Here is a 144,179-nt window from a genome sequence, read left to right as displayed (position 1 = left end):
TTCCTGTCATGTGACGCACATGCCGTCACCAGTGTCGTATAGAATATATCAGATGTGTTTTCCTGTGGAGGAATCGGTTGACCTATGACCTTGCGATCAAATGTTTTCGGTTCCGATTGGAGAGGCACGTCCTTTCGTCTACTAATCGCACGGTTTTGCGATGCGGTCGCAAAACACAGACACTAAACTTATTACAGTGAACAGAGATGTCAATGAACGAACGGACAGATAATAACTATGCAAAAATAAAGAAAGTAAAATTTTCACTCGAGGGAGGACTTGAACCAAGGACATCTCCTTTTGCAGTTGCTCACTCCACCACGGGACCACGGCGCTCCTGAGGTGACCGGCTCCATTATGTTGCCTATGTCGCCCATGGACTACTCAATTTGTATATTTTGCTTATTTTTTCACAGTTCCACACAACTTCTTCCTGTTTTCTCAATTGATCTGTGTTCAGTTTATCAAGGCCTGTCCACTGTGCCAACTTATAACTAAATCTGAGGGGGGTGCGATGGGGTCCCTTGTGAGCACTATGAGACTTAACATCTGAGGTCATCAGTCCCCTAGAACTTGGAACTATTTAAACCTAACTAACCTAAGAACATCACACACTTCCATGTCCGAGGCAGGATTCGAGTCTGACCACAGCGATCGCGCGGTTCCAGACTGAAGCACCTAGAACCGTTCAGCTACATAGGCTGGCTCTTACCAAGTGAAATCGTGGTTAATCTGACCAGTCCACGGCTTTCCAGTCGTCTAGGGTCCAACCGATATAGTCACGAGCTCAGGAGAGGCACCACAGACAATGTCGTACTGTTAGCAAGGGCTCTCTCGTCGTTCGTCTGCTACCATAGCCCATTAACGCCAGATTTCGCCGCACTGTCCTAACGGTTAGGTTCGTCGTACGTCCCACATCGACTTCTGCTGTTTTTTCACGCAGTGTTGCTTGTCCGTTAGCACTGACAAATGGTTCAAATGGCTCTGAGCACTATGGGACTTAACTTCTAAGGTCATCAGTCCCCTAGAACTTAGAACTACTTAAACCTAACTTACCGAAGGACATCACACACATCCATGCCCGAGGCAGGATTCGAACCTGAGACCGTAGCGGTCGCGTGGTTCCAGACTGTAGCGCCTTTAACCGCTTGGCCACCACGGCCGGCAGCACTGACAACTCGACAACTCTACGCACACGCTGCTGCTCTCATTTATTAAGTGAAGCGCGTCGACCACTACGTTGTCCGTGGTGAAAGGCAATGCCTGAAATTTGGTATTCGCAGCTCGTTCTTGATTCCTAAAAACCACATGGATTAAGATTTTAATTTACTACAACCTGATAAGATGTACGATTTCGAGTTTGCTAGGCACCACGTGGTACGTGAAATCTCAAATTTGCAAAGACAGTTACTCTTGAGAATGTTAGGAACATGTCATACACTTCAACGTAAAAACTTCCTAATTATTTACGAGGTACGCAGCCGAGAAACGTCTACAGTGAAAGTATTTGAACTCACACAAGAGAACATGGCAAGAACGAAAATCCTATGGTATGCCAGGCACAAAGCATTACATGTAGAGTAAACTATAATTCATAATAACATATATATGATGAATAAGCAAGGAAATGTGGGTGTCAGGAGGAATATTCGATATCAGACGTCTGCTTTGTCCAGTGACTTCATGTTAATGTTTGCTATGACGTCACCTTTGATGCGTACAAAAACAGTTCTGCTGGTGTGGTGACAGAATAATGTAGCTTTGACCGGGGTCTAGGCTACATAGGAAGGTGACTGTTCGGTTGTGAGATGGCGAAGCCAACGAATGTGAAAAAATAAATAAATAAATAAAACCTGATTGTGCTAACAGCCTGATATGTAGCTTACCCGTGTGAAACAATCTCCACTGATATCACGTAACAGTCTCCATGTCGTTTACGGCGTTTGTCACACATTGCTTACGTAACTGGTCAGAGCCGACGACTCTTATCAAATATTCCTCTTCATCCGCAAATGGGATAACTAACTAGTCATATGAGGCCACGTCGGCTCAAGAAAAGGTTTTAGCTATTAATTTTATCAATGAGTTTACAAATTGGGAGCGAAATAGTTAATCTGAGAGGAAATCTGTAATGTAAAAGGTCATGAAACGTTATTTGTCTCTTTCTGTCTTTCTGTCTCTGTCTCTCTCTCTCTCTCTCTCACTATCTCTCTCTCTCTCTCTCTCTTTCTCTCTCTCTCTCTCTCTCTGTCTCCCTCGTAACGTTAACATGATATAGGCAAATATCAGCCAGGTATTGCACAGTAACGGCAGCGTGATTAGTCTACACAAGTGTCTGAAGAGCGTCTCCTTTGTTCACCGGTTCCAGTAAGTAATCTGCTTGAGCTGGCCCACATCAGTCGCTTCTCCTGTCGTCACGGCTCCTACACAGCACGAGCGTCACTTGTCTTACTGACTCATAGTGAACGTGATATCTTTGATTAAAACAATGGCCACTCTAAGCGTGAGAAAGCAAAGACCTATATAAACAACATAGACTGGCCAAGGCCCCGCCATGTGTAAAGCCAACTGAAAACTTAGCCCCAATGTTTTGCAACGTCAGGCTGGGAAATACTAGTCGTCTGCTAGTACGGTATCTTATGTTTGTTTTTGTTATACAATAGCATTTGTTACTGTCAGTCACAGAAACGACGTGCTTAGGGAAATCATCCTGATAGTGAAGTGCGTTTGTTGTTTACTGTGTCATCTTAAACGTGATATTTGCGATGTGCGAGCTTCTGCATTATTTTGTGATTTCAGGGTACCGTCAACAAGTATTTTTGTAACTACGGGTGTATCTTTCCATATAAATACAGGCGAATACGTTTATAACTTTTACATCCTGTTACTCCACTTCTGACTCTAATGACGTTTCGCGCTTCGAAGTTCTGCCTTGCATATTTATGAGAGGTACATTCAATAGACCGTTGACATTTATAATAAAAGTAAATGAGGAGTCAGTAAACATTCAAAAAGTGCGTCGAATGCTTAATTATTGTTGTTGTTGAGGAGAATTACGTATACCAGTATGTAGGGAGGATTCCTGTTGTTGCGATATGTCGCTTTTTTGTGTGGCTTTGAGCAGCTGTAATGGAAGAAAGGCCTGTCATGTCTTTTCATATTGCGTTAGGATATTTGTTTCTCGGAAAAGGGCAATTCCGAGATGCACTGTGAGCAATTCATTTAGGTTGAGTATTAATACAATAGTGTAGCCTGCTGTAAGATTCAACATCCTACAGGACACCATAAATCTGATATCACTCTGCTATAATAACATGTATCACCATCCAACAAGCAAAACCATTGTTTGTACAGTGGCAGGCGTTCAAGAACAATTTGATGAAGGATAAAATAAAAGTGAAACATGTTGTCGTACGTTGTGCACTGAGCTAAAAAACCAAATCTCTACTGATAGTTTAATATTTCTGTTGTAAATCTGATAGGATTAAAGACAAATGAAATTAAACACGTTTATGATAGACAGTGGCTGACAAGTTTAATGATAAGTTCTGCTCTATAACCTGGGCCATTAGTTATTCGACAATACAATGTAGCTGTTACATTTCTACATTAGGTAGACCAAATTACAAGAAATGCCCATCGTTGCCCTTTAAACAATATCAACTTCGTGCACATGTGTCTGGTTTCCTCTCTCCTCCATTGATTTAGTTTTGCGCAAATGATGTAACCTACGTGTGAAGCACCGGTAATGTTTTAACAACAGCTTTACCAAAACAGACTAATGACACTCCTTCCTAAATTCAGCGGAAACCATTATGTGACAAAATCCAGTAAATACACTAGATGTATGTCCCAACGTTCTGAATACATCGAGATGTAAACTTGAGAGGAAATTATTCTCCCCTATAGACGTTTGACACTCCCGTAATACCATTTCTGCCACTTTGAACATACACTGGGCGCGCTTTATGGTTCAGAAAAAATACTTTTACGTTAGATTTCAATTACAAAATGAAGCTTCTGTTGCTTTGAAGAGGTATATAACGTTTATGCAGGTCGTAGCGTTGCAGCTATCTAGCTAATATGCTGAGTGTGTTGACGTTACAAAACATGGCGGCCAGTGTTGCTTGTTAGTACCGCACAGAACACTGTTAACACATAGACAGCCTTTCTATGGTGATTATATTCCTCTTTGTGAGACATTAGTAACTCTTTCCGACTAACGGAAAGCATTCACTCTGCCTGCACTTGCCAAATATAAGTTACATGCGACATGTCATGCAAATAGATATGAATGCTAATAACCTCTATAAAAGCCTGATTATACGTTGCTATTGAGTTAACCTTTAACTGCAGGAACCATTAAGTTTACGCCTACTACCATTTCCACCCTTTCAGTACCATGGAATGTTGCATGGGGAGCCTCTATAACCTCCCTAATTTCACAGATTTCATCATATGCATGAGAGAGAAAGAAGTATGTTGTTTCATTCTTTTTGGAGAATTCACTTTGGAGTTTTAACAGTAAACCTCTCTGTGATGCTCAACATCTAACTGCCATTAAAAACTGCAAAATTTAACTGCCATTGCCAAGTTAGTAGAGCATCTCACTACAATACTCCTATTTGTTATACTAACTCGTGAAGAAGCAAATAATCCTTTTGTGGATCCACTCTTGTCTCCTCTTTTAATGCTAGCTGCTAAGTGTGTCAGATTAGCAGCACACGAGAATCGCCGAACAAGGGTTTTGTAAGCTATTTTTTCCGGGAATGAATGGCATTTCCTTAGTACACTTCTAAGACTCAAAGCCTAGCGACTGTTTTTCTTCTTCCCGTGCTGCAAAACGTGTATTTATGCGTACTCGGCGTCGGACCTACAGCCAGAATGTTTGAAATCTAGGCAGCCAGTAAACATAAGAATACAGTTCCCAAAACGAAAACGGCTGGGTCAGTCATCGAATTACTGTGCATAAAATGAAATCAACAACTTCACTGAACACCGGAAATCACATCATTAAGCTACACTACTGGCCATTAAAATTGCTACACTACGAAGATGACGTGCTACAGACGCTAAATTTAACCGACACGAAGAAGATGCTGTGATATGCAAATGATTAGCTTTCCAGAACATTCACACAAGGTTGGCGCCGGTGGCGACACCTACAACGTGCTGACATGAGGAAAGTTTCCAACCGATTTCTCATACACAAGCAGCAGTTGACCGGCGTTGTCTGGTGAAACGTTGTTGTGGTGCCACGTGTAAGGAGGAGAAATCCGTACCATCACGTTTCCGACTTTGATAAAGGTCGGATTGTAGCCTATCGCGATTGCGGTTTATCGTATCGCGACATTGCTGCTCTCGTTGGTCGAGATCCAGTGACTGTTAGCAGAATATGGAATCGGTGGGATCAGGAGGGTAATACGGAACGCCGTGCTGGATCCCAACGGCCTCGTATCACTAGCAGTCGAGATGACAGGCATCTTATCCGCACGGCTGTAACGGATCGTGTTGCCACGTTTCGATCCCTGAGTCAACAGATGGGGACGTTTGCAAGACAACAACCATCTGCGTGAAAAGTTCGACGACGTTTGCAGCAGCATGGACTATCAGCTCGGAGACCGTGGCAGCGGTTACACTTGACGCTGCATCACAGACAGGAGTCCCTGCGATAGTGTACTCAACGACGAACCTGGGTGCACGAATGGTAAAACGTCATTTTTTCGGATGAATCCAGTTTCTGTTTGCAGCATCATGATGGTCGCATCCGTGTTTGGCGACATCGCGGTGAACGCACATTGGAAGCGTGTATTAGTCATCGCCATACTGGCGTATCACCCGGCGTGATGGTATGAGGTGCCATTGGTTACACGTCTCGGTCACCTCTTGTTCGCATTGAGGCTACTTTGAACAGTGGACGTTACAGTTCAGATGTGTTACGACCCTTGGCTCTACTCTTAATTCGATCCGTGCAAAACCTTACATTTCAGCAGGATAATGCACGACCGCATGTTGCAGGTACTGTACGGGCCTTTCTGGATACAGAAAATGTTCGACTGCTGCCCTGGCCAGCACGTTCTCCAGATCTCTTACCAACTGAAAACGTCTGGTCAATGGTGGCCGAGCAACTGGCTCGTCACAATAAGCCAGTCACTACTCTTGATGAAGTGTAGTATCGTGTTGTAGCGGCATGGGCGGCTATAACCTTACACGCCATCCAAGTTCTGTTTGACTCAATGCCCAGGCGTATCAAGGCCGTTATTACGGCCAGAGGTGGTTGTTCTGGGTACTGATTTCTCCGGATCTATATACCCAAATTGCGTGAAAATGTAATCACATGTCAGGTCTAGTATAATATATTTGTCCAATGAATACCCGTTTATCATCTGCATTTCTTCTTGGTGTAGCAATTTTAATGGCCAGTAGTTTATTTCGCTGAGAAAACCTGAGGGAACACAGAGTAGGATACGTTTAGCGGTTGTCACTGTTTGTAATAGTTAATCACCGATAGTGTTATAGGGACAGTAACGCAAAGTCCCGCATACTCATACGTTACCTTCATTTACTTTGAGAGACACCCTATCAATTTTTCGTAAATCTCCCTGCGTTGTGCTACAGTTGTCTACAACTGCATCATTCACGAACAGCCTTAGAGTGTTTCTGGCTTTATCCGAAGTACCATTTATATGTATAATGGTCCTAGGACATTGCCTTGGGGGACTCTCTATGTTACTTCGACAAAGTTAAGAAAAAACATGTCGAGGTCTATCTGCTACGACGCCTCGAATCTTATCACGGAGCTGAACCAGTATTCCATATATTGCTACTTTGTTCACTAAGCGATTTCCGAGTTGTATCAAATACCTTTCGTAAGTCAAGTAGTTCAAGCTGTGCAACATTCTCTATAGATCTTTTTATATCATGAATGAGAGAGTTTCACAAAGTCCGAATCCATATCAGTAGTGGTTTACAGTATGGTCTGGCATAGGGCCAAAGTACATTGAAGAGCCAAAGAAACTGGTACACCAGCCTAATATCATGTAGGGTCACCGCGAGCACGCAGAAGTGCCGCAACGCGATGTGGCATGGACTCGAATAATGTCTGAAGTAGTGCTGGAGAGAATTGACACCATCAATCCTGCACGGCTGTCCACAAATCCGTAAGAGTATGAGGTGGTGGAGACCTCATTTGAACAGTACGTTGCATGGCATCCCAGATTTGCTCAATAATGTTCATGTCTGGTACGTTTGGTGTCCAACGGAAATGTTTAAACTCAGAAGAGTTTTCCTGGAGCCTCTCTGTAGCAGTTCTGGACGTGTGGGGTGTCGCATTGTCCTGTTGGAATTGCCCAAGTCCGTCGGAATGCACAACCGACATGAATGGATGCAGATGTTCAGACAGGATGCTTACGAACATGTCACTGTCACAGTCGTATCTAGACGTATCAGGGGTCCCATATCACTCCAACTGCAAACGCCCCACACTATTACAGAGTCTCCACCAGCTTGAACAGTCCACTGCTGACATTCAGGGTCCATGGATTCATGAGGTTGTCTCCATACCCGTACACGTCCACCCACTCGATACAATTTGAAACGAGATTCGTCCGACCAAGTAACATATTTCCAATCATCAACAGTCCAATGTCGGTGTTGACGGGGTCAGGCGAGGCGTAAGTCTTTGTGTCGTGCAGTTATCAAGGATACATGTCGGCCTTCGGCTCCGAAAGCCCATATCGATGATGTTTCGTTGAATGGTTCACATTGTGACACTTGCTGATGGCCCAGCATTGAAATCTGCAGCAATTTGCGGAAGAGTTGCACTTCTGTCACGATGAACGATTCTCTTCAGTCGTCGTTGGTCCTGTTCCTGCAGTATCTTTTTCCGGCCATAGCGATGTCGGAGATTACCAGATTCACGCTACACTCGTGAAATGGCCGTACGGGAATGTCCCCACTTCATGTATACCTCTGAGATGATGTGGTTCAATTGGCTCTGAGCACTATGGGACTTAACATCTCAGGTCATCAGTCCCCTAGAACTTAGTACTTAAACCTAACTAACCTAAGGACATCACACACCTCCATGCCCGAGGCAGGATTCGAACCTGCGACCGTAGCGGTCGCGCGGTTCCAGCCTGAAGCGCCTAGAACCGCTCGGAGATGTGTCCCATCTCTTGTGCGCCGAATAAAACACCACGTTCAAACTCATTTATATCTTGATATCCTGGCATTCTAGCACAGTAACCGATCTAACAGCACTTGTTGTCTGATAAAGGACTTGCCTACCGTAGCGCCGTAATCTGCCTGTTTACATATCTCTGTATTTGAATACGCACGCTTGTACCAGATTTATTTTGCGCTTCAGTGTCGATAGGCACGAGTACCACAGGGGCAACCATAACACCTTCAAGTTTTATTGACAAACACCTTCTACACCGCCAAACATCGTAATGGACGGAAGGTTACCACCAGGCGGGCTTTAGGCTCTTGGCTGCGTGTTATTGAGGCATATTTCACTGACGATTTACTGGACTTTCATCTACATAACTATATTATGTTGAGTCCCCTGAGCCTGCATTTGTTAAACTCGATTAACTGGAATTTATTGGAATCCCATTCTACGAGGGGTTTTCCGGCCATAGCGATGTCGGAGATTACCAGATTCGCGCTACACTCGTGAAATGGCCGTACGGGAATGTCCCCACTTCATGTATACCTCGGAGATGATGTGGTTCAATTGGCTCTGAGCACTATGGGACTTAACATCTCAGGTCATCAGTCCCCAAGAACTTAGAACTACTTAAACCTAACTAACCTAAGGACATCACACACATCCATGCCCGAGGCAACAATGAAAATACCCGCCCACCAACCCCAACAATGGACAGCCACCACCCATAGTAAACTATCTATAAGCACGTCTTTATCTCACTGTGGACACACTGGCGAACCCAGAGAGCATCCCAGAGTGCCCCAGAGAGCTCAAACACTAAGAAGAATCGCTTCTCGGCTTTTAGCAAGATCAAAGTTTGTAGTATTCATTATTAATAAATTAATTTATTCTATTGAGGTAAAATATATCTACCCTGATGAAAAAAATAACCTAAAAAGGGATTATTCTGCAACAAGGTCCTAGTAATACTAGGTTCCTTGTTGCTGCAGAACAGAGGATTTCATAATATCTATTTTAAGAACAATTGCTAACGCTGAACGGGAAATGCTTATCAGCAAGGTTGCGCAACCGGAAGTGAATTTTCCAGCAACAAACAGACACTAAGAAGAATCGCTTCTCGGCTTTTAGCAAGATCAAAGTTTGTAGTATTCATTATTAATAAATTAATTTATTCTATTGAGGTAAAATATATCTACCCTGATGAAACAAATAACCTAAAAAGGGATTATTCTGCAACAAGGTCCTAGTAATACTAGGTTCCTTGTTGCTGCAGAACAGAGGATTTCATAATATCTATTTTAAGAACAACTGCTAACTGTTCTGCAGCAACAAGGAACCTAGTATTACTAGGACCTTGTTGCAGAATAATCCCTTTTTAGGTTATTTGTTTCATCAGGGTAGATATATTTTACCTCAATAGAATAAATTAATTTATTAATAATGAATACTACAAACTTTGATCTAGCTAAAAGCCGAGAAGCGATTCTTCTTAGTGTTTTAGCTCTCTGGGGCCAGTTTAGGTTGAAAAAATGCAGATTTATTATGAGATATCGTGGAATATTCCCGCTTCAGCCGCTTAAGTTTCATGAAGTCCCAATAGGTGGTGGCGATGTGCATAGCCTTCAAAGTGTCGTCTGTAATGGAGATTCGTTCCAAGCAGAGAGCTGTCATTGAGTTCCTCGCACACAGCCTCAGGAAACAGAAGAAACACCTTTAGCGTGTTTGTCGCCACAAAAACGCAAACGAATTTCTCCTTCTTCATAACGACTTAAGTACTCACAGAAACCAGCGTGCCCTAGAGAAGCACACAAAACTTCATTGCACTGTTCTACCCTATTCACGCTACAGTTCGGATGTCACACTTTCAAACTTCCACTTGTTTCGCCCGGTGGAAGATGCATTCTGCGGGAACCAGTACATGGATGATAGAAACGTTGGCTTTCAAAAGCTTTTGAGAATGTTGACTGGAATACTCTCTTTCATATTCTGAAGGTAGCAGGGATAATATACAGGGAGCAAAGGCTTATACGGAAACCAGACGGCAGTTATAAGGGTCGATGGAAATGAAAGAGAGGCAATGGTTGATAACGGAGTGAGACAGGGTTGTAGCTTATCTCCGATGTTATTCAATATGTACACTAAACAATCAGTAAATGAAATCAGTGAAAATTTGGAATAGGAATTAAATTTCAGGGAGAAGAAATAAAAACTTTAAGGTTTGCCAGTGACATTGTAATTCTGTCAGAGACAGCAAAGGAACTGGAAGAGCAGATGAACGGAATTGACAGTTTCTTGAAAGGAGGATATAAGACGAACGAAAAAAAAAAAAAAGAACAAAATGGAATGTAGTCGAATTACATCGGATACTGAGGGAATCAGGTTAGGAAACGAGACACTTACAGTAGTGGAAGAGTTATGCTATTTGGGCAGAAAAATAACTGATGATGGCCGAAGCAGAGAGGATATAGAATGTAGACTGTCAATGACAAGAAAAGCGTTTCTGAAAGAGAGAATTTTGTTAACATCGAATATAGATTTGAGTGTTACGAAGTCTTTTCTGAAGGTATGTGTCTGGAGTGTAGCCATGTATGGAGGTAAAATATGGACAATAAGAGAATAGAAGCTTTCGAAATATGGCGCTACAGAAGAATAGTGAAGATTAGATGGGTCGATCATGTAACTAATGAGGAAGTACTCAACAGAGTTGAGGAGGCAAGAAATTTGTGGCACAACTTGACCAAAAGAAGGAATCGGTTGATTGGACACATTCTGAGACATCAAGGATTCGCCAGTTTAACATTGGAGGGAAATGTAAAAATCGTATCACAGACGGAGACCAAGAGATGAATACAGCAAGAAAATTCGGAAGGATGTACACTATGTGATCAAATGTATCCGGACACCCACAAAACCATACGTTTTTCATATTAGGTGCGTTGTGCTGCCACCTACTGCCAGGTACTACATATCAGCGAATCAGCGACCTCAGTAGTCATTAAACATCGTCGAGAGCAGAATTGGGCGCTCCGTGGAATACACTGACTTCGAACGTGGTCAGGTGATAGGGTGTCACTTGTGTCATAGGTCTGTAAGAGAGATTTCCACGCTCCTAAACATCCATAGGTACACTGTTTCCGATGTGATAGTGAAGTGGAAACGTGATGGGACACTACAGCAGAGAAGTGCACAGGCTGACCTCCTCTGTTCACTGACAGAGACCGCCGACATTTGAAGAGGGTCGTAAAGTGTAATAGGCAGACATCTATCCAGACCATCACACTGGAATTCCAAACCGCATCAGGATCCACTGCAAGTACTATGACAATAAGGAGAGTTGAGAAAACTTGGATATCATGGTCGAGCGGCTGCTCATAAGCCACACATCACTCCGGAAAATGCCAAATGACGCCTCGCTTGGTGTAACGAGCGCAAACATTGGACGATTGAACAGTGTAAAAACGGTACACAATGACGGGATCCGATGGCAGGGTGTGGGTGTGGCGAATGCCCGGTGAACGTCATCTGCCAGCGTGTGTTGTGCCAACAGTAAAATTCGGAGGCGGTGGTGTTATGGTGTGGTCGTGTTTTGCATGGAGGGGGCTTGCACCCCTTGTTGTTTTGCGTCTCACTATCACACAATAGGCCTACATTGTTGTTTTAAACACCTTATTCCTTCCCACTGTTGAAGAGCAATTCGGGGATCGCGATTGCATCTTTCAACACGATCGAGCACCTGTTCATAATGCACGGCCTGTGGCGGAGTGGTTACACGACAATAACATCCCTGTAATGGACTGGCCTGCACAGAGTCCTGACCTGAATCCTATGGAACACATTTGGAATGTTTTGGACCGCCGACTTCCTGCCAGGCCTCAAAGACCGACATCAATTCCTCTCCTCAGTGCAGCACTCCGTGAAGAATGGGCTGTCGTTCCCGAAGAAACCTTCCACCACCTGATTTAACGTATACCTGCGAAAGTGGAAGCTGTCATCAAGGCTAAGGGTGGGCCAACACCATATTGAATTCCAGCATTACCGATGGAGGACGCCACGAACTTGTAAGTCATTTTCAGCTAGGTGTCCGGATACTTTTTATCACATAGTGTAACTTTCAGTAGTTATTCGGAGACGAAGAGGCTCACACAGGATAGAGAAGCGTGGGTAACTGCATCAAAACCGTCTTCGGACTGAGGACACAACGACAACCATTAAAACGTGAACGTGGAATAAATAGCTAAGAAATTGTTACAAAAAAAATTAAAATCAACTCTAGAACATTTTTATGGGTATGATGTCGAAACATAATCAGCTGAAACCTTTTCCGTTAACTGACAAGCTACCTTTACGACTGTATTTCGGGCGAGCGAGGATCGGATCTCGTTCTGGCCACCCTAATCTAGATTTTACTAACTTTCCGTAAAACACCACAGGTGGCTCTAGAGATGCTTCCTTCAATATGCTAGTGCTGCTCCCGTCAGACTCGCACCTCCGTCTGTATTTTTATAAATTTTATGTTACCAGCACATGCAGTTTAGAAATAAGGAAGGTTGATGTGTGCTAGCGATAATGGCTGATTTAAAGGGAGTAGTATATGACACACATTACAGATGTAGCCTATACAACTTTAGAATACGTCACATGTTTCAGTAAATTATTTTGAATCAATTATCACATCAGATTCAATGGTTTAGGGTTGAAGCAGGCAGTAATTTAAACTGAACTGCAATATCTGTCTGTGACAGGTGGCGACTGATTTGGAAAATGAATAAGATATTTCTGGTTGTGCAGTGCCACTGCCTTGAACTAGGGAAGACCTGTATTTGATATACAAGAGAATTTTCTCCTCAATTGGATTCATTGTATGATAGGTTACTTCACCAACAAGCATTCCATGTGACTAAAATTAAAATACAGACTCTGTAGCAGGCACTGCTTTCCACTAAAATTGCGAAATTTCTCTTGTGCTTCACTAGTTATTACGAAGAAACCAAAAACTATCAGTCGATGCAAATCAGACTGCTTACTTCTTTTGTTCTATCAGAGAGAGTCGGTATTGAGTTTGTCAGTTTTTAGAAATCTTTTGAAACTAGTTGCACTTTCATTTCATAAATAGATTGATAAAATAACTAGGTAGACCTCTAAGAATAATGTAATTAATAACTTATCGAAGTTATTCATAATTTAGAAATTGGCAATGCTTACAAGTGAAGGGTCAGATGTGATTTCTGCTGTGACAGTGTAAGCGTAAGACGTTCTGAGTAACTTCAGTATCCTTCTGCGACTGTCAACAAGCAAAAGCGTTTTTTTTCTTTTTTGGTGAGGTCGGCGGCGGCGGGGAGGGGGGGGGGGTGAGGGAGGGGGGAGCGGTATGTTAACACATTCGTTGTGAAATGCGTGAAGACTGAAACGCAGCTCTTCCACAAAGAAATGCATAAGCAAATACGATGTAATGAGAGGTAAATCCGCCACCATTTAAATATAATTTTAGTGAACTATTATCCACTCATGTTTTTGGTTAAGCATTAAGGGGTCATTAGTCGATCAGGTATGACGCAATATACACATACGTTTGTATTCTGTAAACCATTTTCACCACATGTAAATGACTACTCAGCAAGCCACCCTTAAATGCTTGGTAGAGAGTTCGTAGAACCATGTTCAGACTATTTTCCTACCGTTCCAGTCTTTAATAACACGTGGGAAAAAAAGAACAGTTAAATATTTGCGTGCGAACTCTGATTTCACTTATTTAATTGCGATGGTCATTTCACCCTAGCAGGTGCAATTCAACAAAATGTTTTTGCATTCGGAGCAGAAAGATGGTGAAACTATCTCGCGCAACGAGAAACGGCTTTGTTTTAATGATAGCCACCCACAACTCGCGTATCATATCTATATACTCTCTTCCTTGTATCGCGATTATACAGAACGAGCTGTCCCTTTTACAAAATTTTCGTTGTCCTCCGTCAATCCTACCAGGTAAGGAGCCCATGCTGTGCAGCAGAACTCCAGAAGAGCACGGATAAGCGTAATGCAGGCAGTCTCTTTACTAGTTTTGTTGCATTTTCTAAGTGTTTTTCCATTAAGGGGACCTGGACGTGAAATGACTGATACTTTTGAAAACATTTTTTTGCCACCATCTGAAATACAATTTTATCCCGTTTCAAAAAATGTATTTTTATCTACTTTTCAGTTATTGATTTGGTCTTAAACGCTGTTTGAACAAATGTCTGCATACCAGCCACGCTCGTGGGACAGGCAAGGAATACCATCATAAGTATTTCTTGGCTGCCACAGTCATGGAAACAATAAAGCCAATATACAGGGACCTTGCAGATATAAAATTACTTGGCAAATGTCTACATGGCTGAGAGCTGGTTCTCAGAATGGGGCAGGATAAGGTAGTGGACGGAGCCGTAATCAGTTACTCTCGGTTTCATAACAAATACGTAAATTTTATTTTAAAAAATTAAAATTTTAAACAATCTCAAAAAACACAATTGACTGTATGACGGCTGAAGGCCTTATCACAAGGAAAAATTCCACAATTTTGGCGGAAGGGGGTGGGGGTGGGGGGAAAGCCACCAAGAATAATTTCAAATAACAAATGGCTGAAGCCCTGAATTAGAAGTCAGAAGGACAATTCAGAATAGCACATGTTAAGATAAACACTTCGTTTTAAAACAAACTGTAAAGCGGCTGAAGGCCTTATTATGAATGAAATGAAATTATTGCTCGGCTGAAGGCCACACACAACTTCAAATCACAAACGGGTGAAGGCCTGAATTAGAAGTCAGAAGACAAATTCCAAATAGGACATATTAAAATAAATACTTGGTTTTAAAACAAACTGTAACACGGCTGAAGGCCTTATTATAAAATAAGTGAAATTATTACTCGCCTGAAGGCCACAAACAATTTCAAATAACAAACGGCTGAAGGCCTCAATTAGCCTAATGCATCGCAGAAATGATCTATGTTTGTCATTCTGTATATAATTTTAGCGGTATTTTTAGACAAAATAGTAATGTGATATAATAACGGTTTTTTCTATTTCCTCGGATATACTCCAAATTACAAAACGAGAGGCATAACGTGTTCCTATGAATGTTGACAGCAGCCTGCCACAGTTTGAATGCTATTAGACTGATGATGGACCAGAAAATGGTACCAGAATGGGAACATGTAATATAAAAACATCTATTAGGCAAAATACTGTAATTCTTAAACTGTTGTTGTTGATTGGTGATCCCTTGATGCCTCAATACATGTCCTACCAACCGATCCCTTCTTCTAGTCAAGTTGTGCCACAAATATCTCTTCTCCCCAATCCTATTCAATACCTCCTCATTAGTTATGTGATCTACCCATCTAATCTTCAGCATTCTTCCATAGCACCACATTTCAAAAGCTTCTATTCTCTTCTTGTCCAAACTATTTATCGTCCATGTTTCACTTTCATACACGGCTACACTCCATACAAATACTTTCAGAAATGACTTCCTGACACTTAAATCTATACTCGATGTTAACAAATTTCTCTTCTTCAGAAACGCTTTCCTTGCCATTGCCAGTCTACATTTTATATCCTTGCTATTTCGACCACCATCAGTTATTTTGTTCCCAAAATAGCAAAATTCCTTTACTACTTTAAGTGTCTCATTTCCTAATTTGATTCCCTCAGCATCACCCGACTTAATTTGACTACATTCCATTATCTTCGTTTTGCTTTTGTTGATGTTCATCTTATACCCTCCTTTCAAGACACTATCCATTCCATTCAACTGCTCTTCCAAGTCCTTTGCTGTCTCTGACAGAACTACAATGTCATCGCCGAACCTCAAAGATTTTATTTCTCCGAATTTTTCTTTTGTTTCCTTCACTGCTTGCTCAATATACAGATTGAATAATATCGGGGAGAGACTACAACCTTGTCTCAGTCCCTTCCCAACCACTGCTTCCCCTTCATGTCCCTCGACTCTTATAACTCCCATCTGGTTTCTGTACAAATCCTTTCGCTCCCTGTATTTTACCCCTGCCACCTTCAGAATTTGAAAGAGCGTATTCCAGACAACATTGTCAAAAGCTTTCTCTAAGTCTATAAATGCTAGAAACGTAGGTTTGCCTTTCCTTAATCTAGCTTCTAAGATAAGTCGTAGGGTCAGTATTGCCTCATGTGTCCCAACATTTCTACGGAATCCAAACTGATCTTCCCCAAGGTCGGCTTCTACTAGTTTTTCCATTCGTCTGTAAAGAATCCGCGTTAGTATTTTGAAGCCGTGACTTATTAAACTGATAGTTCGGTAATTTTCACATTTGTCAACACCTGCTTTCTTCGGGATTGGAATTATTATATTCTTCTTGAAGTCTGAGGGTATTTCGACTGTTTCATACATCTTGCTCACCACATGGTAGAGTTTCGTCAGGACTGGCTCTCCCTAGGCTCTCAGTAGTTCTAATGGAATGTTGTCTACTTCCGGGGCCTTGTTTTGACTCAGGTCTTTCAGTGCCCTGTCAAACTCTTCATGCAGTATTATGTCTCCCATTTCATCTTCATCTACATCCTCTTCCATTTCCATAATATTGTCCTCAAGTACATCGCCCTTATATAGGGCCTCTATATATTCCTTCCACCTTTCTGAATTCCCTTCTTTGCTTAGAACTGGGTTTCTATCTGAGCTTTTGATATTCACACAAGTGGTTCTCTTTTCTCTGAAGGTCTCTTTAATTTTCCTGTAGGCTGTATCTATCTTACCCCTAGTGAGATAAGCCTCTACATTCTTACATTTGTCCTTTAGCCATGCCTGCTTAGCCATTTTGCACTTCCTGTCGATCTCATTTTTGAGACGTTTGTATTCCTTTTTGCCTGCTTCATTTACTACATTTTTATATTTTCTCCTTTCAGTGTTTCTTCTGTCACCCAAGGATTTCTACTAGCCCTCTTCTTTTTACCTACTTGATCCTCTGCTGCCTTCACTACTTCATCCCTCAAAGCTACCCATTCTTCTTCTACTGTATTTCATTCTCCCATTCCTGTTAATTGTTCCCTTATGCTCTCCCTGAAACTCTGTACAACTTCTGGTTTAGTCAGTTTATCCAGATCCCATCTCCTTAAATTCCCACCTTTTTGCAGTTTCTTCAGTTTTAATCTACAGGTCATAACCAATAGATTGTGGTCAGAATCCACATCTGCCCCTGGAAATATCTTACAATTTAAAACCTGGTTCCTAAATCTCTGTCTTACTATTATATAATCTATCTGAAACCTGTCAGTATCTCCAGGCTTCTTCCATGTATACAACCTTTCATGATTCTTTAACCAAGTGTTAGCTATGATTAAATTGTGCTCTGTGCAAAATTCTACCAGGCGGCTTCCTCTTTCATTTCTTACCCCCAATCCATATTCACCTACTACGTTTCCTTCTCTCCCTTTTCCTACTGCCGAATTCCAGTCACTCATGACTATTAAATTTTCGTCTCCCTTCACAATCTGAATAATTTCTTTTATTTAATCATACATTTCTTCAATTTCTTCGTCATCTGCAGAACATATAAACTTGTACTACTGTAGTAGGCGTGGGCTTCGTATCTATCTTGGCCACAACAATGCGTGCACTATGGCGTTTGTAGTAGGTTACCCGCATTCCTATTTTCCGATTCATTATTAAACCTACTCCTGCATTACCCTATTTGATTTATTGTTTATAACCCTGTAGTCACCTGACCAAAAGTCTTGTTCCTCCTTCCACCGAACTTCACTAATTCCCACTATATCTAACTTTAACCTATCCATTTCCCGTTTTAAATTTTCTAACCTACCTGCCCGATTAAGGGATCTGACATTTCACGCTCCGATCCGTAGAACGCCAGTTTTCTTTCTCCTGATAACGACATCCTCTTGAGTAGTAAACAGATATTTCAATAAATTTCCTTTTACAGCTTCAGTTTATGTCATTCATTGGTTGTAAAAAACCACAACTTCCTCCGCATTGTAGATCAAGAGTAATGTGCACTGAGAGCGAGGTATAAAATTGCAGTTCGTTTACATCCAGGTCCCCTTAAAACGCAGTCTTTGGTCTGCCTTTCCTACAATATTTTCTGCGTGATCGTTCAAGTTTAAACTGAGATCTTTCCGATTTTAGTTATTCGTAACTGTAGTCCCTAGATATTTAGTTCAACTGACAGCCTTTAAATTTGTGTGATTTATCGTGTAGTTTAACCGAAATTTAACGTATTCCTTTAGTATTCTTAAGGACGAGCTCACACTTTTTATTGTTTAGAGTCACTTACAATTTTTCATACCATATAAACATATTGCCTAAATCATTTTTCACTTGATTTTGATTTTCTGATGACGTTACTAGATGGTAAACAACAGCGACATCTGCAATCAGTCTAAATCTAAGAAACCTCTCATATTTTCCCCTAAATCCTTAATATATGAGTGACAGTCAAATGAAAACCAAACACCCATCACGACTGGACCATGGAATGGTTCTATTCAAAAGTCATCACAAGATGCATTAAGAAGGGACGATAAATTACTGTTTTGTAGAATGCCGTCGGCCACTGAGACATCCACAACCGCACCACTCTTGAACTTCTTCGTTCGCCTGAAGCTGACGTTGACGCACGTATTTCTTCAGATCACCAAAGATGTGAAAACAAACGGTGTAGGATCTGGGCTGTACGGAGGATGTAGCGGTTTTTCCCAACCAAATAGCTGAAGCGTAGTCCTCATCGCTAGGCAATGTGGGGTTGGGCGTTGTGGTGCAACAGCATGATTCCGTCTGGCAGCATTCCGACACCCCGAGGGCAAACGACGAAGCCAACAATGGAAATATTCCACAGTTCTTCCGCCAAAGGAATCCAAAGTTGTTCCCACAAGTTATGGTTAGGTCATGACGAGCTTCTTTTTGGACTGCATGGGCCCTCTGCACAATCAATGCGCAGCACTTTGCAGAAACTGCGACGCTCCATAAAGTCAAAACGCCAAAATCATTTTGTTGCACTATAACGTTCAACCCCACACTGCCGACAAGACGAAGGCTATGCTCCAAAGATTTGGTTGGTTAACAATGCAGCATCTGTCGTACAGCCCGGATTCTTCACTGTACGCATTTCACATCTTCGGCGACCTGAAGAATGACATGCGTGGACGTTGGTTTTGTCAGATGGGGTAGTACAAGAGTGAGTGACGTTGTGGATCCGTCAGTGACTGATCGCGTTCAACAAAACAGGAATCGATCGTCTCGCCCTCCAGTGGAATAATTGTCTGAAAGCGTGCGGTAATTACTTTTAAATTGAATCATGCCACGCTCCCGTTGTGGCGAGTCTTCGGTCTTCACTTGACTGCCTTTTATACCCTACTGGCCATTAAAATTGCTACACCACGAAGATGACGTGCTACAGACGCTAAATTTAACCGACACGAAGAAGATGCTATGATATGCTAATGATTAGCTTTTCAGAACATTCACACAAGGTTGGCGCCGGTGGCGACACCTACAACGTGCTGACATGAGGAAAGTTTCCAACCGATTTCTCATACACAAACAGCAGTTGACCGGCGTTGTCTGGTGAAACGTTGTTGTGATGCCTCGTGTGAGGAGGAGAAATGCGTATCATCACGATTCCGACTTTGATTAAGGTCTGATTGTAGCCTATGGCGATTGCGGTTTATTTAATCGCGACATTACTGCTCGCGTTGGTCGAGATACAATGCTTGTTGGCAGAATATGGGATTTGTGGGTTCAGGATGGTAATACGGAATGCTGTGTTGGATCCCAACGGCCTCGTATCACTAGCAGTCGAGATGACAGGCATCTAATCCGCATGGCTGTAACGGATCGTGCAGCCACGTCTCGATCCCTGAGTCAACAGATGGGGACGTTTGCAAGACAACAACCATCTGCACGAACAGTTCGACGACGTTTGCAGCAGCATGGACAATCAGCTCGGAGACCGTGGCTGCGGTTACACTTGACGCTGCATCACAGACAGGAGTCCCTGCGATAGTGTACTCAACGACGAACCTGGGTGCACGAATGGCAAAACGTCAGTTTTTCGGATGAATCCAGTTTCTGTTTACAGCATCATGATGGTCGCATCCGTGTTTGGCGACATCGCGGTGAACGCACATTGGAAGCGTGTATTCGTCATCGCCATATTGGCATATCACCCAGCGTGATGGTATGGGATGCCATTGGTTACACGTCTAGGTCACTTCTTGTTCGCATTGACGGCACTTTGAACAGTGGACGTTACAGTTGAGATGTGTTACAACCCGTGGCTCTACTCTTCATTCGATCCCTGCGAAACCATACACTTCAGCAGGATAATGCACGACCGCAAGTTGCAGGTCCTGTGTGGGCCTTTCTAGATGCAGGAAATGTTCGACTGCTGCTCTGACCAGCAACATTCTCCAGATCTCTCATCAATTGAAAACGTCTGGTCAATGGTGGCCGATCAACTGGCTCGTCGCAATACGCCAGTCACTACTCTTGATGAAGTATGGTATCGTGTTGAAACTGCATGGGCAGCTGTACCTGTACACGCCATCCAAGCTCTGTTTGACCCAATGCCCAGGCGTATCAAGGCCGTTATTACGTCCAGAGGTACGGCATGGCTGTGTGCTGCGTGCTGCTGCCTGCAGTCGACTGACGCAGAAACAGGAAGCGCGCCGAGACCCCAGCGCTGCTTATCACCGGCCGGATGTTGCGCAACCCATTCACTGCAACTTGATTTTATCCCGCCGCGGGCCTAGTAATACTAGGGCCCGCGGCTCCCAGCAGCCTCGCTCAGCGGCTAAGTCCCCTTCAAGGTCACCCGCCTATAAGGCGGCGCACACAGGCGGGTGACCTTGAAGGGGACTTAGTCGCTGAGCGAGGCTGCTGGGAGCCGCGGGCCCTAGTATTACTAGGCCCGCGGCGGGATAAAATCAAGTTGCAGTGAATGGGTTGCGCAACATCCGGCCGGTGATAAGCAGCGCTGGGGTCTCGGCGCGCTTCCTGTTTCTGCTGGGTACTGATTTCTGCGGATCTATGCACACAAATTGCGTGAAAATGTAATCCCATGTCAGTTCTAGTATAATATATTTGTCCAATGAATACCTGTTTATCATCTGCATTTCTTCTTGGTGCAGCAATTTTAATGGCCAGTAGTGTAGATTAATAACAACAGAGAGAACGTAGGATATCACTTCATTTTGTTCAATGATTTTTCGTCACTTATCACGAACTGTGAATTTTCTGACAGGAAATCACGTATCCAGTGCCAGAACTGCGAAATAGTCAATAGGTTAGAAGCCGCTTTTGAGGAACGATATCAAAAGCTTTCCGGAAACCTAGAGATGTGGAATCAGTCTACGATCCCTGATCAATAGTACTCATTGCTTCATGTGAATAAAGAGCTAGTTGTGTTTCACAAGAAAGACATTTTCTTAATCCATGCTCACTGTGTGTCAGTAGATCGTTTTCTTCGAGGTCATTCATGATTTTCGATACAGTATGTGTTCCAAATTCCTATTGTAGATCGACGTCAAAGTGTCTCTAATTCAGCGTATTACTTCTAGTACCTTTTCTGCAGTGGTGTGACCTATCGTTAGATACGGATCTTTCGTCGAGCGAGTGGTTGTATACGATTACTATATATAAAGTTATTACATCAAAATACTCTGAAAGAAACCTACTTGGTATACATTCTGTACCGGAAGGCTTGCATTTTTATTTTTATTTATTTATTTCTTTTTTTAATTGTATCGATGTACTGCAAAGTTACTCTATTTGGCAGCCGTTCTTGATTCGAGTTATAGAATATTTACTTCATCTTCTTTGATGATGGAATTTCGGAAAACCGTGTTTAGTAATTCCGACTTAGTGGCACTGTCATTGGTAACATAACCATTTCTCCTGCGCAGTAAAAATGAAAATATTGTTGTATCTTGCAGCTGGTGTACTTTACAAACGTCCAGAAACTCTTAGATTTTTTTGCCAAATTTCGGGACAGAGTTTCGTTGTGGAAACTATGAAAAGCATCTTGCATTTACATCCACACTAAATTTCTAGCTTCTCTAAAACATCGCCAATCTTTGAGATTTTGCGTTAAGTCTGGTCTGCTTTTTCCGTTTCTCTGCAACCCAAGACTAAATGCCTGATCAGGGTTCTTCGGGAAAATTCTGACGTGTAACGTAAGTAAGATGGCTTGGACAATTCTCGAGTATTATTTTTGTGAGCCTAAAAGCAACTTTTTTCTCAGTAAAGTTGGTAGCCGACTATGTTAATAGTATCAAAATGATAATGCGATTAATGCTCAGTATTCCTACGAACGTAGTTTCGAGTCAGTAGTTACACACTACAACTGTATACACTACAACTATATAGCAATATCCTGTCTTATTGATGAACGTTGATTCGTCCACTTCCAAGATATGAGGGGCTCCTGTGGTCTGGCTGTTCTATTCGAATGAACACAAAGCGAAAACTGCGAAGGCGGTTTAAAATAAACCTTTGATTTAGATATGGTGACTTACTGCTTAAAATAAAATAAGCTTTGCTCTCGCTAGACGCTGAGGAGGATTTAGATGTGTGTCCGCCTTTTCCCTCCAAGGAACATAAATCTGAGACTATTTGTTAAACTTGTAAGGTTAAAACGAGGCAGAAATAAATCATGAAGCAATTCGATGATGAAAACTTTAAAGCACACTGTATCGTGTTTTAAAACAGACTGTGGTCGGGTCTGAATATATAGCGTAAACACTGTTCCTATAAAACTTCCTGGCAGATTAAAACTGTGTGCCCGACCGAGACTCGAACTCGGGACCTTTGCCTTTCGCGGGCAAGTGCTCTACCCGTGTGGTAGAGCACTTGCCCGCGAAAGGCAAAGGTCCCGAGTTCGAGTCTCGGTCGGGCACACAGTTTTAATCTGCCAGGAAGTTTCATATCAGCGCACACTCCGCTGCAGAGTGAAAATCTCATTCTGGACTGTTCCTGTAGGTTGCTGATGCACCTGAAAGTGGAAAATGATATTCTCAGGAGATAACATGAAGTATTAAAAATAATAGTCAAATCTAGAGGCTTTAATCATCCGACAATCGTTTGGAGGATTACAGTTTTGTAAGCGGTCGATGTGATAACACATCGAGCGAAACAGTGGTAATTGATTTCGCTAAAACTATTTAGAAAGGACAGTTCAGAAGCCCGCTCACGATGGAAGTGTATTAGATCCAATGATACAAATAGAACAGACCTCTTTGAGTATGTGTACATTAAAACTGGTATTAATGAGGAAGGACAGTTTTAACAACAACGCTTACTAAAGTGGAATTAAAACAAATAAAAGATTTTCATGTTAAATGAGCAAGACAGTGCAACAGTAGTGGCATTTTCAAGGAGGAACTCCAAAAACTTAGGGCAATCAATGTAGAGGACCTGCGGCTCCAGTTTAGAAGCACAGGTGATCAGGCACTGGGTAGGTATGTAGAACAGTTAATGGTAGGAGTGGTCACTCCATATTATACAGTCTCTACAGGATACGCTACAGCCGGACGACTTGTCTGGCATATATATACAAGCCTTCACCGTCCTCGTGAATCAGTCACCTAATAGTGAAAACCGTGTCAAAATCTGTACAGTAGCTCCTGAGATCAGTCTTTACATACATGCATAAAATGCGACGGGTTACTTTAATTTGCAGCACTTATAGACGTGCTAGTTTGCCGATTGTACTTGTTTGACTACCGAGGATTTATGTCTCTTGCCAAACCGTACTGTTTCGAACAGTATTGTTGAATTCTGGCTTCAGTTAACCTGTATGATGGAAAATGCATGAAATATTGTCATTGGGTAAATGCATGGATCAGAATGAACTAATTATTTATCTCTTCTTAATTGTAGTGATAAACTGTTGATAAATCTAACTCGAAAACTCGGCCAAGTTATAAACGCAAAGTGTTGGACTAGTTAACCTCAATCACCAACTGTTTAAATAAAGTTACCGAACAAATTTCAGATATTAGTGACCGCCTTACAAGACTACAGAAGTAAGAAGCGCCGAAATGGAGACGCAGTGCAGTGGCAGAAAGGAGTTATAGCAATTTACCATGACGTTGAGCATACCTTGTATGAAGCAGACATGTTTGTGGGTGTATTATCGCGAACTGTCTGACATATTTACACGAAGTAGTGAGCACTCGCAGCCATTTAACACAGCGTGACAGCAGTAGTCATAGAAAGATCCTAACCGACCGGGACGGTAGACAAATGTCATCGCTTTCCAGTGACAATAGGTTTCAGTCTCGACAGCAACTGCTGCTTTCAGTGAATTCTGGCCCATCTAATCCACTCTCCCAGCGGAAATTGCGAAGGGTACTACAAGCAATGGACACTTGAATTCGGGACCACGCGAAAGGTGAAGCTGCTCCGTATGAGCCGTTCCATTGGCTCTGTTGAGCTGACTTCGTTTCTCCGACATTTCTTGGCACCTTTGATTTTCGGTGCTTCTGCGCTTTGGACTTGGAAGAAAGGTGAAAAACATAGCGCTTCATCTGACAGCCAAAGCGGCATATCAGTATTCAGATCTTGTGATTCTCCAGTTAATGTTTCACGCATCTATATGTTTATTAAGCGTTATGTGCTCCTATAACCGTGTTTGTTATGCGTCTATGTTATATTTTTGTGTCCCTGTCTTTGTCTTGCCTGCTTTAGAGTGAGTGTGTGTGTGATATTTAAAATGCTTTGGTCACGGGCACGGTTTCTTTAGATGTTGTTAGGTAGTGGCAGTTTAGCCAGTTTTTGCTGGGTCAATGGGACATTAGCGGTCACCGGTCAACAGCTGTTTAGTAGTCTGGCACAGGTAGCTGGCGACTATTTTCTCTGTTTGCGACGGTACCTCGAGACCTGGTGTGCTAACGAGAAACCGCACTGTAGTCCAGGGCTCCGCTAAGAGCAGATTTTCTTTCATTTCATCTCTGCTAGCGTAATTGAAGAGGTTGTTATACGTAAAACTTTGCCTAGTTTGCAGTTACTTAGTAATATTATTTTTTATTGATGTTCCGTTTCTTTAACTTGCTGTTTTGTTCTACCGGAACTTAGCAATGGGAGACAGTTACAGCCAAGATATGTCTAAATTCAGTTAGTTTGTGTTTCATGTGTGTAAAAGAGTTTTGTGTTTCTGTGTGTTCGTTCTAGAATTCGTCTTTTTGTCCTACGTTTTATTTCATTTTCGCGTGTTCCGTGTTTCTTGTAGCGTGCGGGATTGTGTAATCGCAGCCATGTGCTTCTCATGTGGGGCACTCAGGCTTCAGCTCTGGTAATCCGTCATCCTTTGCTGTGTAGCTTTTTGGTAGTTTCCAGTGTGAGCGTAATCTCATTCAAGAATAATATATTTCGCGAGTTAGTGTTTTGCATTGTGTTTCTTGTCTGAGTTACATCCCATGTGTTCTCGACCCGTGGTGAGCTTTCAGTCCAATCTTCTGAATACTAAATTCAACTTCTTGGTAAATGTGCTTCATTCTGGTCGTATTTATCGAGAGACCAGTCGTTCTTACGCGCGTTTACTCAAGTAGAGCCGTGTTTATTGCTGAACCGTGTAGTTATTGGTATTCTCAAGTGTCGTGGTTTAATCTAGATCCTGTATCTTGTTCATATTACCTTACATTAAGAGTTTCTTTATTAACTACATTTCCGAGGTTTCGAGTTTGTAACTAAGTTACAGATTTTGCAATTGACCGTTAAAACTAGTTACCCCCTGGCCCAACGCGTGTAAGTCTGGTACATGGAAATATCCTTGTGGACAGTTAGTACGAATGTATTTTCCACTTGTTAAGGTATACATTCATGAAGTGTGTACTGTACTGTGTACTAATTAAGGGGAAATAGCATTCCCTTGCGACTGTGGTTTTTATCTGAACTCTTGGTGTTTTATGGTAATCTATCCGGATAGTAAAAGCTCAACTGATTCTTAGTTGAGATCCTAAAATTATTTTATGCAGTCTATCACAATCTTTCAGCCTGGGCTTCTTCAAAACCATCCGGCGTTGTTCCTTGAGTAAATTTCACAGATTAACAATGCTTTTGTTAAAGATCATTGATAATTTCTCAGTGAGAGGTAATTTTATGTTAATACTAGTGCCCGAAATTTCTCGGGATGTTTAATACCTGCAACACAAAGTGATTGGCCCTGTGCCTTGTTGATAGTCATAGGAACTGCAAGTCGGATTGGAATCTGCAATCGCTTGAAATCGGTGGGCATAGTGCGAGGAATGAATACGTCTTCACCTGTGGTTTCATCCCGTGATGATGCTGGCCTCCGTTACCTTCGGCAGTAGGTCCTTCACGGCCAGCCTTTTTCCGGTGCACAGAGAAGGCGGGTCGAAGTTGCATAACAATATGATAGGGCATCCTTTTTTTAAAAAAATAAGCTTGTGTGGCTGTAATCCTCGGGCCTGACGAGAATTTAAAAGTCATGTGGGGTAATGTACAGATTTCTGTGTATCGATCACTGAACCAATGGACATAAAAGTGACAGAGTTGACGGGGAGCATTTCCTGCATAATCTTATTTACATAATTGCATTTTAATAATAACTGTGAACGACGCACTAGAGTATTTTGTCGGGTACAAGTCATATGTAACTATGACAACTAATCATTAAATAAGAGTTTACAGTCTTTTTCAGTCAAATCCTCGAACTTTTGCTCACGCTGCGATCTGGTGACGCCTGATTGTACTATCTCCAAGTTGGGCATTGCCGCTGTAATTTAGTTTTGCAAAGCGAATTACAGTCACTTCATCATGACATATTTCTTTTGTTAGGTGTTTAATTTTTCATTAATTTTCTCCTTTTATTTCTGAATGTAGAACTTTGGAGTAACTCGACCAAGAATTTTTAAGTAATTCGAGCAAGTACTTTTCAAAATGTCTGAGAAGAATGTTTCTCCTTTATACATACTATTTGATCAAAAGTATCCGGACACCCCCAAAAACATACTTTTTTCGTATTGGGTTCATTGTGCTGCCACCTCCTGGCAGGTACTCCATATCAGCGACCCCAGTAGTCATTAGACATCGTGAGAGAGCAGAATTGGTCGCTCCGCAGAACTCACGGACTTCGAACGTGGTCGGGTGATTGGATGTCATTTGTGTCATAGGTCTGTATGCCAGATTTCCACACTCCTAAAACTCGATGTGATAATGAAGTGGAAACGTGAAGGGACTCGTACAGCACAAAAGCATACAGGCCGACATCGTCTGTTGACTGACAGGGACCGCCGACAGTTGAAGAGGGCCGTATTGTGTAATAGGCAGACATCTAACCAGACCACCACACAGGAATTCCAAACTGCATCAGGATCCACTGCAAGTAATACGACAGCTAGGCAGGAGGTGAGAAAACTTGGATTTCATGTTCGAGCGGCTGCTCATAAGCCACACATCACGGCGGTAAATACCAAACGACGCCTCGCTTGGTGTAAGGAGCGTAAACATTGGACAACTGAACAGTGGAAAAACGTTGTGTGGAGTGACGAATCACGGTACACAATGAGGCGATTCGATGGCAGGGTGTGGATATGGCGAATGCCCGGTGAATGTCGTCTGCCAGCGTGTGTAGTGCCAATAGTAAAATTTGGAGGCGATGGTGTTATGCCGTGGTCGTGTTTTTCATGGAATGGGTTTTCACCCCTTGTTGTGGTGCGTGACACTATCATAGCACAAGCCTACATTGATGTTTTAAGCACCTTCTTGCTTCCAACTCTTGAAGAGCAACACAGTCGAGCACCTGTACATAATGCACGGCCTGTGGCGGAGTGGTTACACGACAATAAAATCCCTGTAATAAACTGGCCTGTTCCCAGTCCTGACCTGGAAAAAAATGGAAATGAGAGATTGGCGTCAGTGGCAGAGAGGCCACTAGTCCTGACCTACAGAATACTTTTGTGATGTTTTGGTACGGCGACTTCGTGACAGGCCTCACCGACCGACATCGATACCTCTCCTCAGAGCAGCACTCCGTGAAGAATGGGTTGCCATCCATCAACAAACCTTCCAGCACGTCACTGAATGTATGCTTGTGATAGTGGAAGCTGCCATCAAGGCTAAGGGTGGGCCAACACCATGTTAAATTCCAGCATTAGCGATGGAAGGCGCAACGAACACGTAGCCGGCCGCTGTGGCCGAATGGTTCTAGGCGCTTCAGTTCGGAACTACGCTGCTGCTGCGGTCGCAGGTTCGAATCCTGCCTCGGACATGGATGTGTGTGATGTCCTTAGGTTAGTTAGGTTTAAGTAGTTCTTATTCTAGGTGACTGATGACCTGAGATGTTAAGTCCCATAGTGCTTAGAGACATTTGATCCATTTGAACGAACTTGTAAGTCATTTTCTCTACTTTTGATCACATAGTGTATATATGTATTGCGTATATTAAAAATATATAATGGCCGCCCAAATGTTCGTTGGCGGATCATGTAAAAATTTTAAACAAATCAGTAGAGCACTTTCAGAGATATTTGGAAATAACGTTTTTCCATTATACAATGATGGAAAAAATAGCTTCACCAAGTAGAATTTGTTCCAAATAAATGTAAGTTGATAGGCCTGTTTCTACATCTGAAAGCTGATGTCTCTTCAGATTTACAGCCATTCGCATAAATGTGACGCAAGTAGTGCCAATATGATTATACATATCAGGTTGGCTTTAAATACACGCTGTAAACGGTTGTGAGTGGCAGTTAGATTTGAGACTGGACGTTGTGACAATATGATAAACCAGAATGCATGTAAGACGACAAAAACGACATGATCAACGAGTCACTAAGTTTGAACGACATCGCATAAAAGGGTTACTAGAAGCAAGATGTTTCTTCCGCGATATTGCAGAATGACTTGAGAGGAATGTAGCCACTGTATATGATTGCTGGTACCGGTGGTCATGACAATGTGCGATCGCAAGAAGATTGGGCTCCGGACGGCAGCGTGGCACTGCGGAGAGGGAAGACCATCATGTTGGGCATAACTCTCTGGCACTTCGTACTGCATCTGCAGCAGCAGTTTGAGGAGCACTTATCACCACGGTGACACAAGGAGATATTACAAATCGGTTACTTCAAGAACAGTTCCGAGCGACGCTCTGCAGTTTGCGTTCCAGTGACCCCAACCCAGCGTCATCTGCGATTTCAGAGAAGTTCAGCGAGAGCTCATTGGAGGGCAAGGTGAGGGGGTCTTGTGTTTCATGATGAAACCTGGTTCTCCATCGGCCGTGTGTTGTTTAGAAGGAGGGCAGTTGATAGCCTGCCACCAACCTATCTGTGTGCTAGACATTCCGGACCTACACCTGGAGGAATGGTCTGGGGAGCGGTTTCGTACGACAGCAAGAGTACTCTCGTGGTTATTCCACGCATCCTGTCTGCACCTTTGTACATTAATCCTGTGATTCGGCCTAGGGTGCTGCTATTGATGAACAGCATTCCAGAAGGTGTTTTCCAGCACGGTGACATCGATTTTAATAATGTACATGTGCTGACTGAGGAAACCAACATTTATGGAAGAAAGGTCCGAGAAGCGGTTGAAATTTCCAAGAATGCATGTAATTTCAATAAAGAGGACGGCTATAGGCTTCCGGAATTGTGGCTCTCCGCCATCAAGGAAGTGAATATGCGGCCTCGGTGTGCTAGCAACATAAACAACGCGCTTCAAGTCATCTCGGCGGACAATAATATTTTGGGTAAACATTCACCCTATCTTGCTCTGTCCGTTTCGCATCTAGCCAATGATGACGGCCAGCCAACAGCAGTAGGAGGAATTTCAATCAATAATCCCTCTCCAGCGTAAGTGTAGAATAGTGCCTTTCTATCTAATGACGATGGGTCACCAATAGCATCCACAAGAGTTTAGCCAATAACTTCCCTTCCTCTTCATCAGCGAGGGAATATGCGCGTATGACGACGGCCCACCAATGGTAGCCACAAGAATTTTAACCAGTACTCCCACTTCTCCAGAAAAAACACGGGATAAGTTCCCTTTATAAGAGAACGCGAGACTAGTCTCTGATAGTGTTCTAGCAATAGTGGACACTGGAAGATCCTGAAGAAGATCCCAGCCGGCGGGTCAAAACGTCGATTATTTCAGAGGAAATATGACGCGGCCCAGCACCCTAGAACATTTTAACTTTAGAAAATGGAGATTATTGAGCTGTGTTAGTCACCTGATTACCAGGTCCCTCAAAAGAAGCTATTTGAATTTTAACGTATTATTTTATGTACTTTCTTCCTTCTCTACTTTTGCTTAAATCCTAATGAGAGCTAATTTTGCAACATTTCATTTCAGTTTTAACGGAATTAATCATTCGCCAACCTCTCAGTTAGTGTAACTGAAACTTAGATTCCCCCTAAGTTCTGTTTCATCTTCGAGTAGATTGTTTTAAGTGAAAACTGAATACGAAGCATTCAAAAACAATTGCTCTCAGCGGCACATAACGCTGTACGTCATCAGTGGGCCAAGCATGATAGAAACTAGACAGTATCTGACTGGACGCATCTTCATAACGATTATGCATTTTCGAGATGACAGCATCCCGACTGACCGAATAAATCAGGCGATCTTTATCCCTTGGAATGTGTCTTGGATAGTTAGATGAAAAGTACCTATCTACATTCCTGCAATTACGAATGTAACTGAGTAGCTCCACCTGGTTATGGCATACCTGAAGGAACATGAGTACTCTCCTACCAACGCTGGAAGCGATATTACGTGGTGCTAGCGTGCGGGTCTCCTAGGGGTGACTTATTTGTTTGTCTGGTGAACTTATTAACGTTACAATCACAACAAGAGAAGTATTCGATTATACTTTTATTACGCTCCGGAATAGTACACCGTGGGAATGTCAACTGATCAGACCACTGACGGAATTAATATGTAATACTGTCACTGCACTGGATTCACTGCAAAGGAGACAAGTAGTCTGACTTAGACGCGTGCATATCAACATGGAAATTACATTAGTTATCTTTGTTAAGGACGGAAATGAACCACCTCGTTAGACGATAAAATTGCAGCGTCGCTATCCAGTCTTTTCTCAATGTATAAGCCTTTTAGCAAGAGTAATGACAAGTTTTAAGAGAGCAGCTTTGAAACATTGTAGTGGCAGCCGCGTGCTAGTGGACTTTATAGGGTGCATGTGAGTCAGAAACGTAAATAAGGGGATTGCGACACGAGGCTAGCCGCGCTCGGTAAAAACTAGCTGTAGGAAGCGGGTCGGTCTCACCAAACTAGGGCAAGTGTCTTGTTGCAGGTGAGTTGACTAGGAGCTAGGTTTTAGTGAAAAAAATGTGTCTCAGATCGATATAAATACGTCTAAATTTTGAGGCAGTCCCTCCCTTTCGCCAGAGGCCATCAGCACCACCACACCACGACGCCAGGGCAACGCTGGGCAGTGAGGAGGCTGGACGTCTCCTGCGGCAGCTGTGGGTTTGAGACGGGGCCGAACCTATCGCCAGCAGCACTGACCTCCTCACGGGACTAACAGCCGCACCACCACCAACTCGCCGTCCGCGTCTGCTGCCTCTCGCACGGACTTCCCCACGGGACTTAATGCCCCAGTGACACCTGTCGTCCGACCCCTGCCAGAGGACGGCGGGTCGAATTCTGCAAAGTCTCCATGCGCCGCCGCTGTGAACGCGTGCGGTGCTGAGGGACCGCTCCAAGTAGCGCACCGCCGGCATCGCGGCCGTCGCCTACACAGGCCGCCGGCCGTTCCTGAGCCTACCGTCAGCAACGCGTGGTGCCTACGCAGCATCCTCTCATTAGGGTGGAAGCCTCCTCGCGTACGTCAGCGCAGGCAGGGTCAACAGAGTGAGGCGTGCTCTGCCTCGCTCAACCATGACAAAGCACGTACCGAAGTTGAATAAACCGTTCTTTACTGTCAGCACCACTCCCCCCTCCCCCTCAACCACCACAGAGTCCGGCTGCAGTCTTCACAGTGAATGCTGCAACGTCAAGATGGTTTAGCTGCTGGTAAATCTTTTGGGTTTTATGGTAGTGGCCCATGAAACTTCTTAGTTACTAACATTTCATCCACAGTTACACTGGGCATCTTGAGAGGTGTTCCTGGTACCAGTGGCTCATACCGGCTGACGGATCGGACGTCGGGGATCAACATAAATACTGCGAAGAAGTGGCATAATAGAATTATACTTGTGATTGGCAGAGATAATCCTTGTCAGAGATAAAATTTAATTATAGAACTTTCGTTTGTCAAAAATAAAACTCGTTTGTCGATTCTGTAGAGCTACAGCCCGTATATCATTAAGTTTTGTGGCTTCTTCTTTTCTGGTGAAATTATCTCCATATCTACATAATTCGATGGCTTCTCTCTAGACCACGGATAATAGTTGTCATTGTACATAAAATTTTGGTTTCGAAATACTTTGCCGCGAGGAATGGCCGCACGGTTAGAGGCGCGAATCGCGCGGCCGCTCCCGCCGGAGGTTCGAGTCCTCCCTCGGGCATGGGTGTGTGTGTTGCCCCTAGCGCAAGTTAGTTTAGGTAGTGTGTAAGTCTAGGGACCGATGACCTCAGCAGTTTGGTCCCTTAGGAATTCACACACATTTAAACATTTGAAACACCATGACTTCCTGACAGGTGAGCATGCTCTGCTACAGCTGATAATTGGCAAAGATGTTTATGTTTCTTCAGCCGCGTATTCACTGTTCTCCTGTTAGTTCCAAAATAGACCTTACCAAACGTACACGGAATTTTGTGCACTCTGCGCGCCGGCAGAGGAGAATGTTTATCCGTTACTGTTCTGAGGACCAGACATATTTTCTTTGTTGATCTAAAAACCGGTATGATGTCATGGTTCTGTAAAATCTTCATGGTATGATCAGTTACTGTCTTAATAGAAGGGAGAGGAACTCTGTTGTTCCATCCTTATGTTTTATTCTTGTCATTAGGCCCACTAGTAGTCATAGAACTATTTATTCCTTTTCCTATGTAGTCGTTTATCTTTCAAGCCTGCTTCAGTTGTTTTAGTTCGGCATCCACGAGTTCCGACGTGTAAATGCTCTTCGCGCTATCGACAACATTTTTTCTAATGACGCCCCATTCTTGTTGTATATGATGGTTAGAGTCATATGAGTGACTCTCCGAAAATATATTCCCAACTTGAAGCAGTCTGTCTTATAGCTAAAACATCCTAGAAGGGTATTACGGTTCATGTTTCATCTTCATGGTAAACTGGATTTTTCGTTTGTTATTATTTAAGCAACAAAAGAATTATTCCATAGCTTTTTTATCATATGATACATCACAGATACAAACGAGATGGTTTGTTATTTGCTTCTTCTCCAGCTGACTGTTCCAATTTTTCCACATAACTCATTGCGACACCATCAACTTCTTCATGAAATTCATCGTCCCAATGGAACTGACAAAAAGTAAATCAGTGTCTAAAAACAACAGCCAAATTCTCCGAGAATATGAAGCATCACTTCATCTACTACAACTATAGTCTTTGGGTTTTATTATGTTATATATTATCCTTCTGCCTCTATAGCTTACGAACATTCTTCTAAGAAATCCGAATAAATTGCACCATTTTACAGTGTCGAACGCTTTTTCTGGGTCGAAAAATCCTAGGAAAGTGTCTTAATTTTTCTTGTGCTGTTTCCATTATCAAGTGCAATGGCAGTTCATCTTTTGCAGCTTTACCTTTCCAATAGCCAAACTGATCGTCTCCTAAGAGATCCTAAATTTTCTTTTCCATTCTAATATATTTTAGTCAGAGATGTGATTTACGTGAAATATATATATCTGAAACGAAAATACCTATTTTATTTTGCATATGAAATGCTTTTTTTTTTAAAAAAAAGATAGATATTTTTAATTTTGTAAAATGCAAAATGCTGCCTAGTGACCCTTAAAGGAAGTGAAGGAAAGAGGCAGCGAGGTCATACATTATACTTAATAATTTCAAGAATTGCGTACAAGTACAGATCTCAAAGTAATTCGTACAATAAAATTTTATTATACAGCCATGTCAATATGCTAAGCAGTTTGAAATCTGTGATGAAGAAAGTCTCCTAAGGCTTGTGAAACCTATTTAGAATCAACTAAAAAATCCCCTGCTTGTCCATGCCCAGCAAGATGGAACACAAACTATAATTCTATTTAGGGCCCACTCACAGTCAAGGATACTCCAATGGAAACTTTAAGGAAAGAAACTAAAGTAACATTTCTTAATAACTACATAAGCCGTTCAAAACCTATTACTGATAGCGTCAGAAATTCAGAAGGGTGTGTCTTCTGCCAGAACTTATTAGAATGCAAAACTTCTAAGCAGATTGCAAATGGATAAACCTACGGAATGAGTCGTGCTGATAGAAGAAAGTCTTAACACGCCCTTTTGAGACATTCTAGAAATTAGAGGAGCCAAAAGCAAATGAAGACATATTACGCGTAGCATCCAAATTCTACCTTTTTTTCTAATTTAAAAGGGTACTGAAGGCTACCAGACAATACATTAAAAGGTATTTATTTTACAAGTGAGAAAGGTGAAACAAGAAGATGGAAACAGTGAATCTTGTTAAATGTTTGTTGAGTACTATGATCCTTCTGTAGCCAGCAATGGTACCAACACTACGATAGATCTGGAAACACTATAAAATATAATAGATAATGATAATAGTTAGATTCCTTGAACAGATGTTCAACTGTAAAAGAATGTCCTTTAATATAATACTTATTTACCTAGTTCTGCTCCAGCTGAACGACTATTTTCCTTTCGTAGAACAATAATGAGGTCACGTAAGTGGAACATGAAATATGAAATATTCGAAAAATTATTCTCGCTAAAATCAGTGAAATAAATGGTAAGTGAAATATTCGCTAACTAGAGGTATTTTATTTGAATGAAGGTATTTTGAAAATACGTATTTTGCATTTTGTATTTAAATACTTTTATTGAAAAGCATTTTGTCTTTACTTTGGAAATAGAAAAAAATAACCACGTATTTGCGCTTTGAATTTAAATTCTTTTAATAAACTGTTTTTGACGTCTCTAATCATAGTAAGCAACTTGTATGCTCGAGCTGGTTGGTAAATTGTCCAATAATGTATCTGCCCGTGATGTCTTTCGACTTGTGTGAAAGATATCTTTCCGAAAGTGTTTTACGTAGTTTGCAGTTTGTTCTATTGGTCGCAGATGAAGGAATTGAAATGCAGAGAAAACTAGAATCTAGCATTCCTTCATTTATTAACTCATTTCACGCGTTTCGGCGTTAGCCATCATCAGAATCCTGTTTCATATAAAAAAACAGGGGATTACAAAGTTGCAAGATTGACTTGCTCACATTCGTTGCAAATGAAATCCGTAGTTATGCAATCCTCTGTTTTTTATCTGGACCGGAATTCTGATGATGGCTAGCGCCGAAACGCTTAAAACTGATTGCTAAACGAAGGAATATTGGATTCTATTTTTCTCTCCATTGCAATTCCTTCATCTGCGACCAGTTCAAGAAACTGCACCATACGCAAATTGTTCACCATGGTCATCTCTCTACTGGGTTCCTTTACGGCACACCTTTCTTTTATCTTTCCGAGCGTCTGAAGGTATGTCTCCAGTCTCATACAATCTACACTCTAACTTGTAGTCAATAGGTTGGTATTTCCCCTAATAATTTTATAAATTTCGAGTGAATGTTACCAATGCCTTCTACGCTATTTGATTTCAAGGTCTGTCAAACTCTCGTTGTAAAATTCGAACGTCTATGTCTTGTAAGCCGAGTTCCATTAGCTTCTATCACGTCAGCCGACTGTTTCTCCATCTCGTAGAGGCTTTTAGTGTATTCTTTCCGCTTGTCCACTTTCTCCTCTATCTTTAACAGCTGGATTACGTATTAACTCTAAATGTTGTCACATTTTCTATTAATTTTACCAAAGATTGTTTTGACTCTCCTGTATACTGAATCTGGCCTTTCGATGAATTTTTAAATTTTTTTTCCCCCACTTTTCTCTTGTAGTCATTACACCTTACCTTCCCTGTACTTCATATTTGTTTGATTACTAAATGGCTGATATTGCTTTATTCCTGTATTTTCCTGACTATTTTTGTACTTCCTGCGATATTTACAATCTAATATCCTTCGTATGTTCACATCTAATGTAAATCTGAGTTATGAAATTTCGACAGTTTTATGAGTTTATTACACATCTGTAACAGTTGTAGTGCATATATTTTGGAGACTAGTTTCGAACTGACTCGTCCATTCTCAACACAAGCCTACTGAGGCTGCACTGAAAGTGCCTGATCTTAACGACAATCATCTCAAAATTGACTATACAATTATGGTCTCCGCAAGGCCTACCTTCAATATACATTAGTCTAGAAGTCCGAACAACAGGGCACTGAGGTAATAGGACATGCATAGATACTGTGAAGCAGTGGTATGTAATCTAGTATATAAGCGATATAGGCTATGTCACGAGTTGAAACTTTTAATACTATCGCCTGACTATGTACTTCCTGAAAATTTTAGCAGTGATAATGGCTAGGCACCAGCCGAAATCTAGATTTGCTTAATAAAACCTGAAAGGAAAGGACGATTGATGGCTGTGCTCTATCATTTTGACGTGAAAAATTTTTAATAAACTTCTCATCATAAATCTGAGTGTTAGAAAATCGTTTAAGAAGTCATTTATCTGGAGTGTATCCTTGCACAGAAATGAAACGTGGAGGATAAGCTGTTTAGACAAGAAGAGAATGGCAGGTTCTGAAATGTAGTGGTTCAGAAGAAAGCTGAAGATTAGGTGCACAGATCGAGTAACTAATGAGAAGGAACCCAATCGAACTGAGGAAAAAAGGAAATTTATGGCAGAACCTGAAAAAAGAAGTGATTACTTGATAAGATACATCGTGAATTTGCTAATTGTTGCAAGTGTGAAGGGTCAAACTTGTAAAGGAAGACCTAGACATGAATAAAGTGCAGAGATTCAAGTGGATGCAGGTTTCACTAGTTATTCAGAGATGTAGGATAGACTAACGAAGGGAGCTGCGCCAAACTAGTCATCGGACTCGATTTCAAAGGAACAAAATGAATTTTTAGAACCAACCCAGAGATAAAACTACGGACATTCTTAATGTTCCTACATGTCACACCCGTAGAAGAAGCAAAGGTAAAATGTATACGGTAACAGCAGGTACAGAGAATGTAAGACATCATCTTGTCACCTACTTGGAACCGTTTAAATTATGTCACGTAAAATAAGCGCAGTTTGCAATTGGTTGCAGAGCGTAGATGAAGATGTATGCTCGTTTGAATGTTAGAGACAAGAAACTGAATAGTCGTTGCGCACTGTTGTAACTCTGGAAAAGGCAACTGTGGCGAGCGGCGAGTAGTACGCGGAGACCGGCGTTATAGGGCAGGCGAACAAGCGGGGCGGCGCGGCCAGATAACACGACCTGTGTTGAGAGCAAACTGGCGTGATCAGCACAGCCCACTGGTGTCCCTACGAAACGCAAACCTGAGCGTCGCGCCTTCGCACACATTTCAAGGGATCTGCTGATTATCACCGTCGATACAAACACGATTACACGCATCCGCGTGTAATGCCAACCGTGCAATCGGACACGCTCCCAGCGCCAGCTGTCGATTTGTGTCCACTTACCTGTTTGCGATGAGTTCTCTGAAAGTACAGTGTATCATGCTTTCGATGGAATTAGCCTCACATGTCATTACTGTGTAACCTCGAATGGTGATTCACAGGTGAATGTACCACGATATTAGCCGCATCTGCAGCAGATGTCGATTCGGTGAACGAGTAATAAATCAGTACAATGCGGGTTTATTCACTGGATGCGTAAACTGGAAGAATCTTATTGATTTTGGGATAGAAAAACGAAATGTCCCGTTTAATATAGTGTTTTTAATTCTTAAGTTGTCTCAGGAATATGTTGCCATGAGAAGAAACAAATTTATTTATCTACGGTTCAGAGCGTGAAATATTAGAGACCTTGTAACTGAAAACGTATAGTTTGCTATAATGGGATTTAGTTAACGGCAGGATTTCCGATCAGGTAAGTACGGGCTTATTAATACAAAATAAAATAGGGTTATGCAGAAATATTAACGAACAATGAAATAAGGATATTTGTAAACTACTACTACTGAGAAGAAATAGGAATGCGGATAAACAACGGACAAAATAAAAAAGTTTCATCACATCCAAGAGAAATACGAAGCGTTGACTCACCAAAATAGTAGAGATTCAAAGAATGTTGATGAGATAAAAGAAGTTGTTCAGTTCGTTCAGGGAGACGATATTGTAATTGTTCATGGGGGCTATAATTGGATAGTGTGAAACGAAAGATGTAGAACATGGACTAGGGGCAAGTAAAGAAAGACGATACCCTACGGCAGATGTGTGTACAGAACACAATGTAATCATTGCTGACACTTCATTTAAGAGCAATGGTTGGTTGCTTAATGGGGCCGAGGAGACAAACAGCTAGGTCATCGGTCCAATCGGATTCAAATGGTTCAAATGGCTCTGAGCACTATGGGACTTAACATCTACGGTCATCAGTCCCCTAGAACTTAGAACTACTTAAACCTAACTAACCTAAGGACAGCACACAACACCCAGTCATCACGAGGCAGAGAAAACCCCTGACCGCGCCGGGAATCGAACCCAGGAACCCGGGCGTGGGAAGCGAGAACGCTACCGCACGACCACGAGCTGCGGACTCCAATCGGATTAGGGAAAGATGTGTATGGAAGTCGACCGTGCCGTTTCAAAGGAATCACCCCGGTATTTGCCTAAAGCGATTTAGGGAAACACGGAAAACCTAAATCAGGATGGCCGCACAACGTTTTGAAGCGTTGTCCTCCGTAATGCGAGTAGAGTGAGCTAGCCGGCCGCGGTGGCCGAGCGGTTCTAGGCGCTACAGTCCGGAACCGAGCGACTGCTACGGTCGCAGATTCGAATCCTGCCTCGGGCATGGATGTGTGTGATGCCCTTAGGTTAGTTAGGTTTAAGTAGTTCTAAGTTCTAGGGGACTGATGACCTCAGATGTTAAGTCCCATAGTGGTCAGAGCCATTTTTTTTTAGAGTGAGCTAACCACTGGGTCTCCTCTCTTCGTTTAACAGCAAGGAAAAACGCTGCGTACGTGAAGTAGACATACACACATTGTGAGTTTTTACTGATAGTTTGTGCTTTGGTAAGAAAGAAATTTGGAAACAGGTAGAGAGTCTCTGCAATAGTTTTTAGGGGGAGCAAAACATGGGCTGAGGTGTGAATGGGAATTTGAACTGAGGAGGGAGACGTGCTAGGATACTCGGTGCAGTTGTGCAAAGCGACTGTGCCGGGGTGACGTAGTGCTTAGCGCATCTGTCTAGTGAGGGGGATCTAATTTTCGAGTCCCTGCCTTGATACAAATTTTCACCTCAGTCTGCATATAGTACATCATATTTTAAAGAGTATAGTATTTCCTGGAGTAAATGTAGAATCTGACCATAATTTATGGGTAGCGAAATGCAGGTTAAAGCTAAAGAAGTTGCAGAAAGATAGGAAATTAAAGAAGTGGGATCTGGACAGGTTGAAGTAACCAGAGATCACTGACAGTTTCAAATCGAGCGATGGGCAACAACTCCCTTAAATCAATGAAAGAATAAACTGGTATTTTTGAGAGCTAGAAAAGTTGTGACAGTAATGAACAACAAGGAAAAAAGACAAACCCCGACTGTTATCCTTGGGTAACACACGAGTTTCAGGAAACTATTCTGATTAAAAATCGTTTCATAATGTAAAATGAACAAGTAAGTGACCCACTATCTTACCTTTACCAAGGTACCTTTATTACGAGGTAAACTCAAATTTTTGCCTCTATGATCGTTCAACAGGAACGTAGGAACATTCGTCGTTCCTTTTGATGTCGAAAGTGAGCGGTCGAAAATAGTTTCATGGAATCCACACAAAGCTTTGGTCGTTTTAATCGTTAGCTCAGGAGCAGTTTAGAATCACAAGGGCACCTCCCTCCTTATTAACCAATAAAATTACAATACAATTACAGTCAATAAATATCCTCAGCTCCCCTTGTCTCCACCCCCGACACCCAGTCTGACGCTGAATCTACTATGCACGTGTTAAGTGATAATAGAAGCAGAAGAGAAATCAGAATATTAGAGCTCAAGTGACGCTGTTCCAATAGTATAAAACGCTTAATTCGTGTGGAAATAATAAAGACTCTCTTCATGAATCACAAGAGAAGAAGGTATTCTTGATCAAGCCTGAAGACACAGGAAGATAACAGCAGGAATGAGACAGAAACTCCTAAATCAGACATTAGGTTCCAACCTGAATCCATGTGCACAGTTTAATGATGATGAAGACTAGGATTAAGTTTAAGAAAATCGGCAGCGAGAATATATATGAAAAGAAATGGGATGATGATGTGCATTTGAGTTCTCCTACGCTCTAGGAACTGGGATAATGGTTCATTTGTTCATTTATACAATCGACATCCTTGACAATGGAACCGTGGAAGTGGAACAGACAAATGTAAGTACAAGGAAGATAACTGAGAAGAGCCGACCGCGGTGGTCTAGCGGTTCTAGGCGCCCAGTCCGGAACCGCGCGACTGCTACGGTCGCGGGTTCGAATCCTGCCTCGGGCATGGATGTGTGTGATGTCCTTAGGTTAGTTAGGTTTAAGTAGTTCTAAGTTCTAGGGGACTGCTGACCACAGCTCTTAAGTCCCATAGTGCTCAGAGCCATTTGAACCATTTTTTTTTTAACTGAGAAGAAACATTAGGTAACAGAAGAAATATTTAAGATGGTCGATGTGAACAAATATTTCAGACGATGGATATGGATCTTTATAGGTTTTGTAGATCTAGAAAATGTGTTGGACAACGGAAAATTGGGCAATGTATTCGACATTCTCGTCCACTTCTGTAGCAGAGGACTTACCGTAGACGGCCATCATGCGGAGGGCCTGGGTTAGATTACCAGTATTGACAAGGATTTTTCCTTGGTGTGAGGACTGGTACGGGGTGTACTCAGCCTCGTGAGGCGAACTGAGAAGCTGCTTGACTGAGAAATAGCGGCTCTATGGTCTGGGAAGTCGGCAAAACGACCGGAAGAGCGGTAGGTTGACCAAATGCCTCCCCATACGACATCCGCATGGCGCTGCAAAACAGAGGATGACATGGCAACCGGTCGACATCCCATGGGCTCTCAGGACCTGAACGAGAGGCTCTTTTAATATTCTCAGGAAACAGGTATAACTCGTAGAGGTTGACGGGTAATCCACAGTGACGCTCAACAGCATTTTCACAACGACTGTTTTTTTCAACTTCCGCCGGCACCTCATCTCATACCTTCCATACTTCACAGTCCTCCTGCGTAACTTATGCCCACTAAAGGCAAAGGTCCCGTGTTTGACTAGAAGTATGGCACTATGGCACACAGTTTTAATCCACCAAGAAGTTCCATATCAGCGCGCTATCCGCTGCAGAGTGAAAATTCGTTTTGGAAACAATCCCCAGGTTGTGGGTGAGCCATGTCTCCGCAATGTCCTTTCTTCCGGCCTGCTAATCCCGCAAGTTATGCAGTAGAACTTCTGTAAAGCTTGGAAGGTAGAAGCTAAGTTACTGGCGGAAGTACGGCTGTGTGGATGGGTAGTGAGTCGTGCTCGGGTAGCTCAGCTAGTAGAACATTTGGCCGCTGCATGCAAAGGTCAAGGTTTCTAGTCTCGGGACATCACACGGGTTTAACCTGCCAGGAAGTTTCATTTCAGCACACACTCCACTGCAGTGTAAAAAGTCATACCGACTATTTTTTCATCTGTTTTACCGGCAGCAGTTTTCGATCTATTGTTCACACACAAAATAAACATTACACAACACTTTTATACGGTACAGTAACATTAATGAGACCATCTGCCAAAAGTCTTAATAATCACTTTTGCAGCGCGGACCACTGTGGGGTGTGCCGAAAGAGAGTCAGTGAGGTGGTGGAAGGCATCGACAGGGATGCGGAGCCATGCCTACTCCAATGCCGTGGCCAGTTGCGCTACAGTTCTCGGACGAGGATCCATGGCGTGAGCAACGCGATCGAGGTTGTCCCACAGATTCTCGATTGCGTTTAAACTCGGAGACTTTGGTGGTCAGGGGGGTATGGTAAACTCTTTGAACCACGCATGTACATTGCAAGCTGGGTGACATATTGCATTATCCTGCTGGCAGATGCCATCGTACCGAGGAGAAACAAACTGCATTTAGGAGTGGACATGGTCCCCAAGAATAGATGCATTACGCCTTCCAGAACGATGTGATTACCCAGGGAATGCCCTCCAGCCTGGACCCTTCAGACGATTCTTGCAGAGTATTTGCTTTCAACTGCCATTTGTTCGATGGAGCATAAAGCGTGATTAAACTGAGAAGATCACTTGTCGTCACTCACAAGCAGTGGGAGAGCATTAGCGGTATTGCTGTGCAAATTCCAGCTTTTGTCGCCTATGAACAGCAATCAGCATCGGTGCATGAACCAGACGCATGCTGCGGGAGCCCATTTTTGACATTGTTGGTAGCTCTTTGGTTCATCTGGACTGCTATGTGTACTGGCTGTGGACAGAAAAAGGAAGTTCTAAGTCATCTATAAGGATTTTATTACAAGTCTACCCAGCATCCAAAAAGAGAATTCAGGTACACAAAGTAACCGTTCTACTAGCCCACAATAAAGAAATTAAATCAGAAAATTGTTACAGTTCAAACGCAGCTTAATACCACTAAGAAAGACGGGAATTCGACCCTGGCGAAAAAATCATTAAAACATTTACTCTAGTAAGGCCGGGTGAGCACCGTGGGAGACCACGTAACCGTCTGGGATGCCTATGGCGTGTCGGTGATCGGCGGTCTGTTGCTCCTCTGTTGCTGTTGAGGTTGTAACAGTGGAAAATTGTACTGAAATGGATTTGCAACGAATTGACGCATGGTGCAGGGAATGGCATTTGAGTCTCAATGTAGACAAGTGTAATATGCTGCGAATACATAGAAAGAAAGATCCTTTATTGTTTAGCTACAATATAGCAGGTCAGCAACTGGAAACAGTTAATTCCATAAATTATCTGGGAGTAGGCATTAGGAGTGATTTAAAATGGAATGACTATATAAAGTTGATCGTCGGTAAAGCAGATGCCAGACTGAGATTCATTGAAAGAATCCTAAGGAAATGCAATCCGAAAACAAAAGAAGTAGGTTGTAGTACACTTGTTCGCCCACTGCTTGAATATTGCTCACCAGTGTGGGATCCGTACCAGATAGGGTTGATAGAAGACATAGAGAAGATCCAACGGAGAGCAGCGCGCTTCGTTACAGGATCATTTAGTAATCGCGAAAGCGTTACGGAGATGATAGATAAACTCCAGTGGAAGACTCTGCAAGAGAGAGGCTTAGTAGCTCGGTACGGGCTATTGTTGAAGTTTCGAGAACATACCTTCACCGAGGAGTCAAGCAGTATATTACTCCTTCCTACGTGTATCTCGCGAAGAGACCATGAGGATAAAATCAGAGAGAGTAGAGTCCACACAGAGGCATACCGACAATTTTTCTTTCCACGAACAATACGAGACTGGAATAGAAGGGAGAAGCGATAGAGGTACTCGAAGTAGACTCCGCCACACCCCGCCAGGTGGCTTGCGAGTATGGATGTAGATGTAGATGTAGATGCTACCATGTGCGCCCCACACGATGTGAAGAACCGCTGACAGCGTCTGCAATGTGGATGTCATTCTTTTGGGCGATAAGTCTCGATTTGTAACGTGGTGTGGGTCGCACATCATTGATGGATTGCCTGGTTGGATCTACTGGTAGCGTAACGCAGTATAGTGGTTGAGGCACAAGTTTATTTGTCTGTTCATTTTTAGATTTGAACTTATGAACCGATGACTGTGGAAATCCTAGGGATGGAGGTTCTTTTTCAACAGATTTTGCAGCGATCTCTATTGGCCGGGACTTAACCACGACTTTTAGTTACTTACCAGCTGGTGGTTGATGCGTAAAGAACGAAATGTTCGCATCCTGGAAGAAGCGAAGGTCAATTCCTTGACCTGTGATCGATTCGAAACGATATTAGATGGTGTCATCTTTGAAGATAGCTTTGACTGGTCCATGGACGCATTTCTTAACCTCCGCGTTTACAGAGAGGTATCGGTCTGTATACTGAATTATGGTAGGTGGAATTTCCGCCATTGGAATCGGAGCTTGCACAGACGGTGCCCTCCCGTAGACGTCAGTTGCGCTGACATCCGTTTCTTCCGCCTCCGTCTTGAGAGAGTCGAAATTATTGGATGTTGAAAGTTTATTGACGTTTGCTGATGTCGTCGATGTTTTGGGAGGTTTTACTTTTGCGCCCATTCTTCCATGGGACAAATTGGAAATTTCCGTAGCATCGATGTCAGTCGCGAGGAGGTGATCGGTGTCGGAGGCGTGTTCATGTGTGTGGTCATCGTCAGACTGTGTAACAACGTCATCGTTTGATGTCAACTGGAAGAGCCAGGTGGTGGGTTCCCTGGCTTCTTGGTCGCGTCGTTTCCTGTCTTCTTCGACGATCAATTGGCTTGTGTCCTCAGCTTGCGATCCAATAAGAATCGTGAGAGAGTCGTAGTTCTCCAGAGCAACAATCCTGCCCGTGGAACTGTGTCTGGTGCCAAAATGCGAACGTTGTCGAGGAGGCCGTTGCAGACCGGCCGTGGACAGAGCTTCCGACTACCGCTGTTGTCATCCGTAGTGCTGCCAGAGTGTACCGTTTCCGAATCCGATGTTGTCATGAGCTGTTTTCCGTCCTCCGTAGCCTGTGATGATGATGTTTGGTTTCTGAGGTGCTCAACTGCGCGGTCATCAGCGCCCGTGCAAAGTTACAATTTTTACATAGTCCAATTTTTACACAATCCAATCTAGCCACTGTCACGAATGATGATGATAATCATGAAATGATGAGGACAACACAAGCACCCAGTCGCCGGGCAGAGAAAATCCCCAACCCGACCGGGAATTGAACCTAGGCCCCCTTGATCCAGAGGCGGAAACGTTAGCCAATAGACCACGAACTGCGGACACAGTAGCCTGCTTCGTCGTAAGCGGCGTGGCCGATGAAGCCGGCGGCGGCGCAAGCACCACCGGATGGCGATCGGCCTGCCCCTTCGAGGTCGAGGCGGCTGCTTCGGCCGTGCGCTAGCATGGATCCGCTCGTTTATTCATCGCGTACTCGACTGAACACCTCCTATTCCTCGCCGCTGACCTCTACAGCGTGGACCATTGATCGTGACCTGGCCAAATATCTCACAAAATAAGCGTCAAACGAAAAACCTACAACGAAACTTGTCTAGCTTGAAGGGGGAAACCAGATGACGCTATGGTTGTCCCGCTAGATGGCGCTGCCATAGCTCAAACGGATATCAACTGCGTTTTTTTTAATAGGAACCCCCATTTTTATTACATATTCCTGTAGTACGTAAAGAAACATGAATGTTTTAGTTGGACCACTTTTTTAGCTTTGTGATAGATGGCGCTGTAATAGTCACAAACATATGGCTCACAATTTTAGACGAACAGTTGGTAAGAACAGTTGGTAACAGGTAGGTTTTTTAAATTAAAATGCAGAACGTAGGTACGTTTGAACATTTTATTTCGGTTGTTCCAATGTGATACATGTACCTTTGTGAACTCATCATTTCTGAGAACGCATGCTGTTACAGCGTGATTACCTGTAAATACCACATTAATGCAATAAATGCTCAAAATGATGTCCGTCAACCTCAATGCATTTGGCAGTACTCGTGTAACGACATTCCTCTCAACAGCGAGTAGTTCGCCTTCCGTAATGTTCGCACATGCATTAACAATGCGCTGACGCATGTTGTCAGGCGTTGTCGGTGGATCACGATAGCAAACATCCTTCAACTTTCCCCACAGAAAGAAATCCGGGGACGTCACATCCGATGAACATGCAGGCCATGGTATGGTGCTTCGACGACCAATCCACTTGTCATGAAATATGCTATTCAATACCGCTTCAACCGCACGCGAGGTGTGCGCCGGACATCCATCATGTTAGAAGTACATCGCTATTCTGTCATGCAGGGAAATATCTTGTAGTAACATCGGTAGAACATTACGTCGGAAATCAGCATACATTGCACCATTTAGATTGCCATCGATAAAATGGGGCCAATTATCCTTCCTGCCATAATGCCGCACCATACATTAACCCGCAAGGTCGCTGATGTCCGACTTGTCGCAGCCATCGTGGATTTCCCGTTGCCCAACAGTGTATATTATGCCGGTTTACGTTACCGCTGTTGGTGAATGACGCTTCTTCGCTATACAGAACGCGTGCAAAAAATCTGTCATCGTCCCGTAATTTCTCTTGTGCCCATTGGCAGAACTGTACACGACGTTCAAAGTCCTGGTACATAGAAATATGGTACGGGTGCAATCGATGTCGATGTAGTATTCTCAACACCGACGTTTTTGAGATTCCCGATTCTCGCGCAATTTGTCTGCTACTGATGTGCGGATTAGTCGCGACAGCAGCTAAAACACCTACTTGGGCATCATCGTTTGTTGCAGGTCATGGTTGACGTTTCACATGTTGCTGAACACTTCCTGTTTCCTTAATCCGGACGCTTGGATGATGTCGTCCAGGATACCGAGCAGCATACATAGCACACGCCCGTTGGGCATTTTGATCACAACAGCTATACATCAACACGATATCGACCTTTACCGCAGTTGGTAAACGGTCCATTTTAACACGGGTAATGTATCACGAAGCAAATACCGTCCGCACTGGCGGAATGTACTTACCACGTACTTATACGTTTGTGACTATTACAGCGGCATCAATCACAAAGCGAAAAAAGTGATCCAACTAAAACATTCATATTTCTTTACGTACTACACGAACGAATATGTAATTAAAAATGGGGGTTCCTATTTTTTAAAAAAACGCAGTTGATATCCGTTTGACCTATGGCAGCGCCATCTAGCGGGCCAGCCATAGCGCCATCTGGTTTTTCCTCTTCAAGCTAGACGAGTTTCGTTTTTTGTAGCTTCTTCGTTTGATGCTTATTTCGCGAGATATTTGGCCCGGTCATTATGAATGGACCACCCTGTATAGTGTTTCCGCTCCAGGATACATTGTTGACTATGTCCCATCGTGCGGTGTGCGGAAGAAAGTAGAACCATAGATAACGCGACCTCTGATAGCGCAAGTGGTGCCGCCTAGTGGCCGCCGGTGAGAGTTTGCGTACACCGGGGGACTGGCAAAACTAATCCTTACTCGGTCCGCGACCCGCTTTACAAGTCAATTCCGCGGGTGGTGGGCGTTGCAGGCGCTGGGCGTAGGCACTTTTCGCAACAGTTACACGTCTATTCTGCCGTACACATCTCCGCAACCGCCGTTCACCTCTGTCATCTACAAACTGTGGAACACCTTAGTTACCTTGGCGCCTGTTTTGGATAGCATCATTTTGCGATGCGTGGTACCCTTTAACCATGGTGGTACGCGAAGATTTTACAAACTTAGCCGTTTCGGAAATGCTTCTACCTTTTGCTGTAAAACCAATGATCATGCCATATCTTACGTCAGACAAACCGCTCCGTTTTTGCCTTATGACTACGATTCCACAATTCTCTGCGTCCCCCCCCCCCCCTACCAGGCGGTCCCCTCCACCGACACGCTTTATATGCCACTGCTAATGCTGCTACCTGACGTTGGTTATTCGTCGTAGATGTCGAACATAGGCGGTTGTCACTATAACTTGATTCGAACGTGTGCAACAAAATAATGATCCTGGTAACACTATATGTTGTGTTAGAAAATAATATTCGAAAATTCACATATTATGAGTGTTTTGACCGTAAATCAGGCTTTTTATATAATGAAATGAAAAAAAAACACACTTAGCTGTGACAAGTGATGTTAAAAGTTGACATATTGAGATGTAGAGTATTCTGCCTTCCAGCAGTGTCGTTCGTCCATGATATTACAACAACGTGACTCTTTACCTTCATTGAGTTATACCTAATAGTTCAGCGGATAACCTTTTGCTGTCATTACAATAACTCATCTCCAGGTATAACTTCTGTTAGACGTACTATCATGACCTGAGGCTAATTTTTCCACTCAAATTGCAGAATTTGATAGAAATCTGCTTTATACAAGTTTGTCCAGTTCCTTATTTTTTTTCTTTTTAATGCATTCATGGACACACACTGAATCATGCTCCGGTCGTCGTTGTTCTGAAGTATCCACTTTCCTGCGATACCACTGCTCTGCAAACTACTAATGAGAAGGAGGCTGGAACCTATCAAACAAATTCAAACAAATGATCGATGACGTTGGATGTAAAGTGTCACTCTGAGATGAGGCGGTTGGTATAGTAGAGGAAGTCCTGGCCGACCGTTTCAAACGAATCTAATGAGTGATAAAAAAATAAAGAACGAAATAAAATAAGGAATAAAAAGGTCCACTTGCAGTTGTAGCAGAAGTTTTGATTCATGTTGCAGTCTGATGTGCTTTACAACGCAGAAGCCTTTCATGGCAATGTGTAAACAAGGACTGGGCCTGTGGGTATTTTGTATGCGAGTTCGAAACGTTGGTTACCGGATGAGCGTCACTGGCGAACTGACTGCCGATGAAATCCCAGAGATGTCGAGTGGATGACGTATTAGTTAAACCGACGGGCCTGTCACTGTATTGTGGAGTAGGTGTCTGTCATCCCGCCAGACGTCACATTTCGTCGTCGTCTGCCCGGCTTTCGATTCGCTCGCTACCTTTCGGCTCACTATTGTAGCTTTACGCTGCAGAGCAGCTCCAGTTGCACGGAACAGGGTCTAAACTCATTCAGAACTGCTAACACATTCGTAGTAGTTTCTCGCGAAACGTTTACAGTTAGGTGGTTTCGGTGCACAATGACAAACGAGCTTCTACAACCCTTTATAAACGTTCCTACCGTGGCTTTTCAGAGAACCCAGCTGAGCCCACGCTTTCATGGAAATTCTGTGATGTTATACCTTGCTGCCCCTCTCTGAATAGTTTATAAGTTCCGTACAATTTGAAGGGCTACTGAATTTTATGATTTTGGCTATCAGTGGTGTACTTGACTATGTAACGTCGACGCACGTAATTTGTTAGACGCTTCACATCTAGCCTTTAGAGAAATGATAGTACTCTGAGTGATGGACGTGCTATCGCTATCGCATCTTTATGTACTCACATCCTGCAGCAAATAATATATTGATCTGTAACGCTGTACTTTTTTCTACACCATTTCACAGCATTATAAGAGAGAGTAAAATGATATAATCCATGGTTATGTTTGTAGAGAAACTATTCGCAAACATAGCCCAAAATGTCCTCAATATGAAGCTGATATGAGGGAAACGGTGCAGTTTAACTTCGAGATTCATATCACCGGTGAACAACGGGGCAACTGCACTGATGTAACAAACTTCGCATTTACTACTCTTCTCAGCTCCTTTTGTGAAATTCGAAAAATTGTTGTTATTGAATTACTATCTTCTTGTCTTCGAACGCTATCGCATTCACAAGCTGCGACATTGTCGCGAATAAAACAGTAACCTGTATATAGAATAAATTTCCTTTACTTTACATCTATAGTCACAAAATTTTTTTGTCAACAGATTACCGGTTTCGGTCTATAATGACCATCTTCAGATCTGTTTTATAAAAACAATGTCCTAATGTACTGCAGCCATAGTGGCATCGTGAAATGTTAAATGCAAAATCAGCACCAGCATCGTGAAATATATGTAAATAACAGCATATGCACGAGTCATGTTTTCAGCAGCACTACTGAGTAGTTCAATATATTTTAAACAGTTCTTTTACACCTGCAGTGGAGGCACTCTCAGTAACAATTTATCTTACAGAAGTCATGGACGTTTTAGTCTGTCATCAAACGGTGCCCCTTTGATCAACAGTACGAAACAAGATACCTACCTAAACAAATGTAAAATATTTTGGAAATTAAAGACTCAGTTCCTTTAATAACACAACACACAAGTCACATTTATTAACAATATCGCTGAACATAAGTGTATAAACAAGACGGTATGTTATAATGGGGATAAATCGAATGAGCTTGAGCTGCTTCAGAGCGACTTGTTTTTCTGGCTCTTATCTTCAGCCAGCCAATCTAGCTATCCTCATTGATGATACAGCTGATGCTGGATTGGTTCATGCTGTACGACCGAGACTGATTACCTGTCCAACACTCGCCGAACTAGCGCTGTAAGTATGAAAATGTCTTCGTATATTAATTATGTTTCCCATTCTTAAACTTTAATAACATGGCGTGTACAGTATCCCTGTGAAAGTAATCCGTGGATGAATAAAACTACAGCTACTACTAAGACAACTACTGCTACAAAAAAAAATGGCTCTGAGCACTATGGGACTTAACATCTATGGTCAACAGTCCCCTAGAACTTAGAACTACTTAAACCTAACTAACCTAAGGACAGCACACAACACCCAGCCATCACGTGGCAGAGAAAATCCCTGACCCCGCCGGGAATCGAACCCGGGAACCCGGGCGTGTGAAGCGAGAACGCTACCGCACGACCACGAGATGCGGGCACTACTGCTACAGCTCTTAGCTCTTAGTACTACAACAGGTATCTAATAGGAAAATTTTGCTAAGGCTGTATGTTTTAAATACATTCTGTGTATGGATGGTCTTTGTTAACAGCATGGTCCGGCACATCCATCTTCAGGTACATGCATTAGAGCCCTGCATGACCGAGTAAGCGAGCACAAAATACGAGGTGGGGCGAGCACACCCTAACTGGATAGGCTGCCCGCACTAGTTCTGGTGACCGAGCATATAAGCCGTGACCGAATACGTAGCACGTAACTTCAAACACATGACACGCGTCACTATCCGTGTGACATTGCAGCCAGTACGGGCTTCACATTTGTGGTGTGTCTCTCTATCGAATCATGCAGCGCGAGGAACCAGTGCAGTGAGACGTAAGATTGAAACCAATGTTTACACATTGAAGAAACGGGAAGGTGTAAAAAGCCAAGTATGGAGTACATTTCTGTTGGTTGTAGACGAAAACAGTGTGTCTACTGGGTACGTATCGTGCCTAAACTGCTCCACATTATTGTGTTTCCAGTCGGGAACCACTCATTTAAAGACACACAGTTGTAAGAAACCTCACAAAGACACACCTCCTTCACGGATACCGGCAGTAATAAAACATCCAACCAGGGTGCCAATGTGGTAAAGGCTTTGGAAAATCACTAAAGGATTCCTTGTGCTGCTCACTGTATAAACACAGCACTTAGCCACATTTTCGATGAAGATAACTTCAGGTTAAATCATGCCCCGAACATCCCATTAACAATAAATACTGCAAAATGCATCGTAAGGTACATTAAAAAAAGTGGTCTCTGCTCGTCTTCGAAATCATCGTTGAAACAAGAGGTCTGCACACTCTGGAACAGCTTGTACACTATGCTGGAATCCTTACACACCCAGTATAACGAAGTTGCTGCTTTGCTGACGGCGCTTACAGATTGAAAAATTGCGCAATTTCTGAGACCATTTAAAGAGGCCACAGATGAATTAGAAGGCGAAAAAGAACCGACAGTCCACTTATTTCTTCTTTGGTTTCACAAACTGCAACAAATTTGCAGTGTCTATGACATTGTCTGTCAGGTGAGTAATTACTGCAGTTAAAAGCACTGTTTCATTATGATAGTGATAGATTTATAATTATCTACCGTAATTGATGTGTACTAACAGATATGTATTTTTCGACAGGAGGTACAAAGGATTAAAAACCGAGCCTTGACTTTCGTTTGTGAGAAGATTATGATCACTTCCAGAGATAAAATTGCTACGTTTCTTTGGCCGTCTTTCAGTAAATGAAAAGCAGGAAATTCTTAGCAATGTGCGACAAATGTGTGCTACTTACGCAGGTACAACATGCAATCATTAAGATAATCGTTTTTGCATAGTTGGTGGATAGTGTATTATAGAGCAATGGAATGCTATAATTTGTATAATATTTAATTAACGTAAAACACCTCGTTTTCACGGGGACGTTTCGATGATTTCCACATCAGTTCTGTATTACTTGTCTCTTTTGTTTGTCATACATCCTTCAAGTACTGTGTCATCACCACCCAGAAAGAGAGATCGTTTCAAGGAATGGAGGAACAACAGATCATCCGCGGCAGATGAAGTAGATCTCTACCTTTTAATGCACCTCGAAGATGAGGATGACATCTTAAGGGGTGGAGCAGACATTAAATATATCTGCCAGGCCTTGCTGCAGTTGCAAGACGTATTTTATGTATCCCAGCAACAAGCGCACTTAGTGAAAGATGCTTTAGTAAAGCCGGCATGTTACTAACAAATCGCCGCAGCCAATAAAATCCGGAACGCTTTAGTGATTTACTGCTGATCAACAATAACTATAATTTTGTTTCTGTTGCAAACAAGTGAAAAGTATGACAAGTTAAGTTTGTAAATGTGTAATGTTCTTTATATGCTTTCTTTATGAAGATCGTTGTCTTCTAGATTACAGGGAAAGCACTTATTTAATGTTTCTTGTTAATGAAAGGAAAAATAAATCTTCTGTTTGGAAATGAGACTCGTCTTCTATCCGCGATTGTACTGAAATATCGTTTTACTTTCCAATTTAGCTGTGTCACGTACCCGTTCTAGGAAACGTTACTTTTGTATTAAAATAGAGAAAGAGACAGAGAGAAATACATTGTGTGTGTGTGTGTGTGTCTGTGAGAGAGAGAGAGAGAGAGATAGAGAGAGAGAGAGAGAGAGAGAGAGAGAGGCCTCGGATTTGTACAGTGCAGTGCAGCGAGCCGGGGCGGAGCGAAGTGAGACGTCAGCGGTGACCGGTCATGCTCGGTTATCCGCGTGTCCGGAATCCGGACAACAGACATGGGACGAGTACGTCACCGAGCCGAGTCGAGTGGGGCCGGACACGAGCGGCTCGGTCCCCACGTCAACAGGCGAGCCGTCACCGGTCAAACACAGAGCGTTGCAGCGCTCTAACTTGCACTGCTACTGAGTAAAAACGATAGAGCCGGTAAATTTTACCCACCCGAAACATTACAAGTCCCGCGACTGTACTGTCACTCTGGATCCTAACTCGGTACAAGTTCACACTTGAACATCCCACAAACCAGAGCAGGTTCCGCATCGTTTCGTCGCCACAATCGCACCTTCTTTAACTTCCCTTCAGCCAGGACTTGCATAGGGACTCCATCATTGCACTGTTCTTGGTCAAATTTCATGTACATCTGGAAAACACAAAAATACCTAAATATGTACGTTTTTAAATGTATTGCATTCATCATTCTACGTTCTCTACAACTATGTTGATACTTACTTCAACGAGTATCAACAGTAGCGGTATGGATCAGACATTTTCAAGCGATATGAAAGTGTTGTCCTAATATTAACAGTAAGCGGGTATGTAGGGTAGGAATTTTGAAATATTTTTCATCCTCTTTACAATGGAGTGCACTTGATCCACTTATAATTGGGTTATTTAGTCTGATGATCTTGCAAAATCTGTTAATTAAGTACTACAAATTGAAATCACAGAATGTGAAGCTATATTTCAAATGATCTTGGCTTATTATGGTGCAGGCTTTTGTATGTGTTTGTGTATCTATTCGTCTTCTACATCTAGATCATTAAGATAACAGGCAGTTTCATACTTCTGCTGGCTAAACGAACAAGTGTGTGGCGGAGATTGTTTAGCTTGATTCCGCTTGATATCCGAGAAGCATCAACACTTCCTTGAGTAACTTTACGACGCTGTCGTTAACTTTTAGAAGTATGTCTGAAACGTTATACTCTCTTGCGCATGAACAACATTTGAGACACTTCGAAGTCTAATGTAATGAATGTTAAGAATCAGTGCCACTGTCTTCCAATAATATATGTGAAGTCAGCGGCGAATTACTTCTTCAGGCGCAGTCTTTATTGATCGGATTATGTCTAGAGAGCCGCGTGGGGTAGTCGCGTGGTCTAGGGCGTCTTGGCACGGTCCGTGAAGCTCCCCCCCCCCCCCCCCCCCCCACCTCGGAGGTTCGAGTCCTCCCTCGAGCATGAGTGTGTGTGCTGTCCATAGTGTAAGTTAGATTAAGTAGTGTGTAGGCTTAGGGACCGATGACCTCAGCAGTTTGGTCCCATAAGACCTTACCACAATTTCCAATGTCAAGAGAACTGAGTGATAACCCAAACATTGGCGCACAATGTGGACGTATGTCACTATCTGTTCTCACCTTACTATTCCAATACTGCTGATGAGAATGTCTTTGACGAGTTACCGCACGTGTCTAACGTCTTCACTTGACGCGATAACGGGAACTGAGTGTAAATCCAGGTCAATGGAACGCGATCTAGACGTCTGTATCAACCTATACGCCAGAGCAAGTTCTCAGTATGCCATTCCAATACCTGTAGTGAAAATTTCTTCCTCCACCAGGGTTCAAACCACATCTTCCGGCTTAAGGAGTATCTCCCGTTTCGGCACCAGCTACGGAGGCGAATCTACAGTTAAATTAGGAAGTGATAATCACGCATTTCCTTTGTTTAGAGAGCCTAAAAAGGTGTGGTACACGTAGAGACAATTTAATCTTACCATTGCTCTAGAAAGTAAGCCAACCTCGCAAGTCGCGTTACCGTCGTCTCCCTTTGTGCTAGCTCATCCGCTTCTCCCTCGGCTAGTGATCACAGAAAGAAGGAAATTGGCGTTCAGCGTTTGTTGCAGCTGGACCGAAGAGTGCTGCCCTAGAAAGCGCCTTTGCCGGCACGCGCCACCCGAGATGTGATTATTCCGGCTGTGCCGAGCTTAGCTCCAAAGAACACGGCCTCCGCTTTCCTTGTGTGTCTCCACCCTTCAACCTCTGCCCTGCCCCTTTCCATCGACCTTTATCCCCACCTTTTTCCTTTGTAACGTAACATAAAATTTTTGGAAATAACTTTTTCTCTTACCCTATTATTAATGTTATGTCTCTCTGATGGCTCGAAAGATAGGCTTAGATATCGAAAGACAGTTCAGGTTGTTTTGGACAATTTGTTGCACACTTGCGCAAAATAAGGCAGTACCGTTAAGGAGTCATAGGAAGGATACAAGAAATCAATTAAGAATCTGACCAGTACTCCGACTAATCACCGCAGCACAGGGCCTCAGATGGAGGAAAAACAAATCATTTCATACGACAGGTGGGTGAGAATTTCTCGACTCTGCTGTAAGAGATATAGATAAAATAAAATATCCTCTTTCATGTCGACCCGCGTTTTCATTTCTTATGGAGGTGAATTCTTTGCCTGTTCTACGATTTTTGGAGATATAGAAAATACTCTATGACTGCTCCCTTCTCTTCAGTTTGTTCAAAAAAGGTTTACGGTCAAAAATCGGTTTGAAGTTAGAGGCTGCAAATCCAACGACTACGACGAAAGTTCTACAGCTGGTGCGTTGTTCTTATGAAAAACTATTTTATTTTCCTTTGATAACTAGCCTTATTATCACATTTTTGGTCCGATGGGTCCAGAAATCTACCGCATTATTCACTAGATAGGCAAAGCAATCAATAAACATTCTGTTTGGTCCCCAGAAAATCGATGGGCATGAGCGCTGTAGCAAATGAAATCGATTCGCCTGTTGCGATGCTGGTCCACAGATTTTCAAATAATGCTTTGATGAATGTTTCGTTACTGCCGAGAAATAGCAGACCCACCTTTCATCTACTGAAACACATCGGCGCACAAAATTAGTAGCGTTCTTTCAACAGGTCCAAATATTCTTCATTAAATTTAAAATCAGCCATGAGCACTTTTTCATAGTATACAAAAAACTTAGTGTTGTCATTTATGCCCATATCTCATTTTTCACCTACCTTTCTCTTGCAATTTTTAATTGATCATGTTTTCTTTTTTTAAAAAAAGTAGAAGAGGAAGCGCTTGCGTTTGTAAAATATTTCGATTTGCAATCAACAGAGAAATCATTGCACCTCACGAATGTCTGTGTGTAGGTACAGTAATTTGCAGCTTTAGCATAGCGGATCGCAAGACAGAGCAGTACTGCAACGCGTTATCCAAATTTGCGCGGAACAGAGGTAAGGACTAAATATTTTCATGTTTTTTTTTATTCAGTCGGGGACAAATTACGTCATTCAGAGACAGTTAGATTTTCTGTATTGTGTATTACTGGTAGTTCTGGGATCTGTGATAAGTTTTGCAAAACTAATTATCGTAGCTTTTATATCAAATTTCATTATTTAGGCAGTTTATACTGTTCAAAATTCTTGTAGTCAGATTGCTTTTACAGTATGGAAGACTTCACTTTACATTACGACAGTTAATTACAATTACAATGCAGCTTTGCGTTCACATTAAGACTGTTCATTTATTATTACGACTCAGTTCTTATAATCGGAAACAGTACTTCAGTCGTAGTTTTACTATTTAAAGATAACTTACACAATGATATTTTAACTACGTTACTGATTTACACCACCAAGACATGTCCATTTCTGCGCAGTACGTGACACGTAAAATTCCAAATCTTAAAATAAGGCAAATTATGCTCCAATATCTTAAAGTTTATCACTCTTCCAGCAGTGAGCCCACTAGTGTATAACATATTAGACAAGCCCAGGAGAACAACAGTCCTGTGATGCAAACGTGGCAATTCTATACTCCATTCATCATAAGAATAAACTTCATGTACACATTACACTATATATTCTTCCGCGTTTGCTGGAACTTCATTGGATTTCGTTCCACGTGGAGCAGAAGCCAATCTGCCTGGAGCACAATCAAGTACGATAATGAGGATACCTTTCATGGCCGGCCGGTGTGGCCTTGCGGTTCTAGGCGCTTCAGTCTGGAACCGCGTGACCGCTACGGTCGCAGGTTCGAATCCTGCCTCGGGCATGGATGTGTGTGATGTCCTTAGGTTCGTTAGGTTTAAGTAGTTCTAAGTTCTAGGGGACTGATGACCACACATGTTAAGTCCCATAGTGCTCAGAGCCATTTGAACCATACCTTTCATGCTGTGCGTTAAGCGTACATCGACTCGGCGATGGACAAAAGCTTTACCGGCGCATTTAACTTGGAAATCACTGGCCAGCCACCTGGTCGAGCTAACCTGCAGTGATATGAACAGTTGTAGTGAAGGCGTAAAAAGAGACGAGCAGAGAGCAATACAGGCTTGAATGTCATTTAATTTTTGAACAGAAGGAAGTAATGTTAAAACTCAGGCGATACGCTTCTTAGGTGATCTGAAGGAAAACATGCTCTTGATCTTAGTTAACATAATACTGCAATTAAAAACAAGAGTGATGAAAATTCCTGACTTTAACAAGGGTAATTTTTCTGCAGGAGCAATGTGCGGCGTAAAAGCGTACTGCTGGGATCTCACCATGTAGTTAAATACTGAAGCCAGTGAAGGTATTAAAGTCAGTCGTATGGTAATCTCTGAACTTCTTCCGTATCGGACTCAGAGGAAAGTTGTACATTTCAGTACCACTAAGCTGACAAGAGGCGATCAACAGCAGAATCCGAAGCCAGCAAAAAGTCCACATTTCCTCCCCCTCCTCCTCTTCCTCTTTTATAAAGTGCTGTTATGCATTTCGCCATCGTTCGGTAGTGACGAGTCATAAAGAATCATGTATTAGTTCCAGTAAGTTTAGCAGCTTAAATGTCTTGTTATTTCTCGTGACGAATCCCTTAACTTGGTTCCTGATCAATTTCATTGTGTTCAGACAGCAGTGGTACGGTGACAACTGTAAAAATCCAGCATTTGAACAGTGTTCTCGACGCCGTGGAAATTGTTTTCCGTGTTTCTACGACGTTTATCACTGAGGCTCGTGTGAGACCATATCTGTCCTGTAAAACGGTGGGCATATTCAACCAAAGAGTATTTGATTCTTCATTTTTATCCAAAAAATTAACTGTGTCATGTTTTCTTAACTTCAAAATCTGTAACAATATTTTACAACATATCGATAATTACGAATGTATATTTGCAATGAAAACCAGAATTTTGCGTGTGGTATGTAATGAAACCAGAAGACGTGCATTTTTCTTGAAAAAATGATGGTTAAGTATGAATTAATTACCGCAATTTGATAAATTTCATATTTAAATGATTTAGGTATTCAAACGGAACAAAAAATTATTGTTGATCATAACGGGTTTCCAACCACCGCCCACTACCCCGCCCGATAATCAAGCAAAAACTCTACCGATTACGCCAAGATTACAATTACACCTTACTCGCTTATATTTATTACATTATGTCTGTCAATAAACGTCAAACTCATTTTTCTCTGTATTGTTGTGAGAAACATTGAGAACAATTTGTTTCTAGCCGTTAACGGTGTTCTGGGTACGTGTTTCACTACGAAGTAGGAAGCAGTGTCTCCATTTTCGCGTTTCATATGAACAGTAAGACAATCAGAGCACAAGTAGCGCTTACTGAGACTGTGACTGTACACGATTTAAGAGAAACATTGATGGCTGTTAATACATCAGAATGTCTTTGTGTTTTTTGTTGTGGCCTTCAGTCCAGAGTCTACTGGTTTGATGCAGCTCTCCATGCTACTCTATCCTGTGCAAGCTTCTTCATCTTTCAGTACCTACTGCAACCTACATCCTTCTGAATCTGCTTGGTGTATTCATCTCTTGATCTCCCTCTAAGACTTTTACCCTCCAATACTGCCCTCCGATACTAAATTGGTGATCCCTTGATGCCTCGGAATATCCCACTTCTGACACCAAATGTAACAGTTGTGTTACTAAATGTGACACTTCTGTCACTAAATGTAACTGGGTTTTCTCTTTTGATGCTGTCAATTGTCAGGATGAGCATTCTAAAGCATTCTTTCAGGGTGAAAATATTAAATAAATTAACTTTTCTCTCTTAACAACATGTGGGCAGGGTGGGTTCTTCCTTGGCTCGGGTATGAGGTCGAATGAAACATCATTTTTACATAAGATAACTTTTATTGAAGATTTGTACAACTGTACCTTACGGGATGTTCTGGTTCAGAGAGCGGCAGCTGTGTCGTTTGTGAAGTCTTCTGCTGCGGCAGCGGCGGCGGCGGTGGCGGCGGCGGCGGCGGCGGCGGCGTCTGATTACGCGTAGCGGTGTGTATCTCGTCTCGCCGTCTCGCCCAGTTGACTGGAGACGCGCAGCGCGAGGTGGCCCGTTTAATTATTGCGAGAGAAATCGTGCATCGGATGATACCTTGGGTGTCGCGTCCCAGTGTTTCTCTTCTCTAAGCGGCCGCGTGTATTCTGCGTCGGCCAGCGGAGCGGCGCGGCGGGGGGAAGGCCAGTGTGGCGGACTCGAACCACGGACTCCCGCTTGCCAGTCTTCGGCTGTCAGGTCTTCATCCCAGCTCACAGGTGACTACTGATGTGAGGCCGTCTCCTTCCCGTCCTCACGAGTCACCCGGGTATATAAAAACCAGACTTCAAATACTTTTTAACTTCTGTCTTCTGGCGCCGCGGCTGCTGCTTGCTATTCCATTACAGCGGCGGACTTGCTTCGTCTGTGCGTGATGCAGACTCTTCTTGCATGACGGTCTTCAGCACCGAAACTGACAGAAAACTACTGCTACTCTTCTTTTCTTCCTTCGTCTCTCGTCTTCGTCTCCGTCCCCGTCTCCGTCTTCGTCTTCGACTCCGTCTCCGTCTCCGTCTTCATCTGTCTGGCCCACTGCGTGTCGCGTATTTATTCACTTCAACTTACTGGAGGTGAACGACTTTACGGTCATTGCCTCTTCTGTCACGTTGAGAAGCTCCTCGAAGAATCTTCTTAACGTCGGTCATTGGCTCTTGGAATGTAGGCGAAGGCCTTTGCTCACATACGACAACTGATAAACACGTGAGCCGGTCGGGCGATGCCCTGACGGTTGAATCGACAGCGCCCGCTTATGTGGAACTTGCTGACTTCACGGTCATTGTCTCTTCTGTTCTGCTGTTCTGCCCGCTGTTAGCGAGTATGTAACTCTCTAAACTAAACCAAGTTTTTCATTTATATTCTAATTTCTAGTTCACTTTGATTTCACTAATTTATTTACTTAAGTACCACTCAACACTACCAACCGATCCCTTCTACTAGTCAACTTGTGCCACAAATTTCTCTTTTCTCCAATTCCATTCAATACCTCATCATTAGTTATGTGATTTACCCATCTAATCTTCAGCATTCTTCAGTAGCACCACATTTCGAAAGCTTCTATTCTCTTCTTGTCGAAACTATTTATCGTCCACGATTCACTTAGCAGAATGTCTTAAGGTTTCATTTACAGTGACATAGTAACAAATGGAAACATCCGATTCCATCCGTCTACATTGACTCCTGACGTAACGGTGTTGTGGTGTGTAATGTCATTCGGGCACGGAGTTTGAGTTGGTTGTGTTTGTAGAAGTCGTTATGTTTGATGGTGCCCTCTAGTGGTGTGTGTGTGTATGTTTTGAGTGTAGCCTAATGTCTTGTACTGGGATCATTTGAACCTTGGTGTTAGATGTGTGAAGTTGTTGGCAGTGTTTGTAGTTCCGAACGTAAAGTTTGGAAGTTTCTTCAGTGAATTATCAATTAATTTGTTTTTATTTACGTGTTTGGCGTTTTCGTTAAGTGTTAATGGTTTGGTGTTTTTGGTACTGTAAGACGTTTGATTTATTGTGTGGTTTCTGTTGTTAAGTATGGATATAACGATGAAATATAAACAGTGCTGTGTCACTGTCGGAGATGGGGGAGGACATGTTGTCCGTTATTAAATTCATCCAGTTACTTCGAATGATCGCTGGGATTGTGAAGTGTAGTATTTGTAATTGTAATTGTTTTTGTTTTTTGGGTCTATTCTTCTCGAGTTGTGATGTTTTGTGTATTTATGGTGTGTTGAATGTGTTTTAATTTATTTAAGGATTTTGGTTTTTGAGGTGTTGTGGTTTTGCTTTTATATTTCGTAGTAGGTGTTGGTTTTTTGGTATCAATAGTTGTAGTCGATCTATACAGGTCAGGGGAAATGATCGATTTCGTAGTTTTAGTTATAGGTGTTTGGTGTTTTGATAGCGTCAGCTTTGGTTGACTTATATATGTCAAGTGTAGTGTCAGAATCCTGTAGATTTTGTTGGTGTAGCGGAATGATGTAATTTTTTTCGTTATTTTGTGTGTTTTGGGTTCATAGTGTGATTTTTATTTTTTATTTTTTTTTTTGGTGTTATGTTCAGCTCGTCTCCACCCTGAAACCCCCAGTTTCCGGCGCCCATCCCGTTAGTTTGATTGTATTTTTGGAGGGAGATGTTATTGTCTTACTTATATGTATTTTCGAGTTTGTTGCCGTGTGTATGTAGTGATGTCATAGGCGCCATATTGGAGACGCTTAGAATAGCCATTTGCGCCGTATTGATGACGTCATAGGTCAAAGAAAACGAGTGGAATCGGATACTTCTGTAATTCCAAACATCGAATACATACGTTGGACCTACTTCCAAGAGCGGAACAACACAAGGGTTCTGGAGCTACGGCTGCTGGCCAGTCATCGCGTTTGTGTTTGTTTATATTAGGTTTATTCTTATGATGAACGGAATATAGAACACACCAAGAGTTCCATTAATTTCACTGCAAATAAATACATGAATTTAAAGCAAATAGCTCACATGGAAGCTTAACCATGTCACATTGCGCATAACCGGAGCCAAAGCAGGTAAAGGCAGTTTATTAAAATACAATCTTAGACCAGCCCTCGGTTAGCTGGCAATACACATTCAACAGGAAGTAATTACAATGGTTGGCTCTAGAGTTCGAGACAGTTATACATTCTCTTTCAGAGGATCGGCTTCGTTCTCCTAAACTATGACTTTAACAGACAAACGGAAAATCAGTTCTGCCCGTCGGCCAACGTGCAATGAAAGTACGGCACGACTACCAGTCGCCACTCTATTTTGCTGCCAGGCCCCACAGCCCGTGGAGCTGATACCACGCCATACGGAGCGGAGCCGAACCAAAAATACGGAAGCAGCGATGGATGGACTGAAGACGAGCCGCTACGCCTCACCCACCTCAGCTGGTGTCTGTTCTTAGTGTGTGAGACACGGTCCGTTGCTTAAGTCGTGTCTCAAATGCGGTCCGGAACGTGCTGGGGCAGCCAGCTCAGCGGTGAATGACTGCGTCCCGATAGTCGCTGGCGTATGGCGCAGCGGCATGGACACAGCGGTGGTGAAGGAAGGCTGACGTGCGGGGGATACGACCGGCCGTCCCCTGGGCACGAGTCCAGCTTGCTAACAGGGTTGGCCTTTTATGGCCAGCTGCACCATGGCACTAAGCCCGGAAAGTGGACTTAGTGCAGGAAGCTGATACCGCGATGGAGGCCCGAACTCGGGACCGCTGTTTGCAGCTCACTGTGGTCTTCTCATCAGGTGTAGCCGCCAAGCCCTGGTACAATTCTGAACTGTGAATGACACTACTACGAAAATGGTATGCTATTTATACTAGCGCATCTGTTATACCAATGTGCCGCATCTAGACACATATATGGCAACACCACTGAAACCCTATGGTGGATAAATCACCTTGCCTGCACTGCGAGAATCGTTCATTACGCTGCGCTGACATGTTTCGCTGTGCGAGCTAGGTCCGTCCCACAGTAATTCAGCAGCTCTGTCGCTATAACTGAAACGATAACACCCTGTGTTCACCAGTAACCAGCTCCACCTCATATTCCCATAGATTAGCCAATAAAATGGTAACAGAGCTACAAGAAATTTCCTCTCTGTTATGAACTACATAAGGAAATAACAACTTCAGCAAATCAGACATAAAGAAAAGGTGGAGAGGGGCATAGAAGAATGGAGTGAATGATGATTTGGTTTAAAGTGCCAGGTAACTCACTATAAAGCCATTCATTCTGGTGAGCCTACATTCAAGAGATATCGAAATCAGAAAGCGTACGAAATGAAGTTACTTTTCTCTTTTTTGAGTCATTATTCTGACTGGTTTGATCCGACCAGCCACGAATTCCTCTCCTGTCGTAACCTGTTCATCTTAGCGTAGCACTTGCCACATACGTCCTCAATTATTTTCTGGGTGTGTTCCACTGCAGTTTTTACTCTCTACAGCTCCCTCTAGTGCCGTGGGAGTTATTCCCTGATGCCTTAACAAATGTCCTGCCACCCTGTCCCTTCTTCTTGTCAGTGTTTTCCATATGTTTCTTTCTTCGCCGATTCTGCGGAAAAACTGATCATTCTTTACCTTATCAGTCTACTAATATTCAACAGTCTCCCGCAGCACCACATCCCAGAGGCTTCGATTCTCTTCTGTTCTAGTTTTCCCACAGTCCATGTCTCTCTACTATACAATGCTGTGCTCCTAAAGTATATCGCAGAAATTTCTTCCTCAAATTTAGACATATGTTTGATACTAGCAGACTCTCTTGGCCAGGCGTGTCCTTTCTTCCAGAGCTTGTCTACTTTTTTTGCCCTCCTTGTTCCGTCCGTCATGAGTTACTTTGATGTCTGAATTCCTTAACTTCGTCTACTTCGTAACCCCCAATCTTGATAAGTTTCTGGCTATTCTCATTTCTGCTACTCCTCATTAATTTCGACTTTCTTCGAGTTACTCTCAGTACATAATCTGTACGCAATGTACTGTTCATTCCGTCCAACACATCCTGTAATTCTTCTTCACTTTAACCGAGAGTAGCAGTGTCATCAGTGAATGTTATAATTGATATAATTTTGTCTTGAATTTCAGTTCCACTCCTCAACCTTTCTTTCATTTCCCTCTTCTTATGGCTTCTTTTGTCTTGAATTTTAATTCCACTCCATCTTTCTCTCATTTCCCTCTTGCTTCTTATGGCTTCTTTTGTTTTGAATTTTGATTCCACTCCATCTTTCTCTCATTTCCCTCTGGCTTCTTCGATGTATAGATTGAACAGTAGGAGAGAAACTTCCTGGCGGATTAAAACTGTGTGCCGGACCGAGACTCGAACTCGGGACCTTTGCCTTTCGCGGCCAAGCGCTCTACCGACTGAGCTACCCAAGTCGGTAGAGCGCTTACCCGCGAAAGGCAAAGGTCCCGAGTTCGAGTCTCGGTCCGGCACACAGGTTTAATCTGCCAGGAAGTTTCATATCAGCGCACACTCCGCTGTAGAGTGAAAATTTCATTCTAGTAGGAGAGAGAGACTACACCCCCTGTCTTGATGATGTTTTTCCGAAAGTGATGGTGTATTGCCAGTATCATAAATTCTATACACCAACGTGAATATTTCTTTTTATCTATCCCTTGTGCCTTATTTAATCATAAGTCGTACAAAGGTGTTAAATTCTAATTTTCATACAGGATCCCCTGTCTCTTCCCTGTCGATTCTCACAATCCATGAAAATGACCGTATTATGCGGAACAGTGCGGTAGCATAGTGTGTAAGGTTGCAAGCTGTTATGATGAGGAGCGTGGGTTCTCCTTTAATTGTGATAACTGATGTGTTGGTGAATGTGCCAACACCTTGTAGATAGAGGAGGCCGAAATGCACGCTATCTAACGCAGACGGGCGTGAATTCTGGAACAGGATAAGTAGTGAATTCTAATAAGAAAAGTATGCAGCTCCTCGAATACTTAACTTTTATTTATCCTTGTTGTGAATACAGCATTCTTGATGAGACATTTCATACGATAACTATGTAAGGCTAATGCTAAGTCGTAGCCATGAACTTAGCTGAAGGCTATTCTGTCTCTTGGCAAATGAGAGCAAAGGCTTAGTCCGTATAGTCGCTAGCAACGTCGTCGTACAACTGGGGCGAGTTCTCGTACGTCTCTCGAGACCTGCCGTGTGGTGGCGCTCGGTCTGCGATCACACAGTGGCGACACGCGGGTCCGACATGTACTAATGGACCGCAGCCGATTTAAGCTACTACCTAGCAAGTGTGGTGTCTGGCAGTGACACCACAATAACTGCTTTCATTGCATTGGATACAAAATAAAGATAAAGGGATAAAATACAACTTATTTCATAATTAATATGAAGCAGGTAACACATACTTGTTTATTATATTACGTTTCATTATTTTTGGATAGATAGTTCGGAAGAAAGATTGGTAACAACAACCTTACCACAGTCTCATTTAATTTTCAATAAATTTAAGAGGACATTTATGTCATTGACGTTCTGCAGTAATGAAGTTGCATTTATTAATTTTGCAGCCGTAAACTAGCGTCCATCAAATTCAGCGGTCACATTCCTTACTTTTGGTCTTTTAAATCAGTGCTATCTCTCTCCGACAAAATTAAAAAAAAAGAAAAAATGAAAAAAAAACATGATTAACATTGAATCTAAGTCCGCAGACATGCCAATCAGACTTCATAAAAAGCCAACTACTTCACATCTGTTAACACTGAGTCTTTTTTAACGCATGATATGTTGTAACAAGACATGTATTGAGCCCTCCCAACAGCATCACGTACCGTGTCACGCTGGTGGGTGGCCGCGTAAGACCTAATAAACAAAGCAAAACTCGAATAGGGGTTAGTAAGCAATAAATCAGGCGACAAAGTCAGGAATCTTTGGTAATGGATCACTCGCCAGTGTATCCGCTATTTACCTATTAGTTTTATTTTGAGGTTCTAGAGAAATCAATCGTAAATTAAACCTAAATAAATTTCCGAGAGGAAATAAGCTTTATGGTAATGGTCCCTAACATAATAAGAAACCGAAAGATTTCGGTTGCTGTCATTTTAAGAGGAGTTAGTAATTTACGAAAAATGGTGGCAATCATTGAAAGCTGTTGAAGGTGTACGTCGTCCGCCTCGGTAGCTACTGGCTCAGCGCCGCAAACTGAAAACCTAAGGAGCCCACGGTCGGTTGACAAGCGGATCGGAGATTTTCTCCGCTCGGGTAGGCCTACTTAATTTCTTACTGTCGTAACTAACAAAGAGAAACGTCTCCAATACACTATTGTATCGTCTTTCCACTATGGCTAAATGGCTACGAACCGAAAGTCAACAGATTTAATTTAAAAAAAATTTGAAAGTCTCTTGCTCGTCCGAGGTATAGTGATACAATGAAAACTGCAGTACCGACGGGCCGGACAGAGCGAATATAGGTTTAAAAGGCTCTGAGCACTATGGGACTTAACTTCTAAGGTCGTTAGTCCCCTAGAACTTAGAACTACTTAAACCTAACTAACCTAAGGACATCACACACAACCATGCCCGAGGCAGGATTCGAACCTGCGTCCGTAGCGGTCGCTCGGTTTCACGGTTCCAAACTGTAGTGCCTAGAACCGCTCGGCCTTCCCGGCCGGCGCGAGTATAGGAAACAACTTTGAGAAAAAGGACGTATAGAGTTACTTATATGTATCAGCAGGCAGGCTCTGATATCTCGGGGTCCCACGAAATTGGCAACGGCGCTATTTTTTGACTTCGGCGCCAGTCAGCCCATAAAAGGTATGGCCGACGCCACGTCCGACCCATTTAGTTTGTGCCCCGAGACGGACCAGCAACTGCAACCAGCGGCACAGTTCGCAACCGTGTCTTGCTATAGGCATTTTCTGCCAAGCAGTAGTAGCAGTTCAGTTTTTCAATAATTTAAACAGAATTTAGCAATGCCGTTCGATTTCATTCGCTTATTCAATCTCTTTCTGAATGTGAATACCTCATGCTACGACTGCACTCCAATGGCGCCAGCCATTTCGTGAGATTCACCGAAATCTTCCCGCCCTTTGTCGGCTTGATCTGCTTCTCATTGTTCGCCATCTCTTTTCTATTTAATCTCAGTTGTTTGTGTCTAGATTTGATTCAATATTTGTTCTATGTGTCGTTTTGCCATTGTGTAATATCTGTGAAGTTAGTCCTTGGCTTTATAGTGTTTTATTCCGTTCTGATTTCAGAATATATCTCAGTTTTTATTATTGCTAAAGCCTATTATTGTTAGTGTTGCGAAATTCTACCACCTTTCCCCCAGTATTCAAAGAAATTAGGGACTCCTTACCAGTACGAAAGTTTCAGGAGCCTTCACGGTTAAATTTTGGATAGGAAACCGATCTAAGATCCCGACGGGCAGTTAATGCACTCTAAGACACACACACACACACACACACACACACACACAAACATACAAACCGACGTCCACACGCCCCACGGAGGAATTTTCAGAATGAATACAAGTTCAGAAAAAACTGGATGGTTTATTCAAGAGAAAGAGATTCACGAATTGAACAAATCAATAACGCGTTAGTCTACTAAATGGTTCAAATGGCTCTGAGCACTGTGGGACTTAACACCTGGGGTCATCAGTCCCCTAGACTTAAAAATAGTTCAAATGGCTCTGAGCACTATGGGACTCAACATCTTAGGTCATAAGTCCCCTAGAACTTAGAACTACTTAAACCTAACTAACCTAAGGACATCACACACACCCATGCCCGAGGCAGGATTCGAACCTGCGACCGTAGAAGCCTCGCGGTTCCGGACTGCAGCGCCAGAACCGCACGGCCACCGCGGCCAGCTCCCTAGACTTAAAAGTACTTAAACCTAACTAACCTAAGGACATAACACACATCCATGCCCGAGGCAGGATTCGAACCTGCGACCGTAGCAGCAGCGCGGTACCAGACTGAAGCACTAGAACCGCTCGTCCACAACAGTCGGCGTTAGTCTACTACATATGGTCCTTATGCAACTATTTATTAGGCTTGGAATTCATTGAAAGAGTTGTTGGGTGTCTACCTGAGGGATAACGTGCCAATTTCTATCCAATTGGCGCGTTAGATTGTCAGAATCACCAGCTGGTTGGAGGGCCCTGCCCACAATGCTCCAAAAGTTCTCAACTGGGGAGAGATGCGGTTATCTTACCGGTCAAAGTATGGTTTGGTAAGTACGAAGACATGCAGTAGAAACTACCGCCATATGTGGGCAGGCATTGGCAGGCATTATCTTGCTGAGAAGTAAGCCCAGGATAGCTTGCATAAAGGGCAACAAAAGAGGGCGTGGGATGCTGTAATGGTACCGCGAATGATAACCAAAGCGGTCCTTCCATGTGTTATGACAGATGACCACTTATTGCGACTTCTGCAGTACTTGTTATGGCCGTTTGCTACTTGTTACGATTTCTGCAGTACTTGTTAGCAGCAGACACAGTGGCTGCGTCAAAGACTGAGACGGCGTGGAGTTTTACAATTGTTTATTGAGCTTTCATTACAATTTCTCCCTCATCGTCGCTGCCCAGTCCTGCGGATCCCTCCGCCTGGCTGCTGCTGTGTAGATTCTCCGACAATGCGCGCAATGCGTGCCACCATTGCTCCGCTGAAGTCAGGATACCGTGTGGTTGAGATGAACTCGTCGCCGCTCGGCGCCCCCAGTACGGGCACGCCCACGGAACCCACCTGACCGTGAGGTCAGCTACCGACGCCTGCTGCACCGGCGGCTGGGAAGCCGTCAGTCGCGATGTCCGCGAGGTCCTGTCATGGACGGACCACGCACCGTGGGGCCGGGTTGCCGTGAAGTCCAGGCGTCAGTCTCCGGCGGCGTCTGTGACCGAGACCGCGCTGCGGCCGGTCCTGCTGGACGTTCTCGCTGTAGTTAGTCACCCATGGTGCCGGCCGGACCTGGGCCGACCCCCAGAGCTGCAGTTGAGATCTGGCGGCGAACGGATGACTCCTGCGAGCTGGAACAGACTTCCGGAATCGTCACCTACGAAGATTGAACATTCGGACACGGACCACGTCCGTCCTCAGATCCGAACTGCTTCCTAATGGCTTCTGTCCGTGCCTGCCTGCGCTCCACTATTTATATCCGGCAGGAGGACATTTTTTACCCTCGGTGGCAGCCTCTTGTTATTATTCCCGCAGTATATTGCAGCGTAACTTAGCGTACTGGCCTCACTTCCATTACTCAGCACTCTCCAGGCTTCACTCGGCGCTCGGTCTGCGTGCGTCCTTGCGTCAGCCGGTTGGTAGACTGCAACTGTCAGGAAGGCTATTTGTGGCGCGCTAACTTCGCAACGCCCCGGTCGCCGCTGTTTTGCCACTCTCCACTGCGTGAAGCAACGCTTACTACATGTGGCCGCAACACTGCCTCCTCCTAAAAATTAAATTCGTCCCCGAATTTACCCTATATGTTAACTCTAGTTCTATCCTATATTCTACTTCTTCCCTATACACATCCAGGTTGCCCTGACTCATGCCCTAGTGGTAATCGATTCTGCAGGAATCTCATGGAGCGGTCTTGCATTAACATGCTGAATCCTCCGTTTTAGTAAGACATATACCACACCGGTAAATACAGTCAACACGGTAATAGTACTGATTGAAATACCAATGGTCACTATGCTACGTTTCCGCCTGCTATCGTACTCCTCCACATGCCTTAATAATTGCTGCATTGAAATTTGTCCTTTCTCCGAATCTACTAGTTTATCTATCGTTTGCAATAGTGTAACATCCAAGGTGTTGTTAATATACGTCAAATTTTCCCCTGGAGCGATGCTGAATGACGCATCTGGCCAGTACAACGTCAGATGAGTGTCTGTAACCTTGGTGACTCCCGTGACTGTCGCTGGTAAGCTCAAACGATCCCCTACTATTTCACAATTTGTCCCGTTGATTAGCAAACCACTGTCCCGTAATTCCATCTCCGTGGTTGCTGTCCAATTTCCACTGTCATAACACATGGCTGATATCCTCTCCGTAGCGAATACAGAATACAGCCAATCTCCCAACTTGCTGAAAATGTGGCTTAGACTTCACTATTATTCTCCGACACTCCGAAACTTCTGCTTCTGCCCTACATAACTGGATCTCACACGACCCCTTGCCAGGGAAAACAATCCGTGGTGGACAAATGGAAACTGACTCCGTTAGACATCTACTCAACTCTAAACTCGACGTAGTAGCTTGAGTGTCCCCCTCCTTAGAAATTAATAAAACCTCCTGTGTCCTGAACTGTACGCCCTTCCCCATGCGCTCCCATCTGACCGGATAAGGATGCACTGTGTAACAGTGGTACTGCCTCCCCACACTAGTTACTGGAAATCTAATCTCTATATACATCTTAACTAGATCTGTTGTTACCTTAATCCTAGATATATGATAAAAAAGTGACATACTCGCTTCAATTGTCGGCACTACGTGCTCTACCCCCTATGGAAACTCTCCCTCTGCCTGCTTCAGACTCCGTTTGAATTTTTCTGGTGACATCAACGTCACACTCACCTGCCCGTGCACAAAATAATACACACATCGTAATTACTGCTAACTACACACCCCTCGAACGCAACTTATGCTTAATACCTGGTTTACTGTCTGCTTCTGGCGCTTCTTTTAGCTTTCTGCCAGAAGCAGAAGTACATATCCACGGATCTACTACCTGCTGGAACGGCTTAACTCTAGTAACGTGAACCACTGTTGTCTTGGTAGGCAATTGTAATTTTACATTGACAGGTGATGTCATTTCCACTACCTGGTACGGTCCCTGGAACCTGTTTGTGAACTTCTTGGTTCTCCCTTTTGGAACATACGGATTAGCTAGTAGCACCCATTGGCCTACTCAGTACTGTGGCAACTTCCTCGTTGTACCTCCCATCCGTTCCTGTTGTCCCAATGTTCGTCTAACTCTCTGCCATACTTCCTTAATGGTTTTCGCAAATTGCCTTACATGCTCGCCCTCCGCTCCCAGCCTTGGACGAAACATGTCAAAAGGTGATGGCATCTTCCGCCCATACACCACTTCATACGGCGACAATCCTGTCGACGTATGAACCTCGCTATTATATGCATTGGTTACGAATTGCAAGTACACATCCCAGTCGGTGTGTTGACTATTTACATAGTGACTCAACATCTTGGCGATCGTTCGATTCACTCTCTACGTTCGTCCGTTTGCTTGCGGATGGAATGGTCTAGTCCGTAATTTCTTTACCTTCAGTAACTTACACAGTTGCTTCGTCAGATCAGACGTGAAATTAGTACCTTGATCCGAGATTAAGGACTGAGGTGTCCCATACCTGAGTAACCAATTATTAACTAAAGCTTGTGCCACCGTACCTATTTTCTGATCTGGTAATGCGACCATGACTAAATACCTATAAAAGTGGTCAATCCCTGTTAACACGTACTTATTCCCTGCTGCACTCCTATTTAATGGACCTAATACATCAATTACGATTTGTTGGAAAGGTCTGTCTACCTCTGGTAATCTTTGAAGCTGAATCTTTTGATGGCTCAAGTCCACACACTGTGTGCATGGCCCACAATTCCTGACGTACTCGTCCACGTCTTGACGTCGTGTCCTCCACAAAAACTTCTCCGCTATCCGCCTATCCGTAGCTCTTCTCCCGCCATGTCCTGAAAGAAAATGGTCATGCGCCTGTTGCAAAACTTCAGATCTTAACGCTGCTGGTAGGACATCAAGCGGGCCACATTTCGTCGACCTGCAAAGTGACCTGTCCTGTGCTAGGAACGTCGGTTGCTTTCGGAACAATTGGCAATCACTATCCACAGCTTGACCCTTTTCCACTCATCTTAAGCCACCCTTGTTACTTGTAATACTGCCACTCTCCTGCTCAATGCTTCAGCATTGGTATGTTTTACACCTGGCTTGTGTATTACCTCCTAATCGAACTCACTTTCAGCGCCCATCTCACTAGCCTACTCGCTGGGTCTTTCAGAGCTAATAACCATTTCAGAGCTTAATGATCCGTCACAACCTTAAACCTAGTACCGTACAGATAACATCGAAAGTACGAAATCCCGTATATCACCGCTAAAAATTCCTTCTCCGTCATGGAGTAATTTTGTCCCGCCCTGATAAGTTGACGAGACGCGAACGCAATCGGACGTTTTTTTGCCATCAATTTTTTGCCCAAGTACAACCCTAAGAGCGTGATTAGACGCGTCACATTGTAGTATAAACTCCTTCGAAAAGTCTGGAAACTTCAAAACTGGATCTGATGTCAGTATCCGTTTCAACTCTTGAAATGATTTCTCGCACTCTGACGTCCACTGGAAGGTAACACCTTTTCTTAGCAACTTCGTAAGTGGCCTCGCTATTTATGCGAACCCCTGTACGAATTTTCGGTAATAGCTCTCAAGACCAATATACGATTGCAGTTGTTTAACCGTTTGCAGAACCGGAAAATCTCGTACTGCAGAAGTGAGATGCGGGTCTGTCCATACCACGTCCTGACTGATAACATGCCCGAGATAGTTTACTTGTGCTTGCGCAAAATGGCATTTGTCCAAACTTAATGTTAGCCGTGCTACCTCTAATCTTTTAAACACCTCCTCTAACCGTTCCACATGCTGCTCTATATCTCTTGAAAAAACTATAATGTCATCCAGATACATCATGCATTTTTTCGGTTTCAACCCGCGAAGGACTCCATCCAACAACCTCTGAAATGTTGCTGGAGCGTTTTTTAGTCCAAACGGCATTCTTTTATACTCGAAGTGACCACAATGCGTCGTAAATGCTGTTTTTGGGCTGTTCTCCGGACATACTTCAATCTGGTGATAACCGCTTCGCAAATCCATAGTGGAGAAAAATTTACACTGCCCTAGGTTGTCTAAAGTTTCTGTGTTATTCGGAATCGGATATACGTCTGCCACTGTCTGTTCATTCAAATGTCTGTAATCGCAACAAAAGCGAAAGTTTTTCGACCCGTCCGGTGTCTTCCTCGGAACTAGGACCACGCTACTAGGCCAAGGACTATTACTGTGCTGGATTATCCCATCTTCTAGTTGTTTGATCTATTAATTGCTCCACTACTGGTTGTAATTGTTTCGGTAGTCTGTATGGCTTACGATACACCGGAGCGTGATTCCCTGTCGGAATACGATGCTGTGTTATCGGTGTAGCAGGTAACGTACCCTGTGCTTCAAACAATGCTTTATACTCTAGTAATAATGCTTCCATACCAGAAAGATCATTTCCTCTCAAATGATTTACCTTGTCACGAAGTGCAGACGTGCTGACGGTTTGCTTTATATCATAGTCTAGCCTCGAACTATCGATGTCCTCTTCATCCATTAACTCTACTGTGGCTATTACTAATCCCTTCGGCAGATCGACATCATCCTGCCCGAAGTTATCTAAACTCACCGGAACCATAAAGTGCCCGTTTATGGCCGTTACCCGTGACACACTCCTACGAATAAAGCAATGCTTTTCGTCTAAAACCTCATTACTCGGTAGTGGCTCTACCAAGAATAACCCCTGCTGTGTCACATCGACATCCACCGATACCCAGATCAATTTCCCTGTACCTGTTCGTACTTCGTCACACGAAATCACCTTTAATGCACTTGTACGCAGGTTAGTTGGTATCACCTTAGCTATCGGTGCACCTTGCAACTCTGAAACATTTGCAACGGCTGTACCCATTGAGAACAAGTTTCCATCGAGTTCCAGCGTATGTTGCGAGAGGTCAATTTTGGTGTGATGTTTAATCAGAAAGTTCAACCCATGTTCCACAGTTGACAACACTTCCATTTGCTCCCAGAACCACACGTTCCCTATCTTAAACTTGAGCTGTGCTGTCCCTAGTACATCTAATTTTTTATCACCTACTGTGCGCAATCTGTATCTCGGAGCTTCCAATCCTTTCTTGCCCACGAGGTCCACACTAACTGATACATGCGCTCCAGTATCCACTAAAACTCTTCACCACTTATCTTTTATCCAAACCATCAAACTACAATCCGTCTCTTTGTGCACTCTCTGAGTACCTCTTTTTACTGGGAATGTCTCCCTACGGCAGGAACACTCTCTTTTTCGTTTAGCGGTTTTTTACCTGCTGTATCATTAACCCATTTCTTGGCTTTACACTGCCGTGCCTTATGCCCTATTTTCTGACGACTGAAACACTACGGTTCCCGACATTGTCCCTTAAAATGACCTTGCTTCCCACAATGGTAACACTCGTTGGAAGACGAGAAAATTTTCTTGTATTGCGACTGCTAGTGGCGCTATCCACTTCCTGCAAATGTGTAGCTACGTGCAATGCTGCTACTAAATCACTTGGGTTTTCCATCCGTATCCGGCCTGAAAAATCCGGCGAGACCCTTCGCAAAAATGCGTCCAAAGCTCTATTCTCTGCTTCTTTCAAAGAACTTCATTTGCACTCGCATCTTGCGTTAACTCATACTTGTGCGCATTCGTTCTCCTAATTCTGTCTGAAAATTCTTCTACCTTTTCACCCGTTTTTTGCATCATTCACCCCAATTTTTCCCTAAAAAGTCTGGCACTGTTTTGTTTCCTAAACCTTTGCAATAATCCCTCAGACAACTCTGTGAACGTAGTAGCATCCTTTAACCTCCGTGGCACGCCACATAAGTCATTGCGTCACCTACTAACCGTAACCTCGCCATTTGCAAACACATTTCATCCGACCAGCCACACAGTCTAGCTGTACTACGTATGTCACCAATGAAAACATTCACATCCTCTGATGTTTTACCCGAGAAGAAAAGTATCAAATTAGCCGCTGAAAAATCTTCCACACCGGAAAAGACAGTACCCTTGCATTCTACACTATCGCTTCCCGAGCCTTATTGAGTATTTTGAAACAATTGTTGCTCGAATCTCTGCATGTGCTGCTTTGCAACTTATTTTCTTCAATCAGTTTCTTAACTTGCTCTGTCAATGCGACTACGGCGTCACTTGTCCCGGTTGCACGTGTCTCTGGAATTTTCCGTGTGGTATACCTCACCTCACAAACACAAAATTGTATTACCCACAAGCAAGTTAATTCCTAGCACGTCTAATGGCAAGCCATCTAGACTTACCACATTGCCCCGTTACATGACCATAAAAGCCACACACATCACAAGTGCTTGGTACAAATTTATCGCAAGGAGCGACGTGACGTGTTAATCCACACACTACACATTTAGATGGTACTAAGTTAACGTGACTATCATTCCCACGAAATTGCGATAAGTCTTTAGGGCTGCTAGGCCTTTCAAATGACACTCTCACATCCCTTAACGTTGTAAGAGGTCCATGATTAAGAAATTCGTTGCTAGCGCACTTGAGCAGATGTAATTTCGATGGATTGCTCACGCGCTGCCTGCGATATGTAAGGTATAAGAGAATCTCAGACCAGAGAGCAGTGTTGTATGCAGTAGGAACTGTGTAGCAGTAGAAGTAAGTAGTAGCTAGCTGTCGTGTGTGTCGAGTTGGCTGGGCCGGTCATGGGGAGCGATGGCGGAGCCTGAGCGTTGTAGTATGAGGTAAAAGCAGCCTCACGCGTATGTAGTATTGTTATAAGAGTCCCGTGTAAATGTTTTTAAAAAAAATCTCTTAATAATAATCTTTCTCATAAAAAGTAACTTTTGACAATCATTCATTTCAATTTAAAGAATTTACTAATTTCTCCAATCCTTGGTCATCCCGATTATTGAAAAGAAAAATCAGTTGTTTCTTTTTATACATGACAAATCTATCGGCCAGCATTGCACTCGGCTGTGCCAGAAAAATTTCTTATAGGAGCAGATATATATGCGTTATCCGGCGACCTTATTGAGGTAAGAATTTTCAATTTATTCGGAATGATCTTTCAGGGCCATGACGCAGCACTGCTGACGTCCAAAATTTACCAGTTTAAATTCACAGTCAACTATTGAAAGGTTATAAGTGAGCCACAATTTTATTGAGAAATTAGTCACGTTATTATTCCAAGGTACGGAAGTAAACTGTTGGTAGGTTACGTTGAATGTGAATTATAAATAATTATATTTTTTCTGTTGGGAGGTTACACTTGTCGACAACCGGCCAGGATCGCATTTTTTGTGAATTTCTGAGAAGTAGTCATATATCTGCTCTTATTTACACTATTGTTAAATGTAGTTTGCATCTGGCGCAACGCATTTACTAATTTGTCACTATTTCTTTCACAGATAATCGGCAATTTATTGCTCTTTGTTGTCACTGTCTTTGTTCCATTTTTGACTTTGTCTGTGTTTGATTTTGTGCTTATTGTTGACCTGTGAAAATGCCGCGAAAATGTGCTAACAGTACATCGCGATCCGTAATGAGTGAAAAAGTCGACTTGAATAATTTGACTGATAATACTAGCGACACTCAGTGTCTTAGTGATAATCCTCCAGTTACAGACAATCAGTGCCTACCGACCACCAGTAATGATTCTAATCTAAATGATGAGCAAACAAATTCAGTTGTGTCCACTGTAAATTTAACGACAATTGATGACGCGGCACTTTCCGTTACAATGAACGCTGACCAGTTTGACACACCTGATTTGCAAAATTTACACAGTGAACAGATAAATGTCTCTAACGAAGGTGAACAATATACACAAAACACGTCAAATTTATTTTATTCCGATGTAGTGACCAACAGTGCACATCCGATTAGCAAACCTTTTCATGAATCAGACAATGATGAAATGGTTACACAAAATGTGACACATACAGATACACCATCACACAGCACAGAAAATAGAGTCGCTAATTTTGGGTTGGATCAAGTTATGGCATTATTACTACAACTCAATGAAAAATACGACAACCAGAACAAACAACTTAATGAAAAACAAGACAACCTTAATGAAAACTTCAAACAGTTGAATGATAAACAAGACAACAATTACAAACAACTTAAAGAAAACCTCAAACAGTCGAATGAAAAACAAGACAACAATTACAAACAACTTAATGAAAATCTCAAAGAGATTAATGAAAAAGTTGACACCTCTACTGAACAGCTTACTGAACAGATTACAGCCGTTGCCGAGCAATGTAACGAAACTAAAAAACAGTTACGTGAGGAAATTAAGGCTAGTGCTAGGAATAGTAGTGAAGAAATTATATCCGTTCCACAAGAAATAAGTAATACGCAAGCAACAAAATTACTTATAAATGAAATTAGTGCAGTTGCTAAACAATGTTCAGAAAACGCAACACAGTTACGCAACGAGTTTAAATTAATGTCATCAGAACTTTCACGCACACTGGATGCGAAAGTAGACACGAAATTTGACCAACAGAACAGCCAAATTGACGAACGTTTTAATCACCACCTACAAAACAGTGAAACGCGTTACCGTAAATTTATACAGAAACAGAATAAAGTAAAGAAACAAGTCATGGAAACAATTACTGCACAGAGACAAGAAGATAAGCGAAAGTTGTTTACGAAAGCAAAAATATACGTAGACAACAACATTGCTACAGTATCAGACGAAATCAAACAGTTGAACACCGAACTGCGTGATGAAATCTCCGATCTTAAAACAAAAACAGACAAACACACATTAGACTTTCAGACAGTGAGCAACAGACTTGAAAAGTTGGAACTAATACAGGACCCCGATGTCATCAAAGCAGACGTTAAGAAATTGAACAAAAACACACGTAAAATACAAAAACAAATTCTTCTGGTAAACCTTCCGGGATGTAAGGTTGTGGTCCATGAAACTCTTCAGCTCTTAACTATGGACAAAAACAAATTAATGCTTTGACACTAAAAACGACGATCACGTAAAAGCACTGACTGAAAAATTTGATGAATTGGCCAGTCGTATTGACGTTATCGAAAATAACAATGACATCAAATCAGACGATACTTCACCAGTTTCGTTTAATCAAACACCCGAATTCCAAAATTTACAGCAGACAATCAGTGAGATAGGTTCGTCCAACAATACATTGCGTAGAAAATTGTCATCTTTACAGCAAGAAGTGACAGAAATGAAAAATGTTTCAGCCTCTAACACGTCACCGCATATGACACATTCTGAACATTTGTCACACATACACAGCCAGTATAGCTTAGGTAATTTACAGAGAGTATGTGACTTAGATTCCGAACAGTCACAGACAAACAGATTATCATACAATCCTGAACCTGTTCAGACATTCAGAGACGATAATTTTGATTACAAGCACTTTCTATCCGTGAGAAAATTTAAGGTATTTAAGAATTACAGAACACAGATTCACCCTTTTGACTGGGTACAACAATTTGCTTTTGAGTTTTCACCGGCATTGCCTGTAACGCAGAAACTAAAACTTATTTGCAGCTCGTAAGAGACCTAGAGGATTCATTACACTTCGATGAATATGTGCCGTAGCGTGCACAGGGCCCCGAGCCGTAGTAGTGCTATTTCGTCTTTAGCTTTCTGCACTGCTGCCTACTCTTTTACTATCCTTATATCTATCAAAACAGCTCTTCAACTATCGATCTATCTAGGATTAGGAATGAGTACAGAAAACCTGATACGACAATTTTTTACCTGAAAGTGACAGTTATCATTATACGCTCCCGAAATAACAAGAACTACCAGTGTAATTTTAATAACAGACAAAATTGTAATCATCAGTATGTACAAAATTTTCAGCAGTCACAAACTCATTTTGGCAACAATAGAGGCTTTCCCCACAACAGCAACAAAACCAGCCGGTTAGCATACCTAACCAACAATATAATGTGCAAGGTCAACCACGCTTTAATGTTTCGCCGCCTACACGTATAGCGTGGGCTCCACCAAATGGTAACGCACCGCAACAAGGAAATCAGTACGTACAGAAAACACATCATTTCAACTCCTATCGCAACGCGCCGTATAGCAATGACTATCATGACAGACGTAAAAGTAATGAGCACAATTGTCAGCGTAACAGTCGGTCTTACCAGCAGCAGAATCAACCACAACAACAGATTTTCATGAATGAACCAGACAGTAGGTATCATCCCGAACCTAATACGTCAGGACGAAGTAACAGAACAGTACAAATAGTCGAAATGCCACAACATCTTCCTGCAAATAACATCACGTCAGATAGAATTTGACTAGATACAGTACAGGTAGCATCTTCCAGCAACGTATGCAATACTTCTGATACACAGAATCTTGTTCACGAAAATGTTCTTACTTTTGACGACATCCAAGACACACTTTTGCATGAAAAACTAGTTATTCAAAAAGCTGTTTCTCACCCTGAAATTGAAGTAAAGATTGGATCATCCACATTTTCAGCAGTAATTGATTCTGGATCACCCATGTCAGTTATAAATGAAGAAACATTCAACGAATGTAACAAAGAGAATACCTATCCCACGTTACCATTAGGCAAAACTACAGTAAAATTAGCAGTATCTAGTAAAGGAGTAGATGTGAAATTACAGACACACTTATCATTTTGTATTGCAGGTCACACGTTCCACTCAAATTTTTGGATTGTTCCCTTATTGACAACAGACGTTATTTTAGGTACGAATTTTCCGGTACAACATGACGCAATTATTGACTTTCAAAATTCCTATTTAATGTTAAAGAATGAGAATGTACAACTGGCATTAGAATTTCAGCACGCTTTATCTGAAGATGAACAGGCAATTAATCGAACAGAGGTCATTTCTACATCGCGTAACACGGACTGTCATTCCACATTGTTCACAGATACGTACGTACACAACTATAATACACCAGACGAAGCAGACTATGACGTTATGCAAATGATTTCTGATAAAGTAAAACAAAGCAGCGCAAATACAGACGACGAACGTACGCAACTACATAAAATTCTTTTACAGCAAGCTCCAGTTTTTGACAACATCCCTGGTACTATGTCTGGTTTTATGTATGAATTTCAAGTTAAACAGCACGACACATTTAAAGCTAAACATTATGCCATTCCCTATATCCACAGAGAACAAGTTACGAAAGAATTGCAAGCTATGCTTGACCAAGGAATTATTGAACCGTCAGTTACTCCGTACATAAACCTGCTCCATATTGTTAAGAAAAAGGATGGCTCACTTCGCCTCGTACTTGATTCGCCTCATGTCAACGACATTATTATTAATGAAACATATCGCCCACAGACACTAGAAGAACTTCTACAGAAATTTCATGGTACTGCTGTTTATTCCACATCAGATTTGAAATTGGGATTTTGGCAAATTCAGCTCCATCCGAACTGCAGAAAGTACACAGCATTCCTCTGTTTTGGTGTTTGTTATCAATTTTGCAAATTACCGTTCGGCTTGATAATTTCTTCAGCAACATTTATTCGCGGTTTGAATGCTATACTTCCGATAGAACTTAAAGACAGAATCACAACGTATGTCGACGACATCCTTTATCGCAGAAGCTAACTGGTCTGAACACAGTCTGAGTCTTGAACAACTGTTGCAAACTTTTCGTGCACAAGGACTTACAGTTAATCTTAGCAAATCGCACTTTGGCCAAACTTTTATGAAATTCCTTGGACATGTAATTTCAGCAGAAGGCATTGCGCCTGATCCGGAAAAACTTCAAGCGTTACGTGACATTACTGTTCCAACGACGAAGAAACAACTACGCAGCTTTCTGGAATTAATTAACTTTTTCCGTAAATTTATTCATTACTCTGCTTTAGACACCCTAGATTATGCCAGTTGATGGCTAAAAACGCTATTTGGTCGCTAAAAACGCTATTGGCTATCCACGTGGGATAACCAAGCACAGTCTGAATTTGTTAACCTGAAGCATGCCTTGTTAAATGCACCACTTTTATCACACCCAGATCCTACCAGAAATTTTTCCATTGCCACTGACAGTTCTAACACCGCTTTAGGCGTACCCATTTTTCAGGAAATTGAAGAAGGTGGCACTACAGTAATTAAAAACATCGCCTTTGCAAGTCGCATTCTGTCACCTGCTGAACGCAATTATTCTGTTACAGAACTTGAAACATTATTTGTCGTATGGGCATTTACCAGATTTAGGCATTTTCTTTGTGGAAGCCATACTACCGTTTACACAGACCATAGAGCTATACAGTTTTTGCTTTCCGCTAAATTTACACATGACAGATTAAGCAGATGGAAACTTTATTTACAGGAATTTAATTTTAAAATTGTTCACATTATCGGTACCCAAAATGTTGTAGCAGATGCACTATCCAGTTCTCTCAGCAACAATCAGCAAGGCATCGCAACCAACTTCTGCCAAGCAAATGCTAGCATCATGTATATTCAACAAGTTGCATTTGAAAATTTCATTTCGTCATCATTACGAGATAGCACAAGAGCAGAGCAAAGACAACGTATGGAAAGAACTTAAACACCTTTGGCAAGATAGGAATAACGTTACCATTAGAAACCATTATACTGTACGCAATAATATTCTCTTTCGCCGCTCTCACGCTGACAGCAACAACTGGTTATTATGTATTCCTGACGAGCTTGTTAACAAATTAATTTGGTATACTCATTTAAGTTACGCACATTATGGAGCCAGAAAATATTTTCTTATACTGAGACAGAACTGTTATTTTGCAAACATGGAGAAACGTATTCGACGAGTTTTAGCGTCATGTAAAATATGGCAGAAAACTAAATCAGACACGACTTCACATATTCCTCCGTTACATCCCATTGTACCCGTTAAATTGAGACACATGGCCGCTGTAGACATTTTTGGTCCAATTCCCAGAACTAACAGAGGTTTTTGTCGCTGTTGAGCTCACTTCGAAATTTGTTACCTTCACTCCGTCACGCAAAGCTACTGCTAAATCTATTTCGAATGCATTTGTAAAACATTCTTTATTTCATGTAGGGCATGTATTGAAAGTAATTTCTGACAATGGGCCACAATTTCGATCTGCGAAATGGACACGTATGTTACGAGTTAGAAACATTTCTCCGATCTATATATCCAAGTATCACGCCTCTTCGAACCCTTGTGAACGACTAATGAAAGAAATTGGTAAACTATGTAGAATATCCTGCATAAAAGACATTGATTGGGATACACACATACTTTCATTCCAGGATGTAATTAACTCCATACCAAATGAATCTACTATGCTATCTCCGACCGTTATATTGAAAAATTTTGAACCACCTAACAAAATTAAAGAATTAGTATCTTTTCCTACATCTCGTCGACTACGCCACCATGAAATAATTGACATTGCGCTCAACAACATCAAACGTGCTGCAGAGCGCCGGAGAAGACAACAGAAGCAGGTTTGTACACGCCGTGACTTTCACATAGGACAGAAGATATTAGTACGCACACACTATTTATCCAACAGAGGAAAAAGTAGGTGCAGTAAATTTGAGCTTCTACACGCAGGTCCATATAGAATCCGCAGTATTCCTCATCCCAATGTAGTACACGTCGAAACTTCGAGAACTAGAAAAAGCAAGGGCAATCACCATATCTCCAATATTAAACCCTTTATTGAATGAACATACTTTATGATTTATCAAACTGTAATACCATTTCCTGATATTTACATGGCCACTTATTCAATTATATTTATATGACTACTTACTGATAATGATCGTATTTTTTTTTCTTGGCAAGTGCCCGCCAAGGTAAGGTTAGCAGGTAGCTTTTCTTGTCGTTAGACATCAGACCGTGCACATTTTCCATTTTTTGTGTATGTATGATTGTTTTCCTATCGAAAGTAGAATTTTTCTCTGTATGCACTATGAAATCTTTAAGATGTAACAAACACCAGTTGACAATGACTTTTGCCTTATGATACCTCAACATCTTGACTATTTTACTTTTTTTTCTACTACATTATGGTTCTGTGTGTACATTTTTTGCACTTGAAAACTGTCTGTGTTTTTGACCTCATACGTTTTCTCTCATACTATGCTGTATGCTTAGTTGTATCACTAGAAACAAGTTTTTATTTAATGGGTATATGAATTAAATGCAAGATATTAATCCACATTCATCGTTTCCAGAAAGCAACAACGTGTAAAAGAAATAAATTGTACAACCACAGTGGTTTACTATGAAATGGAAATTTACCATCAGAATGAAAGAAAGAAAAAGCAATACCTTGTCATGAAGAGTAAATGCATCAGAATTAACAAGTATTAACAAGAATATACTGTACACATCGTATAACAGCAGTCTTAACTAATTATTTTTCTTTCAGAATACGAGGCCATTGATGCAAGCTGTCAGACAAAACTACACATGTTAATTTAAGTGATGAAATATGCTAGAAGTAAGAAACTCTATACTATGAATAGTTGTATGAAGTAAATGGTAATATAAATATGGATAATGAAGTGTCTATTTTTTGCAGATGATAATAAATGATGATGAATAGTTATGTGAAGAATATGGTAATATGAATAATGAAGTTTTTCTTTGCAGATGATGATAATGATGAAGTTTATATATTTACTGTTAGTTAAGAAATGCTATGTAGTTACTTAAGTATTTGTTCCAGTTCCTTTTGACAGTATGTCTTATGTTGCATAGTATAATGACTGAATGTTTTGGGAAACACAGCTAGAATACATACATATTAAGAACACGTTTCATTACCTGTTAAGTTGAAGTTTACTACTTTTCAGCAGTATATACATTTTTCTTTCGGGTTAATAATCCATTTTGTATTTTTTCCAGGAGAAGCTTTGCGTGATATTAATATGCTATAAGCAGTTAGTTATTAAACCTGTTCTAATACTTGCATTTTTGTACCTAGTAGTGTCTATCATTTATGAATGTGATCACATATACTGTACTTGTTTCATAACCTTGCTACAGCTGACTCATGACGAATGACATTATTAATCCTTATTTCCAGCAATAAGTCAAAAGCAAATATTTTCATCACCCAGCATTTAATTATCGATCCCAATGCAATGCATTGCTAGCACAAAAAAATTTTATTACCAGTATACAACTAAATAATGCTACCAGTTTAAGTTATGTTTCTAGTCCTAAATATAATGCAAATTTCTCTGATGTATTGAATCCATTATATCTATGTATTATTGGACTACAGACCTTGAGTAATAGTTACAATGTGTTACATTTAAAATATGTCTTATGTCACTTGAATGATGACTTCTGAGTAATACTAAATGATGTTTTGTAATAATGCATAAATGCTATGACAATAATTACTGTAATGAGAAGACTTATGATGCTAATAATCACTGTAATTAGATGACTTACGAATAATGTTCTGTAATAATTACTGTAATGAGGTGACATGCATAAATGCTATGCCAATAATTACTGTAATGAGATGACATGATGCAAATAATTACTGTTATGAGATGAGTTATGAATGATATTTTGTAATACTGCATAAATGGTATGCCAATGATTATTATGATTAGATGACTTATGAATAGTGTTTTGTAATACTCAATACTTACTACATGTTTAGTAACTGGCCAATGAGTGCCAATAATTATTCAAATCGGTTGCTACACTAGTTTAATTCTGAATGATGTCGAGCATAAGATTTCATGTCCTTCACCTTCTGACCTAATTACCAGCATTTACTGCAATATCCGTATGTCCTGTCCATCCTCATGATCATGGAGCGCTATATTTGGTTTTTGCACTAATTCTACGTTGGTGAAAGTGTATGGCTTTTACAAGAATGTGGTGTTGACACATCAAGCTGTCCACAACCTTGAACGATGGAGATGTTATTATGGTCCTACTGTTTGTTGTACCTAATGTACTACTAAAATGATAACATACAATATTAATACAACATTTCAATGTCCTGGCTACACTGATAAATACTTCAGGGAAGAGAACTTCAGATTGTCTCATTTGGTGTTGTGCTTCTGTAGAAAGATATGGACTTTCAGTGCAGCTACGTGCAACCCACTGTGCTATAACCAAGATGCTATCCTTCCCATTCCTTTCCTAGTAGAATCCGCTCGATACAATTTGAAACGAGACTCGTCCGACCTGGTAAAAGGCTTATAGTCGTCAAGAGTCGAATGTCGGTGTTGAAGGGGCAAAGCGAAGCGTAAAGCTTTGTGTCGTGCAGTTATCAAGGATTAAAAAAAAAAATGGCTCTGAGCACTATGGGACTTAACATCTATGGTCATCAGTCCCCTAGAACTTAGAACTACTTAAACCTAACTAACCTAAGGACAGCACACAACACCCAGTCATCACGAGGCAGAGAAAATCCCTGACCCCGCCGGGAATCGAACCCGGGAACCCGGGAAGCGAGAACGCTACCGCACGACCACGAGCTGCGGACCATCAAGGATACATGTCGGCCTTCGGCTCCGTAAGCCCATATCTATGATGTTTCGTTGAATGGTTCGCACGTTGAAACTTGCTACGGCCCAGCATTGAAATTTGCAGCAATTTGGGGAGGGTTGCACTTCTGTCATGTTCAATGATTCTCTTCAGTCGTCGTTGATCCCGTTCTTGCAGGATATTTTTGCAGCCGCAGCGGTCGGAGATTTGATGTGTTACAGGATTCCTGATATTCACGGTATACTCGTGAAATATTATTACGGGAAAATCCCCACTTAATCGCTACCTCTAAGATGGTGTGTCCCATCGCTCGTGCACTGACTGTAACACCACGTTCAAACTCACTTAAATCTTGATAATCAGCCATTGTAGCAGCAGTAACCGCTCTAACAACTGCGCCAGACAGTTTTTGTCTTATATAGGCGTTGCCGACTGCAACGCCGTATTCTGCATGTTTCCATATCTCTGTATTTGAATACGCATGCCTATAACAGTTTCTTTGGCGCTTCAGTGTATATGAAGTAAAATCGTCATAGCCTATGAATGGTTCGCGTTAGGACGTTCATACTGCAAGGTTGGCCGAGGGGTATGATTGGAATTAGTACGCGCATGGGCACGTGCCTTGTTGTCGTCGGCCATTTGCACGTGGAAACGTCTCGATACAGCAATCCTGAGGGTACAACGCTTGTGAAGGCCTACTGTGCGAGCAATAACAGTCCAGCTGCGGCTCAAAGGAAGTTTGCGACAGAATTCACGCTGAGACAGCCCGTCCAAGGATGCTAACAATCTAGAATTTGATTCGCAAGTTTAAGAGAATGGGTAGTGTTCATTATGACAGTGTTAGCAGTGTCGGTCGTCCGAAAAGGATGAAAACGCCAGGAAACATGGAGAAAACACTCGCTGTGCTTCAAACCAACTCCAGAAAATCGATAAAACGAGTTCCACAGCAGCTGGAAGTAAACCGGGAGACACTGCAACAAATTGTTGTTAAAGTTCAGCATCTCTTCCCGTAGTAAATTCAAACCCATCAGCCCGTAAGCCCCATGATCATAGAACAGTAGCTGTGTTTCGCCAACACTACTGTCCGCAGAACTGCCGATCAGGAGTTTGACGTGAATGTGGTTTGGGTGGGTTCGTCAATAAGAAAAACTGGTGCGTTTGTGGGACTGAGAATCCGCATTTCCAAATCGAGAAGTCTCTTCACCCTCAACGGGTGACTGTGTGGTGAGCAATGTCCAGTCACGGAATAATCGGTGCGATATTTCTTTAGACACGGTGATTACCGAACGGTACGTGAAGGTTTTGGAAGATGATTTCAGCCCAATTATCCAAAGAGACCCTGATTTCGACCGTATGTGGTTCAAGCAAGTCGGAACTCGACCCTGTCGAAGCAGTAGAGTGTTTGATGTCTGCGAGGAGCACTTTGGGGTCCGAAATTCTGGCTCTGGTGTGCCCAGACCACTGGCATGGGCCTCATTGGCCACCATATTCTCTGAATATGAACACATGCGACTCCTTTTTGTGGGGCTATCTTAAAGACAAGGTATACAGCAAAAACCCAAACACCATTGCTGAGCTGAAAAAAAAAAAACATTCAAGAGGTCATCGACAGCATCGGCGTTCAGACACTTCAGAAGGTCATGCAGAATTTCGCTATTCGTCTTCGCCATATCATCACCAATGATGGCAGGCACAGCGAACATGTCGCAACCTAAATTCGAATATCTACAGTCACGTTTACATGTTGAATGAAGTGCGTGCGTGCCGTAGTTTGTACTTAATTTATGTTTTTTTCGTATGGTTCAGTAATTGTCGCCCTTTAAGAAAGAGACAACAGTTTCAGAAAAAGCCAATTACGTTAGATTTTTACGAAAATATGGTCAGTGCTTTATTTCAACGAAAGTAGGATTAATAATTATTAGCAATAAACCTCGGACTCAATAAAGAATAGAAATCCTATGTATAAAATAGCTTCCCACATCTGATTGCAAATGCATTAGTGTGTTAAATATTTGACGTTACGGTAGTAAGCGAGAAAAAGATTATTTTCAAGCTTATTGAAAGCCTCTAAGCTCTCATTACACCGTATGTTGGATTCCGTGTTCCCGGGTAGTCGGTCAATAATGCAGGTACTGTGAGTGACTTAACAGAGGATTTACTTTCAAAATCTTTTCTTAAAGAATTTATTTTATTTACTAACGATTCATCAAGAACATTAACACATTTAATCACACTATGTGAGCGTGGAGGTAGTAGCCAGTGGGTAACTGATGAAAACTGATGAAAACAATCTGCATTCCAGTTTAAGCAAAAACAAACTCCATTTTAAGCAAAAACTAGTTTTTCACCGCATCTCAATGTGTATGACGTCAGTGAACTGTGGGTCGTAGAGTGATACAATTTTTCAGGTACATTCAGTGGTCTACGTGGGTACTGGCTGCAAACTGTGTTGAGAATAGAGTCAGTAGTAAAGAAGCGGAAAATTGAAACTTCATATCTGGTGCTGAATTTTATTGCATGAAATCGAAAATATAGTAAGCGATAAACTTCTTTCCTTCCATCATTTTGTAGCGGATGTCAGCCAGCAGAAGTTCCGTAAAGATTTGAAGTTATTTGTGAAGTTTGTTCTAAGACGCAAAATGCTCTCATTCTCAAATACTGGGTGAATGAAGTCCAGAAATTGGTGCACCGTCAGCGATGCTACCTCAAGACAAACACGTAGTTTCTAACTGTTATACCTCTCTTGCTGCGTTGAACCTTTAATATAAGATTATTCCACGTAACGAGTAAGTTACTACAGTATTTTAAACTATTGAATTCGGTCAATAACCAAGCGAAGTCTTCAGAGTTAAATTTATTTTGCCCCTGGATGCCTTGAGACAGGCAACCTGCGACTAATGTCGGATTCCGTGTTCCCGGGTAGTCGGTCAATAATGCAGGTACTGTGAGTGACTTAACAGAGGATTACTTTCAAAATCTTTTCTTAAGGAATTTATTTTATTTACTAACGATTCATCAAGAACATTAACACATTTAATCACACTATGTGAGCGTGGAGGTAGTTGCCAGTGGGTAACTGATGAAAACAAATAAAATTTCAACAAATGGATATTTTATTCCTAAAAACCCTTTCCTTTAAAAAAAAGATTTAAAAATTATAATCAGAAAGCAACCTGTAAATATGAAGTTACAATTTATTCAGAGACAGAAATAACAATTTTTTTTTTTTTTTTGACATTATGAGCTTTCGGGCTGAGAAGCTTGCCGCTACCTTTTAACACGGCCGTAGTCACGACCGCTCACAACAATCTCTGAAAGACTACACTGGTGCAAATCTGCAACACACCAGATTACTTTAAACTAAAAATTTTAGCAACTCACACAAACACACAATCTAAGCACCCCGTAGGAGGGATGAAAATGGTACAAAACACTCACATTAAAAAAAAATTACTTGCCACCGAAAGTGCAACTTGTTTTTTGAAAACTCTTACTGTGGAAGGGTGGCAACTTATATACTAAAATGGCCATTTAAATAAAAAGCCATGAAATGCAGTCTTACATAAAATGAACAAACATGCTCTACATTACACATATACCGCCTCTCAAGATGATAGGCAAGATAAAAACATATTTCAGGAATTCAACCTTTACACCTTAATCAATAAATTCGTTAACACCGAATCCGACAAACATGGCAGAGGCAGCTATTAACGTAAGGCAGACGGACATACAGACAGACAGACACTAACTGCCTAACAAATGCGGACGAGAAACAGATGAGCAAGCAGGGGACGAGAGACTGACCAAGAACACAAGTAGAATTTAACAAGTAAATGAAACAACATATCACGAATCACTTAACTTTTAATAAACTGCGATGTCTGGCGAAGACCTGGCGCAGCACCCCCAAAACGATCTCCCGAACCGTCCGCTGCCAGCCGCTTCAATGGACGCAGGAAGGCGCGCAGATCTCCCGTCTCACGGCGTCGCAGCTCGCACCGGCCAGACCTATGTTCTGGGTTGACTCCTGTTGCTCTCAGCCGGCCGGAGTGGCCGAGCGGTTCTAGGCGCTACAGTCTGGAGCCGCGGGACCGCTACGGTCGCAGGTTCGAATCCTGTCTCGGACATGGATGTATGTGATGTCCTTAGGTTAGTTAGGTTTAAGTAGTTCGAAGTTCTAGGGGACTGATGACTTCAGAAGTTAAGTCCCATTGTGCTCAGAGCCATTTGAACCATTTTTTTGTTGCTCTCAAGTCGGCTGCGAAGCCACTACCCCTCGTTATATGGCGCGGCCCACTGGACTGACGTGGCGACCTCACATGCGCCGACGCTCAAGACGGGCAAGTCATCTTGTGTCCCAGTGCGCGACCGACCGACCGTTCGATCCAACCGCCAATGACCGTTGCCTGAGCAACTCGAGCAGACTGGCGGCCTAACACATACTAGCACTCCGGACGACAGCCACACTAACTCCCTCACCAATGCGGACGAGAGACAGACCCAGACTGACTTGGCTGACCAACTGAGCAAACTCGCCCAGACTGACAGTCCGAACCGAGCGAGGTGGCGCAGTGGTTAGACACTGGAATCGCATTCGGAAGGACGACGGTTCAATCCCGCGTCCGGCCATCCTGATTTAGGTTTTCCGTGATTTCCCTAAATCACTCCAGGCAAATGCCGGAATGGTTCCTCTGAAAGGGCACGGCCGACTTCCTTCTCCATCCTTCCCTATTCCGATGAGACCGATGACCACGCTGTCTGGTCTCCTTCCCCAAACCAACCAACCAACCAACTGACAGTCCGACCCCTTGCCGAGCTCGTAGCGCCCCTTAAATGCACGTTAACAGGCAACTTTTCCCCTTGCCTACCAGAGGGAGACACCAAAGCTGCGATTGCCACAGCGGCGCCACCGCCAGAAAATGACTGTCGCCAGAGTGATACTGTACGGACAGAACTACCTGCCAATGTGTTCTGTCAGGGCTTCACTTATAGACTTGCAGTGTGAGACACCATTCCGCTTGTAATGACGCCAGAGTGTACCATAATACTTACCTAGCCCCCCCCCTCTCCACCTTTCTCTGTTTTTCAAGCGGTAAACACGACACTGCTGCCAACCTGGGCGGATACTCAGTTCGCTTTGCCGGGTAATAAGTAACCAATTTATTCTTTATTTACAAATAAGTACCAGCAGAGAAGCAAAAAATCTATTTCATAACTTTGTGATTACCACTCGTAATTTGTAGTCAATTAGCACTAGTTTCTCTCTGAAAAGTGGCGCGTGCGGTTTTCCTTTTGTATCTCTAAGCTTTTATAAGTTACTGTTATATTTATCTTGTAGCCGCTTACTAACGAGAGCAGACAGCAATGTGGTGAGGCGGTGGAAGTACGACTCTGAATTACAGTAGTTCTTATACTTGGTCGTAGGGGTGGTGCAGGTAAGGGGTAGAGGGGGGAGGGTGGTCACACACTCTTACCTACTTGCCATGCAGCTGTTCTCGCTGAAAATAAAACAGGTTTCACAAATAGAATCGTAAGTCAAGGAAGTATGGGAAATAAAATAATAAATGAATACCTCTAATGAAGAAGGATCACCTCTGATAGCGAGTGCAACAAGTACATGGATAAATTAAATTATCTTGTTTTCCATTCGCAGTAAATAAATTTATGAGTTGTGACCTTTCAGAGAAACAAACAGCGGATGTAAATTCAGCGCTAGTTAAACATATGAAATATAAACACTGCAGCGCATGTGTGATAACACGTGTTAGCAAATTCACTTAAATAACTGTTTATTTAACAGTCGCGTAAATACAAAGTCCTGAAGTGCCTCCGTTTCATTAAAGTTCAACAGCTGTTCCACAAAATACAGTTTAATGACTCACAGCAATAACCTAAGCTCTTTAAGTCTCTCCAGAGTCTGTCAAAAAATGTAGCACAACGAATTGCAGTTCTCCTACTCCTGCTCAAGCTATAATACTTGCACAAGTACAGTGCAATTCTGCCAGCAAGTGGATGTCAACACCCCACGATTCGTATGACTTTTTAGCAAGAAAACGGCGCACGCAAGTCACCGACCGAAAACAATCACCTGAGCTTTATGCAAACTAACGTAACTCCCGCTTCATCAAGTGACTGGCAGTAACAGATCACTTGCACGTCGTCGCTCGGCTTTATTTTTATTGTCGGCTAGGAACAGCTCGAATGTAATTGCAGTAGTTTACGAAAATGAACCAGCATTCAAATTTATAATAATGTAAGGTATACTTAACAAGTTGAGTGCCTCTCTTCGCTGGCTGACATCACAAGTCTACTGGTTCTTTATTACATAATAAAAACACACATTTCCCACGAGTACTCATGACTAGAGACTGGATTTTTTTGTAATATGAACACGGACAATATATACATATTTATGTAATGGAAATAGATAAAATATGTAAGCATATATGTAATGTGACCTATATATTTTATTAAACATGTAGCATAAACCAATAATTTTAACTGAAGTTCTGAATTACACCATAGCCTACTGTATTATATTAATATGCACTTAAACGTTCGGGATATCCGAAAAGGACATTAAGAAGAAGAATTTGCTTAATTTTTTTTTAGTTGCAAATTCTATACTGCACTAATGAAAAAAAAATATTAATAAAATGTTCACATTCATTGAACTCGCTACGGTACCCCAACTTTCCCTTCGTTTTGAAGCGCATGGGATAGCAAGAAAATTCTCCAATTTGTCTGCAGCCATACGGTGCTGCCGATCAGAAAGTGTTTTTGTAGGAGGAAAATTATGAATCCACTCATACGACATTATTGTACATAAAGTATACTGGAGAGATTTTCTCTGGAGAGTTTTCATTTGTGCAGGTTGTAATACTAAAAGTCTCATAGACTGAAGTTCTTGCCAAAACAGCGTCAGTCTCATTCACTACCTTCTGTCCAATATAATCTTTTATTTTCCCCGATATACCATGGTATGTCACTCATATCAAAAGAACTTTGTAGGTTGGCAAAATTTTGATAGTTTACTTATGTGAAATTGAAATAATGCAGAACTAATTTTACACTTCAGACCCGATTTTACATTCATAAAAATTTTTCATTGCTTCAGTACTACAACATGGATTTCTCAGAACCCTTCTGATGATAACGGAGACACTTTACTGCAGGCCTCACCGTGCTACGTTTTCGCCTCAAACTGGTTTTACGCACGCATTTTACGTGTAAAAGTAGGGTAACTATGAGCATCTGTATCTCAGAAAGAGAGACAGATATCAGTAAAATTATCAAAATTGTTCGAGATCGAGGTCTTGGGAATAAATCGTAATATTTTCAGGCATTGGCTGTGCATAGGCGTCTCGGAATCCACGACTCCGTTTTGGCACAAAAAATCGTAAAGGAACGCTATTTTTCCGGTTCTCTAAGGAACAGCTGATAAGCTAATAACTTTGAAGCTCTGTATCCTGGAAATGAATAAAGATATCAAGAACATTTGCAAATTTGTTCGTGATTGGGATCTTAAAAATACGTCGTAAAATCTTAAGGCAAATGCTGTCTATAGTTGTCTTGGAATCCACCGTTCGGTTTTGGTACGAATCAAAAGTAGAAAAACTGTTTTTTTGGGCTTTTCTAAGCAACCGCCCACGAACTGATGATGCCTCCATAAGCCACTTAAGGCCCAAAGTAGACCACATCAAATGCAAAAAAGCCAAACGATTTGCTCCATTTGCCTAAACAGGAGGAAGTGTGTGATATTCATACTTCGACCCTGTACTGTGGGGTAGTGGCACAAAGACTAACTTTTTTGGGGGTATACAGTTGGTCGCTAGTCCAAGCGCTATCCAAAACACTTGACCTTACCTTTCAGTCACCAACATAACATTCTCCCCTTCTAACAGCCGTGTGCCGCAAATCTCTAAAGGAACGGAAGGTTCCAAATGATTGGAAAAGAACACAGGTAGCTCCAGTTTTCAAGAAGGGTCGTCGAGCAGATGCGCAAAACTATGGGCCTACATCCCTGACATCGATCTGTTGTAGAATTTTAGAACATGTTTTTTGCTCGCGTATCATGTCATTTCTGGAAACCCAGAATCTACTCTGTAGGAATCAACATGGATTCCGGAAACAGCGATCGTGTGAGACCCAACTCGCTTTATTTGTTCATGAGACCAAAAAAATATTAGATACAGGCTCCCAGGTAGATACCAGTTTCCTTGACTTCCGGAAGGCGTTCGATACAGTTCCGCACTGTCGCCTGATAAACAAAGTAAGAGCCTACGGAATATCAGACCAGCTGTGTGGCTGGATTGAAGAGTTTTTAGCAAACAGAACACAGCATGTCGTTCTCAATGGAGAGACGTCTACAGACGTTAATGTAACCTCTGGCGTGCCACAGGGGAGTGTTATGGGGCCATTGCTTTTCACAATATATATAAATAACCTGGTAGATAGTGTCGAAAATTTCATGCGGCTTTTCGTGGATGATGCTGTAGTATACAGAGAAGTTGCAGCATTAGAAAATTGCAGCGAAATGCAGAAAGATCTGCAGCCGATAGGCACTTGGTGCAGGGAGTGGCAACTGACCGTTAACACAGACAAATGTAATGTATTCCGAATAAACAGAAAGAACGATCCTTTATTGTATAATTATATGATAGCAGAACAAATACAGGTAGCAGTTACTTCTGTAAAATATCTGGGAGTATGCGTACGGAACGATTTGAAGTGGAATGACCATATAAAATTAATTGTTGGTAAGGCGGGTGCCAGGTTGACATTCATTGGGAGAGCCCTTAGAATATGTAGTCCATCAACAAAGGAAGTGGCTTACAAAACACACGTTCGACCTATACTTGAGTATTGCTCATCAGTGTGGGATCCGTACCAGGTCGCGTTGACAGAGGAGATAGACAAGATCCAGAAAAGAGCGGTGCGTTTCGTCAAAGGGTTATTTGGTAAGCGTGATAGCGTTACGAAGATGTTTAGCAAACTCAAGTGGCACACTCTGCAAGAGAGGCGCTCTGCATCTCGGTGTAGCTTGCTCGCCAGGTTTCGAGAGGGTGCGTTTCTGGATGAGGTATCGAATATATTGCTTCCCCCTAATTATACCTCCCGAGGAGATCACGAATGTAAATTTAGAGAGATTCGAGCGCGCGCGGAGGCTCTCCGGCAGTCGTTCTTCCCGCGAACCATATGCGACTGGAACAGGAAAGGGAGGTAATGACGGTGATACGTAAAGTGCCCTCCGCCACACACCGTTGGGTAGCTTGCGGAGTATAAATGTAGATGTAGATATGTGCCCCGGAAGACTCCAGTTTTTACGGACGGCGTTTTGGAATGTATTTGGCAGTGCATGCTGACGCACGCGTATCGACACAGCATAGTGATAATTACAGTGACATATGTAAAAATACGTAACGATAAAGTGAAATATATCAACACTGGAAACATAATTCGAGTACGTTTACACTTTTCGTGTGCATAGGAAGAGAGCAAGGTTCAAATGGTTCAAATAGCTCTGAGCACTATGGGACTTAACATCTATGGTCATCAGTCCCCTAGAACTTAGAACTTCTTAAACCTAACTAACCTAAGGACATCACACAACACCCAGGCATCACGAGGCAGAGAAAATCCCTGACCCCGCCGGGAATCGAACCCGGGAACCCGGGCGCGGGAAGCGAGAACGCTACCGCACGACCACGAGCTGCGCACAGAGAGCAAGGGAACACGTAATTAAAAAAAAAAACGCGGGCCCTAGTCATCAACTCAAATAAAAGAACCATCAATAAATAACTAAATGCAAACGCATTCATTGAGGTCTTTATGCGCTGTTTTGAATGGTGCTCTCTGAATTTACATACATTACGAAATCCTTAATTACTTTCATCTTCATTAATAGCCAAATGAATAATTACTCCGTCAACTACTAGATACGTCTTAAATCTACAAATAGAATACATTGAGAAAAAAGGGATAGTCAGGATCACAAAATGCTGTATTCACCTTACGTGTAAGTGTGGCCCATTTGCTTGTTCAGATGTAATTAATTTAAGCCGTAATACTGATTTCACTTGAGACGGTGACACAAGTTGACTCCACACGCCCATTAGAACTCGACTGTATTCCATTTGGCCCTTTTTCATGGTGTTGCTGATACTGTTACAGCTTGAACCGTCCTTCCAAACAGAAGGTTATCGTGAATTACTCTGGAGACAGAAGCGAAATACAAATAGGAAAAAAAATAATTTTGCCTTGATTGATGGTCGAATGGTGGTGATGATGACTGCAGTAAGCGTTCCCGTATTTGGACTGACTTCTTGTGTACTCACATTGACAGCTACAGAGTAACTGCAGTAATCCCGACACGTATTTGAAGACTACGACTCCTGAAGCTGATTTAAGCTTCACAGACAACCGTAGCTCAAGTATATTTGGTTTTTGTTTCTGCAGTTATCGTTAGGTAGCAATTATCTGGTAGAATGGTAACTCATCTTAGCCCATGTACTGGCCTGCAATATTTCCTGCGTCTCGGAACCACTGACGAAGCCTTGCATGAGAGTTTGCAAATTGTGCATGAGCAGTACTGTAGAAACAGTATATGATTAAGTGCCAGGTGATTTTGGGCTATACAAGGCGAGAAACTCAGTACGCAGAGCTGTAACTCTGGCAGCAAAAAACTGCCCTCATCCGAACAGGTATCAAGTGTATTTGAGCCTGGTTAACAGAAACTGGCAAGTCATATCATGATGCTTTAACCTCATTTCAGCGATTGTCGATTACAGTGGCTGTCGAGTGATGAATACCAGTTTCTCCGCATCCCATGACCAGATATTCCAGTTAGATTACATCACGATCAGGCAGAGATTCTGAAATCAGATATTGAATTGTAAGGCTTTACCAGATGCGGATATAGACCCCGATCACAATGTACTGATGATAAATGGTAGGCTGACGTTTAAGAGAAAGGTCTGGAACAATCTATGTCCAAAGAAGTGGGCTACGGGAGCGCTAAGAAATGAAGAGGTATGACTGAAGTTCTAAGAGGGTATAGATAATGCGATAATGAACAGCTCAGTAGGTAGTTCTGTTGAAGAGGAATGGACACCTCTTAAAATGGCAATCACAGAAGTTGGAGAAAAACGGAGGTACAAGTAATGAAATAAATGGAAATGCAGGGAAGCTAAAGCGAAATGTTTACCTGAAAACTGTCAAGAAATCAAAGAGAAATTGTCGGAAGAACTGCCTCGACATACAGAAAGATCAATCTTCGGTGAAATTAAAAGCACGGGCAGTACCATTGAAAGTGCAGTGGGAATTCCACTATTAAATGCAGAGGAGAGAACGTATAGATGGAAAGAGTACACTGAGAGCCTCTGTGTTGGGGAGGATTTATGATGTGATAGAAGAAGAAAGAGGAGTCTATAGGGAAGAGATAGGAGATCCAGTATTACAATCAGAATTTACAAGAACTCTGGAAGAGTTTAAAGAAGAAGGGATAGATAAAATGCCATGGAACTTTGTAATATCATTGGGGAGGAGGCAACAAAACGAGTACCCGTAGGTGTGTAGAATATGTGAGACTGGTGACATACAATTAGACTTTCGAAAAACGTCATATCCACAGTTCCTAACAGTACAAGAGCCGACAGGTGCAAGAATTATCACACAATCAGCTTAACAGTTCATGAATCCAAGGTGCTGAAAAGGATAGTATGCAGAAAAATGGAAAAGAAAATTGAGGATCTGCTAGATGATGATAAGTTTGGCTTTAGGAAAGGTAAAAGCATCAGAGGCAGTTCTGACGTAGAGGTTGAAAATGGAAGCAAGACTGAAGAAAAATTCAAGACACGTTCATAGGTTTTATCGACCTGAAAAATACGTTCATCAATGTTAAGTGGTGCAAGATGTTCAAAATCCTTACAAAAATAAGAGTGAGCTATAGAGAGAGACGGATAATGTACAATATGTACAAGAACCAAGTGGGGTACTAAGAATGGAGGACCAAGAACAAGTGAGCGGATTAAAAATGGTGTAAGAAGGGTCACTTAGCTATAAGTTGGGTTATGTACATATACACATCAAAAAAAGTTTTGCATCACCCCGGTTCCCAGAACTCCTGAAGATAGACGTTGACTGTGGATATTGTATCACAGATACAGTCTCTTTGACTGTTCAGAGATGTCACTAAACAGCGATGTCACTAAACCCGCCCAAAGATGTAAACAACCGTACATGAGCAACTGCTATTAGACAGAGGGGGTCTGACAGCTGATCAGTTCCAGTCATTCCACCAGGAAGGAGGTACACGGCTCTTTTTGTCTGTAGTTCATCCATGCCTAGACGGTTCAACACAGCGATTCGATCGCGTCAGCGTTGTTATTGTGCCAGGAAGGGCTCTCGACAAGAGAAGTGTCCAGGCGTGGCGGAGTGAACCAAAGCGATGTTGTTCGGACAAGGGGGAGATACAGAGAGACAGGAACTGTCGATGACATGCCTCGCTTAGGCTGCCCAAGGGCTACTACTGCAGTAGATGATCGCTACCTACAGATTATGGCTAGGAAGAACCCTGACAGCAACACCACCATGCTGAATAATGATTTTCGTGCAGCCACAGGACGTCGTGTTACGACTCATATTGTGCGCATTAGGCTGCATAATGCGCAACTTCGCTCCCGACATCCATGGCGAGGTCCGTCTTTGCAAGTACGACACCATGCAGCGCGGTACAGATGGGCCCAGCAGCATGCCGAATGGACCGCTCGGGATTGGCATCACGTTCTCTTCACCGATGTGTGTCGCATATGCCTTAAAACGAGACAATTGCCGGAGACGTGTTTGGAGGCAACCTGGTCAGGCTGAACGCCTTAGACACACTGTCCAGCGAGTGCAGCACGGTGGAGTTTCCCTGCTGTTTTGGGGTGGCATTATGTGGAGCCGACGTTCGCCGCTGGTGGTCACGGAAGGCGCCGTTACGTCTGTACGATACGTGAATGCCATCTTCCGACCGATAGTGCAATCATATCGGCAGCATATTGGCGAGGCATTGGTCTTCATGGAGGACAACTCGCGCCCAGATCGTGGACGTCTTATGAATGACTTCCTTCAGGATAATGACATTGCTCTACTAGAGTGACGAGCATGTTCCCCAGACATGAACCCTAGGGCTGTTTATGGACGACGTGACCAACCAACTACTCTGAGGGATGTACGCCGAATCACCACTGAGGAGCGGGACAATCTGGACCAACAGCAAGCAAATTGTGGTTAGTATGCCACGACGAATACAGGCAGGCATCAATGCAAGAGGACGTGCTACTGGGTATTAGATGTACCGGTGTGTACAGCAATCTGGACCACCACCTCTGAAGGTATCGCCGTATGGTGGTACAGTATGCAATGTGTGGTCTTCATAAGCAGTAAAAATAACGGAAATGATGTTTATGTTGATCTCTATTCCAATTTTCTGTTCAGGTTCACGGAACTAAGGTGATGCAAAACTTTTTTGATGCGTGTATTATTAATGTTAGTTCATGTCCTTATCAGCACTTAGTATGTTCATCGAATTCAGTGAATTGTCGACTTAGGTTCATTATTATTACGTTGCGCAACGTATAGTACTTCTGTTCGTCTCCTCTACTACTTTTTAAGAACCGGAGCAGTCAGATAGTGTTTCATGGGTAATGACGAGGGCATTTTATTGAGGGTATGTTTCAGGATACACATATATTAATGCAGTCCGAAGCTGAAAAGAGGACAGGAGGTGTACATGGTTGGGAACTGGTGAATGCAATACGCAAATGTGCCTATTTTTACTATGACTCTCGATTTCAGTCACAATCTGATCATCGGCGGGACGTGAAAGACGTTTTGAACAGAGCATTCCACCACTGCAGTAACTGTTCGTTCTTGAAATGTTGAATTTTGGTATAGCTTGTTATGCCACAATCATGTATTTCTCATTTGAAGTTTATAGTGGATGACAAAAGTACAGGATTTTGAAATCGCAAATTATATCAAAAAGGAACATTTCAAGAATGATTTGTTACTGCAGTTGTGGAATTCACAGTTTTATCCCACGTGGATGGAATTAACAGTCGCAGGTTCGAATCCTGCCTCGGGCATGGATGTGTGTGATGTCCTTAGGTTAGTTAGGTTTAAGTAGTTCTAAGCTCTAGGGGACTGATGACCTCAGAAGTTAAGTCGCATAGTGCTCAGATCCATTTGAACCATTATTTTAAACAGTTCTATCTCCGGAAACAGCTACCTAGAGTACTGTAGTTCTAATTGACTCAGTCACCATTTGTTCAAATCACACATACGCATTGGAACCGTACGTGTGAACTTCAAGCATACGTATTCCTACGCCCAATGAAATTCTCACATTTTTTAACTCGAAACTGTCCACACAGCCATTGTCTGAAACACTGTGTATACTAGCTCTCATATAGTACACCGAGGAAAGGCGAAAGCAAACACGAAAACACACGCATGCACACACAAAGTTAGGCGAATATGAGCGTCCGCGGCACTTTGCGCCCGGCGGTCGCGGCGTGGGCGGAAACGGCGCGCCTAAATGGCCGGCCGCGGAACAGCCTTCTCCTGTAAACAAAGGCTTCCGGCGCGGCGCCGCGCTGCGCGCCACATTGTCCATCACGCACGCCCGACACGAATCGTCACTACGGCGCGCAATCACGGCGCCGCCTAATGGCGCGATTTAACATATAACGGCGCCAATAAACAAGCATAAACACGCGCCGCAAATGGCCAGATCTTGGCCGCTATCAATTTCCTGCGGACGCGGCGCGCAACCAGCCGTGGGCCGTGTTCCGCGGTCTGGTCGCTGCGCCGGCTTAACGGGCTCTGCGCTGGCGAGAGCCCCCCATGTGATCGGCAAGCCGGCCATTCTCGGCCGCAGATATCGCCCGCATTTCCTGCGTTCCCGTTCAACGGGCTTAATTTCATTATACAGGGTGTATCAAAAAGAATTATCCGATATTTAAAAAATCATAACTATTATGTTATTTGAGACATGTGCGTGAACAATGTACTGTTGTAAAGAGCAAACTCTCGAGTTTTACATGGCTCCCTCTAGCTAGCAGTATTGTGCTCCCACTTTAATTCTTGTAAAAATGGCGTCGGGACAACAGAAAGCGTTTTGTGTTCTACGTTTTGCACATTGCGGGTCAGTAATAATTGTTCAGTATGACTAGGTATGGTGTGGATCCTCCTACGGAACGGAGCATTGGACGATGGCATGAACAATTCCGAGAAACAGGTTGTTTGTGTAAAGGCAAATCGCCGGGCCTTCCCCAAATGTGTGACACGGACGTCGAACGCATCTGCCATAGTTTCACAAGGAGTTCGCAGAAATCCGTTCGCCTTGCAGCTCGATAGCTCAATATATTCCCATGTCTTGAGCTACTGCAAGCTCTTCATGAAGATGACAAACAACAGCTTGTGGAGTTCTGTAATTTCGTTCTTTGCATGATGGAGGAAGACAGTTTTCTTCCACGCTCAGTGTTTAGTGACGGCGCAACATTCCATTTAAATGGAAAGATGAACCGTCATAATGTTAGAAAATGGGGCACGGAACATTCACATGCAGTTGAACAAAATGAGAGGGACTCTCCAAAATTTAATGTGTTTTGAGCAGTTTCTCGGGAAAAGGTGTATGGTCCATTTGTCTTTGCCGAGAACACTGTTATAGAAAGCATATATCACAATATGCTTGTGTTCTTTTTTTTCCCACAATTGGAGACTGATTTGAACGACATGATTTACCAACAGGATGGGGCACCGCCACAATCGGATCTGGAAGTGCAAGGAATTTTTAAATCAAAGGACTATTGTATCGGTCGAACTGGACCAAATGATTCAGCCTTGCATTACTGGATGCCGAGGTCATTGGACGGGACTGTATGGCATTATTTCTTGTGGGGGTTTACAAAAGACTCTATTTATGTGCCTCCATTACCAACAACAATTAATGGACTGAGACATCGCAATATACAGCTGTGGAACCTGCAACTGAAGACATGCTCGCTGCAGTGTGGGAACAATCTGAATACAGTATTGACATATGCCATACATTTCAAGGGCGGCATAGTGAACACCTATGAAAAGGTCTGAAAAAAAAAAAAACTTTTTCAGTTTCCTGTTAATCAAAAAACATAATTTATTGTATATATTTATTAGTTTCAGAAATGTAGACGTGCCAAATCGGGTGATTCTTTTTGATACACCCGTCGTATCAGCTCTGGTTGTATAGGTTAGTGACACATTTCTCCTGATTCCAAACTGTAACTAGCAACGTGATTTTTATTTTTATTTGATTCATTATGCTCGGTAGAATCATACGAAACAAAAATAGTTGATCATGGAACGAGTCAGTAAATACAGTATCCGACCAATAATATCCGCACACCTATTAGTGGAAATTACGAGGGCGCTCAGTAAGCAATGCAACACATTTTTCCCGAAAACAAGCTTGTTTTATTCAGGATTCAAGAACACCACATCATTCCCTTCTCCTTTGGCTACAAGGAACCTATTTTCAAGAAAATCTCCGTTCAGTGCGATGGTCTTACGCCAGCACACTGGCAGGTCCTGTATATCAGAACTGTGTCACACTACTGGTCGACGTCGCAGCTGACGTCTTCCCCATCATCCACGTACTTCTTCCTGCGGACTGCATTCTTCATTGGGAAAACCAGATGAAAGTCGGAAGGTACGAGATCCGGGATGTAGGTTGGATGATTAAGAACAGTCTAATGTGAGCTCTCTCAGGTGCGCAAACTTGTATGAGGCCTCGCGTAGTCATCGAGAAGGAGAAATTCGTTTGAATTTTTGTGGCACAGGACTTGGTAAACTCGTTTCTTGAATTTCCTGAGAGTAGCACAGTACACATCAGAGGTGATCTTTGTATCACGAGGGAGGAAACGACAATAACCCTTCAGGGTCCCAGAAGCTGGTCGTCATGACTTTACCGGCTGAGGGTTCGACTTCGAACGTTCTCTTCGGAGGAGAGGTGGCGCGGCGCCACTACACGGATTGCCGTTTTGTGTTCGGTTCGAAGTGATGAAGTCGTACTTCATTGTCTGTGACGATGTACGACAAAAAACTGTCACAATAAGCGTCTTAACGCGCTAGCAATTCCGCACAGATAGCCCTTCATCGCTCTTTATGTCAGGCGGCGAGAAACCCAGCGGGTACACATCTTTGAGTACCCCAACTGATTGGCGAATGTGTCAGACGTAAAGTTCATCATCAAGATTTCCGTCGATCGCCTAGAATGAGAGTGTCTGAACGTTCGAATATTGCAGGCCGGCAAACGGGAGATTCGGCAAGTTTGTCCGCCCTTGCTGCGATTATGACAGGCCTCTCGGACAACAACTCCCCGTGCTTTTGTTCACTGACAGGTCTCCGTAGACATTCTGCAAACGCCTATGAATATATCCGATTCTCTGCTTTTCCGTCAAAAGAAACTTATTGACTGGTCCCTTGTTGACATAATCAATCACCGACTCCGAATTGTTGCTCTACTGCACGCAGTACACAATGCTGTAAAATGTGTTCCTGTCCTTCAGCATTTAGCGTTATCTTAAGCACAGTAAGGGAACCATACCCTGACCACGAGGGACACCTCCATGCCCTAACGCACCTCACCCGTACTTTACTGTTGGCAATAAAGATGGCGGCAGGTAACGTTCTTCAGCCTTTCACCAAACCCAAAACCTTCCGTAGGATTTCACAGGGCACAACGTGATTCATCGTTCAAAATTACGCGTATCCAATCATCCACTGTCCAGTAGCATCACCATCTACACAACGTCACAGAGTACTGAGCACAGAAATGTGTCTCTCATGGGGAGGGCTCGACCATTGTTCCCCATTACTTTTTACTCCATACGCGCTGTAATTGTGGCAGTTGGACTTATTTCAACCGTTCTCTGTCAATCTGGACGGTCTCTGTCCATTAGTACAAGCGCTCTAGTTGGTATTGGTACAACTGTGGTTCTTCCTTTGCGTTTCCACATCACAATCACGTCACCAACACTCGTTTTCGGGAGCTTTAGTATGGCTGCAGTGTCCCTGATAGATTTCTTATTCACTGACATCCAGTGACTAGTCAATGTTCTGCTGATAATGCTTCTCAACTAACGAAACAATACTCCCCACCTCCTTTTTATAATTGCGGGTTTTCCTCTCACAATATCTAGTGGGCAGTTCTGTACTACCTAGGACCGTTCGGATACTTTTGATCAGATAGTGTAGGTTACAGAATGCTGAGTAGAAACTTTGTAAACAAAGAATTAAAAAAATTAATAAAACACGAAAGAAAGAGATTATGCCAATAAGTAAAACATTAAAGAGAAAAGTTCTCAACTAGTGGATGGAACATTACAAAGTTTCTATCTCCTTTCTAGTATTCAATGAAAGTGATGTGAGCCCTTTTTTTATTCAATGTGTCATGATTCATATTTCAACACTGGGTATTTTTCAGGTAGATCTCTCCAATAGTCGATATGTTACATCACAGAGGTTCTGGGTACAAGCAATGCGATCTTTTATGTAAACTGAAGGTGGAGAGGGGAGGGAAAGAAAGTTATCGATACCAACTGCATCGGGGCTTCTGTGGAATAAGCGGTGATGAGTGAAAATATGTGCCGGAGTGGGACTCGAACCCAGGACTCGTGTTAACAATAGCGCTATCCAGACACATTGTTTATGGCAGTTTCGTGGACTATCTCGGCACGGTCCCAGCCGACCTACACTACCATCCAGCGCCATCTATCCGCAGTCCGTGTCTAAGTCCTACATGCTCACTACTTTGAGATTCCCACAGGAGATCGAACGTAATTGGGCATCTGCACTGAAGGTAGTGGATTCTTGGCCAATCGACGCGAAACAGTTATATGAATGAGTAGTGTCTGTTCTTTCGGCCATGCCCATAAGAACAGACAATATGCATTCACATAATGTCATCCTTCGTTGTCCGATCCACTGTCGTTGCCAGTAGCGCAGTAGAATTATATGGGAAGTAAGTGAGGGAGTCTGGTGTTTGTTACAATAATGAGCTACCCCAACCTGTGAAGACTTCCCGTGTCCTCTTATTTCTCAAACCCAACAAACCCCCTTCTGTCACAAACTTCCTATTGTCCCATCTGTCTCACCTCCATCTTAAGTAAGGTCCTCGAATCCATCTTCTCCCGTCGTATCCATCACCACCATATTCAACACCACCTCCTCCCTGTTACCCAGTGTGGCTTCCAACCCTCCTTCTCTGCCAAAGACCAACTCCTTAACCTCATCCACCTTCTATCCCTCCAACTTAACTCCCATCGCTCTGCTTTTTGTTTCCCTCGACCTCCAAAATGCCTACGACCATGTATGGCATCCCGGTCTCCTCTTTAAACTCTGAACCTACGCCCTGCATATCAATTTTGTCTGTCTGGTCGCTTCCTTCCTCTCATGCCGTCCTTCCTATGTCACCCTCCATGATAACAGCTCCCGTATCCGTTATCTTACTACTGGCATCTCCCAGGGCTCCATCTTCTCCCCTCTCCTCTGTGTCCTGTACACTGCAGATATGCCCAAGCCACCCCCACCTGCCCAGCTCCTCAAATATGCTGCTGACAACGCCTTCCTGGCTCTCTACCCTACCCTTCAAGGGTCCCAACTTACCCTCCAAACCCACCTTGACCAATTCTCCACTTGGTGTAAGCAGTGGTTCCTTCGTATCAACCCCTCCGAACCCCAGGCAATCATCATAGGCCGCAGCACCCACTCCTTCCGTCTCCGTGATTTCTACCTAACAATTTATGGTTGTCCTATCCAGCTCACCTCCTCCCTGAGATACTTTGGCTTCACCCTCAACTGTCACCTCACCTAGACCCCTCATCTCCTGACCACCTAGAGAAAGTCCATTCCCAACTTCACCTCCAGAAACTCCTGTCTGGCTGGACGTGGGGATTGCATTCTTCTACCATCCTCCACACCTACAAATCCTTCATCTGTCCTACCTTCTGTTATGCCAGCGATGCCTGGATCTCTGCTCCCCTCCTCCCCGCTTTTATAAGGCCCTTCAAATCCTAGAATGCCATGCACTCTGCCTTGCCTTCTGTATCCACCTTCCTTTCCCCACATGACTCCTGTATGACCTCATCCCCTTCCCCCACATCCTCCTTTTCCTGCAACATATCCCCATCCTTTACACTGTCTACAGGCTTGATCCACCCTCACCCCCTGGTTTCGTCCTTCCTCTCCACCCCTCGCCTTTTGCCGCGCCTTTATCGCTGTATCCCTCCCTCTTTCCACCTCCTCACCTTCCATGCCCATCACTGCAATTTCCAGCACCTCCCCCTCCCGGATGTTCGCCATGACGTCTACCCTTCCTACCAACTGTAGCCTGGCCGTGTTCCTCCCCTCCCTCCCCAGGGCCCCCCTTTCCTCTCTCCTCCTTCTCCCAGAGTGTTTTTTCCTCCTTCCCTCCCTGAGTCTCTGCACCCCACCCTCGACTATTTCCTCCCAAGTCTTTCCCTCCCTGGCCCCTTCGGCGCGCCGCCTGCCCGTCTCCACCCTCTCCCTCCTCTCCCCCCTTCTTTTCTCCCTCATCTCCATCACCCTGCAGATCCTCAGTTTGTTCATAATCGTCGGTGTGCTATGTCAGTGTTGTGTTTGGCGCTATTCACCTGTGACGTCAAGGGCTGTGTTTTGGACTTGTAAAATGGCTCTGAGCACTATGGGACTTAACAGCTATGGTCATCAGTCCCCTAGAACTTAGAACTACTTAAACCTAACTAACCTAAGGACATCACACAACACCCAGGCCTCACGAGGCAGAGAAAATCCCTGACCCCGCCGGGAATCGAACCCGGGAACCCGGGCGCGGGAAGCGAGAACGCTACCGCACGACCACGAGCTGCGGACTTTGGACTTGTACATAGTGTTGCTGTCAGTAACTGTTATGTGTTACTCCACCCTACTTTTATACTGCGGCCGTACTTTGGCTTGTGTTTCTTTTAATCATCACAGAGTGTGGTTTTTTGTGTACAGTTTTTAGATTTTTATAACCATTATACGCTATCTTCCATTATGTTTCCCCTTTTATATGTCTGTTTCGCCGTATTTTCTCCTTTATGTTGTTTTAAATGTCTCAACATTCTGTACTTACTGTCTGTCTCTCGGCTGAAGAGCGGCGTCTGTGCTGCTGCAACCCGACTCATATGGGCACTGAAAAAAAAAAAAAAAAAAAAAAAGAAAAACCACTAAAGAGCGATCTGGAAATAGCTAGCTTGGCGCAGAGATACTAATTCAAAGAATGTTGTGTTTTAGAAATATGATTTTGTAAAGGCTGATTTGCGAGTGTTGCCGCTACATTGCTTGCTTGCACGAAAGTTTCGATGAGTTGTCAAAAGCAATTGTCCGGTGAGGTTTGCTCATTGGTTTGGGTCAGTTATCGAGACGAGATCAAGTGAAATCATCTGTTCACATGGTTTGTACTCATAGTTGTAGATCTACCATTCCTGTACCGTTCCAGTAACTAATTTCGTGGCCGAGTAATATTTTTTTAACAAGCTGTCATTTCGGTAAAGATGAATGTAAGTCTTAAGGAATGGGTTTCACAATATAGTTTTTGATTGCTAATACCTTTTCAATCGTTTAGTAGGTCCAGTTTCTACAATCGTCTCTTCAAGAAAGTTTTATTTTCTAATTCTGTATCGCCGCATTGCACGCTGTGGTTCATAGTGGCTGAAACTAAAGCTTAGTTTGATTAGCGTAGCTGCATGTCCTTGCATTGCACTGCGCAAACATTTCTTTCTTGTAGCTGGTTTCCTACTGCGCTGCATTTTTGTTTACCGAGTTTCAGATGCTCCATGTAAGCCATAACAATTTGTTAGGACCAGTTGAATATCAGTCAGAACATGATAAGATCATTCAAAGTTAAGTAGCGCATTTCTGCAAACAGTTTTATTCCTACAGTGCAGTGTTACATTTGTATGTGTATTATTTAATGCTTGGAACTTTATTTAGTCAGTTTGAATACGTAAATTTACAGTGCATTTTTATAGAAGCATTTTGAACGGTTCTTCTTTCAAAATTCATTTTGTAGTTTTATGTAGAATTCTTATTCTCTTAGTTTTGTGTCTTGGAACTGTAAGTCGCGCGCTGTGACGTGCCACATGGTAACAGCGCGCGCGCTGTGACGTGCCACATGGTAACAGCGTTCAATGCACTGCACAGAACAGAATTTCGCAGTTCTGATTGCTTAGGGTACAATTTTACATTTTCAAAAACTTAATTGCAGCATAGTTATACAATTTCAGAAATTTTTCGCCTCCTTTATCTGACAGCGTTTATTTCATCACGCGACTTGCATTGTTGAGGTTCATAAACAACACAGACTTGCACGAAAGTGAAGAATAGTAAACCAGTCCAGTTTAATTTACAATAACATCCACCTTTTTTAAAAGAGCTACAAAATGCGTGCAGAGTAGAAGGAGTGTGCCACAAGGAAACCATGAAACTTGAATTTGAATCCTTGTGATATGTTACTCGATTTCTGAAGTTCTGTCTGAAGCCTACTGACGATGAAATCTCTTGAATAGTGCACACCTTTCTGTAGAATGCTGAAGGAAGTTTTAGGCAAGTGTACATCGTTTTAACATCTAGCGTTCACTGAATGAATGTTGCAGTATCTTCTAAATGAGTCAATAATGCCAACAACAAATCCTGTGAGGGAGAGTTAGAAACCCAAGACACGTGCACAACGGCCTCCACGATGTTCGCGAACTGACAGAGAAGATCGGTTTCACAACCCGTTTATGAGCTCATAATGTTTTTGATGAGTGCACAGAGTTGCCCCAAAACAATACATCGTCTTAGATAACAGAGTGAACGCAAATGAAGTAACGAGGCTGCGTTTTTCAGTGTCAGATACAGTGGAGATCATTATCATAATGAAAAGAGCAGCATTTAGTTTCTTCATAAGATGCTGAATGTGATATTTCCAAGCGAAACCTCACAAGAAGGGTTGGGATAATTTTAAGGAAAAAGACATGGAAGGTGGAACCACGTATTTCGTCATTTGTTGTTTCATTGGATACACTTTATTGCTTAACAACAATTACTATAATTACAATTTCAAAAACCCGTTAAAAGAATAGCAACGCTCACAATAATTTAAAGAACTTGAACAGGATCATTTCATTTATAACAAACTTTAATAATTTATACCATTAAGAACAGGGGCTGAAACCAGGAATATACGGTCCCAAAATACGTGTAAGAAATAACACCAACTAGGTGTGGCTGCAGGCGGGTTCAACACTGAGTTTTATCAGTAAAATGAATTGTAAAAGACTGCTAGTAAATGTGCTAGCAATTCCCAGGCCTGGATAACGCATTAAACAAATAGACAACTCCCACCCAAAATACAGAAGGATAACAAGTCACGTCACTGACTGTGGCTGTTGGAAAGCCATTAACAATCTGTAAGCTTAATAAAACTCCTTAAGCAATACAATACACAATCCCCCAAAATACAAGGAATGCTGCGAAGACATACAATATAAAATGTGACTCCCAGCGGATACACGCCGGCAGAAACATTGACAATGCCTCTTAAGTAAATATACACTACTGGTCATTAAAATTGCTAAACCAAGAAGAAATGCAGATGATAAACGGGTATTCATTGGACAAATATATTATACTAGAACTGACATGTGATTACATTTTCACGCAATTTGGGTGCAAAGATCCACAGAAATCAGTACCCAGAACAACCACCTCTGGCCGTAATAATGGCCTTGATACGCCTGGGAATTGAGTCAAACAGAGCTTGGATAGCATGTACAGGTACAGCTACCTATGCACCTTCAACACGATACCACAGTTCATCAAGAGTAGTGACTGGCGTACTCAACGACGAACCTGGGTGCACGAATGGCAAAACGTCATTTTTTCGGATGAATCCAGGTTCTGTTTACAGCATTATGATGGTCGCATCCGTGTTTGTCGACTTCGCGGTGAACGCACATTGGAAGCGTGTATTCGTCATCGCCATACTGGCGTATCACTCGGCATGATGGTATGGGGTGCCATTGGTTACACGTCTCGGTCACCTCTTCTTCGCATTGACGGCACTTTGAACAGTGGACGTTACATTTCAGATGTGTTGCGACCCGTGACTCTACCCTTCATTCGATCCCTGCGAAACCCTATATTGCAGCAGGATAATGCACCTCCGTTGCAGGTCCTGTACAGGATTTTCTGGATACAGAAAATGTTCGACTGCTGCCCTGGCCATCACATTCTCCAGATCTCTCACCAATAGAAAACGTCTGGTCAATGGTGGCGTGCAACAGGCTCGTCACAATACGCCAGTCACAACTCTTGATGAACTGTGGTATCGTGTTGAAGCTGCATGAGCAGCTGTACCTGTACACACCATCCAAGCTCTGTTTGACTCAATGCCCAGGCGTATCAAGGCCGTTATTATGGCCAGAGGTGGTTGTTCTGGGTACTGATTTCTCAGGATCTATGCACCATAATTGTGTGAAACTGTAATCACTGACAGTTGTGGTATAATATGTTTGTCCAATGAATACCCGTTTATCATCTGCATTTCTTCGCGGTGTAGCAATTTTAGTGGCCGGTAGTGTACATATCGATTGTATTTTCTGTATAAAGTATGTATTAAACTAGAAATGCAGTGTATTAAGTTATTTAAGGAATAATTCATTCAAGTAGCGTAAGGACCACGTTATTAAAAACACAATCACAACAACTATGATACCGTCACCCTTCACAAAAAGCGGTCTCGGTTCTACAGGTACACAGAAGAGTCGCTGATACCGTTAAGCTTTGTGCTAGAAATGCCGTCTGCGATTTGGAATCAAGTAGCTCCATTCTTCCACATATCTGCGATGGATCTTATGGAGATGTCTTTTAATGATTAAAATCACTGGTGAACCATATTCGTGCTACTCTCATATCCCGAAACTTACCTGCCACAGCAAAACTCTAGTGTAGCTATAAACAGACACTCTGCATCTTGTAGCTGTTCTGCAGTCTCTACCCCACTCTCCCTGCAGCTTAGTCAATGTGATCGTTCCAGCTTAAGTCGGAACTGAGCAAAAGTTGGAGAGTGCTATATCTACCACTTTCTGCCTCTAGTCGAGAAAGAGGTTTAGTTGAGTTAATACGACAGAACCGTCTTCCTTGACCCTCGGCGGAAATGGGGATTATTGTCATAGTTCCGCCAATGGTGTACGATGTTTAAAGTCAGCGCCAAAACGAAGCTCTCTTCTTCAAAACGCGGTATTATAAAAGGCAGCACGGCAACTGGAAGAAGGGCTGGAAGATGGACGAGGCTTTTCCTACTGCATTGCTGTACACCTCCAGACAATGTACAGCTACTGCACTCCGAAGTAGATCTACGTCCCTCAGGATGCAGTCGAATCTGTTACTCAAACATTCTGCCTATCATCATTTTTTTGTGCCATCCAACAGAGAAAAACTGCAAACTATACAAGCTCCACTAAAGTCATCCGATAAAGAACTCGATAAGATTTTTCTACACCCATGTCTATCGAAAACAAATGCCCTCTGTGTGCTTGCATCGAGCATATGTGGCGTTACTATTAAATATACAAGTATTGATCTATTGGAACACTGGTCGCTTGCACGGACCAGTGTAAAGTTTCATCGCCTCTACTGTAGGAGGACCAGATTCCACAGACTATCAGTTGCAAGAGAGGGGCCCTATATTATTGTTTGATATTGTTTTTTTCTGCTGTTGCACGTCCAAGCACTGTATTACCACAGCTTTGAACACAGCCGTACAGTTTGTTTTTTCCATAACGACTTCGGTCAGGTTATAAACTGACATTAATATCTTTCAATCCATTGGCTCTCACAGAAATCTGTACATCGCATGGTTTGAATCATGCTGCTGCTGCTCCCACTACACACACACACACACACACACACACACACACACAGCCGGCCGAAGTGGCCATGCGGTTAAAGGCGCTGCAGTCTGGAACCGCAAGACCGCTACGGTCGCAGGTTCGAATCCTGCCTCGGGCATGGATGTTTGTGATGTCCTTAGGTTAGTTAGGTTTAACTAGTTCTAAGTTCTAGGGAACTAATGACCTCAGAAGTTGAGTCCCATAGTGCTCAGAACCGTTTGAACCAAACACACACACACACACACACACACACACACACACACACACACACACACTGCATGACTGAAATAAAAGACAGTCACAAAATAAGGAAACTGGAGTAGTTTTCGAGCATTGTTGAGCATTTCCAAACAGCTCTCCAAAGGTTATTGATGACCTCTTCATTTAAACTCATACTTCCTGATGACAGGGCAGCAGATGGCTCAGTGTTCCATTTCGACTGAATACTCATACTGCTGTCATGAACATAATCACTGTTTCGGTGCTAGCCATCCCTGGAAGGTGCTGCCCTTCAGCCAAGAGTCTTTCTCAACTTCAAACAAGTAATGTCAGTCCATCATTATGTGGTAATCAATAGCATACCAGTGGGTAGATGGGATGGAAAAGACACCACCGATGTGCTGCAATAAGCATCACACTTGATAGTGCGATTAATGTCAGTAATTTTACCAGTTTTTCAATACCAACCAGTGAAACGGCAGCGTGGTTCCCATCTCTCTATCATCGTTAAACCACCCCTTCACAATTCTGCGAGTACCACTGCGAATGGAAACAGATTACGGTGCAATACGTCCATTCATGGTTAATTCTCGAAGCATTCTCGCATAATCGCCGATTTAATTTGCAGCTGACCAGAAGCAGACCGCTACATTCCACGTCTTACGAAGGAGCACTGCGAGCTGAGTCCGTAACTGCTGTTTCGTACCAATTTTACTCACAGTACCTATCCAGGTGACCAAGATCTCTCCAGATACGCACATATTGCGGAGGTTAGCACCCCCTTTATCGGTGTGTAGTAGATATTAAAGTGCTGCGACGATATAACAGACGGTTATCAAGAAGAAAAAAATGTTCAAATGTGTGTGAAATATTATGGGACTTAACTGCTAAGGTCATCAGTCCCTAAGCTTACACACTACTTAACCTAAATGATCCTTAGGATAAACAAACACACCCAAGCCCGAGGGAGGACTCGAACCTCCGCCGGGACCAGCCGCACAGTCCGTGACTGCAGCGCCTTAGACCGCTCGGCTAATCCCTCGCGGCTATCAATAAGAAACTTGCGGTTTTTATACATGATGGAGCTCTAGACAGACGTAGTTTGAAGAATTTTACGAAAATTTACGATTGTGTGTTCTGTGTGCGACTTAGAGCACTATCTACCTGCGATCGTTAACAGCAAACCTCCCCAAACCACAGTCATCAGAGAACTTCCAACCCATGTGTGATGAAACATATCCTTCCTGTTTTGGTACCCAGCTCTAGACGAACGAAGATGTATTTGTGGTGGCCTATTTCTCTGCAATATCTTGGATGTAAATCGAGTCTTCGGTTTCATATAGATATGAAACGAATATTACTATACTTTTCATGTTCATCCTATCCTAAATGGATGCAAGTCGATCATCGGGGAGAGGGCAAGTCATGCACCTTTGGAAACATATGTAGTGTTTATATGTCAAATCAAACACCTTCCAGTCGTCTAGTCTAAGATTATTTTGTTTGGCTACCAGTTTCGGCGATTTACTACGCCATCCTCAGGGCCCTGACCGGCGTGTAGGAAGATTCATCCTCGGTTATAGTGAAAACAGGGGCCAGAAATACTGGTGTTAGTAGATTTCTGCTTGCTATATCGATCACTTCAACGATCATCACATGTTGTGTTTGTGTTTTATTTGGTGTGCAAGGTAGAAGTTTTATCACATTACAATTTTTCGCCATAGTTTATCGTAGAAAAACTTCCGTGGAGAATGTATGTCATGCGCAGGTGATATATTTTCTGACACTGGAGTGTTAAGAGCGTTGTATTCCGCTCGACTAATAGGTCGGAAGCCGCACCACTCTAGCGTTATAGCGTGTTTTAAATGCAGAATTGTGTAGCCTTAGGAAAGCATGTACTTATGTTCTCTCTCATAATACCTTCTTGCTACTGGCCTCAGACACTAAAACAACTTCTGAATTTATAGCGCAATAGATTTACGTAAAATGTTTCAGACTGCATCCGTCTGGAGCTCCATCATGCATAAAAACTGCAGGTTTCTTCTTGATAACCGACTGTTATATCATCACAACTGTTTCATATCTACTACACACTGATAAGGGGGCTGCTAACCTCCTCGACATGCTCGTATCTGGAGAGATCTTGTGCACTTGGATGGGTACTGTGAGTAAGATTGGTGTGGAACAGCAGTTACGGAGTCGTCTCTCTCTGCTCCTTCACGAGACGTGGAATGTAGCGGTCTATTTCCGATGTGCTGCAAATTAAATCGTCGATAATCCTAAGAATGCGAGAATCTCACCCCCATCCAAAACAGGCTGCAATATAGCTGGTTCAATGCCCCGTGCATTGTCCCAGAACGAAGTCCCAGACAGACGTGACCTGCTTCAAAATCTTCAGAATTGGCTGAAGTGACTGACACCGTCTCTTTACGGCTTGCCCCAGGCTGTCTGCTCTCGACGGCCCTCTGGCTGAAATCCTTCTCACTCTCTGTTCCTCCCGAAAATTTTCAGCATTAGTCCATATGCAGTCGTCTGAAGAACGCTAGAACGTTGTTGTGTGTGCTGTTGCTCTTCTCTGTTCTAATCACACACATTCTAGCTCTAGAAAAATACCGCTGCACACAAACTGGCAGCTTCTCCTCTGACATGTGGCGTGTAACCAGTCGTTGGTCCTCTCATTTGTATTTTTCCAGAGGAACGCTTGTGGCAGTCGACGCTGTCTTAAAAAAGATTCTCTAGCCAGCTGTTACCATGCCAGTAGCCACAAGACACCTCACGTCATTCCACAGTGCACCCACTTCTCTTGTTGCTGTTTTTTTTGTGGATGGTCGGGGGGGGGGTAGTGGAGTACGGGGGGGGGGGGGGGGATGAGTGGGCTACAGGAACAGGATGAGACCTGAGTTTCTCCTGGCGTACACAACTTTCAAATAACTTCCGGGAATTCAGCCAGGTAACACTTTCAGCGACCGCCGATATTTCGGCGGGAGAACACCCCGCCATTTTCAAGGTAAACTGCAACGGACAGGCGGCGTACATGCAAATTTAAAACATCGGTTCTCGGACTGAAGCAGGAAAGATAACACACACACTGAACACTAGTGCCACCAAAGATGACCAAAGTCAGAGCTATCGATAGTGAGACTATGAATTCGCAGGTGAGGTAGCATTGACTCTTTCCCTCTGTTTTTTGGCAAGGGAGAGAGCCGGATTCCAAACAGAGCTTAAACAGAAACCTCCATCCCTGTTAACGAGGTTGCTCGCTAATTTAATCTCAACTGCCTCCCTAATGACACTGTCCCAATAGCTGGACGTGCATGCCAATATATCGGTGTTATTATATAACATGGTGTGACCTGTATCCAAGCAATGTTCGGCAATACCAGATCTATTTGGCTGCTGTAATCGTGTGTGCCGTTTATGCTCAGTACATCGGTCCTCCACGGTCCTGATAGTTTGACCAATATATGCCATGCCGCAGCTACAAGGAATACGATATACACCCGCCTTACGCAGTCGAAGAGCATCCTTAACGGAACTCAAAAGTGCCCTAATTTTAGATGCAGGTCGGAAAACACATCGTATTTCGTAAAGTACGACAGATCTTGTTGGACCTGTTTCCTACGTGAGGCAAAAAGGCACTAGACTTAGGTGTTGACTCAGAATTATCATCCGATGTACAGTTGGTCGACAGCGCAACGAACGTTCAATCTGTCTATCACTATAGCCGTTTTGACGAAATGTAACTTCAAGATGGGACAGCTCAGCTGGTAAAGTCTCAGCGTCAGCATCGATTCTGCGATACGCTGAATCAGGTAGTAAACGTTGCATCTTTTGTACGTAATCATGTTTATATAAAACAACGGTGGCATTGCCCTTGTCCGCGGGTAAAATAACAATATTAGGATCAACTTTGAGAGAGCGTACGGCAGCCCTCTCTGCTGCTGTTAGATTACTCTTGGGTGGACGAGCCCTTGTCAAAACACGGCATGCCTCCCTCCTAACCTCCTCTGCAGCGTCAGGAGGTAGTTTGCAAACTGCCTGTTCAATTGAACTAATAAAATCAACTACCGGCAAACTCTTCGGAGTGGGTGCAAAATTTAAACCCTTCCCTAGCACGGATAAGGTTGGGTCGTGAAAAGATTTCTCTGTGAGATTTATCACAGAACGTCGAGCCATAACATCCGACTCCGCGCGATGAAAACGTTCAAACTTTGCCAAATGCCGGGCAGTGACGGTGTTGTATTCCCAGTCAGCTTGAGGCCATGAGGCACCGTCCAACCAATCCCAAGTGAAATCAGACACTTCAGATGCAACCATTAAATGAAAACGATACAATTCTTTGGAAACAGAATCCGAACGTCGCCGAGTAAAACGAATCCTTTCGCGAACAAGAGCCAAGCCAGCACGTTGCTTGATACGATTGGCGGCAGGAGAATTAATATGGTGCACAACCTTGGCAAATGTTGCGACATGATTTTCGTCACGACACCTCAATAAATTTGCATATACGTCGCCTGTTCGTTGCAGTTTACCTTGAAAATGGCGGGGTGTTCTCCCGCCGAAATATCGGCGGTCGCTGAAAGTGTTACCTGGCTGAATTCCCGGGAGTTATTTGAAAGGAACAGGGCGGATGGACGCCAGTTTTCTCTTCAGGAATGTCTGCCCTGCGTGACGCTCTGCATTCCTCTCCTACCCTTGGTCTTATAGAGAGCATCCAGACACAAGAGAATAACTTCACTTTCTAGTGGCCCAAAGATGCCCCTTGTCGTCCATGAACTTCTCATTCCACAGCTTTCAGCGCCCCCTGTCTATCAGACGGCAGGGCTCTGCCACCTGTCTGCGCCACAACTGGCCTGACTATGGGAATTGTTAATGCTGTTTCTGTCGCCAATATGGTGGTACCGCCTCTCAGCCCACGGCTGATTCTCAGCAAACAAGATTACGACCAACCTCAAATTCTTTCATGCACCTACAAAAACCAGAACTCAGCCACTGTCAACAGCTTGTTTAATATGCACCTAATTGTGCAGCACTGAATTTCCAGTGCCTTACTAGCATCTGCTAACCCAACCACGATTTTTAAAATGAAACAAAAAACAAGTCTGAATGATTTTGTATGTTCCATAACCTCACTCCTACGATAAATATTGCATAGGGCATGCTGTAGTTCAGTAAGTGTGACATATATGTGTAAAAATTTTTTTGGATCATCTGTCACCTCACTGAACTACAGAATCATATGGAATGAGCTAAGGAGTAATGTTGCCAATCCTTATAGAGTAAGAAATTGATATAACTTATTCAACAATGAAGTTAAGGAATTCTGCTACCTAGGCAGTAAAATAACCAATAACGGACGGAGCAAGGAGGACATCAAAAGCAGACTTGCTATGGCAAAAAAGGCATTTCTGGCCAAGAGAAGTCTACTAATATCTAATACCGGCCTTAATTTGAGGAAGAAATTTCTGAGGATGTACGTCTGGAGTACAGCATTTTATGGTAGTGAAACATGGACTGTGGGAAAACCGGAACAGAAGAGAATCGAAGCATTTGAGATGTGGTGCTATAGACGAATGTTGAAAATTAGGTAGACTGATAAGGAATGAGGAGGTTCTACGAAGAATCGGAGATAAGGGACAGGATGATAGGACATCTGCTAAGACATGAGGGAATGACTTCCATGGTACTAGAGGGAGCTGTAGAGGGCAAAAACTGTAGAGGAAGACAGAGATTGGAATACGTCAAACAAATAATTGAGGACGTAGGTTGCAAGTGCTACTCTGAGATGAAGAGGTTCGCACAGGAAAGGAATTCGTGGCGGGCCGCATCAAACCAGTCAATAGACTGCTGACCAAAAAAAAAAAATTCAATTTCATCTTCCAAGCATCTTCAGGGAAACAAACACACACACACACCTACGTAGTAGCACTGGAAGCATGCAAAGGGAAGGATTATGATGCCAGAATTTCATTCTGGAAACATCCCCCAGGCTGTGGCTAATCCATGTCTTCGGAATATCTTTTCTTTCAGGAGTGCTAGTTCCCCAAGGTCTGCAGAAGAGCTTCTGTGAAGTTTGGAAGGTAGGAGACGAGGTACTGGCGGAAATAAAGCAGTGAGGAGGGGTGGTGAGTCGTGCTTGGATATCTCAAATGGTAGAGCACTTGCCCGCAAAGGCAAAGGTCCCGAGTTCGAATCTCGGTCCCGCACGCAGTTTTAATTAGCCAGGAAGTTTCAGGATTATGACGATTGCTGTTCACAGAACTATCGCTCCTGAAGGTCAATATTAACATTTCAGATACCACAGAAAGCAGAGTTATATCCAAACAGATTGAAAATGAATTCGCTTGGCTAATGAAGAAAGATTACATGTAGTTCTGTACCTCAACAAATTTGTTTATCTCTCTGAACTGACATATTCAGAAAATAACAAATAACTGACAGTATTCTTTCGCAAAGCTTTTTAACTGGCAATAATCGGAATATTCTCACATGCACCACAACTCACACGCCGAGAACATTTTATCAAAAATAAACATCTGCGACATGATGTCGTGTCAGGAAATTGTTAGACTGACTGATTTATGTAAGATATTGTTCGTAAATTATGCTGCTGCTACAAATATGTTAATGGATACTACTGATCACATAAGAAATTGACACTCATTACAACAAAGAATCACATAAAACTTTACAAAACGTTTACAGTGGTATCAGATAATAGTCCTACTGAAAGAAAAGAAGTGCTGCTAGAGTATATCGTAGCTACCACGTCGAGAAATCACTTCCAAACAACATTTCTTTCATACCTTCATACAAGCTCACAGCACTCACAACACTAATGGATCTCTTTTGATTGTGTGAATAGGGCTGGATCACCATGCAGTTCAGGCATGAAGAGCAGGATGGCAAGAAACTCCTCTCAGGTGTGTCTCAGGGCTGCAAAACTATGCTGTCCCGGTTGAGAGGTGACAGTCCGGAAGGCACACATCTTCTTCATAGCATGGCAGACTAATAGGGTGATTTGACACAGGAGTTTGTAGGTCTTGCTATGTGCTGTGTAGGTGCTTCATAGGAAGAAAGTTTCAGTAATTGTGGCTCAGTGTCGAGCTAAACATGAGCAGGTCAGGACAGTGGCACAACTGGCGTGTTGTAGCTTTCATGGATAGGTGAATCCATTTGCAAGGGTGATAGTAGGTGACAGTTTTTGTAATGAGAAAATAGAGGCACAATATCCCTTTGTTTTGAGTTGACAAGATTAGCCTACTGTCGCTTGACAGAAAGAAACATAACTATGAACCAGAGAGTAATCAGAGCAAAGTGTTGTGGTTCTAAATATTCCTGCTGAGATTTCCATTCGTGTGGGAAGTTTCACGACAGCTGCCCTGCTGCTGCAAAGTCACCTGCTTTGGCACATGCTTGGACACAAGCCTGTCCCAAGAGACACTTCCTTTCAGCTACCCGCTGTTATCGCCGTTCAAGTAAGTCGAGACGTATGTCAGGCTTGTGCGAGGCCCTCGCACTAGTGTTCTGCCAACACCCCCCCCCCTCTCCTCCCCCACCATCCCAAATCCCGCTGAGAACTTGGTCACTGCCCTGTAACCTGCCAGCTGACCCCGGAAAATCGTGACACTGAAGTGGCCGCGTTTGCTCATGCCATGTTGTGGCCCCCCCCGTTGGCTCCCTAGGCATTACACTGATGAAGTGGCCACATTTCCTCATGCCATATTGTCGCCCCCCCGTTGGCTCCCTAGGCATTACACTCCTCAGCACTGGACTCGCATTCGGGAGGACGACGGTTCAATCCCGTCTCCGGCCATCCTGATTTAGGTTTTCCGTGATTTCCCTAAATCGCTTCAGGCAAATGCCGGGATGGTTCCTTTGAAAGGGCACGGCTGATTTCCTTCCCCATCCTTCCCTCACCCGAGCTTGCGCTCCGTCTCTAATGACCTCGTTGTCGACGGGACGTTAAACACTAACCACCACCACCACCACACTCCTCAGTGCCTCCATAATGTGTGATCTGCGCACATCTCAAAGGGGATTCTTAGAATCTTGGGCTTACAATATTTTTTTAAGCATTGCTGCCACATACACAAGTGTTAAAAAATGTCTCTATGGGAACTAATAAAACCTTATTGTGTAGGGCCCCCACGACCACGCAGAAGTGCCACAACACGACATAGTATGGACTCGACTAATGGCTGAAGTAGTACTGGAGGGAATGGACACAATGAATCCTGCAGGGCTGTCCATAAATCTGCAAGAGGCATGAGTACGAGGGAGGAGGGGGGGGTGGGGAATGTCTTTTGAACAGCAAGTTGCAAGGCATCCCAGATATGCTCAATAGTGTTCATGTCTGTGGAGTTTGGTGGTCAGCGAATGTATTTAAACTCAGCGGAGTGTTCCTGGACTCACACTTTAAGACTTCTGGACTTGTGAGGTGTCGCGCTGTCCTGTTGGAATTGTACAAGCCCGTCGGATGCACAATGGACATGAATGGATGCAGGTGATAAGACTGGGTGCTTATGTACGTGTCACCTGTTAGGGTCGTATCTATATCAGGGTCCCATATCACTCCAACACCACATCCCCCACACCGTTACAGAACCTCCTCAAGCTTTAATAATCCCCTGCTGAAGTGAAGGGTCCATGAATTCATGACGTTCTCCAAACCTGCCCACGTTCATCCACTCGATACAATTTGAAACGAGACTCGTCCGACCAGATAACATGTTTCCAGTCAACAATAACCAATGTCGGTGTTGACGGGCCCAGGCGAGGCGTAAAGCTTTGTGTCGTGTAGTTATCAAGAGTTCACAGGTGGGTCTTCGGCTCCGAAAGCTCATACCGATGTTGTTTCGTGGAATGGTTCACACGCTGGCTCTTGTTGACGGCCCAGCATTGAAATCTGCAGCAATTTGTGGAAGCGTTGCACTTCTGTCACGCTGAAAGATTCTCTTCAGTAGTCGTTGGTCCCGTTCTTGCAGGATCTTTTTCCGGCCGCAGCGATGTCGGAGATTGGATGTTTTACTGGCTACTTGATATTCACGGTACACTTGTGAAATGGTCGTTCGGGAAAATCCCCACTTCTTTGCAACCTCGGAGTTCTGTATCCCATTGCTCGTGCGCCAACTACACCACCACGTTCAAACTCACTTAAATCTTGATAACCTGCCGTTGTAGCAGCAGTAACCGATCTAGCTACTGCGTCAGACACATGTTGTCTTATATAGACGTTGCCGACCGCAGCGCCATATTCTACCTGTTTACTTATTTCTGTATCTGAATATGTATTTCTATACCAGTTTCTTTGACGCTTTATTGTATATATGTATGACGAAGCTTTCTTACATTATGTTAAATGCTGTGATGATTTCAGTGGTTACTTGTTGAGTCGCATGTATGTTCATGGCACTAGTGCTAACTAATCATGTATGTCCTGTGCCAATTACCTCATCCCACTGTTGATCTACATGCCACAGAATTATTACCAGACTACTGATAATCTATCTCTACTATCAAGCTTGAGCCTACACTTCATCAACTGATGAAACTCGTTACTGTTCTACTATTCCCATTAATGGACTAAAGTACTAAGAAAACTTACAGAATTTCTGTACTATATTCATGGTCTCCTGTTGTGATGAAAACACCTTCAACAAATTTCCAAACAGTATGTATAAAAGTAATGGCTTTGACACACAGCGTCGCTCTGGTTTGCTTCATTTAATGCTCCCACCATTAGAGCATATCTAGCCATATACACAGCTTTGACCCTCTTTGTACGTTGCCATGCATTGTCTGGTTGTCACTTTGCCTGGCTATTCATCTTGCTTGCAACAATTTCGGTCGTCTGAAGGAACTTTCTTCCCTACGCTGGTCGTTGCTGAAACTTAAGGGTAAACATTAAAGCGACTTTACACGCTGTTCACAAACATGGTTTTAGATTTTATGCATTTTAGCTTAAGGCAGTATTGTATATGATGGTAATAGCTTCAGCTTATTAAACGTGTGCGGTTATCTTAAATCTTCTGCTTGGCCAAATACTTCCGTCGACGGATCTAGGGGCCACTTGATTATGAAGCGCACTTTGTGTGCAATGTGTGTGAACCTTCTTAGTTAAACACTAATCGAATGCCTCATCCAGGTGTGATATAGGTGCTACTCCAACGAGAACACCAATCGAGCCATGACATCGGGGCTATTCCAACGATAATGCTGACCGAATGCCACACGGTCGTATTATGACGTCAGAGCTACTCCAACGAAAACGGGGGCCACCACTGATACAGGGTGGGTTAAACTCTCTCGAAAACATCGTGTCTGACGCTTCTGTAGCGTGGACACTATCATAACTCATCAAAAGAGACTCAAAACCTGGAGATAGACCGACTCGGAGGGCCAAATACTGAGATAGTACACGCCTTACACTCGTGCAAAAGATGGCCGAACTTCCAATATCAACAACATACCGGTTACAATAGGCATCTCCTTTGTAAATTCACTCGCTTTCTTTCGAATACCAAGAGAACATGCTCTATTATACCATGCACTTTCTTGGGAGACATATTAATTTCTGAGGGATCCACAACTTCATAATAACATCTTATTACTTAAGAGAAATTCAACTTATCAACTACAGTATTTATCCACTATTATTCTTAATGCTAATTATTCTGTGCATGGTTTTAGGTAGCAAGTATGGTGAATGTCCATTGAATTCTTAAGCGGTGTTTCTTAAGCGGTGTTTCTCCATTGGCTTTGGGGGTTGTACTTCAATAATTTCAGCGATTCCTCAGTTCGTGTCTGGTTCACGCTAGTTCCTTTAGAAATTCAGCTGGTTGTTGTTCCGAGAAAAACTGTACCATGTTTGCCTCTTATCAGCTGGCGGTCCATCTCTTCGTTGCCTGAAATATCCCAAAGCTTCTGAATTCTCAGTCCTCTGATTATTTCTTAGTTCGTTATTCCTATTTGGCTGCTCTCTTAAATTTCCATTATTTCCTCTTCTTCTTTCCGATGCATTATGTGCTTCATATGCGAATACTATGGATCGCCTCAATCTTCACATCTAACCGCCACTACTTGTTGATAGTAAAATGGTGGCTTCATGTAACAGAAACGTATGAGTTCATTTACACTGCAAGATACCTTCAGGAAGTGATTCTTCTTAATGAGTGACTGAAATAGTTTCACTGGGCTCTTAAATCCTGATGATTTCAAGTTTCTACATAAAATGATTGCTTGTGTTATTCTCTCCTTAGACCAGCAGTTAGCGAGAAAAGCGTCTCTAAATTCTTAGTATGATTTACAAGTCGTTGCAATAGCATGCATATTCTCTGTGACTGAGCCTTCCAGGTGACTGCAGATGAATTAAAGTTTGTACTCTACCGATGAAGAAGGTGTCAATAACCTATCAAATAGAACTACCTATGGTTTAGCATGTAATGTGCTCCCAGTGTCTTGGTAAGTTTGGAAATTTTGAACTGACAGAAAATGTTTTTAGTAAAACATAATTGTTGCTTAACGTTCATTCGTGCTCAGAGACTCACACACTTCTTTTTGATGAGTAATCACATTTTACGACATCCTGCCACTTTTGCCATCGTTATTCTCCGCATATAGATGAGAACAACACCTGCTAAGGAATTCAGTTATACAAAATAATCACTACTGATGGTGTACTGTTTCGGACTTATTCCATATCAACTGACCTACATGGCGATGTTTTTGCCATAGGCACAGGCTCCATCACGTCCGAATACACACTCCTTGAGAGGTCTCAAGTGTTACTCCGTCTTCGCTTTCCTCATTGAGCTTCCACACTCCTGACAAGTTACTTTGTTGATCTGGCATCTTTGAGTACCCCGGACTGCTAAACAGTAATGCCTCCCTGATCTTCCTTTAATCGCGACCTCCGAGGGCCCTCCGTCTGGGAGGAGGTCATTTAACTCGGCAGCGAATTTGGCACCGCCCTTTTAGCCATCGTTATTTGATGAGTGGCGTTCCCCCACCGCTCTGCACACATTGCGCCCAAGTTTTAAGTGTCCGCCACTTCCTGACGGAATGCCCATTTTTTAACCGTTTACGTTCCCGCTTGGGTTTGCCGTCTGAGTTACTGGCCGTTTTAGCAAAGGACGCTCTGATTGTCGACCGCATTTTACGTTTTATCCTTCAAAGCAATATGGTGAAGGCCGTTTAATTTTTAGTTTTGGACCTCCGTTTCTGTATGGTGTCGATTGTAGGCCTTTCTTCACGTCCCTGCTTTTAGCTGTCTTTTCTTGCGTCACTGGAATTGACGTACAGTCGTTTTTTAACTCCTCTGTGTCTTCTGCAGTTTTAAGTTGGGCGCGTATGACCCCAGTAGCTCTTGCGCCCTAAAACAGAACAAAACTAACAAACTTCCTTTAATCGTGACAAGTTTCCCCGTTCCTGTTCGAGTAACTCTATCCTTTGTGAATTACGCGAAATTTTCCCCTCTGTTTCAAGGATTATCTTCTGTCCATGCTCGTTTAGAGTCACTAAAACCTCTTTTGTTTGTGTCACGGCACATCTGGCTAGCTTAACATGTTTCTTAGGTAAAAGTGCCTCCCTTCTTGCCCTTATTGCGTGTATTCTATCTACTCTTACGTCTTTCTTCACCTCGACTGCTAAGACTTTCGAGCCGAACGACACCATCTTTATTTTGACGATCTCACCTGTAATCTTGTTAATATTTTCTGTCATCGACTCTTTAAATTTATTCCTAACTTTTTCCGGTTTCTTCTTCTCTTCCGCAGCTAACAACAATTGCAAAACTGCATCAATCTTTCTGTTACTATTATTCTCTACACCTGGTGTCCCAGCACTAGAAACTGACACATTGTGTCTTTGTTGTGGCGGAACTGATCTATCTCCGTCCTTGTCGGAAAAATTTATAATGTGCACCACCGCATCTACATGTTTAGAAAATACCATCTCATTATTCATACTATCATCTGATTCTCTCATCGGTTCCTCACCCTCTGACTTTGGTCTATTCATATAGTCACCGTGACTGCATACCGGAAGGAAATTAATTTCATCGTCAGCCACGTTTCATCTGCTAGCCTAATCTTGTTCCATATTGAGAATGACTCTATTCTTACACTTTTCACATTATAAACAGGGCTGAATTCTGATTAACATTCATTTCAGAACACATCACACTATAAATCACATCATAATCACTTTATAATACCCCAAAAAGTTTCTAACACTTTTCGAACACAACTAAAGATATCAGTAACCCATCCAAACGTGGCCAAAGCTGTTGGCAAACGCAGTGATCATATCAGTGAGGAGTAGTTCAGATACCACTGACCCTTACACGCACCAACTAAAATAAAAAATAAATTACGTATGTTAAGAAAAGCGCCAACACTAACAGCAGTACGCAACGACGTCACTAGTAATCAGTGGTAAATTACCTATCGGTATTGTGTACAAGATATACTCATGTATAGCAAAGGAAATCCGAATCTTCCAGGCAGTAACAATCTACGTTACTGACTTCACAAAGAGAATTGTTCAATTATACACAACTACAAAAGACCAAATTCTACTATTATAGTCATTTGCGCACTATTTATTTAAAGTAGATCCTGGTGTTGTTATTGTGGTCTTCAGTCCTGAGACTGGTTTGATGCAGCTCTCCATGCTACTCTATCCTGTGCAAACTTCTTCATCTCCCAGTACCTACTGCAATCTACATCCTTCTGAATCTGCTTAGTGTATTCATCTCTTGGTCTCCCTCTACGACTTTTACCCTCCACGCTGCCCTCCAGTACGAAATTGGTGATCCCTTGATGCCTCAGAACATGTCCTACCAACCGATCCCTCCTTCTAGTCAAGTTGTGCCACAAAATTCTCTTCTCCTCAATCCTATTCAATACCTCCTCATTAGTTATGTGATCTACCCATCTAATCTTCAGCATTCTTCTGTAGCACCACATTTCGAAAGCTTCTATTCTCTTCTTGTCCAAACTATTTGTCGTCCATGTTTCACTTCCATACATGGCTACACTCCATACAAATACTTTCTGAAATGACTTCCTGACACTTAAATCTATACTCGATATTAACAAATTTCTCTTCTTCAGAAACGCTTTCCTTGCCATTGCCAGTCTACATTTTATATCCTCTCTACTTCGACCATCATCAGTTATTTTGCTCCCTAAATAGCAAAACTCCTTTAGTACTTAAAGTGTATCATTTCCTTATCTAATTCCCTCAGCATCACCCGACTTAATTCGACTACATTCCATTATCCTCGCTTTGCTTTTGTTGATGTTCATCTTATATCCTCCTTTCAAGACACTATCCATTCCGTTCAACTGCTCTTCCAAGTCCTTTGCTGTCTCTGACAGAATTACACGGTCATCAGCAAACCTCAAAGTTTTTATTTCTTCTCCATGGATTTTAATACCTAGTCCGAATTTTTCTTTTGTTTCTTTCACTGCTTGGTCAATATACAGATTGAATAACATCGGGGAGAGACTACAACCCTGTCTCACTCCCTTCCCAACCACTGCTTCCCTTTCATGTCCCTCGACTCTTATAACTGCCATCTGGTTTCTATACAAATTGTAAATAGCCTTTCGCTCCCTGTGTTTTACCCCTGCCACCTTCAGAATTTGAAAGAGAGTATTCCAGTCAACATTGTCAAAAGCTTTCTCCAAGTCTACAAATGCTATAAACTTAGGTTTGTCTTTCCTTAATCTAGCTTCTAAGATACGTCGTATGGTCAGTATTGCATCACGCGTTCCAATATTTCAACGGAATCCAAACTGATCTTCACCGAGGTTGGCTTCTACTAGTTTTTCCATTCGTCTGTAAAGAATTCGTGTTAGTATTTTGCAGCTGTGGCTTATTAAACGGATTGTTCGGTAATTTTCACATCTGTAAACACCGCCTTTCTTTGTGGTTGGAATTATTATATTCTTTTTGAAGTCTGAGGTTATTCCGCCGGTCTCATACATCTTGCTCACCAGATGGTAGAGTTTTGTCAGGACTGGCTCTCTCAAGGCTGTCAGTAGTTCTAATGGAATTTTGTCTACTCCCGGGGCCTTGTTTCGACTTAGGTCTTTCAGTGCTCTGTCAAACTCTTCACGCAGTATCATATCTCTCATTTCATCTTCATCTACATCGTCTTCCATTTCCATAATATTGTCCTCAAGTACATCGCCCTTGTATAGACCCTCTATATACTCCTTCCACCTTTCTTCTTTCCCTTGTTTGTTTGGAACTGGGTTTCCATCTGAGCTCTTGATATTCATACAAGTGGTTCTCTTTTCTCCAAAGGTATCTTTAATTTTCCTGTAGGCTGTATCTATGTTACCCCTAGTGAGATAAGCCTCTACATCCTTACATTTGTCCTCTAGCCATCCCTGCTTAGCCATTTTGCACTTCCTGTTGATCTCAATTTGAGACGTTTGTATTCCTTTTTGCCTGCTTCATTTACTGCATTTTTATATTTTCTCCTTTCATCAATTAAATTCAATATTTCTTCTGATACCCAAGGAGTTCTACTAGCCCTCGTCGTTTTACCTACTTGATCCTCTGCTGCCTTCACTACTTCATCCCTCAAAGCTACCCATTCTTCTTCTACTGTATTTCTTACCCCATTCCTGTCAATTGTTCCCTTATGCTCTTCCTGAAACTCTGTACAACCTCTGGTTTAGTCAGTTTATCCAGGTCCCATCTCCTTAAATTCCCACCTTTTTGCAGTTTTTTCAGTTTTAATCTACAGGTCATAACCAATAGATTGTGGTCAGAATCCACATCTGCCCCTGGAAATGTCTTACAATTTAAAACTTGGTTCCTAAATCTCTGTCTTACCATTTTATAATCTATCTGAAAGCTGTCAGTATCTCCAGGCTTCTTCCAAGTATACAGTCTTCTTTTATGATTTTTGAACCAAGTGTACGCTATGATTAACTTGTGCTCTGTGCAAAATTCCACCAGGCGACTTCCTCTTTCATTTCTTAGCCCCAATCCATATTCACCTACTACGTTTCCTTCTGTTCCGTTTCCTACTATCGAATTCCAGTCACCCATGACTATTAAATTTTCGTCTCCCTTCTCTATCTGAATAATTTCTTTTATTTCATCATACATTTCTTCAATTTCTTCGTCATCTGCAGAGCTAGTTGGCATATAAACTTGTACTACTGTAGTAGGGGTGGGCTTCGTGTCTATCTTGGCCACAATAATGCGTTCACTATGCTGTTTGTAGTAGCTTACCCGCACTCCTATTTTTATTCATTATTAAACCTATTCCTGCCTTACCCCTATTTGATTTTGTATTTATAATCCTGTATTCGCATGACCAAAAGTCTTGTTCCTCCTGCAACCGAACTTCACTAATTCCCACTATATCTGTCTTTAACCTATCCATTTGCCTTTTTAAATTTTCTAACCTACCTGCCCGATTAAGGGATCTGACATTCCATGCTCCGATCCGTAGAACGCCAGTTTTCTTTCTCCTAATAACGACGTCCTCTTGTATAGTCCCCGCCCGGAGATCGGAATGGGGGACTATTTTACCTCCGGAATATTTTACCCAAGAGGACGCCATCATCATTTAACCATACAGTAAAGCTGCATGCCCTCGGGAAAAATTACGGCTGTAGTTTCCCCTTGCTTTCAGCCGTTCGCAGTACCAGCACAGCAAGGCCGTTTTGGTTAGTGTTACAAGGTTCAAATGGTTCTGAGCACTATGGGACTTAACATCTGTGGTCATCAGCCCCTTGAACTTAGAACTACTTAAACCTAACTAACCTAAGGACATCACACACATCCATGCCCGAGGCAGGATTCGAAACTGCGACCGTAGCAGTCGCGCGGATCCGGACTGCGCGCCTAGAACCACTAGACCACCGCGGCCGGCGCAGTGTTACAAGGGCAGATTAGTCAATCATCCAGACTGTTGCCCCTGCAACTACTGAAAAGGCTGCTGCCCCTCTTCAGGAACCACGCGTTTGTCTGGCCTCTCAACAGAAACCCGTCCGTTGTGGTTGCACCTACGGTGCGGCTATCTGTATCGCTGAGGCACGCAAGCCTCCCCACCAACGGCAACGTCCATGTTTCACGGGGGGGATATTTATTTTAAATACTCACGTGCAACAGACTACGATCAGAAGTTTCAAATAGTGTCGAATCCTCGTCAAGTGTTGCTAAAGTTGTGAGGTGCGGTGTGAAAATGAGGCATGGGGGATACCTACTACGAATGTTTTGTCCCAAATTTACGTCGGCACAGAAAAAACATCCTAGAAACGTTAACCTAAAATTTTTATCTAATTGAATAAGAATGTAAATGACGATGTTATCTGGCCAGGCTCACTGCTTGGATTACCCTCATATCTATAAACAAAGCAATGAAAATAATTCCACCAACAATATAAATTCTCCATAAGGCATCAGATTTCCATCTACTGGAATGATGGAATGTGCAAAGGGTCACGGAAATGTTTATTTCCAATTAAGCTAAAGTCTCAGCAACTAGTAACTGACGCTCATTAATAAAATACCTAACTAACATCAAAAGAGTGAAATTAACTAGGGTTAGTAAAGTAAAGATAGTGTGGACAGATTTCCGCTACTTTCCCTTTAATAAAAATAAACGGACATGGCAGTCTGACAATACGAGGCTGTACTACTTATAGACGTACAGAGTTTACAAGAGCAACGGCGGTGGCAGTTAGAAATGGCTCATCTTTATGCCTGGACTAACGCCTGGGCGAGTTTACTCTGTCTAAGCTGCGAGAATCTCACCTCCATCCAAAACAAGCTGGTACAAATCCCACTATACCGTCTCAGAACGAAGTCTTTGACAAGCAGTGGTCTACTTCGGAATCTTCACATATTGGCTGGAGTGGCCGACACCTTTCTCTACTGTACTCCAAGTGGAGGTCTGCTCTCGACAGCGCCCTTAGCCGGAATCACAGTTCCCTTCTCACTCTCTGATCGCCCCGAAAATTTTCAACATTACTCCACATGAAGTCGTTTGAAGAACGCTAGAAAGCCAGTGAGAGTGTTGTTGCACTTATCTGCGCCAATCACACGCGTTCTCGCTCCAGAAAAATCACCCTCCATACATATTGGGAGCTTCGCCTCTGACATTACCTAGCGTGTAACTAATCGCTGACCAAGTTATCTGTATTTTTCCGCTTCTGTTGCTGTGTGGCAGTCGGCGAACGTCGAGGGCGGAACCTGGCGACGCTCAGCCTTCCTTCACTGCCTCTGGTTTGATGGGATCATCAAAACACAGAGCAAATACTAACCATAATTGGCGACCCAAAGACGCCCCTTGTTGCAGACCTCACACTGTCGTCCGTGAAGTTCTCACGCCACAGCTTTTAGTGGCCTGCTGCCTGTTAGAAGGCGATTAGGCGCGGGGCTCTGCGACCTGACTCCACCACAGCTAGCCTGACTATAGGGCTGTAAATGCTGCTGCTGTCGCCGGAAAGGTGATAACACCCATTGGCACATCCCAGCAAGCAAGACTACGGCCAACCTAAAACGTCATCACGAACAAAACGAAAACAGGACTCAACTATTGTAAACAGCTTGTTTAATATGCACCTAACATTGTATACAATTAATTACCAAATTATCGGTGCCTTACTAGCATCTGCTAAACCAACTGTGCTCTTTAAAATGAAACGAAAAACAAGTCTGAATGTCTTACTATGTTTCAAGCGCTCACACATCCTAGGTGTCAGCAAGTCGCCAACCACTTGTGCTAGCCGGTATAAGGCGCTGCAGTCATGGATTGTGCGGCTGGTCCCGGCGGAGGTTCGAGTCCTCCCTCGAGCATGGGTGTGTGTGTTTGTCCTTAGGATAATTTAGGTTAAGTAGTGTGTAGGTTTAGGGACTGATGACCTTAGCAGATTTCACACACATTTCATTTGTTCACTTGTGGTAGCCGTGCATGCCCCTGTATCTCCAACTGCCACTGGTCCCACACCCTCCTGCATCTTGGCATCGTGCAGTTTCCCAGCAACAGGGCAGAGACATTCACAGGGCAAATACTGGTCCCTCAAACTGTGGCAACTTCTTAGACGTGACCCTCTGTCCCACTTTGCTTTGGGCCAAAAAGTTCTTCAAGTACACTCGGTGTTCCGGCCATAGTGACGTCAGACACCTATGATTGCCATACGGACCAGATTGTATCTGGTGTCCAAACCTGACGTTATTTATTGCTGATTCCTAATTCTTCTTAATGAGCTTAGGGTCATTACCTTCAAGAAGGAGATCATTAACTGACCTCACGTTGAAAAGTGGCGAGTTAACAGGGAATGCGAACATACGTTCGGACGGAGTGTTCCGATAAGTCTTATGAACGACTTAGTTGAAGGCAGAATCGCCACGCAGTGGATTCATCACACTTCGTCTGCGACGTCCAGTAAAATGTGATCAAAGTCTACTCAAGACTGCAGTTCACACGCTCCACAATGGAATGTTGTGGGTAGTAGGGGGTGGTGGTAACATGACGTATAGAACTGGTAAAGCAAGATCTTTTAACATTATGGGACACAAAGGCTGGCGCACTGTCTTTAACCAGAAAAACGACTAAGATGCTTAATTGTTATGCTTGTAGTATCTTCCCTACCCCACAATAGCCACACAAAATGGGGAAAGTACTTATCACCATCATTTCATACTGATTATCATTTTTGTACGGTGTACTGGACCAAGGTAATCGATAAACATTTTGTCCATATGGTGCTCCGTCCTCTTGGAGCTAACCTTCCTTACGCAGGTATTGGAGCTGTGTTCCGCTCTCAAGCATTCCTCGCACTGGTGCACTAATTTGCAGACAGCACCACTTAGCGTAAGACAAATGAGATGGTCTTTAATCCTCATAACGGTATTATGTATCTCCAGATGGCCTCCACACAGGGCATGATGAAATCACTTAAGCACTCAATGGATCAGTTCCTCGGGTAGTCAAACCTTGTTTATCGATTACCCTCCTTTCAGCTCTTGTTTCACTATTCATAATCAAGGACCAGCGTTTTGATTTTAGGCTAACCCTTCAAGGACTGTTCCCGCACAAGCTGCTTCTTCCTCGGCTAGCGAAATATACAGTTCCTCAGATTCATGTTGAAACAGTCGACTATCTTACATGATGAATATTAAAACGTAAGGCGAAAATGTGCACAGCTCACCTGGCTATTTTCGCCGTATTCTGTGGCCTAGGTAATACCCACGCTAAGGCCTAGTTGTTGGTCACTAAGCAGAGCTTCTACACTGCACAACAGAATTAAAGGATCAGTTTTTCAAAGCCGTTACGATGCATAAGTTTGAAATTTGGCTCAATGTGCCTGCAACGTCACCCTGGGCCTCGGCGACACTTCAAACATAAGGGGGTAGGCACTTGCGAAAAAAAAGGCCACAGATCAAAAATTGCTCTGAGCTATAAGGCAACTTAACGATGTCACATTGGCACCAAATTTCTCCAAAATTCTGCCCACACGATGAAAAGATCGTCACAGTCCCTCTTACCCACCTTTCACTCCTTCTTTTACGTTTCAGCGGTGGAGGTTAGAACCACGACAGCCAGCGTTCAGCTCACACTGTATTCTTACTGGTGGCCAACGAAAACTTTTCAACCAAACCGCCTCTCAGAATCTACACGAAAAGACCTCGAGCAAAGGCATAAATTGCGTCAATGAAACCCCTTGTTTCCCCAGGACGTTATTTCCCACAAATTTCATTCACACTGAACGTGATTACACGCCTTCGAAGTGCAGCATAACCACAATTTTTCTTCTCGTTTCAAAGTTGGAACCACTAGGAACCGTTCAAAACCAGTCGACGAAATTTGAACGTGATCCGAAGCGTCAAAGGGTACATATGTTTTTTCAACGCTCCTGTTTTCCGCCCTCCTGTAGCGTGATTACGCGAGACTGCAATATTAAAATGAGCATGACCAAACAGCTAAAGGATCCCCAGGTCGGCAACACGCTCGCTACCAAACACGCAACTTTCTTGAGCACATAAAAATGAGCAAGTTAGAAACTTTTACGCCAATTCAGCTGAGGGGGGGCGGGGGGGGGGGTGGTCAGCTCTAGCGCCTGAAGGTAGGCAACCATGCAAAGGACTGTTGAAGGGTTAGACAAACCCTCAGGCGCCGGGCCAGCTGCCAGGCTGATTTAGTGTCGAAATTTCTGATGGTACTCTTCTAAAAAATGTTCCAACGTGTGTGAAATCTTATGGGACTTAACTGCTAAGGTCATCAGTCCCTAAACTTACACACTACTTAAGCTAAATTATCCTAAGGACAAACACACACACCCATGCCCGAGGGAGGACTCGAACCTCCGCCGGGACCAGCCGCACAGTCCATGACGGCAGCGCCTCAGACCGCTCGGTTAATCCCCTCGCGGCGTACTCTTCTAAAGTGCAGTCCCATAATCCCCTTAGGGAAGGGTTGAATAGTAACGTCTGATGACGTCACCAGTATCAAAGGTTACCAAGAACATCTTCGCGTTGCTCATCGTACTGCAAACTGTCATTTGCAGCCAGGAAAACGCGTGGGAATCAATGGCCCAGGGAATGGGATGGTTTCATCAACAAACTTTATGCCATTCTCTGAGTCCTTTTCGTCGATTCTGAGCGGTGGCGTGTCTGAAGCGTTTGCCTCAGCCACTCATGTGAAAACCACACGCTTTCAACGCTGGGTGAAATGTGGGAAAGTGGCTGTGACGATCTTCTCGTCGTATGGTACGAGCACGGTGGCATTGGGCAGAATTCTTGTGAAATTTAGTACCAATGTGACATCGTTAACCCTTAAATGCCACATGGACTTATGAGCTGTGGATTTGTTCCCCCATGTGTCGACCCCTTTCTGTTAGAAGCTTCGCTGAGCCCGAGGATAGCGTCGCAAGGCGTCATACTTTAGCGCCATTACAGAGTAAGGCTGTGGCCACCTTTGAGCCAAATTTCATACTTACGCTTTGCAAGGGGAGGCAATTATGTAATTTCGAATACGTGCTCCTTTAATTTTGTTGTACGTTGTAGTTCGAACTCCGAATACTGGTTCTCCGCCATTGAGAATAACCTGGAGGCATTATCGACAAGCTTCCTCTCTCCCTTCTTCTCTTGAAGGAGGACACCTGGGACACGTGAACTAGAAATGTCCGTCTGAAGATAAACTCTCCGTCTAAATTGGTACAGTGCTTCGTAGGGTGCTGAAAATGCACATCACACCTCCACCGTTGGTTGAGGGAGGGGGAGAGGGGAACACCCAGCTACACAAAGTTGCGAATGAATTGCCAGAAATAATTCCCCATCCCTATGACTCTAGCTATATCCATTTTTGGCTCAGGCCTGGCTAACAGATGAATAGCCTTAGTTTTATCCTGGTTCATCCGTACACCTTCGCTGGACACAAAATGACCAAGGAATTATATCTCTTTTTGGGCCAGGTTGACCGTAACAGACATTACGATCCGACCAGACTCCCAGAGGTGAAGAAGGACCAGATTCTCACTGAAGGCCTTGCTGTCAGTACCCACGCCATCCGCATAGTTGTAGACACAATTTCTAAGTCACCCAGCACAGAATCCAGTAGACCCGATAACATGATCAACCTGAACGCAACTCCATTACATACACAGAAGTTCCAGTCCGTGCTAAAAGCTGCTGCAACGTAAATATTACATTTTACATGTTATTTTGGAATATTGCGATGCCAGACGAGGCGTATTCGAAAAGTGGGGTCCGATTAGGCGGGAAATGGAAAAGACTGTGAAAATCAGATGGAACTTTGCACAAATGTGTTGGGCAGTGCCTTTAGTGTGCCTGTAGATCTCGTCATGTAGTTCTTTTCAGTTCAGAGCCTAAAACAATAGTGTCTCCCGCCAGGAATGGGATATTGTGAGAGATTTCTCCTGAAGCTATGCAGTCCAAATAACATGAATGTCATGCGTTTCTTTCTTCAAGACAATTTTCAGCTGAATTCTGCAGGGACAATGAAGACGTTCTTGCAGCGTTTTCGATGGGAAGTGTTTGATCACCCACAATACAGCCCTAAATCGACTCCCTCCGTTCTTCATCTCTGCTCACATGGCATGCTGGCTACGAAGACAACATTTTGGCGCAAGCAACGAAAGGCAGACCAGCTAGAGAATTGGCGGAAAGCGGAGGCGGCTGCTTTCTGTGACGAAGTTTGTACAGCGCCACGACAAATGTCTAAGTCGGAGTATCGGCTATCTAGAGAGGTAACTGGAAGGTGTGGCTAACTGTTGCGAATAAACAGATTTTGAGCCGGCCGGAGTGGCCGTGCGGTTCTAGGTGCTACAGTCTGGAGCCGAGCGACCGCTCCGGTCGCAGGTTCGAATCCTGCCTCGGGCATGGATGTGTGTGATGTACTTAGGTTAGTTAGGTTTAATTAGTTCTAAGTTCTAGGCGACTAATGATCTCAGAACTTAAGTCGCATAGTGCTCAGAGCCATTTGAACCATTTTTTTGAACAGATTTTGATTTTCACTGTGGTTTTCATTTCACGTCCGATCGGACCTTACTTTCCGAACAGCTCTCGTTGATTTGAGTGTTATAGCGTTTTTTTTTTTTTTTCTTGTACTTAACCTAGATGTAAACATTGCACTTCTCGCGTTGACAACGTACTTGTGGAATATTGTGACACCATAGTTGCGGAATGTAATGCTCTGTGTAAAGTGTCTAAAGAGACATTCTACCACAATAGCGATTGCAAACTGCTGTATTGTTCGTAGCCTTCAGTAGATGTGTGTCATTTGTAATAATAGCAATAACTGGCAATCAGTTTCATCGATTATATTTGTTTCTGGTGAATAACACGATGCTTTATCTTTTTCAGTCTTAAAATGGCGCTTGAGAACAATTTAAATGCGGAAAAATTTAATTTTAGGGTCTATTGCGACTTACATCAACAGCAGGCCTAATTAGTTATATTCAGACCATCAGTTTGCTTGTGTTCTGTCCTGCTTAGCATAGTATTTTAACTAACACGCTCTTTTCTGCAGTGATAAGCCTGGTCAGGTTAGTTTTATGACATCGAAACTTTTAGCCTGCCTTCTAAAATTTCGATTTTTTTAGACGTCGAAAACGAGCATTGGAGTACAAATTTTCATATTGTGGGCACTAATTTGGCGAGTATGAGTATATGTGGAGATTAACTTGCACTTTCTTTTATATCACAGACATATTTGTTCTTTATTATTATATAATCCCCCTCACCCCATATGGGTGGGGGATGGGCTGCCACTGGTACAATATCCCACTCTTCGGCCTAAAGCATTTACAGAAAATAAATGAAGAAATATTAAAATATATTTGTGGATGAAAAACTCAGAAACGTTTTAAAATATGATGCAGAGGTGATTAAAAATATACAGACTGTTTTTTTTTTCGTTTAAAGTTTAAAAAGGAAAGAAAACGTGTGACAGGTAAAAATAAAAAGACAAAATAGACATTTTAAACTGTAAAATGAAATGGCAGCGTTCAGTAAAAGGAAGCACTGCACGCTCATTAAAGACATGGAAGAAGTGCCTGGGTGAAGAAGTTGTGGGGAGATTAAACGTTAAGATGATTGTCAGTAGAAATTTTATAAGGCTTTGGGTGCTATCTGTGGTAACGTGAATACTGGGTAAGACGGAAAGCAAGGATGAGTCTGGTGTGTGTGGAGGCCCATGGTATAAGGAGAGGAAGAGAGGGAGTGAAATGGAGAGACAGGAAACCTGATGTGGAGTGGAAATAGGTGGATAAGCTATAGCTGGCAAGTCAGATAAATATCGGAGTGAATTTCATTGTGTTACAGTGGGAGTCAGTTGAAGTTGGGATAGGATATGGAGTGCGTGGACGTGTAGGGACGGTGGGATATGCTTGTTAAGGCACAGCAGCATACCAGGGTTGATTGGAGGAAATATATTACGGGTTAGTAGAATCTAGTTTGCAGAGAATATAGGAGTTGCAGAGGTTTTCGATGAAGATGAGGAGGGGTGGGAACGTGATGGTATTATAGCAGACGTATTTTTGCAGACATTTTAGTATTTTGTGATATCATATTAATGAAGTTGAGCGTTGCAGACTTTTTTAATGTACTTACCACAACGAGGTCCTAGATAATCAATGTAAAAGTCACACTTTTTGTGCTCCATACATTTTTTTGGATGTTGTAGAATACTGCTACATCTTAGCTGTGGAAAATAATTAATTTACGACTCTGTTTTGTTTTCTAACAGTGGTGTCACTTGTTGGTGACAGTGAGAACTACCCATGACACAAAGAACAAACTATCCACATTTCTACAGTGGGGTCATCTATTGGTGGCAGTAATACCCTCAAAGAAAATCATGGTACGAAGAATGAGCTTTGCTCAATTTCTGCAGTCCATCCATCTGATGATAGGAGCACACATTTTCTTTGGTGCAGCCATCTATTGGTGATAAGAAAAACTTAGATGTGAAATAATATTTGATTTTATTTCGCATTTTCAGGGATTTTGGGATGGTATTTAAGGTAAAACTCATTTTCAATCAATACAGATTCCTAATTTGTTATTTATATTTGATAAGCATATGGTGCTTCTTAATTATCTACAGAAAAATGTCCTATCTACTCTTTCAGACATTCCATGATGAGTGATCTATCGCTTCAAATGAAATTTACAAATGTGACTAGTCCTCGCACACTACCACCTAGCACAATACGCCTACAATACGGCACTCTATACCACCGGTCGCAGCACAGACGAGCTCATTGCTCGCCTCCAGAGGCAGGTGGACATGAAAGTGATATGCTGTCGTTCGAACAAAATTGCCCTCAATGCCGCCAAAACTACGGCAGTCTACTTCACTAAACGGCGCCCCATCCTCCGCCACAACATCACTGTGGCAGGTGTCCAGGTCCCATGGTCCCATGACACCAAATACCTAGGCGTCCGGGTACATAAAAAACTGCTCTTCCATCGCCATGCAGAATATGTGACCCAAACAGGACTCAAACTGATAAAAGCGCTGTACCCAATGTTCGCCAGCAGGGAACTGAACCTTGACACCAAGCTCCTACTGTACCGAATGATTGTCCACTCATCCCTCACATATGGCTCCACCACATGGGGTACGATTAGTGCCTCGTAGATGCAATCCTCCAGCGCCTGCAGAATAAGGTGCTTCAGTGGTGCCTGGATGCCCATCCCCTCACGAGGGTAGTTACCCTCCACAAGGAAACGGACATGGCCACTCTTAAGGCGTCTATGCGGGAGAAGGCAAAGTGTCTCTGTGCCAAAGTAGAAGCCCTATGCGACACGGTCGCTGGCTTACAAAACACTGACACAACGCCTCTCCGGCACCGGCACCGACACCCTGTTCCTCTGATCATCCTTGAGGACTCTAGTTCTGACCATGGCACTGTCAGTACTGTTATAGCCAGTTAGTGTTGACTAGACCACTCTATGGGTGTCGACCATTGTAAACCACCACTGTTGATACGTAATATAGTTTGTAGTTAGTTAAATTTTGCCTGACACCTGAATTTCTTGTACAGAACCTTCAAACAGAGAAATGGAATCATCAACAAATCTTTTAAATAGTTTAAATTTTGTAGCACTTTCTTCAAATTCAGTAAAGATGTAATTATTGGAAGTTACAAGTTGCAGAAGGTCAACTGAAATTTCTGTGGAGGGCATTTTTTTAAATTTAACGAAATTAGTTTAACCTGGCTCTGAGATTTGGATGTTAGTGTACATATCAGAAATACCATATGACACTAATTTACAATTAGGATTGACGGTAGTATTCACTAAATGTACAGCAGTTTCTCTTGAATTTTTGATTGTGTACTTTTCTTCCCAGGTAAAAAGGTCCTTGATAATATTGTCCAATTTTTTTACTTAAAAAGTTCTCTGGGCTATTTATATAGTTAACAATTGGACAAATAGGTATATTTTCTATATGTATGAGGGTTGGAACTGTAATAGTGGCAACTATTTATTTGCAGCTCGTACAAGATAGATACGTGTTTCAATGTTCTACTGAGCTTGAGAGTAGTCACTACCATTGCGTATAACCCTTTGCCAGCGATGTGGATGTCGTAGGATACTCTTAGCAGTTCCAATTGTGTTGATCGTTCGAGCGGCGCGGTCTATTGCCCGACGAATTTGTAACAGTTCTGCAGCGAATGTCATGAGTTGAACTCACGAGAGCTTAAGTCAGGAGAGTGTAGTAGTTGGTGTAGCACTTAGCAGCCTCATCAGTCAAACAAATCAGTAACAGTCTGCACTGTATGTGCTTGAGCATTGTCCTGCAAAATGATGGTCAGCTCCTGCAGAAAGTGTCATCACTTCTGTCTCTATGCTGTTCATTTTTGGAACACAACCTACGACCAGCTGGCACTGCTGACAGTGTCCTACGAGTTTCCCATTGCTCGCAACGGGTTATACACAATGCTGGTGACTACTCTGAAGGTAAGTAAAACTTTGAAACACGTATCTACTTTGTACAAGCTGAAAATAAATAGTTGCCACTATTAAAGTTCCATCCCCAGTAGCTTGGGCTGTGCCCTTAATTTAGGAGTACTAGGATTCATTATTGTGCATTCCCTGGCCTCATTCTCTATTAACTGAAAATCACATTCTTTTAACTAACATTTAATCTGTTCATTGAACTTTGCTGTGGGGGTTTTCTCTATCATTACAATATTATTTTTGTCAAAAAATTCCATTGCATTAGTTTCCTAATCCACCTCTTCGATTATTACAAGTGTATTCCATTTATCTGGTCTTAAACATATTGCATTACTATCATATAGTTTTTTGTTGACATCTTTTACAGTCCTATTGTCACAAACAGTTTGATTGTTATTTACATGTTTTTATTTGTCTACCTCAAACTTAATTGTTCTAGCTCCCTTACTTCTTATTTTATTGATGTCTGCAGAAGACAGTTCTGCCTTAGTGCATGTGATGAGGCTTTTAACTGCACTGCCTCCAAGTATTTTACTTAAGTTGAACTGTAAACCCTTATTTAAAAGACTGATTCCCATACCATTGAAAGAGATGTCTGTAAGGTTTTGTACCCCCTTATAAAATTTAAAATGTTTGTTGTCTGTTGTATTTATGTGGTTTGTATTGCCATTATATTGTTTGTCCTAAGATTCAATAACTATTTTCCATAATTACACCTGATTTGAAGAGCCACATATAAAGAATATTCTTCAATAGCATATGCAGTGTAATAAAATTGAAATGTATACAGCACAGCTGTCAAACTTAAGTAGGCTACATGTAGTTTCATATCCAGTGGCTTCTTATGTTTGTATCTTCCTTTAATCTGAGTCTGAAGCCACACATGTTGCACTGCTTTCATAACCTACCTGCTGGGACCATCTTGGTTTTGGTTCATAACTGGATATAATTTGTTACAATGTAATGAGATCCACATTTCATATTCAGCTTGATAATTCTATAGTCTTATGCAATTTTATCTTTAGCCACTGTCATTTAAGTACATGCTCAAATGCCTGGCAAGGTAGGTTAGTAAAAAGGTTTCACAATTGTTGAGCCCAGACATGCAGTACTTTTTAAAATAACAAACCACCATTTGACTGTGTATTACTATATTTATCTTCTATAATAACTAGATTTCGGCTTTTATGCCTTTATCAAATGCAGTGCTAAAAGCTGGAACAAGAAAATTGTAAGACATGTGATAAAAATTGGAACTTTTGTTTAAAAAATAGTTAACTGCACACTGATTTAAATTTATGAGATATTGACTTACTTGTTAGACCATTATTATGTTATATCTATTAAGGCAGGTCAAATCAGGTAAACAAGACGAACACATGTGTTTAAGGTGTAACTGTGAAAGAATATAGACTCTAGAAGACATAGTAAATACAGAAGAATCACATATATAAGCTTATAAGTGTTAGGTAACGTTTGACCACATATGATTTCCCCAGGAAGCAACATTTTGAATCATCATCTTGGCATTTACATGTATACATCAAGTCACTGATAACATGAAGTGAACATACGTTATGTAGCATGAAAAAACCTAAGTCTTTAAGGGACAGACGAAATAATGCACAGAAGTCATTGAATCAGACTTAACAATATAGTAAGCACCAGCAGTAATGTAAAAAGTACTGAAAATAACAATATGAGTGAAAAACAGATGTATAAAGTACAGAAGCCAATGAATTACACTTAACAATTTAGTAAGAGACAGTAATAATTTAAAAAGTGTTAAATGTAGGGATACAAGTGAAAAAAGGGGCAGGAGGGTGAGGGGTGAAACAGAGAAGAAATAGGAGTACATATTATCATGTCAAAGTCATATAAAATTAAAAAAAGGAAGAAAGTGAAGAGTTGCAGTGGAAAGGTAAGACAGGGGAGGGCATTGTAGGGATCTGTAGGGGGAGGGATGGTCCAACTATAGAGTTCAGTTAGTGTAATGGATAAGTAGGAAATCTAATGTTAGAAACAGGTACAAGTAGAGGGAGGGGTAGATGAGGTATAGGAGTGTGGGGTAGGGTTTGGAGAGGGGCTATGAGATACATGAACGAATATTTCATTAGTGTTGTAGTTGGGTAGGTCAGAATGGGGATGAGGAGGAGAGGTGGTAGAATACTTGGGAGCACTGGAACAGCAAAAGAACCATGAGAGAATATTGGTTTGAGTGTTGAAGTTGGGTAGATCAGTATGGGGATGAGGGTGTTGGAAGAAATCTTTGGAGGGGTGTGTCAAGAAACTATGACAGCCATAGTTATAAATGAAGAGTTGAAAATTTGGGACAAGAGGCTATAACAAGAAACTACAACAGACACAACAATATGCAAAGGGTAAGCCATTGGATTGGTTTAGTATAGTAACAATAGCAGGTAGGAGGGGGGTGAGAATAATTGGGTTAGGGAGAAAGAGACAAACTGGCAGACATGTACAATGATGTTTAAGGAGGCACAGTAGACTTGTATGATGATGTGGGCGAGTGAAGAAATACTAGGAGATGGGTAAGTGTAAGAAGACAAGAGTGTGGCATGGGTGAGGGTGAACAGAGGGGGTGGGATAACGTGGGACTACCACCACGATGCATCATACAGATGTGCATACGAAAGATGATACATGATATGTATAGTGTTCATGATACCCTACAGAAATATATTAGTGCATTAAAGACTATATAGCATAGGGGTTACTACTTCTTCGTAGGAAACGATACATAAATAAAATAAATTTGCTTCAACAAAGCATAGATACATCAGTGCACATGTATACCATATCTTCTTAACAATAGGTACACATCATAAGTTCTAAAAAGAGCTTTACAAGGAGCAGGAAGTATACAAAATCTCCAGCATGTACAACACACCCTAACTTAACACTGAGGTACCTACACAAGATTGGTACACGATTCAGTTGTGAAGAGTGCCTGAATTTTTATGTTCAAATGAGATAGTAAATAAAAATGCAAAATAGCGCAAAAAACGTTGACAATAACTTAATGTAGATGCAGTAACAGACTTGTCTTTCTCCGATTTACTCTCAAACCAAACTGTGTACTCATTAGACTGTTCATTCCGTTCAGCAGATCATTTAATTCTTCTTCACTTTCACTCAGGATAGCAATGTCATCAGCGAATCGTATCATTGATATCCTTTCACCTTGTATTTTAATTCCACTCCTGAACCTTTCTTTTATTTCCATCATTGCTTCCTCGATGTACAGATTGAAGAGTAGGGGCGAAACGCTACAGCCTTGTCTTACACCCTTCTTAATACGAGCACTTCGTTCTTGATCGTCCACTCTTATTATTCCCTCTTGGTTGTTGTACATATTGTATATGACCCGTCTCTCTCTATAGCTTACCCCTACTTTTTTCAGAATCTCGAACAGCTTGCACCATTTTATATTGTCGAACGCTTTTTCCAGGTCGACAAATCCTATGAAAGTGTCTTGATTTTTCTTTAGCCTTGCTTCCATTATTAGCCGTAACGTCAGAATTGCCTCTCTCGTCCCTTTAGTTTTCCTAAAGCCAAACTGATCGTCACCTAGCGCATTCTCAATTTTCTTTTCCATTCTTCTGTATATTATTCTTGTAAGCAGCTTCGATGCATGAGCTGTTAAGCTGATTTTGCGATAATTCTCGCACTTGTCAGCTCTTGCCGTCTTCGGAATTGTGTGGATGATGCTTTTCCGAAAGTCAGATGGTATGTCGCCAGACTCATATATTCTACACGCCAACGTGAATAGTCGTTTTGTTGCCACTTCTCCCAATGATTTTAGAAATTCTGATGGAATGTTATCTATCCCTTCTGCCTTATTTGACCGTAAGTCCTCCAAAGCTCTTTTAAATTCCGATTCTAATACTGGATCCCCTATCTCTTCTAAATCTGTTTCTTCTTCTAACACATCAGACAAATCCTCGCCCTCATATAGGATTTCAATGTATTCTTTCCACCTATCTGCTCTCTCCTCTGCGTTTACCAGTGGAATTCCCGTTGCACTCTTTATGTTACCACCGTTGCTTTTAATGTCACCAAAGGTTGTTTTGACTTTCCTGTATGCTGAGTCTGTCCTTCCGACAATCATATCTTTTTCGATGTCTTCACATTTTTCCTGCAGCCATTTCGTCTTAGCTTCCCTGCACTTCCTATTTATTTCATTCCTCAGCGACTTGTATTTCTGTATTCCTGATTGTCCCGGAACATGTCTGTACTTCCCCCTTTCATCAATCAACTGAAGTATTTCTTCTGTTACCCATGGTTTCTTCGCAGCTGCCGTCTTTGTACCTATGTTTTCCTTCCCAACTTCTGTGATGGCCCTTTAAGAGATGTCCGTTCCTCTTCAACTGTACTGCCTACTGCGCTATTCCTTATTGCTGTATCTATAGCGTTAGAGAACTTCAAACGTATCTCGTCAATCCTTAGTACTTCCGTATCCCACTTCTTTGCGTATTGATTCTTCCTGACTAATGTCTTTAACTTCAGCCTACTCTTCATCACTACTATATTGTGATCTGAGTCTATATCTGCTCCTGGGTACGCCTTACAATCCAGTATCTGATTTCGGAATCTCTGTCTGACCATGATGTAATCTAACTGAAATCTTCCCGTATCTCCCGGCCTTTTCCAAGTATACCTCCTCCTCTTGTGATTCTTGAACAGGGTATTCGCTATTACTAGCTGAAACTTGTTACAGAACTCAATTAGTCTTTCTCCTCTTTCATTCCTTGTCCCAAGCCCATATTCTCCTGTAACATTTTCTTCTACTCCTTCCTCTACAACTGCATTCCAGTCGCCCATGGCTATTGGATTTTCGTCCCCCTTTACATACTGCATTACCCTTTTAATATCCTCATACACTTTCTCTATCTGTTCATCTTCAGCTTGCGACGTCGGCATGTATACTTGAACTATCGTTGTCGGTGTTGGTCTGCTGTCGATTCTGATTAGAACAACCCGGTCACTGAACTGTTCACAGTAACACACCCTCTGCCCTACGTTCCTATTCATAACGAATCCTACACCTGTTATACCATTTTCTGCTGCTGTTGATATTACCCGATACTCATCTGACCAGAAATCCTTGTCTTCCTTCCACTTCACTTCACTGACCCCTACTATATCTAGATTGAGCCTTTGCATTTTCCTTTTCAGATTTTCTGGTTTTATATACTTTGTTAATCTTTGGTTAGGCTTGGAGAAGTACTGTGTCTGAGA

This window comes from Schistocerca nitens, chromosome 5 (genome assembly GCF_023898315.1).
Source record: "Schistocerca nitens isolate TAMUIC-IGC-003100 chromosome 5, iqSchNite1.1, whole genome shotgun sequence".
Lineage (NCBI taxonomy): Eukaryota > Metazoa > Arthropoda > Insecta > Orthoptera > Acrididae > Schistocerca > Schistocerca nitens.
Note: the sequence above shows the minus strand (reverse complement) of the source record.